The 144,179-nt window shown below is 41.4% G+C and overlaps 2 protein-coding genes and 1 long non-coding RNA gene across 3 annotated transcripts; all 3 read left to right on the top strand.

Moving 5' to 3' along the window:
• The first annotated feature begins 2,331 nt into the window (after positions 1-2,331).
• hepacama (hepatic and glial cell adhesion molecule a) lies at positions 2,332-19,293 on the top strand. Its single transcript, XM_034169305.1, is given in 8 exon segments — positions 2,332-2,629; positions 2,632-2,688; positions 4,181-4,462; positions 12,659-12,749; positions 17,171-17,238; positions 17,348-17,418; positions 18,457-18,917; positions 19,004-19,293. Coding segments are annotated over 7 exon segments (1,185 nt in total). The 5' UTR covers positions 2,332-2,379; the 3' UTR covers positions 18,823-18,917; positions 19,004-19,293.
• A 13,479-nt stretch (positions 19,294-32,772) lies between these two features.
• pde9al (phosphodiesterase 9A like) lies at positions 32,773-108,385 on the top strand. The gene is made up of 20 exons (XM_034169304.1): positions 32,773-32,878; positions 33,231-33,368; positions 44,322-44,392; positions 47,720-47,797; positions 49,268-49,311; positions 56,446-56,500; positions 58,513-58,583; positions 60,684-60,771; positions 61,182-61,263; positions 61,377-61,451; positions 61,609-61,695; positions 88,573-88,677; positions 88,868-88,950; positions 92,350-92,506; positions 94,595-94,708; positions 94,924-95,028; positions 95,123-95,251; positions 98,643-98,738; positions 98,914-99,006; positions 107,920-108,385. Exons 2-19 carry the CDS (start codon positions 33,300-33,302, stop codon positions 98,962-98,964), a joined length of 1,560 nt encoding a protein of 519 aa, XP_034025195.1. The 5' UTR covers positions 32,773-32,878; positions 33,231-33,299; the 3' UTR covers positions 98,965-99,006; positions 107,920-108,385.
• On the top strand, positions 69,291-81,405 carry LOC117509567. The gene is made up of 4 exons (XR_004560438.1): positions 69,291-69,364; positions 72,683-72,760; positions 74,215-74,258; positions 81,390-81,405. It is a non-coding gene; the product is annotated as an uncharacterized LOC117509567 (long non-coding RNA).
• Positions 108,386-144,179: the final 35,794 nt, after the last annotated feature.

Here is a 144,179-nt window from a genome sequence, read left to right as displayed (position 1 = left end):
GGTCCACCTCTGTTACACAGACGTAATCCTGTAAAAATCTTAGAAACATGGTGTCTAACCAGATCCTTACTCTGGATGGCATTACCCTGACCTCTAGTAATACTGTGAGAAATCTTGGAGTCATTTTTGATCAGGATATGTCATTCAAAGCGCATATTAAACAATATGTAGGACTGCTTTTTTGCATTTACGCAATATCTCTAAAATTAGAAAGGTCTTGTCTCAGAGTGATGCTGAAAAACTAATTCATGCATTTATTTCCTCTAGGCTGGACTATTGTAATTCATTATTATCAGGTTGTCCTAAAAGTTCCCTAAAAAGCCTTCAGTTAATTCAAAATGCTGCAGCTAGAGTGCTGACGGGGACTAGAAGGAGAGAGCATATCTCACCCATATTGGCCTCTCTTCATTGGCTTCCTGTTAATTCTAGAATAGAATTTAAAATTCTTCTTCTTACTTATAAGGTTTGAATAATCAGGTCCCATCTTATCTTAGGGACCTCGTAGTACCATATCACCCCAATAGAGCGCTTCGCTCTCAGACTGCAGGCTTACTTGTAGTTCCTAGGGTTTGTAAGAGTAGAATGGGAGGCAGAGCCTTCAGCTTTCAGGCTCCTCTCCTGTGGAACCAGCTCCCAATTCAGATCAGGGAGACAGACACCCTCTCTACTTTTAAGATTAGGCTTAAAACTTTCCTTTTTGCTAAAGCTTATAGTTAGGGCTGGATCAGGTGACCCTGAACCATCCCTTAGTTATGCTGCTATAGACGTAGACTGCTGGGGGGTTCCCATGATGCACTGTTTCTTTCTCTTTTTGCTCTGTATGCACCACTCTGCATTTAATCATTAGTGATCGATCTCTGCTTCCCCCTCCACAGCATGTCTTTTTCCTGGTTCTCTCCCTCAGCCCCAACCAGTCCCAGCAGAAGACTGCCCTCCCTGAGCCTGGTTCTGCTGGAGGTTTCTTCCTGTTAAAAGGGAGTTTTTCCTTCCCACTGTAGCCAAGTGCTTGCTCACAGGGGGTCGTTTTGACCGTTGGGGTTTTACATCATTATTGTATGGCCTTGCCTTACAATATAAAGCGCCTTGGGGCAACTGTTTGTTGTGATTTGGCGCTATATAAAAAAAAAATTGATTGATTGATTGACTGTATAAAAACTGCTTGTATCCATTGTCCGGGGTTCTGTAAAAGCGTATCTTGTCTGTAAGAGAAGTTCTTGCAGGGCCCAGGCCTGATTATTTTTGTTGTGACTTTAATTAAATTTAAAAGTGTGGAATAGTTCGAGTTTGTGCTTTGTAAGCGGCGGTATTACAGAAAGAACTGGGGGAAGAATTAACAAAGTCCAGTCTTAAGAGGTACTTATTTTCCCTTTCGTGTGGCAAGTATACTGGCATAGTATAGTTCTGCGCGTTTTACTCTTTATTTCATTTTAATCAGAAACGGAGCAGGCTGCGGCCTCAACTTTACCTAAATTCTGGGTCTTTTAGTGAAGCTTAGGGTTAGTGGCTGGCGATCACCTTAGCATTTCCTGTTTTTTTGTTGTTTAATGCTGGCAAATTATACTGTATTTCTTGTCTTTCTGATGCCTGATTCTGTTTTTTCTCTCTGTTTAAGGTGCCGCTCCATCCATTGATGGGAGTTGTATTTGTGCTGGAGACCATCCTGTCCTGTGCACCAACAGCATTTCTTGTATATTCCTTTTGTGAATTGTTTCTGTGAATTGTTCTGTAATTTATGTTTGTAGCATGGCCCAAGCAGAGGGTCACCCCTTTGAGTCTGGTCTGCTTGAGGTTTCTTCTTCAGAGAGAGCTTTTCCTTACCACTGCTGCTCTGGTGGTTAGTAAGGTTCGACCTTACTTGTGTGAAGCGCCTTGAGGCAATTCTGTTGTGATTTGGCGCTATATAAATGAAAATAAAGTGAAATTGAAATTAAGGGACCATCATCTAGTGAGGAAAGCCACCAAGACACCCAGACAACTCTGAAGAACTGACTTCTGTAGCTGTGATTGAAGAAATTGTGCATATCGTGCAAGTTTTGCATTTTGCATCATCACTCCTAGCTTCATAGTGATGTGGAGCAGGGAATCTAGCTAGAATCTCCAGTATGCCTTCTGGCAAATTGTAGCTGAACTTTCAAGTTTTCTTAAAAAAAAATCCTTCTCTATACCACTTCACGTGAAGCTGTATAACTGGTAATGCAAGATTCAAAACTTGCACTATGCACAACTTCTCCGGTCGCATCCACTAGTAATTCAAGCGGGGTTACAGCCCCTTCAAGCCCTTCTTAGAGTCACCTATGTTTAAAATGCAGTTTTTACGGCCCATATTGTGTCATTTTTGCAGGTGAGGCATTAGGGGTGAATGTGACCAGCCAGACCCAGATGGTGAGAGGCACAGTGGGGAAAGAGGCCTTATTTTCTGTCAGCTACGCCAGCAGCAGCTCAGACAAGCCAGTCATTAAGTGGCAGCTGAAGAGGGGTAAAGAGAAACCCGTCACTGTCGTGCAGTCCATCGGAATCGACATTATAGGAAACCTGAGGCCAGAGTACCGCAACCGTGTCCTGGTGTTTGAAAATGGCTCGCTGCTGCTTCACAACCTGAGGCTGTCTGATGAAGGCGCATATGAAGTGGAATCTCCATCACGGACGACACCTTCACTGGCGAGCACGACATTGAGCTCACTGTGGATGGTATGCAGAATGACTCTCCTTAATAAAAAAGCCACTTACTCTTGTTTTTTGAAAATGCTCAAAGACCGAAAAGGATTTATGACATCAAGCAAAGACTCCAACTGGTGGCCTGCAAAATCATTGTAGCCCACGAGCCATAAATCCACCATCTGTAACATGCCAATGTTGTGCACAATTAGAGAGAGTTGGTTTGTCAACTTACACCTCCTTAATCATGTGTGTATATTGTTGGCATCTGTCCGTCTGCGAGAGATGATGGTGTAGCCTCAGGAGTTGGAGGTGCTGGTATATCTGCTTCCTCAATGCCTGGGAGACCTGGGGCGACATGCCAATGGCACCAGGCTAAACAACATTTTGCCACAGGTTTCCCAGTCACCGGCGCTGATGTTTGCCACCTTCATGTCCTTTTTACAGACATCTCAGGATCACAGACGTGGCTGTCCCCTCGATCATGCACCTTTCGCTTGCTCACCATATAGTAGATCTTTCGGGATCCGGCCTGTGTCCATTTGATTGACATGGTCGAACCAATGAAGGCGCCTCTTTTTTAGCATGGAGAGTATGCTGTACATGTTGGCACGTTTCAGTACTTCAGTGTTTTTACTTTAGGAATATTATGTATTCCTGCTTGCTCTATCAGACACGCCCATTGAACTTGTCTACACCCTGTGCTATACACCCACACAATCTGTCATGAGGTAATTACTAACTGAAAACTTATTGTCAAGAATGTGGCACCTCAGTGTCAGTGGGGTGTAGCACTTCCAACCGTCCCTCATTGGGCGGGACACTCCCTGTATTTACCCCGTGTTCCATGTCCTGCACGAGTGTGTGCAGGATGCCCATTAATCCCACATTTGTGTTGGTCCGGGCATGCAGCCAGACCCCCCTAGATACACTATGTGCCCACGTGTGGGTGTTCCATATAGATAAATTCAAAAGTTGGCAGGTAATGGGGTGTTTTTAGCAAATTTGAATGTCTGTTTTTGAGCTACCACTAGCATGCTTTAGCTTGCTGAAAAAACTAAATGATGAATAAAGATGTGAAGCCTTAGAAACAGCCCTTCTCCAGAGAAAATGTCCTTTTTTGGCATTCCACTGTTAGTCCTCTGTTGGCCGAAAGGCGCATTGGTCATCCCCAGATTCATGGGCGGGACTCCAGTCCAATGCAGGTTCCTTCCCAAGCAACATTCAGCAATCTTGATCGCTGGATGGACTGGGACAATGCAGATGAAGTTCCTTGTCCAAAGACACAGACAGGTAGGACAACTAGGAATCAAACCCAAGGCTACATATTGGTAGCCAGACTCCTTATCCCACTGAGCTACCTGCTCTACATATACTTCACTGTGTTTGCACAAAATTTAAGAATTTGCTTGTCTCTGTGATAATGTTATATGTGACAAACGTTACTCAGAATATATTGATCTTCTGAAGTTTAATGCAGTAGAACCAGTGTTTCCTTCTTGCTTTTGTGTCCTGTGATTTACAGTTCCCGTGTCCAAACCTTACATCCAGATGGTGGCCTCGTCTGTCCTGGAGTACAGTGAGAACTTCAACCTGCACTGTTCTCATGATAACGGCACAAAGCCTGTCTACGCTTGGCTGAAGGGAGATAAAATTCTAGCCAACGACTCACGTCTCCTACTGTCACATGACCAAAAGGTGTTGACCATCTTACGGGTGCTGATGGCAGATGATGACATTTACATGTGCACGGTGGAAAACCCCATCAGCAGCATGAAGAGCACACCTGTCAGGCTCACTGTCTACAGTAGGTGGCGTGTTGGTGTAGCCAAAGTTACAGTAAAAGCAGACACCTCAGACATATTGTTCGATTTTATGAAGAAGCTAAAAATGAAACAGATTTGAGGTTTTGACAAAAATCAAATAAGAGGACAGCTAAGGACAGTAATGTGGTATTGTGATAGAATTATGAAGGTTGACATAAATGTACAAATTAAAGGGTTTTTGCAATTTCAAATTCAAAGTACTGTATGTCCTAACTCAATTAGAAACGGAGGTGCTTGTTGTGAGTGTTGGTGAACGGACAGATGATGAAAGGAAAGGAATCCTATTTGAACTCTAGACTTAACTCTGCTCCCCATTCTGGTGTAAAACCAGTTCTAATTGGTAATCCAGTAATTATGGGCCTTAAAAAATGCAAATTTCTGTCTGTTTTGAAGGCTGAATTATGGTATTCACTATGCTCTCCTTCTGGACAGAAAGTCGTTGTAATTGGTAATCCAGATATTTACCATCAAACTGCCAGATTAGCAATGGATTCCTGAGTTGCCAGACAGATCCGTTCAGCTAATTTATGGCCCTTAAATGAGCAATTTATTTATTTATTTACATTTTTGAAGGCTGATGTCTGAAATTCGCTCCCCTCCAATGGTGAAATCAGTTCTAACTGGTAAAACAATAATTAAGAATCAAATAACTGGATTGTCAGTGGTTTGAAAGCTGCACTGATCCAGTCTAGAATTATGGGTCTAAAAAATTGCACGTTTGTAATTTTTGAAGACTGAGTTATGAAATTCACTCCACTCCAGTTGCGATTTAAAAACCAGCAATTTAGGATCCGGAGCTGGAAGGAGCCAGAGCTTGTGCAGGAGGTGGAGCTTTACCAGTTAGATCCAGTGGGCCTCGGCACTGGAACCACGCTCCTTGATAGAGGTTGGACCTTATTCTTCTCTGGAGTTGCCCAGTGTGTGAGGCGCTGGGCAGGTGTGGGAATACTCACGAGCCCCCAGCTGAGCGCCGCTGCGTTGGAGTTTACCCCAGTCGATGAGAGAGTCACCTTCTTGCACCTTTGGGTTGTGGGTGGAAAACTGACTGTTGTGTGTTCATATGCATTGAACAGCACTTTGGAGTATTCAGCCTTCTTGGAGTCCCTGGCTGGAGTCTTGCATGGGGCTCCAGTGGGGGACTCCATTGTTCTGCTGGGGAACTTCATTGCATATGTGGGCAATGACAGAGACATCTGGAGAGGTGTGGTTGGGAGGAACGACCTTCCTTATCTAAACCCGAGCGATTGTTTGTTATTGGACTTCTGTGCTAGTCATGGGGTGTCCATAACAAACACCATGTTTAAACACAAGGATGCTCATAAGTGTACATGGTACCAGAGCACCCTTGGCCAAAGGTTGATGATTGATTTTGTGATTGTATCATCTGATCTGATGCTGCATGTTCTGGACACATGGGTGAAGAGAGGGGCAGAGTTGTCAACTGATCACCATCTGGTGGTGAGTTGGATCAGAGGGTGGGGGAAGACTTTGGACAGACCTGATAAGCCCAAATGGATAGTGTGGGTGATCTAGGAACATCTGGAGGAGCCCACATCTGGAGCAGTCTGAGAGAGCTTCAACTCACACCTCTGGCGGAGTTTTTCTGGCATCCCTGTGCAGGTTGGGGGTATTGAACCAGAATAGGCAAACTGCAGCAGGGAGCTGTTGACTGTCTCACGAGGTGGTAACCTTTGAACGCCGTGGCGGACACTGGTGGTCAGGGAAGATGTCCGACTGAAAAAGGAGTCTTTCCAGGATACGTTATTTCAGGTGACTCCTGAGGCAGTTGCAAGGTACCAACAGGCCTGAAGGATGGCAGCATCTGTTGTGGGGAGGAAAACAGCGGGTGTGGGAGAAGTTCACAGCAACCATGGAGAAGGACTTTCAGTCAGCACCAAGGTGCTTCTGCAGGACCATGAGGCACCTCAGGAGAGGAAAATGGGGAACCATCCAAGCTGTATACAGTAAGGATGGGACTCTGTTGACCTCTATTGAAGAGGTAATGGGTTGATGGAGGGAGCAATTTGAGGAACTCCTGAATCAGACTGGAGCTCCCTCTGTTGTAGGAGCAGAGCTGGAAGCTGATGGGGGATCATCATCAATTTCCTTGGTGAAAGTCACTGTCAAACAACAGTCAGTTGTTTGAAAGCAGTCAAACAACTCCACAGTGGCAAAGCCCCGGGGTTGATGAGATCCATCCAGAAATGGTCTCTTCAACATTGCTGGAGGTCTGGAACAGTGCCAAACAAGTGGCAAACTGGGGTGGTGGTCCCAATATTTAAATAGGGGGACCAGAGAATGTGTGCCAATTACAGGGGCATCACTACTCATCCTCCCTGCGAAAGTCTACTCCAGGGTGCTGGAAAGGAGGACTCAGCCAATAGCCGAACCTCAGATTGAAAGGAACAACGTGGGTTCCGTTCTGGACGTAGAACAACTGACCAGCTCTTCACTCTTATAAGAATTCTGGGCTTGGGACTATGCCCATCCAGTCTACATGTGTTTTGTGGACTTGAAGAAGGCATATAATCGGGTACCCTGGAAGATGCTGCAAGAGGTACGGAGTATGGTGTGAGGGGGTCTCTTCTCAGGGTCATCCAGTCTCTGTACTGAGCAGTAAGTTGGACTCGTTTCTGGTGGCGGTTGGCCTCCGCCAGTGCTGCGCCTTGACACCAGTCCTGTTTGTGATGTTCATGGACATGAACATGTACATGTACATGGACATGATATTGAGGTGTAGTTGGAGTTTGGTAGGCTGAGGGTCTCATCACTGCTTTTTGCAGATGATGTGGTCCTGTTGGCTTCATCACCCTGTCACCTCCAACACTCACTGGGTCGGTTCAAGCGGATGGGATGAGGATCAGCACCTCTAAATCTGAGGCCATGGCTCTCAGCAGGAAACCGATGGATTGCCTACTCCGCGTAGGGAATGTGGTCTTGCCCCAAGTGGAGGAGTTCAAGTACCTCAGGGTCTTGTTCACGAGTGAGGGGACAATGGCACATGAGATCGGCCAGAGAACCAATGCAGCAGGGATGGTGTTGCATTCATTCTACCGTACTTGTTGGGGAAAGTGTAATGCACGGATCCACCGTGACGAATTCCGGCCTATGTGTGACCAGGGGTGTCGAGGCACTGGCAACGGCTGGAGGAGTCCTTTTTCGGCTTGGTGCACAGCCTTGCCCCTGGCGCAGGTGGTACAGGCCCGGACATACTCCCGGACATCGGTCTCCATCGATGCCCACCAGAATCGCTGCCGGACCACTGCCACGGTTCTTCACACCCCTGGATGGCAGGAGAGCTTGGAACCGTGACAGAAGTCCAAGACTGCAGCTCTTGCTTCTGGTGGGATGTACAATCGGTTAGCTGGTCCACCGCCGGGGTCTGGGTGATGCGTCAGGGCCTCCCTGACGATGTTCTCCATGCCCCACGTGAAGGTGGCGACAATAGCGGACTCCGGTAAGATGGTGTCTGGTGGATCCGACAGCTCTGTTTTGACCTCCTCTTCATGCACCCGGGACAGCACGCCAGACCTCTGGTTTTTAGTCCCGGGGCGGTAGGTGATCTGGAAGTCAAATTGTCTGAAAAACAGTGACCAATGGGCTTGCCTGGGGTTCAGACGCCTAGTGGTCCGGATGTACTCCAGGTTCCGATGGTCAGTGAAGACCGTGAATGGAACCGCAGCTCCCTCCAACAGATGTCTCCACTCCTCCAGGGCCTCTTTCAACTCTTTCACTGCCAGGAGCTCCCGACTGCCGACGTCATAGTTCCGCTCTGCTGGGGTCAACCTGCGGGAGAAATAGGCACAAGGGTGGAGAACCTTGTCGGACTCCCTGCTCTGGGACAGCATGGCTCCTATCCCTGAGTCAGAGGCATCCACTTCAACAACAAACTGGCGGTTAGGATTGGGCTGCACCAGAACTGGCGCAGTCGAAAACCAGGGTTTCAACTCCCTAAACGCGGCTTCGCACCGATCCGACCAGGTGAAGGGGACTTTTGGGGAGGTCAGGGCTGTAAGGGGACCAACAACTTGACTATAGACCTTAATGAACCTCCTATAGAAATTTGTGAAGCCGAGGAACTGTTGCAGCTTCCTACGGCTTACCGGTTGGGGCCAATCTCTCACTACCGCTACTATGGCCAGATCGGATGCGACGGAGTTGGAGGAGATGATGATCCCCAGGAAGGACAAAGAAGTACGGTGGAACTCGCACTTCTCGCCCTTCACAAACAGCCGGTTCTCCAACAACCGCTGCAGGACCTGACGTACATGCTTAACATGGGTCTCAGGATCCGGGGAGAAGATGAGGATATCGTCAAGGTATACGAAGACGAACCGATGCAGGAAGTCCCGCAAGATGTCATTTACCAACGCTTGGAATGTCGTGGGGGCGTTAGTGAGGCCGAACGGCATGACCAGGGACTCAAAGTGACCCAACGGGGTGTTAAATGCTGTCTTCCATTCGTCTCCCTTCTGGATCCGAACCAGGTGATAAGCATTCCTAAGATCCAGTTTAGTGAATATTTTGGCTCCATGCAGGGGCGTGAACACTGAATCCAATAGAGGCAACGGGTATCGGTTGTGAACCGTAATCTTGTTCAGCCCTCTATTATCAATGCATGGACGGAGTCCGCCTTCTCCATTGATTTGCGCTCAGGGCGTGAGAGATTGTACAGCCTACTGGACGGATACTCAGAGCCCGGGATCAAATCAATGGCACAATCATACGGTCGGTGCGGGGGAAGCATGAGTGCCAGATCTTTGCTGAAAACGTCAGCAAGATCGTGGTACTCAGCCGGCACCGCTGTAAGATTGGGGGGAACTCGGACCTCCTCTTTAGCAGTTGCACCGGGTGGGACAGAGGATCTTAAACACTCCCGGTGGCAGGTTTCGCTCCATTGAGCCACAACCCCAGTCGGCCAGTCGATCCGGGGATTGTGCTTACTCATCCATGGATAACCCAAAATAATTCTGGAGGTAGAAGGTGTTACAAAAAACACAATCTCCTCCCTGTGGTTTCCAGACACAACCAGTGTTAAGGGCTGTGTCTGGTGTGTCAGACACCTGTCTGAACTCCCTCACAATCCCAGTGTATGTCGTTAGGAGCCGCAAATTCTGTTCCCAAAGCGCTGTAGCCCAGACGCGTGTCTCACCTCGAAGCAAATTTACGACATAAGCCACCCGGCTGGAGTCTGACGCGTACATCACAGGACGTTATGCAAAGACGAGCGAGCACTGCATCAAGAAGTCCGCACACGTCTCAACACAACCTCCGTACGGTTCCGGGGGGCTAATGTATGCTTCGGGGGGGGGTTCGTTGAACGACCACTGGAGGGTCTCTGTTCAGCAACAGGTCTGCAGGAGGAGGAGCTGCAGCCGCGCCCTGTCCGTGCGCTTCCACCTGAGCGGTGAGAGCCTCCATCCTACGATTGAGCAGTATGTTCTGCTCGGTCACCAAATCCAGCCAAGCAGTGAGGGTGGTCAATATTTGCTGCAACTCACCCATCATGTCTCCTGCTGGAGCCTGTGCACCTTGCATCTCCATTGATTGTTCAACGGGTGGTATGTGCCCCTCGGGATCCATGACGCTGGCCGAGTTATCCTGTTGGGGAAAGTGTAATGCACGGACCCACACCAGGGGGTGTAAATGAACGGCCAATAGAGATGCCAATAAATACAATTTAATACTGCAAATGTGCACAGCAGGTCAAAATACTGCTTTTCGTCTGTCAATTAAGTTCCACAAAAAGGTGATGCGTGGGCAGGCCCGAGGGTAGGAGACGCCTATCCAGAGAAGAGCTGGGACCCACAAGGTTTCACCGCCAATGGAGACCTGCAATACCCCGAAGCCGCCAAGTCCTGAGTCCCCAGGTGGCCACCGCTTCCAGCTGTCAGATCTGGTACTGCTGGCAGGAAGAACAGACAGGTTAGAGGTGGGTGTGTGTACACCCAGCAAACAGTCAGCAAAAATACAGTTCCTTCCTGAGGGAAAAACCTCCACCTCCAAACACAGGAACACAGAAAACGTGCAGTGCCTTATGTATCACTTAACAAGTCTGGAGTGAGGAGTGGGAACGCCAACTCCTTCCAACTTCCACAAACTCGGCTACAAGCTGCAAGTTTACCTGACGGGTAAGCTGATAACTCGGCAGAGTTGTGGTGTCTCTTCCAGGCTTTTATGGGATGTGATGGGTGATGAGATGATTTGTGACAGCTGTCAGCTCCGGGCTCCTGGTGGACTCCTGCGGCGACTGTGCCCTCTGGTGCTGGAAGCCCGACAACAGGCAGGGCGCCCTCTGGTGTTGGGCCAGCAGTACCTCCTCTTCGGGCGGCCCACACAACAGTACTGTTGTGATGAAAAGGGAGCTGAGCCAAAAGGCGAAGTTCTTGATCTACTGGTCAGTCTTCATTCCTACGCTCACCTATGGTCATGAGGGTTGGGTCATGACCGAAAGAACTAGATTGTGGGTACAAGTGGCTGAAATGCGTTTCCTCAGGAGGGTGACTGGTGTCTAGGTGGAGAGATTATATCTCCACAAGGGAAGTCTAGGGTCCCCTACTAGAGCTCTTGCCTCCGCGACCCGATCCCGGAAAAGTGGTTGAAGATGAGTGAGTGAGTAATTTAGGATCGAATTAGTGAATTGCCAGTGGTTTGACGGCTGCACCATAGACAATTACTCACTCACTCATCATAGATCAATTAATTCCAGATTATTTGCCCCAAATGAATTTTTAAAGGTTGTAGACAACGTCTAGTCAAAAGTCAAATCTTAATTTCCATTTCAGGACCTCAGTCTGCTACATGCTTTTGATTCTGGGTCAATAAATGTAATCTTGTTTTCAGGTATGATGGTGCACATGTTGTCTTCAAAGGTGAGCTTGATTTTGGCCTTTGAATAAAGAATGTCATTCTCAAACACTACAGAAGGCATATTACAGGAGTTTTTGGTTGTTGGTGCACTCTCGATCATTGAATATCAACATTATGGTAAACGAATAGGAGGTTTTGTAACCTGTGAAGCGCAACAGTTAAATATATTTATGTATGACACGTGGAGGAGCAGCGGCTCGACTCCGAGCGAGCCGCTGCTCCTCCACGTCGAAAGGAGTCAGTTGAGGTGGCTTGGGCATCTTTTCCGGATGCCCCCTGGACGCCTCGCTGGAGAGGTGTTCCGGGCATGTCCCATTGGGAGGAGGCCCCGGGGAAGACCCAGGACACGCTGGAAGGATTACATCTCTCGGCTGGCTTGGGAACGCCTTGGGGTTCCCCCGGAGGAGCTGGGGGAGGTGTGTGTGGATCGGGAGATCTGGGCGGCATTGCTAGAGCTGCTGCCCCCACGACCCGACTCCGGATAAAGCGGAAGAAAATGGATGGATGGATGGATGGATGACACTGATGATTTTTTTGAAGGGGGGCAATTCCAAACAAACAACATATGTACAATACACCCCTTTGGTGACCTTTTGGCTTCCACAGTCTTACTCGACCTAGGGTCTTTTGGGTTTTGTTGTTGTTTTGTTGTTGTTTTGTTTCATTATGAGGCGCTGGTCAAGCATGGGTTTCTTTCTCACAATGATGTTTACAATGAGTGCAAATCAGGGCTGAAGTGCAGCAGAGAATTTGTCAGGAGGGGCCGTTACTGCCGTTACCATCAGAGACAGAGGACAAAGGCAACTCTTCCAATGAATGGACAGTTATTTATGAGGAGGACACAGGAACAGACAGCAGGTGGGGAGAAAGCTTTGCCTCAGTGGACTTGAGTAATGCTGAGTTCATTATTGCTGCACGGAACTTCTCGTTTCTCTCTGCACGCAGAGCAGCACTGCACAACATCTCACCGTGACTGCATGAATGTGCATCCTCGCTGCACAGTGTTCACGCCTGCACAGTCAGAAGAACTGTGAAACAACATGTCGTTAATTTTGCATGCTGAGCATGTTGTTTCATTATTGAAAAAGTGAAAAAAAATTATGCAAACTAAATCTGTTTTCCTCCTGCCAAAAAAAAAACAAAAGTTATTTTTCTAGTATGTGCACTACGTATATTTGTGAAGCAAGTCAAGCCGTCTGCATAATATGAAGCAATATTCTGTGCACCTGAAAAATAGTTTTATATCGCTCCCTGTTGTTGACTCTTTCGTTCTTTCTTTATTTCTCGTCTATATCCTTCTGGCTTAGGACGGAGCTCGCTGTACATCATCCTGTCCACTGGAGGCATTTTCCTCCTCATCACCCTGGTTACTGTGTGCGCCTGTTGGAAACCATCCAAGTACGAACTTTCTTCTTCTTCTCTTTCCTTCCTTAAATTGGCTCCATGGTGCCTTTTAAGATTGTGGCTAGAATCTTAACCAGGTCACTCCTCTGCTAAACCACACAAAAATACAGTGACAATCAGACCCTGACGGATATGGATTTTGGGTGGCTGATACCAGTACAAGGGAATAAAAAATTACAATTCTGATATATCTGTTAATACACACACACACACAAATGGCAATGATTCCTAACATTTTATTATCACGTCCTTATGACAAAGAAGTGCAACTGAGGGTGATGTTTTACATTTTAATCCTTAACTTTATTATAAAAAATCACTACAAATATTACCAACAACCAACCAATATACAGTGAGGAAAATAAGTATTTCAACACCCTGCGGTTTTGCAAGTTCTCCCACTTAGAAATCATGGAGGGGTCTACAATTTTCATCTTAGGTGCATGTCCACTGTGAGAGACATAATAAAAAAAAATCTGGAAATCACAATGTATGGTTTTTAAATAATTAATTTGCATTTTATTGCATGAAATAAGTATTTGAACACCTACCAACCAGCAAGAATTCTGGCTCACACAGACCTGTTAATTTTTCTTTAAGAAGCCCTCTTATTCTGCACTCTTTACCTGTATTAATTGCACCTGTTTGAACTTGTTACCTGTATAAAAGACACCTGTTCACACACTCAATCAACCACACTCCAACCTGTCCACCATAGCCAAGACCAAAGAGCTGTCAAAGGACACCAGGTACAAAACTGTAGACCTGCACAAGGCTGGGATGTACTACAGGACAACAGGCAAGCAGCTTGGTAGAAGACAACAACTGTTATGATGATTTATTAAAAAGTGGAAGAAACACAAGATGACTGTCAATCCCCCTCGGTCTGGGATTGCATGCAAGATCTCACTTTGTGAGAAAGCTCAGAACTACACAGGAGGACCTGGTCAATGGCCTGAAGAGAGCTGGGACAACAGTCACAAAGATTACATTAGTAACACATGATGCTGTCATGGTTTAAAATCCTGCAGGGCAGCAAGGTCCCCCTGCTCAAGCCAGCACATGTCCAGGCCCATTTGAAGTTCACCAGTGACCATCTGGATGATCCAGAGGAGGCATGGGAGAAGGTCATGTGGTCAGATAAGCCAGAATAGAGCTTTCTGGAATCAACTGCACTTACCATGTTTACAGGATGAGAACAACCAAGAAAACCATCCCATCTGTGAAGCATGGGGGTCAAACATCATACTCTGGGGGTGCTCTTCTGCAAAGGGGACAGGACGACTGCACCGTATTGAAGGGAGGATGGATGGGGTCATGTATTGCGAGATTTTGGCAGACACCCTCCTTCCCTCAGTAAGAGCATTGAAGATGGGTCATGGCTGGGTCTTCCAGCATGACAATGACCCCAAACACACAGCCAGGGCAACTAAGGAGGGGCTCCGTAAGAAGCATTTCAAGGTCCTGGAGTGGCCTGGCCAGTCTCCAGACCTAAACTCAATGGAAAATCTTTGGAGGGAGCTGAAACTCCAAACCTGAAAGATCTAGAGAAGATCTGTATGGAGGAGTGGACTAAAATCCCTGCTGCAGTGTGTGCAAACCTGGTGAAAAACTACAGGAAACATTTGATCTCTGTAACTGCAAACAAAGGCTACTGGACCAAATATTAACATTGATTTTCATAGGTGTTCAAATACTTATTTGCAGCAGTAACATGCAAATAAATTATTAAAAAAATCATACATTGTGATTTCCGGATTTTTTTTTTTTTTTTTTTTTTTAGATTATGTCTCTCACAGTGGACATGCAGTGGAAATTTCAGACCCCTCCATGATTTCTAAGTGGGAGAACTTGTAAAATCGCAGGGTGTTCAAATACTTATTTTCCTCACTGTATGTCACGCACACTACTAACACACAACCTTCACTTGGATTGGCAGTCACCACATCACATTACTCAACTTTTGCAAAAATAGACTTCTCACCTGTTTTGGCCCCACCCAGGTGGTGGCACTGCGGCCAGTTTGTCTCTTGTGGTTCTAAAATGTCCACTCTGGTTGAAAATAAATGGCAGCTGGTCGCTTTGGCACAGTTTCTTATAGCCATTTTGACCAATTGATGATGAAAGTCCCAGCCATGCTTGACAGCATTGTAATTAATGCTGTCAGATTGCCGTCTGCTGGACAAACTACATAATGGCACCATTTTCAACAGCAAGTGTTTTCTGCATTCAGTTAAAAGAATTTTCATACCTGCAAAAATAATGTTGTCCACACTAAAATTCAGAAGCAACAAATAAAATTATTTTATAGGAACTGTAATGTGTGTATAATTAAAATGAGTTTTGGTATGACTCATTGCTGGAGGAATGTTAAAACCTTCTGTGGGGCGATTGACAAGTTTTGAGCCTGATCCAGAAGAAGTAGGGCGTGATTCTCCATCTTTTGCATTCTGAGAAATCAACATTTCTCAACATTGCATCCAGTGAATCAAAATTTCACACATTCTCGAGAAATGTTGGTTTCTCAGAATGCAAAAGAAGAAGAACTACGGGCTACTTTTTCTGGGTCATGCTCAAAACCTCTCAGTCAGCCCTCGTATATGGCACATTAAGATATTAAGTTAACATTAAGATAGACAGGTTTGCGGTACACATATGCATCATGTGTGTATGTGTACATTACAAAAGTGATTTGAAAACAATAAAACTAAATAAATGAAAACACTAATGGAAAAAATGTAATTTCACTTTATTGTTTCACTGCTTCACCTCAGGGACCTTTGGTGGCTGCTGTCTGCTCGCACACTTTGACACTTTGACTGCAGATCCCTTAATTTGCCAGAAAATGTCCAATATCTGAACAGTAATGCGTCCAGTTCCAGTCTTTTGACAATCTGATTGGTTTAATTAATGTTCCACCCAAAACATACACCTGATTAAGTAACAAAATACAACCCCTTTGCGCCCTGTGCCTTACTTTAGGCCCAGATTTATGTACTGTGTACATTGTAAAGTGAAGTTGGACACACCCCCAAACACACTTGCACAATGTGCTTTTGATCATGTACTATAGATCATCAAGATAGGGTCATAGTTCTGTAACATGTGTGAAAAATGCCACATCTCTGCCATTGCTGGATTATCTTTCAAAAAGCTCCATGGGTGAAAGGGAGCAATTTTTTTTAACCCATGGTCAGTTTTTTTTTTCTATTTACCTCAAACATTTGTGGATGAAAAGCCCAATGTTGTGAAAGTGACGTGACACGGACCCACAACAGGGGGCGTTAATGAACGGACAATGGATAAGCCAAAAGTAACAATTTAATGTTGTGAATCGCACAACAACGTACAGACAATAACAATATGGTGGACTGTCAATCATACACCAGGTGACGTGTGGGCAGGCTCGACGATAGAAGACGCCTGGAGAGAGAAGAGCTGGATCCCCACACAGCTTCCACCACCAACGGAGCTGAAGAACACCGGAGCCGCCAAGCCCTGCGCCCCAGGTGGCCGCTGTCTTCAGCAGTCAGACCTGGTACTGCTGGCAGAAAACAGAGACAGTCCAGATGAGTGTGCGTTCGCACACTCAGTAATCCCACAGTCTGTCTTAAGTAAAGGAGGGAGAACCTCCACCTCCAATCACACACACTCGTGCAGCTCCTGGTCAACCACTTATCTGAGTTGGGGTGTGAGGCGAAGCCGTCACTGTCACACCAAACGCCAATCCTCCAGATAAGGAAACACTCCAGGAAAACGGCTGCAATAGAAGTTCAGGTTAAACACACACACACACAGTGTCAGTCAGCAGAGAAATTACCTGAATGGTAGTTGATTTCTCGGCGGGGAGGTGGAGTTGCAGTCCGGCCTTTATGGTGGTGGTGATGAGAAGTGAATGAGTGACAGCTGGTATGGATGATGAGTGACAGCTGTCACTCCTGGTTGCTCCAACGCCCTCTCGTGCTTGAAGCCCGCACTTCAAGCAGGGCGCCATCTTGTGGTGGTGGGCCAGCAGTACCTCCTCTTCAGCGGCCCACACAACACCCAAGCCTTTACTTTGGTGGAGTTTCAGGTCAAACCCATGTAAACAAAGGAGTCTAATATGGGCATTTAAAAAAAAAGCAAATGCTGTTCAAAAATTTTAAAAAGTCAGATGTTGGTGATTAATCTGAATTGAGCATAAAGACCTGCAGTTTACATGCAGCCTGATAGACCTGAAAATGTGTGTTTAAGGTCCTTCTCTGTATCTATATCTGTTGCATATATTAGTTTTCTGGAAAGGTGCATGATCCCTTTGAGGTTTTGTGTGTGTGTGTGTGTGTGTGTGTGTGTGTGTGTGTGTGTGTGTGTGTGTGTGTGTGTGTGTGTGTGTGTGTGTGTGTGTGTGTGTGTGTGTTTGGATGTGTGTGCTGTAGGAAGAAGCGTCAGCCTGTCCCCCAAAGACCTCCAATGTATGTGGAGCAAAGTGAAAATGGCCATGATGGTGAGCAGCAATGTTTCCTTCATCAGTTTACCATGAAGGTCTGATAAAATATTCAGAAGTCATTGTGTATCTTGCAGACTAATTATTAAATCAACATTTTTGTTTGCAGTTGATGTTGTACCCAAACCCACCACACTTAGTCGAAGGAGTCCGATGCCTCTTTATGTTCTCAATGAAGATGTAAGTGGCTCTTTTCACATTTTGCATTTAGTGCAGGAACAATACTGCACTATAATAATAATAATTAAAAATGAGCATAGCTGGGGGTTTTTTGTTACCCTCATTAAAATACAGTATGAGCCATTACTGTACCTTATGTACAAGCTTGAATCTTAACTTGTCTAACATAGACATGAGCTGAATGTTGTTATTTTTCTGTAATTTTTTTCCTTTCTGTACCTGCAAAAAAAAATCTATACAAGGTCATGGGTTTGATTCCCACCTGTGGCCTTTCTGTTTGGCGTTTGCATGTTCTCCCCGTGTTTGCGTGGTTTTCCTTTCACATTTAAAGACATGCAGGTTAGGTGAATTGGAAACTTTATAATTGTTCAGGTCTCCCTTGCAAAAGAGATCTCAATCTCAACGGGACTAACCTGGTTAAACAAAAAATAAAAAAAATATATGTCTGTTTTCACATCAATTCTTGCATCCATATGCCAAAGTTCTCATCATTTTGCAACTTTCTGGGGACTAAAACCACGCATCTGACAACATTGCAATCACTTTCGCATGATATGGCGCCTATCACCCAAAACACTGGAAAGCCATTGTTGCCACTCTCTGTGTACTGGCACTCGATTTCATCGTATACCTGTTGAAAACTTATTGGACATGTATGGGATTGTTGCATATGAATAAACTTGTCATATGAATGATGGAAATTAGGAGTAGGTGTGGTTGATGTTACATGTAGCTTGAAGTGAGCATGTTTGTCAGTTTCTTTCATTTCTAAAACCTCAGTCTGGTGGCACCAATGGTGCAGGTGCTTTTATTTTTGGAAATTTCAACTTTTGAAATGGAAAGTCACTATTTATTTATTTATTTATTGGTTTGGGGATTGGGAGCTGGTTTTGCACTGGGATGGATGATGTTGACTCTTTTCATGGTGTAACACTTGGAAAAGTACTTTTCATTTATGGTCAAAAGAGATATGATATAAATATAAAGAAACGTGACTTGAATGACCATTTTAACAGGTTTCGTATTTTGTTGTTGTAGGAGACTCTTGAACGTTTAGAAGAATGTTCCAGCAGTGCTGTCAGCCAATCAGAAATGAGTATCCCTGCGACCTATGCCCCAATCCACCCCCTTTCCTCCAGCAGAACTGAGAGGCCCGTCTGGTCTGCCCCCCGTCGCTACCCCCGCAGCCCCTCTCCTCTCGCACAGCCCATCCCACAGGCCTCGGTGGCTCCTCCTCTTCACCCTGTCCGTTCCCCTGCTCACTCCCCTGGCTCATCTCCACACAGTTTCTCCCCAATACGAAAGGCCCGTCCGCCTGTGGGAATCCCAGCCAGCCACCTTCCTGTTGAAACAGCAGAAGGTCCAGAGACCAGCGAGCCGACCCACGGTGCATCTCAGCATTGACAATTACTCACTGTTCTCATCTCAGCACTCCTCAGATTCTTCTACTGTGTCCATATTCTGTCATGCTAAGATGATGCACAGTGTGTGTGTGTGTGTGTGTGTGTGTGTGTGTGTGTGTGTGTGTGTGTGTGTGTGTGTGTGTGTGTGTGTGTGTGTGTGTGTGTGTGTGTGTGTGTGTGTGAGAGAGGTGAACTTCATCATGTAGCATATCACACATATGTAATGCTGAGAAAGTGAAAAGCAAACATTTTCTAGCTTCATTATGCATTTTGAATCCTGGCAATTTTAGAATTTTACTGGAAACTTTTGATAAGCATTTGTACATACTGCATATAATTTAATAGTTTTAAGTTGTGATGATTATTGTGTCTTTATTGTTTTCCTCTGTCTCTCTCTCTGTTTTTAACCTGAGTGTATTCCGCATTGTCATAATTTCAGAAAATTAAAAAAACAAAAAACTAAAAACCTGTTGTCAATTTTTGTGTCATTCTGTGCCGAATTTATTGTATTGTTAAATAACTGGTTGATCTCATTTAGAATCTTATTCTGGTGTCCTTCATCACACATCATATCCTAAAAGTATAGTGTTTTGTTGTGGATATCAGTATGACAGTAATTCCATATATTACCACTAGATGTCACCCACACATTTCCTTTAACAGCTTATTGCACACTTGATCCAACCTTTTTTTTCTTGTGTGTGTGAAAGCTTTTAATGTAATATTTTCATAATATTTTATTCATCTGTAATGTAAAGTGTTGTTCAAAAATAACATTTTGAATGTGGTGTACAAAGATGCATGTGTGTATTACTCTTTGGATGGAGCAGCTCTCATTTCTAGAAATCTGGCCAATTTTCTTAAATCCTCCAAACCGTGACTATCCAGGGTTGGGACCAGGAAGCAGAGTTGTAGTCTTACACACCTCTCTGCAGCTTCTCTCCCCCTGCCATCCCCTCATTACTCCATCCCCGTAGAGACGGTGCCTGCTCCCAGACCACCAATAACCAGCAAAAATCTATTTAAGCATAAAAATTCAAAAAGAAAAAATAATATAGCACCTTCAACTGCACCACAGACTAAAACAGTTAAATGTGGTCTATTAAACATTAGGTCTCTCTCTTCTAAGTCCCTGTTGGTAAATTATATAATAATTGATCAACATATTGATTTATTCTGCCTTACAGAAACCTGGTTACAGCAGGATGAATATGTTAGTTTAAATGAGTCAACACCCCCCAGTCACACTAACTGTCAGAACGCTCGTAGCACGGGCCGAGGCGGAGGATTAGCAGCAATCTTCCATTCCAGCTTATTAATTAATCAAAAACCCAGACAGAGCTTTAATTCATTTGAAAGCTTGACTCTTAGTCTTGTCCATCCAAATTGGAAGTCCCAAAAACCAGTTTTATTTGTTATTATCTATCGTCCACCTGGTCGTTACTGTGAGTTTCTCTGTGAATTTTCAGACCTTTTGTCTGACTTAGTGCTTAGCTCAGATAAGATAATTATAGTGGGCGATTTTAACATCCACACAGATGCTGAGAATGACAGCCTCAACACTGCATTTAATCTATTATTAGACTCTATTGGCTTTGCTCAAAAAGTAAATGAGTCCACCCACCACTTTAATCATATCTTAGATCTTGTTCTGACTTATGGTATGGAAATAGAAGACTTAACAGTATTCCCTGAAAACTCCCTTCTGTCTGATCATTTCTTAATAACATTTACATTTACTCTGATGGAATACCCAGCAGTGGGGAATAAGTTTCATTACACTAGAAGTCTTTCAGAAAGCGCTGTAACTAGGTTTAAGGATATGATTCCTTCTTTATGTTCTCTAATGCCATATACCAACACAGTGCAGAGTAGCTACCTAAACTCTGTAAGTGAGATAGAGCATCTCGTCAATAGTTTTACATCCTCATTGAAGACAACTTTGGATGCTGTAGCTCCTCTAAAAAAGAGAGCTTTAAATCAGAAGTGCCTGACTCCGTGGTATAACTCACAAACTCGTAGCTTAAAGCAGATAACCCGTAAGTTGGAGAGGAAATGGCGTCTCACTAATTTAGAAGATCTTCACTTAGCCTGGAAAAAGAGTCTGTTGCTCTATAAAAAAGCCCTCCGTAAAGCTAGGACATCTTTCTACTCATCACTAATTGAAGAAAATAAGAACAACCCCAGGTTTCTTTTCAGCACTGTAGCCAGGCTGACAAAGAGTCAGAGCTCTATTGAGCTGAGTATTCCATTAACTTTAACTAGTAATGACTTCATGACTTTCTTTGCTAACAAAACTTTAACTATTAGAGAAAAAATTACTCATAACCATCCCAAAGACGTATCGTTATCTTTGGCTGCTTTCAGTGATGCTGGTATTTGGTTAGAATCTTTCTCTCCGATTGTTCTGTCTGAGTTATTTTCATTAGTTACTTCATCCAAACCATCAACATGTTTATTAGACCCCATTCCTACTAGGCGGCTCAAGGAAGCCCTACCATTATTTAATGCTTCGATCTTAAATATGCTCAATCTATCTTTGTTAGTTGGCTATGTACCACAGGTTTTTAAGGTGGCAGTAATTAAACCATTACTTAAAAAGCCATCACTTGACCCAGCTATCTTAGCTAATTATAGGCCAATCTCCAACCTTCCTTTTCTCTCAAAAATTCTTGAAAGGGTAGTTGTAAAACAGCTAACTGATCATCTGCAGAGGAATGGTCTATTTGAAGAGTTTCAGTCAGGTTTTAGAATTCATCATAGTACAGAAACAGCATTAGTGAAGGTTACAAATGATCTTCTTATGGCCTCGGACAGTGGACTCATCTCTGTGCTTGTTCTGTTAGACCTCAGTGCTGCTTTTGATACTGTTGACCATAAAATTTTATTACAGAGATTAGAGCATGCCATAGGTATTAAAGGCACTGCGCTGCGGTGGTTTGAATCATATTTGTCTAATAGATTACAATTTGTTCATGTAAATGGGGAATCTTCTTCACAGACTAAAGTTAATTATGGAGTTCCACAAGGTTCTGTGCTAGGACCAATTTTATTCACTTTATACATGCTTCCCTTAGGCAGTATTATTAGACGGTATTGTTTAAATTTTCATTGTTACGCAGATGATACCCAGCTTTATCTATCCATGAAGCCAGAGGACACACACCAATTAGCTAAACTGCAGGATTGTCTTACAGACATAAAGACATGGATGACCTCTAATTTCCTGCTTTTAAACTCAGATAAAACTGAAGTTATTGTACTTGGCCCCACAAATCTTAGAAACATGGTGTCTAACCAGATCCTTACTCTGGATGGCATTACCCTGACCTCTAGTAATACTGTGAGAAATCTTGGAGTCATTTTTGATCAGGATATGTCATTCAAAGCGCATATTAAACAAATATGTAGGACTGCTTTTTTGCATTTACGCAATATCTCTAAAATCAGAAAGGTCTTGTCTCAGAGTGATGCTGAAAAACTAATTCATGCATTTATTTCCTCTAGGCTGGACTATTGTAATTCATTATTATCAGGTTGTCCTAAAAGTTCCCTAAAAAGCCTTCAGTTAATTCAAAATGCTGCAGCTAGAGTACTGACGGGGACTAGAAGGAGAGAGCATATCTCACCCATATTGGCCTCTCTTCATTGGCTTCCTGTTAATTCTAGAATAGAATTTAAAATTCTTCTTCTTACTTATAAGGTTTTGAATAATCAGGTCCCATCTTATCTTAGGGACCTCGTAGTACCATATCACCCCAATAGAGCGCTTCGCTCTCAGACTGCAGGCTTACTTGTAGTTCCTAGGGTTTGTAAGAGTAGAATGGGAGGCAGAGCCTTCAGCTTTCAGGCTCCTCTCCTGTGGAACCAGCTCCCAATTCAGATCAGGGAGACAGACACCCTCTCTACTTTTAAGATTAGGCTTAAAACTTTCCTTTTTGCTAAAGCTTATAGTTAGGGCTGGATCAGGTGACCCTGAACCATCCCTTAGTTATGCTGCTATAGACGTAGACTGCTGGGGGGTTCCCATGATGCACTGTTTCTTTCTCTTTTTGCTCTGTATGCACCACTCTGCATTTAATCATTAGTGATCGATCTCTGCTCCCCTCCACAGCATGTCTTTTTCCTGGTTCTCTCCCTCAGCCCCAACCAGTCCCAGCAGAAGACTGCCCCTCCCTGAGCCTGGTTCTGCTGGAGGTTTCTTCCTGTTAAAAGGGAGTTTTTCCTTCCCACTGTAGCCAAGTGCTTGCTCACAGGGGGTCATTTTGACCGTTGGGGTTTTACATAATTATTGTATGGCCTTGCCTTACAATATAAAGCGCCTTGGGGCAACTGTTTGTTGTGATTTGGCGCTATATAAATAAAATTGATTGATTGATTGATTGATTTTCTTTCCTGAGATAAAGCCCACAAGCGCTCTGGTTAGCTAAGGGCAATGCGCTACTTAGCCTTCAACTTCAAATCAAGCTCTTTGTCAAAATAAGTAAAACAAGCGAAGTAAATAATAGCAATTAGCAAACCTCTTCACTGCTTCAGCTTTTCTTTAGAAACATACTTGTGTCAAGGGTAAAACGTTAAAAATAGCTGATTACAGCTCTCTGCCCGCTCTCTGGTGCTGCTGGTCAATGCTAACATTCAATTTATAAATCAGTATAATCACTAAGAGCAGGTAGCCTCCCTCAGTCTCAAATTTAAGGTCCTGGACAGCTTTTTTTTTTAAAGAAAAATTCCATAAAATGTCACATTAAGAAGTGGATTTACTAAAGATGATACAAAAACTGAGCTATTTAGACTCTGTTCTAAATGTTGACATGCAAAGTAATGCTAACAACTTGGTACTGCTGGTATTTGAAGAGACCAAAACAATTTCCAAAATGGATACAGGTATTTATTAGATGACATTGTGGGGTAATCCAATTTCACTCTGGCTTTACTGCTTTTAAGTCATGAAGTCACCCGACAAAGGTGTTTGGTGATGCCGATGTCTTTGCAGGCAAACGAAGGTCCAAGTCTTTAGGGTCCTGGTGCTGCCCATCTTGCTGTACGGTTGTGAGACGTGGATGCTAACCAGTGACCTTGGGCGACGGTTGGATGTCATCGGTGCTGTGTCTTCGAAGGATCCTTGAGTACCGCTGGAATGAATCTGAATCAAACAAGCAGTTACTTAGAGAGACTAAGATGAGGAGTATCACTTGCATTTTGAGGAAGCGTCAGCTACAACAATTTGGCCATGTGGCCTCAAATAGTTTCATAAATAATAATTACTTAATTCTTTGAAGTTTTGCTTACTTAATACACAATTAGTTCAAGTCAATCAAAAATTCTAAGTTTAATTTACTCAAAAAGCAAGACCATGTTACACAAACATGAAATATTTAAGTAAATAGAATGCTGTCTTAAAACTTTGAGTTTATACTACTTAATCTTTTTAATTAATTTGAGCATTCGGGTTGACAGTGGTAGATTTGCACTGCCAATACCAGCAGAACTGGTCATTTTCAAGGGTTCATTTACATTTATAATGTTCACATTTACCTCCACAGGGACCCTCTCCATCAAATCAAATCAAATCAATTTTATTTATATAGCGCCAAATCACAACAAACAGTTGCCCCAAGGCGCTTTATATTGCAAGGCAAAGCCATACAATAATTATGGAAAAACCCCAACGGTCAAAACAACCCCCTGTGAGCAAGCACTTGGCGACAGTGGGAAGGAAAAACTCCCTTTTAACAGGAAGAAACCTCCAGCAGAACCAGGCTCAGGGAGGGGCAGTCTTCTGCTGGGATTGGTTGGGGCTGAGGGAGAGAACCAGGAAAAAGACATGCTGTGGAGGGGAGCAGAGATCAATCACTAATGATTAAATGCAGAGTGGTGCATACAGAGCAAAAAGAGAAAGAAACACTCAGTGCATCATGGGAACCCCCCAGCAGTCTAAGTCTATAGCAGCATAACTAAGGGATGGTTCAGGGTCACCTGATCCAGCCCTAACTATAAGCTTTAGCAAAAAGGAAAGTTTTAAGCCTAATCTTAAAGTAGAGAGGGTGTCTGTCTCCCTGATCCGAATTGGGAGCTGGTTCCAGAGGAGAGGAGCCTGAAAGCTGAAGACTCTGCCTCCCATTCTACTCTTAAAAACCCTAGGAACTACAAGTAAGCCTGCAGTCTGAGAGCGAAGCGCTCTATTGGGGTGATATGGTACTATGAGGTCCCTAAGATAAGATGGGACCTGATTATTCAAAACCTTATAAGTAAGAAGAAGAATTTTAAATTCTATTCTAGAATTAACAGGAAGCCAATGAAGAGAGGCCAATATGGGTGAAATATGCTCTCTCCTTCTAGTCCCTGTCAGTACTCTAGCTGCAACATTTTGAATTAACTGAAGGCTTTTCAGGGAACTTTTAGGACAACCTGATAATAATGAATTACAATAGTCCAGCCTAGAGGAAATAAATGCATCCATGCTCTCCATGCTACCAGACATTTAATGATATTTTTTTCCTCTTCATTGATGACAAAAAGTGGTTTACTGTGTGTGATATTACGTTGCTGTTTAGCCTTTGATGGTTTTTGCATTCTGAATCACTGAAATTGTTTTTGTCCCAAGTGAAAAAATTAACTCAAAAACATCTAAAAACAAAGCCCTGATTGATAAAGGATGGAGATCCCTTTTAATCTTTTTGTTGCGCTTCTATCGTTTAGATCTTCCATATCCTGTGTAGAAATGCAACAAAGGGCTCGGGTTGAGCTATTCAGCTATGAAAAAGCACACACACACACACACACACACACACACACACACATTAGTCAGGTCTATCATCAGAATAATGTGACCCTTTCAAATGCTCATCTGGTCATCTTTTCTCATTGAAATCAGCATGATTTTATTTTATGTGTTGTTTTTATCCTGAAAACGATCTTCCCTCACTCCGGATGCAATATGTCCTGTGTTAAGCAATGAGATCCGTCGGTTTTGATCTGGCCTTTGCAGTCTTTGTTCTATTTCAAACCACATTTATTCTCTGGCATAGACACTCATGAATGCACAGACATGCAAGCACACAAGTGTGCATAATCAGTCCGAACAGCAGAAACTAATACACCGCGTTTTAGAAATTGTCTGATCTATTTTGGGCTCAGGTTTTTGTATTAGCGAAAGAGTCTGTCCAGTCTTGTTCTGCTTCTCATTGTGTGTGGTGTTGGAGCTCAAAAGCCCAACCGTAATTAGTCTCCTGGGAACAGGATCACATTTACAATATGTGTGTGCGTATATATATATATATAAACACACACACATACACACACAGACCTGTGGAGTTGCTGTCTGATGTGTGGAATAGAGGTGATGCATATTGCCAATTAATTACCTCCTGCCTATGTAAACCTTATTAACACCTGTATTCGCACCAGCTGGTTGATGGCTTGATCCAACACACACGCCACCCATAAATACCTGCTTTTATCCTTATAATACCCAATTCAACCCACTTTGCATAATTCCACTTGTGCTCACACTGGATAAAGCACAATGTAATCAATATACAGTGAGGCAAATAAGTATTTAATCCACTGGCGATTTTGCAAGTTCCCCTGCCAAGAAGGAATGGAGAGGTCTGTATGTTTTATCATAGGTACACTTCAACTGTGACAGATAAAATCTAAAAAAAAAAAAATCCGAAAATCATATTGTATGATTTTTAAACAATTAATTTGCATTTTATTGCATGAAATAAGTATTTGACCCCCCTACCAACCAGCAAGAATTCTGGCTCTCACAGACCTATTAATTTCTCTTTAAGAAGCCCTCTTATTCTGCACTCTTTACCTGTATTAACTACACCTGTTTGAACTTGTTACCTGTATAAAAGACACCTGTTCACACACTCAAACAATCACACTCCAACCTGTCCACCATAGCCAAGACCAAAGAGCTGTCTAAGGACACCAGGGACAACACTGTAGACCTGCAGAAGGCTGGGATGGACTACAGGACAACAGGCAAGCAGCTTGGTGAGAAGACAACAGCTGTTGGTGTAATTATAAGAAAATGGAAGAAACACAAGATGACTGTCAGTCTTCCCCCATCTGGGGCTCCATGCAAGGTCTCACCTTGTGGGGTAAGGATGAGTCTGAGAAAGCCCAGAACTGCACCGGATTCCTGGTCAATGACCTGAAGAGAGCTGGGACCACAGTCACAAAGATTATATTAGTAACACACTACGACATCATGGTTTAACCCCTTCTAAGCCTGTATATCCCATTGATGGGAAATTTCACTTTTTATTTGTGAGATACTGACAAGCCAAAATGAGGTGGGTGGTAGGGGGTTAAAATCCTGTAGGGCACACAAGGTCCCCCTACTCAAGCCAGCACATGTCCAGGGCCGTTTGAAGTTCACCAGTGACCATCTGGATGATCCAGAGGAGGCATGGGAGAAGGTCATGTGGTCAGATGAGACCAAAATAGAGCTTTTTGGTATCAACTCCACTCGCCGTGTTTGGAGGATGAGAACAACCCCAAGAAAACTGTCCCAACTGTGAAGCATTGGGGTGGAAACATCATTTTTGGGGGTGCTTTTCTACAAAGGGGACAGGACGACTGCACCGTATTGAAAGGAGGATGGATGGGGTCATGTATCATGAGATTTTGACAAAGAACCTCCTTCCCTCAGTAAGAGCATTGAAGATGGGTCATGGCTGGGTCTTCCAGCATGACAATGACCCCAAACACATAGCCAGGGCAACTAAGGAGGGGCTCCGTAAGAAGCTTTTCAAGGTCCTGGAGTGGCCTTGCCAGTCTCCAGACCTAAATTCAATAGAAAATCTTTGGAGGGAGCTGAAACTCCAAACCTCAGAGAAGATCTGTATGGAGGAGTGGACCAAAATCCCTGCTGCAGTGTGCAGGAAATGTCTGACCTTTGTAACTGCAAACAAAGGTTTACGTACCAAATATTAAGATATGCTTTTCTATTGTATCAAATACTTATTTCATGCAATAAAATGCAAATTAATTATTTAAAAATTTTACAATGTGATTTTCAGATTTTTTTTTTTTTTTAGATTCTGTCTCACAGAAGTATCTACGATCTACGAAGTGTATCTACAATAAAATTACAGACCTCTCCATTCTTTGTCGGTAGGAAAATCGACAGTGGATTAAATACTTAGTTGCCTCACAGTATATTCAAGTGGTTTTGCAGGGTTGTGTGTATCTGGACCAGAACAGGGCTTAGGTAACTTTGTATATGATCACCGAGGTAAACAAGCTACAGTGTGCCACAAAACCATTTGTTCATTTTATGTGGGCTAAAAACTCCTCTCATTTCAGTGCATTCCTTCAACTTTAGACATGCACCACAGCCATGACATCACTTAATCCCTTAATTTCAATCAACAATCAATCAATCAACATTTATTTATAAAGCGCTTTACAGCACCGACTGGTGTCCAAAGTGCTTAACATTAAAAACACAAATTTACAAAAATAAAACACATATAAAATAAAATTTTAAAACAACACATAAAAGAACATAAAAATAACAGAACGTCACCTCCCCACTAAGTGTTAAAAGCCAGTTTAAATAAATAAGTCTTTAACTTAGATTTAAAAAGTGCTAGGTCAGGAATAGTACGTAACTCAAGAGGTAGCCCATTCCACAGTCTGGGGCCAGCTACCGCGAATTTGATTATAAAATGTAATTTAATTGCTATTCCCAGGTGGGAAATTTAATTTGGAGGTTGTAGAGTTTCTCCAGTAGTCCACATCCACTCATTCACATGCTCTCTTCTTTATCTCTCTACAAACCACAGCATCCCTTACTTGCACCCATAGCTCATCCTGCTTGAGTCAAGACACTTTGATGGGAGGCATATCTTGACCTGAGCAGGAGTTGGACTACCGATAGGTCGACCTGTGTTCAATTCCTGCTCATACTACCTGTCTGTAACCTTTAAAAAAAACTGTGCCTGCATTATCTCAAGTTTTTGAGCTGTAGCTGCAGGGATGCTTGGGTAATTAACCTGTGATGGACTTGCATCCAGTCTAGGGGGAGTTGTAGACAATCGTCCACTTCGCGCTATATAAAATTTACGACTCATGCACCTCGTGCACCTTGGCCACCCAAAACAATTTTTTTAATGTCTTTTCATTTGATTATTACACATATTACACAAAAATGTCTCATCCCATTTTTCTAAAACGTAGTGGAGGGGTAGGGTATAAATGAAGAACGTATCAAACTTTGGTCTGCATGGGTCCAGCAATTTGATTTTTTGTTTGTCAATTGAAATATGTCCAATTCTGTATTGTTCTCAGTTTCTCACGAATAGTGCAAGGGTGAAAAAAATACACATATATCCAAAGGGTTGGACTGTGTGTTAAAATTAATCTGATTAAAGGTCCTTTTGCAACTTGGCAGAGGTGTGCATCCTAACAAATGCCCCTCTAGATATAAATTCTTTCCAAAAATAAAATCCCCCCCAGTTCTCTTCAAGTGCTCTACTCAACTCATCTGACCACACCACCATCTGTTAGACCGGCTCTCAGAAAGAGAGTGAATAAGTGGGCACACACATACAGATAACAAACTCAGCTGCAAGCCCAACATGTAACACACATTCATGGAATATCCAACAGAGTGGTTGGCTATTAAAGATGCTCATCATTGCTGATTATTTTTCGACATCCTCAGCGATGCTTGTGCCTAATTCCAGCTGAAATGCAATAATGGGTTGTATATGGAAATATGAACAGTATTTCTGACCACCAGATCCAGATTGTTCAGGTCGTTCTGAAGTTCGCAATTAGTCAGGGTTTTAACTCTTTGCCACTTGGGCAAGGGATTTGCACACACACACACACACACACACACACACACACACACACACACACACACACACACACACACACACACACACACACACACACACACACACATATATATACTCAACAAAAATATAAACGCAACACTTTTGGTTTTGCTCCCATTTTGTATGAGATGAACTCAAAGATCTAAAACTTTTTCCACATACACAATATCACCATTTCCCTCAAATATTGTTCACAAACCAGTCGAAATCTGTGATAGTGAGCACTTCTCCTTTGCTGAGATAATCCATCCCACCTCACAGGTGTGCCATACCAAGATACTGATTAGACACCATGATTAGTGCACAGGTGTGCCTTAGACTGTCCACAATAAAAGGCCACTCTGAAAGGTGCAGTTTTGTTTTATTGGGGGGGGATACCAGTCAGTATCTGGTGTGACCACCATTTGCCTCATGCAGTGCAACACATCTCCTTCGCATCATCTGTGAAGAGAACACCTCTCCAACGTGCCAAACGCCAGCGAATGTGAGCATTTGCCCACTCAAGTCGGTTACGACGACGAACTGGAGTCAGGTCAAGACCCCGATGAGGACGACGAGCATGCAGATGAGCTTCCCTGAGACGTTTCTGACAGTTTGTGCAGAAATTCTTTGGTTATGTAAACCGATTGTTTCAGCAGCTGTCCGAGTGGCTGGTCTCAGACGATCTTGGAGGTGAACATGCTGGATGTGGAGGTCCTGGGCTGGTGTGGTTACACATGGTCTGCGGTTGTGAGGCTGGTTGGATGTACTGCCAAATTCTCTGAAACAACTTTGGAGACGGCTTATGGTAGAGACATGAACATTCAATACACGAGCAACAGCTCTGGTTGACATTCCTGCTGTCAACATGCCAATTGCACGCTCCCTCAAATCCCCTGACATCTGTGGCATTGTGCTGTGTGATACAACTGCACCTTTCAGAGTGGCCTTTTATTGTGGGCAGTCTAAGGCACACCTGTGCACTAATCATGGTGTCTAATCAGTATCTTGGTATGGCACACCTGTGAGGTGGGATGGATTATCTCAGCAAAGGAGAAGTGCTCACTATCACAGATTTCGACTGGTTTGTGAACAATATTTGAGGGAAATGGTGATATTGTGTATGTGGAAAAAGTTTTAGATCTTTGAGTTCATCTCATACAAAATGGGAGCAAAACCAAAAGTGTTGCATTTATATTTTTGTTGAGTGTATATATATATATATATATATATATATATATATATATATATATATATATATATATATATATATATATATATATATATATATATATATGTCCCCATGAATACTAGAGCCTGACCAACATGGATTTTTTTGGGGGGGCTGATGCAATACCGATATTAGGAAGTAAAAAATTTCCGATACTAATATATCTGCCCATATATACATAAATAATGTAAATTATTACAAACATTTGTTATCAAACCCTTATGACAAAGAAATATATTTGAGGCTTGATGTTTTACAGTTCAAGCATGAACTTTATTACAAAAAACTTGGGTTATTGGGTTATAGTATTTAAAAAAAACTATAAATATAACCAACATACATCACGCTGCCTTCACTCAGACTGGCAGTTGCAGTATTACATTGCTCAGCATTTGCATAAAATAGATTTCTTGTCTATTTTGGCCCTCCTACCTGGTGGCATAGCAACCACTTGTCTCTTGTCCCTGTAAAACACCCACTGTGATTGAAAATGAATGACAGCTGGTCACTTTGCCTCTGTCTCTTGAGGCTAATGTGATGGGCCTAGCCATTGTAAACAATGTGTGAGCACCCTCTGCTGGAAAATCTATGTAATGACACCATTTCCAACAGCTGAAGCGTTTTTATGCATTGTTTATTGATAAAAAAGTTTTCATGTCAGGAAAAAAAATGCAGATACCAATATGTTAAGGCTCTAATGAAGACAGTAAAGTCTAGGGCCATCTGATATTTGAACCTATAGTTACACTGACCTTCACCGAAATGATTGACCTCTCTGGTTGACTTTGCCTGGGCAATTGTGGAATCCACCAAACTGTGTACCACATTCAGTCCAAACTGGGATAAAAATCAAATTCCTTGAGCTTGATCTTTGCCAACATGAATTATTTTGGGCAATTTTGAGGTTAACCTTATACTGACATATTAAGTTTGGTAGAAATCAGCAAAATGACCAGGAGGAGGAAGAGACCAACAAACAGACAGGCAGCCATGACCTTGGGCCCAGCGATTGACCTTTGGCAAATCTGAACCTGCTTGGGCAATTAAAGAACAGATCTCCATGTGTGTGCCAAGTTTGGAGCAAATCATTGTGGGAAAAAACAACTTCACTTTTGACCTTTGACCCCAATTACCTTCACCCCAATGATTAGCCTTTAATAAATATGATGTCACCTAAGTGTTTCCAGAATCCACCTCCTACGTGCACCATGTTTGGTGCAAATCAACATGAAAAACTTGGCCACTAATTCAAAGGCCTTAAAATTTGCCAAAACAAGCCCTTTAAGGGAAATTACGGGGTTGACCTTCATCCACATATTGGGCCTGAGAGAAAGAGAGAACAAAAATGCATATGAACCAAAATTTTGACCTTTAGATTCTATTCATATATGATCCTTGACTTTTGTCAAAGTAACCCTTTAAGGGCATTTCTGCAATCAAGCTTCATGCATGTCGCAAGTTTGGTGGAAAGTGACCCAAGAAAATCATAGGCGTAGTCAAACAAATCAGCAAACAAACAAATGTTTCTCAAATTATAGTGTGAAATTTAAGTCTGTCAGACTGCAGAAGTCTCTCAGTTTTGTATGTGACTAAAATTAGGACCCTCACAGTTGGACACGATAAAATAATTTCATTTTCCTGTAATAGGTTTGTGTACGGAAAGCCTTTTAGATCAATACTTAGTGGTCTTTACAACAGAACAAAGTTATGACAAAATCAGATTGAGACGTTCAGGATTTGATAAACCTCACGTCTCTCCAGACAAACGTGTCTGTGACGACTGCTTGTTAAAACCACTTAAGACATTTGGCTGCTTTTCTCTTCACCACAGTAACCGTCCCCTGGCAACAAGTACGAGTGCTGGTTCTCCTTACCCCTCTCACTCCCTCATTTTCTCTCTCTCTCTCTCTGTCTGTCGTTGCATCTTCAGCATCTGGGACTTTATCTTCAGCGGTCACTGAGAAGGCTGCATCGCTGACACTGTGAGTTTGATTCCCGTGTACTTTGCAAGAATTATTTTGCTGTTTTACTTGCAACCTAAACACTGTCTTTTGCTGTTTCTTATTAATACCAACAAAAAAACGTGTATGCACGCTCATATTGTAGCCAATATTATTAATGTTTTCCTCCCTCTGAATTTTTTGTTTTAATTCTTTCATTTATTTATCCCCCGAGAAAGACATTCAGTTAATTTATGTCTTGAACTTTTCAGTTTTAGGTGAATATACTCCCTTGTTGCAGATACTCTATCTCATTTTTAAAATGTCTTTTATTTGCAACATACATTCGTGATGGCACTGAAAATCTGCGTTTGACACTCGTTTGTTTGCACAGTGGATCGTGGGAAGAAGGCGCCGGCTGAGTTGCTACTCACAGTGTGTAAGACAGGAGACGGAGGTCATCATGGGCTCCAGCTCCTCTTCCTACACTCCCAAAAGCATTTACTTGGATGTGGATGGGAAAGTGCAAAAGGTGAGTGCGTTTACAGGGGGACATTTAGAATTACAGCTAAAGCTATATGGAGGATCATTCATAATCTTTCAAACATAAAACATCGCCCCCGAATCTGAGTTTTCAGCCCTTTGACATTATATTTCCAGCCCATTATCACTTTTTTACCTCCATTGGAGGTTATGTTTGTCTGTTTGTTTTTGAACAGCCTGGAGCCCACAATGTTTTTCATAAATATCATCATGAAATTTTACTGAAGATTCATATCCTAATGGGCAAGTCATTCAGTTTTCTAAGGTCATAGGTCAAAGAGCAAAGTCAGGAAAAATCTTTGAAAATCGTAAAAATCCCTATCTTTAACATGGAACAGATTTTCAACAATTCAAAACTCTGTCAAAAAAGATCAAATGTCTTTCATATTTGAGAGCATTATGTAGGATGGTATCCTTTATCGATTGACAAAGTTTGATCTGGATCTGATCCAGATTACAGATTTTGTGGCCATTTAAATTTAACATTGAAAACCCCATTTCATGTATATTTTACATTATATCTTTATCAAACGTGCCCCAATCATGCTCATATTTGAAAGTGAGGTGTGGACTGGCACTCAGTATCACCTGACAAAGTTTGATTGAGATCTGATCCAGATTGTGGATTTTGTAGACACTGAATTTAATATTGAAAAGCCCATCTGATGTACATTTTGCATTATATCTCAATCAAAAGTGCCTCAATCACTCTCATTTGTGATAGTGAGGTGCAAACTGGCACTCATGTCTTTGGACATGGATGGAAGCCGGAGCACCTGGAGGGAACCCACATGAACACGGGGAGAACATGCAAACTATAAATATAACAAAGAACATGCAAACTCCGCACTGAAAGGACCAGGTGGGAATCGATCCCAGGACCTTCTTGCTGTCAGGCAACCATGCTAACCACTAACCCCCCCCCCCCCCCCCCCCCCCATAATCAGAGCAGACAAAATAAATGAAGTATAGCTAAGAAGTTAAAGTGAACTTAGTTAAATTCATGCAGTTTGTTGCCATCCAATTTTTTTTTACTGTTATTTATTTGTTTGTTTATTTGTTCATTTATTCATTCATTCATTCATTCTGGGTTTTTATTTTGTTTTTGAAAGTATTGTTTTATTGACCCTTCAATTTTATGTTAAAACCATATGAATGTTAACTCCACTTCATACCATATAGCACTGTGATTAAAATATTAACCAAGTCCAAGTGATCAATTTATTAACAGACTCTCGAAAATACAGTGAGTGAACAGACAGACAGATAAATCATCTTGGAACTCGCCAATTTAAAAGGACACTTTATGATGTCAAACTCTATCAAAAGTGATGAGCTTTAATGCACCAGCTCATTTGAAAAAGGCACCACTGGTTTGCATAAGTAATAAAACATTGATGTGTCTGCCACCTGCTGGATAAGTTGGTGGCTGCTGGATTGATGATGGATTAGGAGCAGGTGTGGCTGTCAGTAAGAAAGACAGAGAAGACCACACAGGAATACACAAAATCAAAGAAGCAAATGTTATTTTCTGATTGTTTCACAATTATGATCTAAAACTCAAATCACACAGTCATACCTGCACACAAAGGATTTTATGAGAATGTAGTCACAAAAGAACATGGCAAGGAAAATGGTCACATATGCTCATTGGTGAATCAAATCCATGAGAAGGACTTTTTTCCACACAGAAATGTAACAAATCCCAGAAATAAATGGTTACTTTCTGACTGTTTAACAGTGGGTACATTCTAAACTTTAAAACAGCATAACGAAATTTTCAGTGACATCTGGTGTTGAGGTTTCAAACTGCAGTCAAAATTTCTTAGCATGCACTCATGTGCTCACAGTGAAGCTGAAAGGGAACACGACACACTACAGAATCGAGCACTGACCGGCATCATAAATATAAATAAGGTAACTGTTATGCAAATTAAAAACTTTACTCAGACTATGAAATGTGAGGGTTTGCAAGCTAGCCCATTTTGTTATCATGTTTAGGTTTCACAGAGGCTCCGACATATCTAAAACTGGACATGGTTAGTGAAGTAGACGCCACTAATTCTAATCTAATAAACAATCCAACTAAGTGGGATGGAGCAGTAATGTTCCAGCCCATGTCAGATTCACAAATCTCGCTGGCTCCACTGCACAGGTACACGGGAGCACACGTAAACGTGAAGCCTACATAACCACATGAATCTGACTCGCATCAACTCCAGAGTAGTGGATGGAACACAATCTGAAACCAAGTCCACACAACCCTTTAGAAAGGATTTGATCAAGCAGGCACTTCTTCATTCTCTCTCCATCTCTCTCGACATGTTTCTGATTTAAAGTTGCAAGTAGGATGAAATGAGCTCGTCAGTTTCTTTCATTTTCAAAGCCTCGGTCTGTTGGCTGTTGGCCAACAAGACCACTGGTGCATGTATCATATTTTCCGGAGTACAAGTGCGCTATTTTTGGTTGTTTGTTACTAGTTTGCGATGCCCTGCGACATACTCCGGTGTGACTTGTATACAGAAATATCACGCGTTTGTTTTTAACAAAAAATATCTATAATGACTATTTATATAGGACTTTCACAAGAATCAAAGTAAACAAAATAAACATAAGAAAAGAATAAATGTCAATAATAAAAGTACACTTCCACAATGTATAAAAATCCCACATTAAAGAGCTGATAAAGCAGAAAAAAGGTGTGATTTATACGTCAGTGTGACTTATACTCCGGCGCAACATATATATGAGTTTTACCTCTTCAAGGGACATTTTTTTTAACAGGTGCAACTTGGTTAACTATGGTTAAAAAAAACCTTAAAATTAAAACAATATCACAATGGCAATCTTGTACACACATTAACTCCATAAAACTACATTTATATGTAGTGCAAATAAATAAATGAATAAATAAAGACACACTGTGTCAACATTTGAAAATTAAAATTATTTCCTATGATGTCAGTGCTGTCTTCAATTCATTAAAAACCTGTATGTAATCACATCTAAATTAAGGCTGTCATTTATTCAAGGACATTCATAAGATGCCACAATTATCACAGGTGCCTCCTCCACTGAAGTTTCATTTATTTTAGGAATTTTAACCTGCTAATCAGAATGTGATAAGGCAATAATTGTGATAAACATCTTTAAATAACCCGAATAGCTGCAATTAAACAACCTAATTAACAGTTAAGCTGCAATTTTCCTTTGTGGATCTGAGGACTGTGATGTAGTTCAACATGTGGCACTGACATAATTTCTGCAAACCGCTCTGAAGGATGGAACATTTCACGTATCATCAAAGGACAAGAAGTAATGATGACATCAAACATTAATTACACAGACGATGTGAAATGAAAGCGAACATCAAATGATTGTTTTCAGTCTTTTCATTAACGCTTCAACCAATTTGAGATGATTTGAAAATCTGTGGCAGGTACAACCCCAATGGAAATAAAAACAGAATACAATGATTTGCAAATCCTCTTCAACCTATATTCAATTGAATACACCACAAAGAAAAGATTTATAATGTTCAAACTGATAAACTTTATTGTTTTTGTGCAAATATTTGCTCATTTTGAAATGGATGCCTGTAACACGTTTCAAAAAAGCTGGGACAGTGGTATGTTTACCACTGTGTTACATCCCCTTTCCTTCTAATTACACTCAATAAGCATTTGGGAACTGAGGACACTAATTGTTGAAGCTTTGTAGGCAGAATTCTTTCCCATTCTTGCTTGATGTATAACTTCAGTTGTTCAACAGTCCGGGGTCTCCGTTGTCATATTTTGTGCTTCATAATGCGTGACACATTTTCAATGGGCGACAGGTCTGGACTGCAGGCAGGCCAGTCTAGTACCCGCACTCTTTTACTACGAAGCCACACTGTTGTAACACGTGCAGAATGTGTCTTGGCATTGTGTTGCTGAAATAAGCAGGGACGTCCCTGAAAAAGACGTTGATTGGATGGCAGCATGTGTTGCTCCAAAACCTGGATGTACCTTTCAGCATTGATGGTGCCATCACAGATGTATAAGTTGCCCATGCCATGGGCACTAACACACCCTCATACCATCACAGATGCTGGCTTTTGAACTTTGCACTGGTAACAGTCTGGATGGTCTTTTTCCTCTTTTGTCCGGAGGACACGACATCCATGATTTCCAAAAACAATTTGAAATGTGGACTCATCAGACCACAGCACACTTTTCCACTTCTGTCCATTTCAAATGAGCTCAGGCCCAGAGAAGGCGGCACCGTTTCTGGGTGTTGTTGTTGTATGGCTTTCGCTTTGCATGGTAGAGTTTTAACTTGAACTTGTAGATGTAGCGATGAACTGTGTTAACTGACAATGGTTTTCTGAAGTGTTCCTGAGCCCATGCGATAAGATCCTTTACAAAATGATGTTGGTTTTTAATGCAGTGCCACCTGAGGGATCGAAGGTCACGGGCATTCAATGTTGGTTTTCAGACTTGCCGCTTACGTGTAGAAAGTTCTCCAGATTCTCTGAATCTTCTGATTATATTATGGACTGTAGATGATGGAATCCCTAAATTCCTTGCAATTGAATGTTGAGAAACATTGTTCTTAAACTGTTGGACTATTTTTTCATGCAGTTGTAGTTGTTCACAAAGTGGCGATCCTCGCCACATCTTTGCTTGTGAATGGTTGATCCTTTTGGGGATGCTCCTTTTATACCCAATCATGACACTTGCGTGTTTCCAATTAGGTGTTCTTTGAGCATTCATCAACTTTCCCAGTCTTTTGTTGCCCCGTCCCTAACTTTTTTGAAATGTGTTGCAGGCATCCATTTCAAAATGAACAAATATTTGCACAAAAACAAAAAAGTCTATCAGTTTGAACAGTACTCTTGTCTTTGTGGTGTATTCAGTTGAATCTAGGTTGAAGAGGATTTGCAAATCATTGTATTCTGTTTTTATTTACATTTTACACAATGTCCCAACTTCATTGGAATTGGAGTTGTACATTTAGGGTTCAGTGAAGCAGATAAATGAAACACTTGCTGAACTGGTGAGTGCTTCAAGTAGCGAGCTGGCAGTGACACATGTCTGCTGAAGAGTGCCTAGCCCTTGGCCTCAGGATGAATATTTGTCTGATGCACCTGCTGACTTCAAGACAGAGCACCATAAATGTGGGTACACTACTATTAATAATAATAACCCAGCATAAATGACATATATAAGCATGTGTGTGTGTATCTATCTATCTGTATGTATATATATATATATATATATATATATATATATATATATATATATATATGTCCGTATGTATGTATGTATAAAGCCATAGATCAACTTTATTCATCCCAAAAGAAAATATTTTGCCAGAGTACACAAACAGTGGGGGGTTTACAATAATTTTTTTTGTTTTGTTTTGCTAGATTGGAGTCATTGATTTGTTACAGGAAACATAATATACAATTAATTGGAGCAATTTTTTAATTATTTGTTTTTCCCATTTAAACAGCCACATTTTGTCAGTCAGATTGACTTAACTAGATTAAGTTAATATCACATTTTGTTTCGTACAGTACACGTAGGAAGTACCAGGAAATATTTTTCCCACATTTTCAAATAAGAGTAAAATTGTCAACATTTCTAAAACTAGTGGAGTTTTGTATGAACAAAAAGTTCTCAAAGAAATCTTATCATTCAAGTTACCTTTCTTTATTGAATGCCAGTAAATACATACACATATACTGTAAATAATCTGTATGATGAATTAGATTTAATAAGAGTCTCACTTCCTTACATGCATTTATTAAGTCACTTTTAGTTTTTTAATTCTGCATCATTTTTATTTAGTTGTAAATGTAGACAATGGTTCAAAATTGGGTTCTTGAACCAGAATGGATGTGGTTCTGCCTTGACAAAAATGGTGTGGCGCATTGTGTTTGTGTGTGTGTGTATTCTGCACAGTTCACGAGCTGATCCATAGCAGAAGGGCACTGTGTGTTTCCATTGTCAGAATGAGGGTCTAGACAAAGCAACCTTATGATTACAACAAGAGTTAGGATTAGGGTTAAAAAAATTTTTAATTCATCAAACCTTTGGAAATTTGTAGAGTACTTCCATTTCTGGACCACACAGCCTTCCCAGAGTCTTCTGCAGTAGCAGAATTCCAATATGGTCCAGGTCCAATATTTCAGATTTGCAAACTGCGTGGAATGTGTATATTTGTTGATTGACCCCGTTTGAGTTGATATTTTGTCAGAAATGGTCATATTTATGAATCTATTTACTTACTTTGAAGAATCACGCTCACAATCAGTCAAGACTTGCAAAGGGTCTGTGGCCCTGTAGCACCGCCCCCTAGCGCCACCCGCACAGAACTGGATAACGTTTCTGAATTCAACTACTCTTTGAATCCCACGCTCCAGCTGTCATTTAGTTCCTCATTATCCTCTCAATGCTCTCTGTGGACCTGAGTCTTTTCAGACATGAACCAAACCCTTACATTACAGTACGTTCCCCGGTGACTCCGTAAAGCTCAAATGCATGAAATCCGATAACCTTCCTGCTGCCCTTTTCAAACACTGAGGCCTTATATCAAGGCCAGCTGTTTGTGTGCAGGTGGACGTTTGACAGTCACAGGCTGTGCTGTACGAGGAACACAAAAGCTTCACCAAGCCAAGCAGGAAAAAAGCAGACTGAAAACTGTGCAGTTTGTCATTGAAATCAGTTGACAGACGGAGAAAGCGAAAGTCTACATTTGAAAACAAAGAATGGAGTCATCTGTTGTTAACTGTAAGGAGGCGAGGCAAACAATTAAACATTCAAAAATCAGTCATTTTTCAAGCATAAACACGGCTTACGAAGAGCTTGCTAACACTAGCTTAAAGAAACGCTACTTAGACGTGACTGCCCTCATTTTCATATGTAAAACCAAGTCCAACCTCCAGCTGTCAAACATAACACACATCTGGAAGAAGAAAAAATTGCAGTTCCTTGACTAGCCACTTGAGGCTGGCTCCAAAAGCTAACAGATTACCATAGACACCTATGTTAAAATGTCCTCTGTCGAGCAGAAATAAACATCTTTACAGCCTGGTACAAAAAAAAAACACTTTTGGTCTCCGTGACAATTGTACGTTGATGAGGGGAGGGGGGGTGTCTTTATGATTCATTAGTTTATGACATTTTAAGCCACAAAGTTGTGCATAATTCAGGGTGTCGTCACTTTGAGTGACAGCTTGTGTGAGTCAAGCTCAAAGCTCTGATGGCACAGAGGCTGCTGTCCTGTCTGTCCTGACTGTGCATAAATGTCTATGCTTTAGTATTTCCGTTGACTGAATTTTTTATGTTAAGTTTGTATGCCAATGGCGTTAGCATTGTAGCAGCTATTGGTATGTTAAATGGTAAATGGCCTGCATTTCCATCTGCATCAGACGCTCAAAGCGCTTTACAATAATGCCTCACATTCACCCCGATGCCAGGGGTGTTTATTATTATTATTTCCTCAGAGTCATTCCCTGAAAATTTAGGGACCCACTTTGTGTTACACTAAAATGGACAAAAACTACAACTGAAAACTAAATTACAACTACAGAAAAATTCTGCAATAAATTCTACATACCAGTTTAGTATAATATGTAAAATGTCTTGTGCCATTTACTCAAATAAGAGACTGAACAAACTTTTAAAAGTTTATCTACTTAATAACTTGTGAACCATCTGTCACCATTTGTTGATCTCTGCCCCCCTTTCCACTCTTTCTGGGTCGTCTCCTCCCTCTCTTTGAGATTCCTTGAGACACATCTGGCACTGATCCCACTGTGTTGTCCCCCTTCCTGGGCCGACCTCGGCCTCTTTTCTGTGACTTCAGGTTTCCATCAGATGAATAAGCACCTGAATCCTCCTCACTGCTCATTGATCTCTGCAGCATCGGTTTCTTATTGGGACAGCCCTTTGGTCTTCCCCTTTTCTGAGGTATTGCAGAGCCGCTGTCATTTTCAACACTTTCTGCCTTGTGTTTCATGGAGGATCCTTTCGGACAGCCCCTTGGGTTTTTGGGCAAACTGGAATCATTTAGTACATTTTCTCCCAAATCATCTTGACTGGCAGCAGCCTTCTCAAGTGTACTTTTTTCAAGGAACCCTTGGGTCTCCCGCTTTTCTTAGGAGAATGGTCTTCATTACTAGAATCTTTCTTGGATCCCAACCCTTTCGGCCTCCCTTGGACTATGTGTTGCTGTGCAGTTTGCTGAGACGCATGGTTTTTTGGGCGTCCTTTCAACGTTGAAGATGTTACGTCCAGTTAATCCACAGTTACTGAGGAAATAAGCAGGTCATAAATTTTAATGCCCACACCAAAGACACCTATGATGAAACCACTGCCCAATCCACAAAAATATGATTTAATAAGTGCACAAACCAAGGTTAGCCTGTTAGCTTAGCTTGTTCAGTTTGTGAGATGGGGGGGGGGGGGGGGGGGAGTTGTGTGTTGGGCTTCATTCGCCCTGCCCAGGGTACTCAAGGTGTCACCCACTCTCCACGTCTTTACCCATAGTGCAGCAGATAACTGAAACAATCATGCAAATGGTGATACAAGCACCAAAGATGGCACAAATACTCATGAAAAATACATGAGACATTACTCATTACCAACTGGCCACTTGAATTTTCAATAGGCGGCCAGGTAGGGGGTCAATTGAAGAATTACACAGGGGTCAAAATTAAAAATGCTCAAATCATTTTTGAAAGCTACACCACATTATTTGTCTGATTGTAAAGATTCCAAAAAGGTATAGTTTGGACCATCTATGACTGAATGATCAGGAGTTATGAGCTAAAAACAGCAAAAATGGTGACAAAGGTCAGTTTCAGTTTGTACAGGGGTCAAAAGTTAAAGTTGCTCCAATTTTGGTAAAAAGTGATGCAAATTATTGGTTGAGCTGATAGGATTAATAAATGGAATAGTTTTGATTGTGTTGAATGTTTGGTCTCCAAAGTAAAGGTCAAACAGGGTCAACGTCCATTGGATTCTATGACGTGACATATGTTACCCCGTAACATGATAACTAAGCATGATACATGGTCCAAACTATTCCTTTTTAAACCCTGTTAACTCAATTAATAATTTTCATCATGTTTTACCAAAATTGGAGCAACTTTAACTTTTGACCCCTGTATAAACTGACACTGACCTTTGTCACCATTTTTGATGTTTTTACCCCATAACTCCTGATCATTCAGTCATAGATAGTCCAAACTATACCTTTTTGGAATCTTTATGATCAGACAAATAATGTGGTGTAGATTTCAATATGATTTGATCATTTTTAATTTTGACCCCTGTGTAATTCTTCAATTGACCCCTACATGGACGCCTATTGAAAATTCAAGTGGCCAATCGGTTTGTTCAAAAGAGTAATGTCTAAGGAGTATTTGTGCCAACTTTGGTGCTTGTATCATTATTTGCACGATTTTGCTCTAAATATGCTCTTAGCTGCTGCACTACCATTTCAAGGCTGGCCATGGGGTTGTCTCTGTGTAACCTGCATTGTGTCTGTCCTGCTACATGCAAAAACACAGAATCTCTAGTATCTCTCGCCAGAACAGTTTTAGGACTGCAAAGTGTCTGCTGGCCACCATTCAATGTGAATGAGCTTCATTCCAACTTTATGTTATGTTGGCCAACATAAATCACAACTAGCTAGCAGTTAGCAGCCCAACTGAGCAACATAGCTGCATGCTAAGGATAGCTTAATGAATGACTACTTACTAGCCATCTCCATCTTCACATGTGAAAACTAGATCACAGCACTCTGAGAGCACAAGCGTCCACCAACACTAGTTTCTAATTCCCCAAACTTTTTACCTTGGAAAAAAATTTCAAGGTCAAAGTCCTGTTAGAAGTGGCTTTTCATAAGCTAAATTAGATGTTATCAAATATCAGAAGTCTGTATTTAGTTCATGCACTTGAATCAAAGTTTTTTGTGGTGTTCTCAGGTTTGTTTGTTTGTTTGTTTTTTTCAACTTTTTTCAGTTTGTGAATTCTTTGTCAGATAATTTTCACAGAACATTGGTTATCTTTGCTATGCACAATTTGTCATTGCTTTTTGGCACTTGGTTTCTGACTGATTACTTGCGGACAGACAAACAGGCATAACCTCCATTCGCATTTGGTGGTGAAGATAAATCCATAACAGAAAAAAAGGACAGTGACTGAGGCACTTTTGATTGAGATATAACACAAAATGTACACCAAATGGGCTTTTCAATATTAAATTCAAATGTCCACAAAATACACAATCTGGATCACATCCAGATCAAACTTTGTCAGGTGATAGTGAGTGGCAGTCTGCACCTCACTTTCAAGTATGAGAGCGATTGAGGCACATTTGATTAAAATATAATGGAAAAATATACATTAAATAGGGTTTCAATGTTACATTTCAGTGGCTACAAAATTTGTAATCCAGATGAGAGCCAGATCAAACTTTGTCAATTGATCAAGCATACCATCCTACATAATAAAATGGAATCAGTTCTTGTGTATTAGGATATGAATCGTAAGTAAAAATCTCATGACGATATATGAAAAATTATGGGCTCCAGACTGTTCACAAACAGGTGAAAAAAAATAACCTCCTCCAACTTCGGTGGCAGAGGTAATAATGAATGGGTGGAAGAAGATGAACAGTCCACTTCATTCAGTGATGGAAAGCTGAATACTAACCCTGTTATTTTTTTTACAGTATTCCATGTTTGATTACATGGCTCACTGTCCTGCTGGAGCTTTTTAATGACAGCTAGGCAACTGCTACAAACTATAATCTGGCATCTCAGCTGACTCTGTTCTCAACAAAAAAAGCCGCAACATTTCACTATATTTTTGTCATTATTAAATAAAAAAACAAAAACACAAAAATGTATCAGAATTGATGAACTAATGAGCTGTGGCGCCCGCAGGTGGTGTTTAGCCGGCACTGCAGTCCCTCTGACATCAAGGAGCTGCTTTATTCCTCCACCAACATTCCCAGGTTTGTCACCCACCTTCTAGATCATAGTCTAATCAGTCTTATTGTTTTTTGTCCTCTTAGTCAATGAAAACTGACATTTAAACAAACCACTGTTTTATAAAAATGATTTAAAAAAAAAAAACAACAAAACTTAAAAACCAGTAAGTCACTGCACATCGAAATTCTATGGCCCAGTAATGAGTGAACCATGTTTTCCACATCAAAGCAGATCCAGTAATGACATTATCTCCATTTATTCCTCTCACTTATGCATGAAAACATCATTAGCCACCGTGTGTGTTTCTGCCATGCTTTGGTCTGCACACCAAACATGAGATGATCTCAAATTCTTTCTTAAAATTATGTTAAAAATGTTTATAATTCTGTATTGTGGAAGTTATTGTCCATTGCTGTCCATGATACAAGAAGTTATTAAGTCACAGAGGTGGGAGTAAGTCACTGACATTGAGGTGAATGTGAGGCATTATTGTAAAGTGCTTTGAGCATCTGATGCAGATGGAAAAGCACTACAACCCCTTGCAAAAATTATGGAATCACCGGCCTCGGAGGATGTTCATTCAGTTGTTTAATTTTGTAGAAAAAAAGCAGATCACAGACATGACACAAAACTAAAGTCATTTCAAATGGCAACTTTCTGGCTTTAAGAAACACTATAAGAAATCAGGAAAAGAAATTGTGGCAGGTCAGTAACGGTTACTTTTTTAGACCAAGCAGAGGGAAAAAATATGGACTCACTCAATTCTGAGGAATAAATTATGGAATCACCCTGTACATTTTCATCCCCAAAACTAACACCTGCATCAAATCAGATCTGCTCGTTAGTCTGCATCTAAAAAGGAGTGATCACACCTTGGAGAGCTGTTGCACCAAGTGGACTGACATGAATCATGGCTCCAACACGAGAGATGTCAATTGAAACAAAGGAGAGGATTATCAAACTCTTAAAAGAGGGTAAATCATCACGCAATGTTGCAAAAGATGTTGGTTGTTCACAGTCAGCTGTGTCTAAACTCTGGACCAAATACAAACAACATGGGAAGGTTGTTAAAGGCAAACATACTGGTAGACCAAGGAAGACATCAAAGCGTCAAGACAGGAAACTTAAAGCAATATGTCTCAAAAATCGAAAATGTACAACAAAACAAATGAGGAACGAATGGGAGGAAACTGGAGTCAACGTCTGTGACCGAACTGTAAGAAACCGCCTAAAGGAAATGGGACTTACATACAGAAAAGCTAAACGAAAGGCATCATTAACACCTAAACAGAAAAAAACAAGGTTACAATGGGCTAAGGAAAAGCAATCGTGGACTGTGGATGACTGGATGAAAGTCATATTCAATGATGAATCTCGAATCTGCATTGGGCAAGGTGATGATGCTGGAACTTTTGTTTGGTGCCATTCCAATGAGATTTATAAAGATGACTGCCTGAAGAGAACATGTAAATTTCCACAGTCATTGATGATATGGGGCTGCATGTCATGTAAAGGCAATGGGGAGATGGCTGTCATTACATCATCAATAAATGCACAAGTTTATGTTGATATTTTGGACGCTTTTCTTATCCCATCAATTGTAAGGCTGTTTGGGGATGATGAAATCATTTTTCAAGATGATAATGCATCTTGCCATAAAGCAAAAACTGTGAAAACATTCCTTGCAAAAAGACACATAGGGTCAATGTCATGGCCTGCAAATAGTCCGGATCTTAATCCAATTGAAAATCTTTGGTGGAAGTTGAAGAAAATGGTCCATGACAAGGCTCCAACCTGCAAAGCTGATCTGGCAACAGCAATCAGAGAAAGTTGGAGCCAGATTGATGAAGAGTACTGTTTGTCACTCATTAAGTCCATGCCTCAGAGACTGCAAGCTGTTATAAAAGCCAGAGGTGATGCAACAAAATACTAGTGATGTGTTGGAGCGTTCTTTTGTTTTTCATGATTCCATAATTTTTTCCTCAGAATTGAATGATTCCATATTTTTTTTCCTTCTGCTTGGTCTAAAAAAGTAACCGTTACTGACTGCCACAATTTTTTTTTTCCTGATTTCTTATAGTGTTTCTTAAAGCCAGAAAGTTGCCATTTGAAATGACTTTAGTTTTGTGTCATGTCTGTGATCTGCTTTTTTTCTACAAAATTAAACAACTGAATGAACATCCTCCGAGGCCGGTGATTCCATAATTTTTGCCAGGGGTTGTATATTAAATGCAGTCCTGTCAAGTCACTCTCAAGTCATGAATCTGCAAGTCCCAAGTCAAGTCGCAAGTCAGCTTGCAAACAATTGATGGTCATTATGACTTGAGATTTGACTTGGGACTTGCTGATTCATGACTTGAGAGTGACTTAATGGTGACTTACTCCCACCTCTGTTAAGTCATGAGAGGAAAAAGCCTTCAACACTGGCAACGGGAGCAAATTTGGCCAAGTGAGTGAAGTGGTCTGGTGTCGCCGAAGTTACGATGCAATCAAAGAGGGGAGTCTGGAAGGGAAACCTTAAAATTCTGTGTTAAATGGTGCATTCTAAAGTGTTTTTACATTCAGTGTAATCTTTGGTTAAAGTAAATATTATCAAATGCATCAGATGACATGATAATATTCTACTAACAGTAACACTGCAAAAACTTAAAATGTTGCCAGGTTTGTCTAATTTCTCATTAATATGTAATTATGCTTAATATAAAGCACAATCACTTAAACAAAAATTCAGCAAGACTTGTTCATAGATAATACATCTTACATATCTTAGGGTGAAATAATCTTGAAAAATATCTGAGATGAAACAAGCTTTTTGACTCACTATTAGATTTTTAAGATGCTATTTGTAAGATGCAGCACTTACAGTGTTTGTAAAATTAAGATGAAAATTAATTTTGTTCAAAGACATTTTCAGCAAGTTTTCACTTGTTCCACTGGCAGATTTTTTTTTAATTATTGCTTTTTATGTTTTTGTTGTTGTTGTTGTTGTTGTTTGTTTTAGTGAAATTACTTGTTCAGATTTCTTGAACTAAGAGTACGAGATTATCTGAAAAAAAAAAAGTATTTTTTTCTGGGATTAGGATGTTACATTTTTTACAAAAACAGCAGATTAAAAATTTCACGTCATATTTATCTTTTAAGCAGCTTTGCCATCTTTTTTGTGAGCAAAGAGACTGAAGAGGTTTTTTAGAATTACAAGCAGGTGTGCACAACGGAAAATGATCATTTCTTAAATTCAACACAAAATCTAGTTTGAAGCTATCTTAAATTAATACTGACACAAATCTAAGTAGAAATGTGAGAGTGTCTCCTTAACAATTTACATTTTTCCTCTCCTCCACCTGATACAGGAACACTGCCATTATGATGGTGGACCCAGAAGGAGCCTTAGTCTCCATCGATCCCACCATGCCCACAAACTCTCCAAAGTAACATCACCACGCTGCATTTATACATTATCACAATACATTCAGATATTTTTTTGTTGTTGTTGTTATCAACATCTGCACTGGCACATTTTGTCTCATTTAAACATCATTATTTTGAAATTGGTGCTTTTTCAAAGAAGAGCCTGTGTTTTTAAATCTGGAAGGACAAAGTAGTTTCATCATTCAGAGGACTGAGCTGACCCCAGTGTAGAGAACAGACAAGCTGGAGAATTCTAAGTTGTATTATCAAATAAAAGGGACGGTCTGGGGTCATGCACAGAAGATCAAACAGAAGAGCTGAGGTATACGTGAGGGCATTCACAAGGGAATTCCAGGAGACAACAGAGATCAGAGATAGTATATCAAATACAGTCAAACGCTAGGAAAAATGGCAAGCTCAAGGGAGAAGCTAAACACCGGAAATACAAAGGCAGTAACAATGAAACACGAGCAGATAATAAAAATGGACACAGTTTAAATGGACATATGGTAGTAACCCTGACAGATAGAGAAGAGGGTTGAAAACAGAAGGGTGAATTTGGTGGGATTAAAAACAGGTGTGCAAGAACTGGATGTAAAGCACACAAAAACAGACAAGGGAAGGTGATGTCAACATAAGGCAAGTGTTAATACTGAGGGGGGAAAAAATCAAAGAAGAACAAAACACTAAGAAATTATATACATTGTAGTACTGTAACCACCCATAAACATGGAGGAATAATAAACCCAAGAGAAACTATAAATGCAGAGGAATAATGAACACAAAGAAAACTGACGACAACAAACCAGAAAGGCAAACAACAAAAAGAGAAACAAAGTTGTTTTTTAAACCTGACATGAAGAAATTGTCAAACCAAAAATATGATGTGAAAATGGAATAAATATACCAAAAAACCCAGATGCAAATATATGCCCAGAGTTGTTAAAAAATACAAGAAAAAAAAAAACATAATTACCAAAGTGTACACACACACCAGCAATAACAGAATAAACAAACCAACAAAAAAGACAACATGAGGAAGAACAGAATTATTAAACAAAACAGAGGCATGGGAAATGAACAAAATTATTAGTAATGCTAAGCGTCAATGGGATTATTCAACCAAAATGTGTAGCAGAAAGACCAGAACAATGTAACCTAGAAAGTAACATGAAGGAATAAAAACTATGTTAGATCAAGAGGACACCAAAAAAACAAAAAAAAAAAACAGATAAATATTAAAAATTGGAGACAAAGGAAATAATCAGAAACAACATATTAACAAACCCCCAGGGGCAATATAAAAACAAAACTAAATGTATGCAATAATAATAATAATAATAATAACTACAAAAATGACAAAACCCTACATAGGAACAAAACACAAGGAACATAAGTTGCGGCTACGATGACGGGTCCGTCACTGTGGCCTCAGTGTTCAAGCAAAGTTTGGAATCAGGAATAATGTTTGTCTCGCTGTCTTCTTACAGCTTCTTGTATAAAGTCGTCCCTTTGTCCAGCAACCAGCTTGGAGGTAAAGTTGAATTACTTCCTTGAATTGTTTAACTGTCTAGTACATGGTCCACTGATATGAACCAACATCAATAATAATACTGTAAAAATGTTAGTTATATATTATTATTTTTTTGCTAATGGGAGAAAAATGTTAAAAGCTGAAAACTGCTCGCTGCAATTCTTTTTTGTGATTTTACCTCTGAACACCATCAGAATGAAGATGTGTTCATGGGTAGAATTTCAGCTTTAATTCAAGGGGTGCAACAAAAATATTACAAACTATTTCAGAATTAGAGACAGTCTCTCCATAAGGGCCAGTTCACACAGAACACGAAAGACGCAGAAACCAGAAGAAAATCCGCGAACCAAAAATTAAATGGGGAACTGTGAAGCATTCCACCTGCTGTCGGAAGGGACACACTGTCAATTTAATTCAGTTTAATTTCAATTTATTAATTTATATAGTGCCAACTCATGACAAAGTCGCCCCAAGACTCTTCACACAATTCATAACAACACAAAGTAATTTAAAATCAAAATTAAAATCAAGAAAAGCACAATAAAAAGATAAAGCACAGTAGAATTAAAAAGAAATTACAAAGTAAACATAAAAACAAATTAGATTAATGATAAGACAGTCTAAAAAAGTGGGTCTTCAGTCTTGATTTAAAAGTCTCCACCGTGTCAGACTGCTTAATAACTGCAGGTAGATCATTCCAAAGAGTCGGACCACGGTAGGAGAAGGCTCTATACCCCACAGACTTCTTGTTCACCCTCGGAACACACAGAAGCCCTGCACCTTGCGAACGCAAGGACCGCACAGGTACGTAGGGCTTAACCAAGACCACCAGGTAGGAAGGTGCCAGTCTGTGAACAATTTTATAAACTAACAATAAGACTTTAAAATCCGATCTGGCAGAAACTGGTAGCCAATGAAGGGATGCTAGAATGGGTGTAATGTGGTCAAACCTTCTACTTTGTGACAAAAGTCTGGCAGCAGCATTCTGTACCAATTGAAGTCCCTGAATGCTAGACTGTGGCAGGCCAGAAAATAAAGCATTACAATAATCTAGTCTGGAAGAAATAAACGCATGTATCAAGGTCTCAGCATCAGTCATAGACAGGCATGCACAATACCGTCACTGAGGTATCATGCACGCCTGTCTGTAGTTTTATTTAATCTCCTGCTGGCCGGTCCTCATGCAATCGTATCGGTACCTAATTATCAACATGTGCTGAGGGCGTGAGCGCCCGTCCACACATGCATTGCATGTTCACCAGCTGAGCTGTAGTATACAGCGGTCAGCTGTTTCAGCAGTGCACTGCACTGGACAGCGATTGGACTCTGGGACCCTCAGCCACAGCTGACAATGTTGGATTCATGGTGTGTATGGGGGGGGCCTTCGGCACAGTCGTGCCCATGTGTGTTTCTAGGTGACGCCACACTCGTGTTGCACTTAGACAAATTTGACACACAGCTCGAATGTGGTCGCCTGCTGTCTACTATCATACCAGGAGCGTGAATAGCCCCGCCTTTTCTAAGTGTCCAGCGAGAAGTGTTGGATGTTCGTGTGCGACACTTGGAATTTGGCTGAGACCTGCTGAGAGGGGGATTGAATGAGCATGCGCAGAGCACTTGGTGTCTTCTGGCCGCTGGTGTGTGCAAATGGTTGTAGTGACAGCTGTACGAGGCATTTGAGGGGGCGTCGATTTTTCAGGAGTGGCATTTGATTCCTCCTTCGTGTGCCATTCTGCCTCAATCGTGTTATGTGTGAAGGAGCCCTAAGTAATTGGATGAAGTAAATAAGGATTATTTTTGAATACAAATCATCATTTCTACGGCCAGCCTTCTTTCACCAAGTCAAGTGATTGATACACAAACATTTCAAAATCGGTGAGTATGTCTTAGACTTGATTTCGTATCAGTGGTAATACTCTGGATTTGGTTTTTGCACGTGGCCTTGCTGTCACAAATATCGACATCCTGCCTCTTGCATCAGCGGTCTCTGACCACTCGCTTATTAGGTTTACAATTACGCTGCCGCGTTTAGTGGAGCAACAACCTTGCCTATCATTGCGGTGACAAATTAAACCTTCAACTTTGACTGAACTCGAAGCAAGACTACCTGAAATCCTAACTTCAAGCTTGATGAAATTTCAGTCAGTAGACAGTCTTGCAGATAGCCTGAATTTAGTGCTAAAAACCACATTTGATAAGATTGCGCCTCCTCTATTAAAACCACGCCTTCCCAAAGCACAGACACCCTGGTTCAATAGTTATTTGCGTGACCTTAGGAAGAAGGCTAGAGGGTTGGAACGGAAATGGCGTAGTTCCAAACTAGAGGTGTTTCACCTTGCGTGGCGTGAAGCTATTTTAGATTATAAGCATGCTTTATTGGCTACGAAGCAGGCATATTATTCTGAATTGATCAACAAAAACAAGCATAACTCAAAGTTCTTGTTTGATACGGTGGCATTTCTTATTCATGGACAGCCACCTGTTGGTCGTTCTCCTTTTTCAGCGCAGGACTTTCTGGACTATTTCGAAAAGAAAATAGAAGATATTAGGTTGAGCACATCTCAGCATACTTTGGTTGAATCATTGTATCTAGCTACTGAGCTGGGGACTACTACTGAGGTGCTACCTATATTCACGGAATTTAACAGTATCTCACAAGGTGTGCTGACGAAACTCGTGATGTCTACTGGAAGCACAACTTGTTTATTTGATCCTATACCAACAAAATTGTTTAAGGATCTTTGGCCCATTCTTGGGCCGACTGTGCTGGAAATTGTTAACCTTTCTTTAAACTCTGGATCTGTTCCAAATTGTTTTAAATCTGCAGTGGTTAAACCACTACTCAAGAAATCTAATCTTGATCCTGGTGAATTGAAAAATTATAGGCCGATATCAAATCTATCAGTCTGCTCTAAAATTCTGGAAAAGGTGGTTTCACGGCAGCTTGTGGACTATCTTACTGAGAATGACCTTTTTGAGCCACTGCAGTCTGCTCTTAGAAGACATCACTCCACAGAAACAGCACTTATTAAAGTAGTTAATGATCTTCTGTGAGCAATGGACTCGGATACTACTACAGCATTGGTGTTGTTGGATCTCAGTGCTGCGTTTGACACAGTTGATCATCATATTCTACTTGATAGGCTAGAAAACTGTTTCGGGATTACTGGAACTGCTCTTGTGTGGCTGACGTCTTATCTGTCTGGTCGTTCCCATTGTGTTTTGTGCAATGACACTACCTCTGACTTTAAGGGCATGAAGTTTGGAGTTCTGCAGGGATCCGTTCTGGGTCCCTTGCTTTTTTCCCTGTATATGGCACCCCTTGGGAACATTCTGCGGCGTTTCTGGGTTGCTTTTCATTGTTATGCTGATGATACTCAGTTGTATATGCCGATAGCTGCTGGAAATCCTGTCCACATAAAATCTTTACAGGACTGTCTTGCAGCAGTGAGAAGTTGGATGTCTAGCAACTTTCTACTTTTGAACTCTGATAAGACTGAAATGATGGTTCTTGGCCCAGCAAGACATCGGCACCAATTTGATCAGCTGGCGCTTAGTCTAGGTTCATGTGTTATACATCATACTGACAAAGTGAGGAACCTTGGGGTAATCTTTGATCCTACGTTGTCCTTTGACCTCCACATTAGGGATATTACGAGGACTGCTTTCTTTCATCTGAGAAATATAGCAAAGATTCACCCCATCCTGTCTATGGCTGATGCTGAGACTCTGATTCATGCATTTGTCTCTTCTAGATTGGATTATTGTAATGCTTTATTTTCTGGTCTGCCGCAGTCTAGCATTCAAGGACTTCAGTTGGTGCAGAATGCTGCTGCCAGAATTTTGACACAAAGTAGAAGGTTTGACCACATTACTGTTGTGTGGGCTGCCAGAAGAGGAGGTACTGGTGGCCCACCACCAGAGGGCGCCCTGCCTGAAGTGCGGGCTTCAGGCACAAGGGGGCGCTGCCGCCTTACAGGAACAGCCGAGGTGACAGCTGTCACTCATCAACTATGACATCTGCACTTCTCCCCGGATAAAAGCAGGATAACACCTCCACCACGTTGCCGAGATATCGTACTTCTTTGAGAGGTAACTTTCTCTGCCTGCGTACTATATTGATTGATTCCAAGAGCTATTGTGTTGCAGCTGTCTACCCAGAGGACCGGCGTGGGTTGCGACTGTTTCGTCCTACTTCCCACCAGATAAGTGGTACTCAGACGCTGCACGAGTGTGTGTTAGAGGTGGAGGTGGAATTCCCACCGTTATTGTTACGGGGTGTATACACACCCACACTTGACTGTCTTTGTTCTCCGCCAGCAGTACCAGATCCGACACGTTGAGACGGTGGCCACCTGGGGACTTCGGGACTTGGCGGCTCCCGTATCCTTCGGGTTCGGTGGCGGTGGAAATCGTGTGGTTCCGGTTCATCTCCAGATGGACGTCTCCTATCGTCGAGCCTGCCCACACGACACCTTCATTCATTGACTTGTATTTATTCTATAATCTGCTGTGTGTGGTTGTGACATTCACAACAGTAAAGTGTTCACATTTAACTTCCTCTATTGTCCGTTCATTTACGCCCCCTGTTGTGGGTCCGTGTCACTACACTTTCCCAACAATTACTCCCATTCTGGCATCCCTTCATTGGCTACCGGTTTCTGCCAGATTGGATTTTAAAGTTTTATTGTTGGTTTATAAAATTGTTCATGGACTGGCGCCTTCCTACTTGGCGGACTTGGTTAAGCCCTACGTACCTGCGAGGCCTTTGCGTTTGCAGGGCGCAGGGCTTCTGTGTGTTCCGAGGATGAACAAAACGTCTGTGGGGTATAGAGCCTTCTCCTACCGTGGTCCGGCTCTTTGGAATGATCTACCTGCTGTTATTCGGCAGTCTGACACGGTGGAGATTTTTAAATCAAGACTGAAGACCCACTTTTTTAGACTGTCTTATCATTAATTTTTTAATCTGTTTGTGTTTGCTTTGTAATTTCTTTTTATTCTACTGTGTTTTATCTTTTAACTGTGCTTTTCTTGCTTTTAATTTTGAATTTAGATTAATTTGTGTTGTGAATTATGTGAAGCGCCTTGGTGCGACTTTGTCGTGATTTGGCGCTATATAAATTAATAAATTAAATTAAATTTCCAACAATCATTAAGAAAAATACAAACAGTATGGTGCTGTGTGGAAAATCTGTCTGGATTAGGAAGTTCTCAGAAAATTGAGTGACAGTGGAAAAACAAGACAGATGAGGGAAACCACCAAGACACTCACGACAATGCAGAAGGAGTCATAGGCTTCTGTGGCTGTGACTGTAAAAACCTTGCACAGTGCAACTTTTATTGAGGGAGAACAGTCAAGTGGAACAGAGAAGGATCAAATCTTGGTTTGAGTTTCCCTTGTGCCTTCTGACAAATTGTTGCACTCCAAGCTCGTGTTGGTTGTTTAATTTCAGCTTCATTGTGGTGGTGTACAGAGAAAAAATTACAAAAACTGTGTTGCTGTCCAGATACATCTGGACCTGACTGGACACTCCTTGAACTTTTGCTGTTGTGACATCATGATGTAAAGAGTGCAACTTTAAATAAAGAACGCCTCATCTGATTGACACCATTTCTTGGTGATGTATGGGATACGTCTAGAGGAAGTATCCTTTTGAAAATTTGGGCCAATACACCTCATACCAAAAGAATTCAATTCAATTTATTATATTTGTATAGCACCAAATCACAACAGTGCTGCCTCAAGGCGCTATACACGAGTAAGGTCTACCCTTACCGACCCCCCAAGCAAGCACACAGGCGACAGTGACAAGGAAAAACTCCCTCTGATGATAATGAAGAAGAAACCTCAAGCAGACCAGACACAGAGGGGTGACCCACTGCTTAGGCCATTCTAACAGTTATGAGGTTTTTACAAATTGAACAAGCATTTCTTTAGAAACAGAAAAAATAGAGCAACAAAAACTGCGTCCTTATTGAAACTAAAGCAGAGATTGTCTTGGGTCTCTAATACGTAGGTGTCCATTTCCAGCACTTGTTGACTATAGAGCATGACCTCCGGTCAGTGGTGCAACAAGCGTGTCATCCAATCAGTCCAACGCCCTGAGGTGTAGGTCCAGGAGCCATCATTGGTGTTGTCAGTGCCTCGGACAAAGAGAAAAAGAGCAGAATCAGTCAACAAAGGACGACAAGAAGGGAGGGAGAAGCCAAGAAGGGAGGCCAAAATCATTGTAATGTGGTTACATTTTTTGCTTGCTTCTTGTCAAAATTCTGGCAGGAGCATTTTAAACCAATTGGCAACCCCTAATGATCCACTGCAGTAGACCAGAGAGCAAACATCCAACCCCTTATCTGCATTGTGACATCTGGGTAATGGATCAAGTCAGGGTTGCCTGTTGGGGTGAAATATACTGGGGACCTTGTGTGCCCTGTGGCTACTACGGTAACCGTTAAGGCCCAGTAGGAACCCTGAACAAGAGATGGCTAGTGGAGCTCTGGTAAAACAAGATGTCCTCAACGGTGGATTGGACAGAGGAGGCGATGGCTTGTAACCCTCCAGCTGCGAAGGTGGAGAAGGCTGCAGCAGGCCCTCAGACCTCGATCATTTGGAATTTCCCAGCCATCAGACCAGGCTAAGAATCTGTTGATGGCTGTGTGTTTGTCAGCGTGCAACGACAGTCCCACGTTAAACAAACCCACGCACAGGCATCTCTGGATCAACTCTGTATGTAGAATTCCATCATCCCACCTAGACATTGACCAAGAAACAATGTTCCTCACCACTGAGGCATTGCCACGACGAGTATAAAACCATACACCAACTTAAACACCAGTGGGGGCACATGACATTTTTTTAGTGGATGTCAGGATTCAGACATGTAGAGTCAGGATGCTGTTGTTTTAAATTGACTTTCTAGGCAATGTTTGAAAACACTGTATGGCTGTTTCTTCACAAATAATCAAATCACATATATATATAAGGCAATTTCATGATGTCATGAAGGCAAAACCTTCAAAGAGGACTGCACACACCAATTTTCAGCTTTTTAATTGTTTTTCATAACCTGTTGCCCATTTTGTCTCGTTCTAAACTTCACTGTGTGATTGATGAATCTGATGGCTTTATGCCTGCAGAGAAGGAGGACGTGTTTCAGAATGTGTTATCGCAGGTGGCTGATCAGTTCACCAGGTAATCATATCTTATATGTTTGCGCTGTTTGGTGGTTGTTAACCTTCACCTTTCAGAGCGATACATGTTTCATCTAAAAAGCTTCCATGTTTATACTCCAGCACGTAGAAGTGGGAACAAACAGCCAGAAAGTGATGTGTTGTTTGTGTAACTGATGTGTTGTTTGTGTAACTAGTTCCCAAGTTCAGCATTTTTCTTATTCTTGTAATTTATTTGTCATGTCATTTGTCTTACATTAATCCAGGAATGAAATAAGGAAGCCCTTACAGCTTGTCCCTTTGCTATTGAAATAACACACTAACCGAGGTGTATTTCTTAGTTAAAGAGTGCAACACTCAGACATGCCATGACCCTGATCAGAAGTTTACATACCCCTGTTCTTAATACTGTGTGTTGCCCTCTTTAACATCAATGACAGCTTGGAGTCTTTTGTGGTTGTTGTGGATGAGGCTCTCTGGTGGTAAAGCTGCCACTGAATATGTCTTGGACTTTATTTACATCAATTACAAGAAATACAACAGTGTGGCACTCTAAATAAAAAATAAAAAATTGTATTATCATGCATATTCTCTGAAAAATGACCAAAAAAACAAACTTTTTGCCAGGGTATGTAAACTTTAGAGCATAACTGTATATAGCCGTGTTTAAAGCTGTTACATCTAACATGCAGCATTTATGGTGTGAGGTTGCAAATTGAAGTGATATTGCTCCATAATGGAACACCCCTTATGGAAAATGGAAAAACACGTCTTTATTTTGCTGCTGCATTGCTTCACCTCAGGGAGCTTTGGTAGCCACTGTCTGGTGCTGTGCTGTGACATGTTGGCGCTAATCTGATAATTTTATCCATTGATAAACCACAGGGCTGGGAACCTGGAATACTTTAGTTTAAAGGGAATTATTCTGATTGAGTGAATTATTTGTGGTAGGCACACAGCACAGCTTTGCAAATAGAGCTTGGACAGTACCCAAAAGCATTTGCGTCGCTTTGCACCATTTGTTCTGCACCTACTGCATATCTCACCCATATTGGCCTCTCTTCATTGGCTTCCTGTTAATTCTAGAATAGAATTTAAAATTCTTCTTCTTACTTATAAGGTTTTGAATAATCAGGTCCCATCTTATCTTAGGGACCTCATAGTACCATATCACCCCAATAGAGCGCTTCGCTCTCAGACTGCAGGCTTACTTGTAGTTCCTAGGGTTTGTAGAGTAGAATGGGAGGCAGAGCCTTCAGCTTTCAGACTCCTCTCCTGTGGAACCAGCTCCCAATTCGGATCAGGGAGACAGACACCCCTCTCTACTTTTAAGGTTAGGCTTAAAACTTTCCTTTTTGCTAAAGCTTATAGTTAGGGCTGGATCAGGTGACCCTGAACCATCCCTTAGTTATGCTGCTATAGACTTAGACTGCTGGGGGGTTCCCATGATGCACTGAGTGTTTCTTTCTCTTTTTGCTCTGTATGCACCACTCTGCATTTAATCATTAGTGATTGATCTCTGCTCCCCTCCACAGCATGTCTTTTCCTGGTTCTCCTCCCTCAGCCCAACCAGTCCCAGCAGAAGACTGCCCCTCCCTGAGCCTGGTTCTGCTGGAGGATTCTTCCTGTTAAAAGGGAGTTTTTTCCTTCCCACTGTCGCCAAGTGCTTGCTCACGGGGGTCATTTTGACTGTTGGGGTTTTTACGTAATTATTGTAATGGCCTTGCCTTACAAGATAAAGCGCCTTGGGCAACTGTTTGTTGTGATTTGGCGCTATATAAATAAAATTGATTGAATTGATTGATTGATACTGTCAAGATGGGCCATCAGTGTCTCACTCCATCCTGTACTGGTCGCCACTGCTCACTGATGCATGCGTTTGGCTTTGTGCCATGTTGGATGTCTTCTTGTTTACATCTGGGAACCTCGAAAGTAGGTCCAGCAGCCTTCCCACAAGCCCATATTGCAGCAATGACCTGCCACAGACAGTCGAGCTGAACACGTGTGTCTCACTCATCTGTTTTCCTCTCACAGAGCCTTTCGGATTCATGAGCTAAAGACTGAGGTCACCAACAGACTGGCCATGCTGGAGAAGAGAGTGGAGCGTAAGTGGACACATAAAAAACCATGCAACCTTGCTTTTTCTGTGCTACAGACCCAAACTCACATGATCTTCATTCCAATTTTGTTATAAAAAAATAGAGAAAGAAAAAAATTTAAATATGGTATTTTTCTAAATTTTAAAATGTATTATCTTGGGGGACAGAAAACAAAAAAGATGCTTATAATAGTCTTTATACACCTTTTAGCTATATTCAAAACATATTTTGTTTTAAATTAAAAAAATACATTATAGACACTGAAGTACTACATTCAAAAAAAAATAATTATATTTATTCAATACAGATAATTTGTTCAGCATCAAATTAATGTATAAATTGCCCCAAGGCACTTCACAAGCATAAAGCCTTGGTCAGACTGAATAATAATGAATAATGAGCCACATATGGATTTGTCAGAAATTTCAGTGATTATTTGAATAATGAGCCACATATATGATGTTCTTCTGAAGGAATTGCAAGAAACTGCCTAGCTGACCTAATTAAACCTTACGTACCGGCCCGGGCTTTACGTTCTCAGGTGCAGGACTACTTTGTGTCCCTAGGGTGAATAGACGTCTGTGTTCACAGAGCTTTCTCTTATCGTGCCCCTGTTCTGTGGAATGATCTCCCTACATAAATAAAACAGATTCTGCAGAGACTTTCAAGTCCAGACTTAAGAACGCATTTATTTGCCCTTTCGTATGGCTAGCATACTGGCATAGTATAGTTCTACACTTTTTCCTCTTTATTTCATTTTTATTAGTAAATATAGAGGGCTGGGGCCTCAACTTTATCTAATGTCGGGTATTTTAGTGAAGCTTAGGGCTCGTGTTTTTTCTTGTTGCTTAATGCTGACAAATTATACTGTATTTGTCTTTCTGATGCCTGATTCTGTTTTTCTCTCTGTTTGAGGTGCAGCTGCATCCAGAGATGGGTGTGGTGTCTGTTTCTAAACCCCTCTTGTCCTGTATATTCATTTTGTAAATTATTTGTAATTTGTGTCAGTAGCATGGCTCAGCAGAGGGTCACCTCTTTGAGTCTGGTCTGCTTGAGGTTTCTTCCTCAGAGGGAATTTTTCCTTACCACTGTGGCCTGTGTGCTTGCTCTGGGGGTTGGTAAGGTTAGACCTTAATTGTGTGAAGTGCACTGAGGCAACTTTGTTGTGATTTGTCGGTACATAAATGAAAATAAGTTGAAATTGAAAAAAATTGAAACAGATGTTAAAAAAAGGCTACAAGGGGCTTTCTCAGAGTGGAACCGTCTCTGTTGCAGGTAACCTGTCCTGTCCTCGTAGCCACCACATACTCGGATAATGGGTCTCTAACAGCCTCGTCCTCACTACTAACATCCTACATGTTAGTGGTGACATGTAACAATGTCTCTAACATCCTCATTTGTCCTCATAGTAACAAATCACTCCGCTTTGTTTGTGCTCAATTTGAACTTCACAAAATTAGTGCCACACTCAGAGATAAGCCTCATTAGCTGAATAATCTGCCTCTAAGAGCCACTATTCTCCCATATTTCTTGAATAACTCCATTCGTACCAAAAACGACACGCTACGTGGCTCATTATTCAGTGTGACCAAGGCTTTAGGTCTACCTTATCCACCCTCTGTGCAAGCACATTGGCAAATTCGGGAAAGGAAAACTTCTTCAGGCATTTTCTGATGACAGGTAGAACCTGAAGCTTCTCAGACTCAGTGGTGTGACCATCTGCTTTGGCTGTACTCCCAATAACAAAATAAATAAGTATAACAAGGAAATGTCAAACATGCAAATATATATTCAGTTCTCTTAAAAAAAAATTAAAAATGATTGTGTTTGTTGTTTTAAATGTTAAGGAGCTGCTCCTGTCCACTCCCACACTACTTTTAGAGGGGGGGGGGGGTATAGCTCACTGAAGTCTAAAACAAGCCGTCTTAGTCTTGAGGTTTACTTATAGGAGGAAAGATTCTAGATGCACAAATAGGATGCATGAAACTTCAACCATAAAATGCAGATGAATGATTTTTCATGTTGCTAAAGTGAAGCCAAACTGTGACATTTGATACGTAGCTGTGTGTCTGCACTCCACTGGAGGCTTTTGTTGTATTGTTTCAGTGGAAGGCTTGAAGGTGGTGGAGATTGAGAAGTGTAAAAATGACCTGAAGAAACTCAGAGATGAGATGACGTCAAGAGCTGGTGGGAGGTAAACGAAGATCAAATCAAGCACCACTTCAACACACCACAAGGAAACCAAAAACGCATTCATTCACTTCCTATACCCACTTACTCCAGTCAAGAGGGACGGGGTGGGGGGTGGGGTGGCTGGAGCCTATCCCAGCAGTCATAGGGCGTGACCTGGGGTACACCCTAAACAGACAAACTCACACCAACCTTCAATTTAGAGTGACCAGTTCACCGTACCTGCATGTCTTTGGAAGTGGGAAGAAGCCGGAGCACCCAGAGGGAACCCACGCAGACACAGGAAGAACATGCAAATTCCTCACAGCAGGTGGGAAGCGATCCCATGACCTTCTTGTTGTGAACCCCACCGTGCCACCCAAAACCAAATTCAAGTGTCAAAATTCATTCTGCCTTTGTCTTATCTGACATCAGAGTAAGCTGCCAGTGCAAATACAGCTTCTCAGATGATGGATGGATGGTCACACCAAGACGAGACGTCCCCAATTACCCAAAGGTACATCTGCTGGGATTCATGCTTTCATCGATGTTAGAAAAGTATCAATTCTGCAGTCTGACTGGTTTTAAAGTTCTCATGGTTTTGTTTGTTTGTTTTTTATGTGTGTACAGTACACACTCTCTCAGGAGACGGTGGATGCACTGAAAAAGCCAACATTCGATGTCTGGCACTGGGAACACAATGAGGTTTGTCGACATCATTGTTTTCACTCCAGATTATTTTCTGACATATAACTGCTGTTCGCTCGCTCCATGTCCAAGAAATTCCACTTTGAACATTTAATAATTCTAATTAATGTATTTTTGAATCTTCAATTTATTTTCTCATTCTCTGTGGCTGTAGATGTTGAGCTGTCTGGAGTATATGTACCATGACTTGGGACTGGTGAAGGAATTCAATATGAATCCAATCACCCTCAAACGTTGGCTGGTAAAACGATGAATGATCACATTGATTAGTTATAAACATTTGAACATTAATTAGTTATTAATGCAGAGTACTTGAACTAGATTTACAGGACAGAGGTGTCTTTTGGAGCATATAGTTCAAGCCCAAATGAAGAAATAATCACAAGATTCACCCTACGGTCAGATTAGCTACAAATGAAGGCACCAAGTATTTGCCGTTTGTCGCTTGATGGCGTTTCCAGGTGTGCCAAACACATGGTGACGTCACGTGATTACAGGAATATGATCAATTATATAGGGCAGGGCAACACAGCACAGTCACAGTGAGCTTTTCTTCCGTCAAAGTTAGATTGATTTGCTTCAGTAAAACGTATCAAGGTGACACTACTGTATCGCCAGTTAGCTTGCTAATGTCTGCTTAGTAGTATGATGTCTTGTAAATAACATCAGAGGTACTATCTGCTTTTAAAAACAGGGCTTTTAAATTTAAAAGTGTTTATTTCTCACTAACCTTTACAAAATGTAAGAGAAAAAAAAAGCCAAACGTATTAGATTTATACAGAAAAACCTCTATTTTTTGAGCAACCAACCAACTTGCATCATGCTGCCATTATGCTGCCTTCACTCAAATTTGCAGTCGCCGTGTCACACTGCTGAGAATTTGCATGAAACATTTTACCTAGCTGGTAAAATTCTCACTCTTATGTCCCGTTTACACATAGATGGTAAACTCTCCCGGAAGCGTCCCGGCAGAGATTTTGCCCCCTCCGGGCCGTTTTAGGGATCAAACGCCGTAGTTAATGCCGGCGCACGGGGGCGTGGTTTGGTTCCGGCTTCACTGGGAATCGTCGAAAAAATTATTCAACATGTCAAATAATTCCGGGAGCGCTCCCGGAGAAGTAGCCTGACGATGGAGACAACGCGAACAACTGCGTTTGATACTTTTTAATCGCCGTGTCATCCCGCCCCTTTCTGTAGTGCCGCAGTTTACACCGCCGTAATTGGCGGCCGGCGTTGTACCCCTAACCAACGGCGTGTAAAACGGCGATAGAGCCCACATCGGCGTCCTCAAAGGCGTTTTAACTGGCGACAGAGGCAGACAAAACGGCGGCACTAGCGGACAGTAAACTGTTCTAAATGCCACCTCCCAGTTGACGGTGTTCCAAACGGCTGATAGGCGGCGGTCAGTATAAAAACGCTAGCGCGCTGCATGCAGGTCTCTCACTCGCGGCCAGCTCCAGATATTTTTGCAGAAAAGCTCCAGTATGCCTCCTAAAATAAAATTGGTAGCAGCAAGGACTTACCAAGAGGTCTGGTTCAGAAGCAGAGGGTAGCCCTGTGGTGGAAACGAGCAACATGTTGAGGAGGGGAAAAGGAGAGAAAAGAAAAGGCTGAGAGATGAGCTCCCTGTCACTCCCTCCCCCTGCACTGACAGCTGCTTCAGCCTATTATACTCTGGGGGCTGCCTATATCAAAAGTTCCTGGAGTAACGCAGGATTTGCCTGGATAAATCCAGCGGTACACAGGGCATTATCGGCGGCAGCAGAACACCGCCGTTCTCACGCGCGTCTTAACCTGTGATTGTAAAGGATAGAACTGAGTATTAACCCCCATTGCCTGACGTGTGCCGGATGCTACGGCGTCAAACTCTGTTTTTATTTACATTTTACACAATGTCCCAACTTCATTGGAATTGGAGTTGTACATTTAGGGTTCAGTGAAGCAGATAAATGAAACACTTGCTGAACTGGTGAGTGCTTCAAGTAGCGAGCTGGCAGTGACACATGTCTGCTGAAGAGTGCCTAGCCCTTGGCCTCAGGATGAATATTTGTCTGATGCACCTGCTGACTTCAAGACGGAGCACCATAAATGTGGGTACACTACTATTAATAATAATAACCCAGCATAAATGACATATATAAGCATGTGTGTGTATCTATCTATCTGTATTATATATATATATATATATATATATATATATATATATATATATATGTCCGTATGTATGTATGTATAAAGCCATAGATCAACTTTATTCATCCCAAAAGAAAATATTTTGCCAGAGTACACAAACAGTGGGGGGTTTACAATAATTTTTTTTGTTTTGTTTTGCTAGATTGGAGTCATTGATTTGTTACAGGAAACATAATATACAATTAATTGGAGCAATTTTTTAATTATTTGTTTTTCCCATTTAAACAGCCACATTTTGTCAGTCAGATTGACTTAACTAGATTAAGTTAATATCACATTTTGTTTCGTACAGTACACGTAGGAAGTACCAGGAAATATTTTTCCCACATTTTCAAATAAGAGTAAAATTGTCAACATTTCTAAAACTAGTGGAGTTTTGTATGAACAAAAAGTTCTCAAAGAAATCTTATCATTCAAGTTACCTTTCTTTATTGAATGCCAGTAAATACATACACATATACTGTAAATAATCTGTATGATGAATTAGATTTAATAAGAGTCTCACTTCCTTACATGCATTTATTAAGTCACTTTTAGTTTTTTAATTCTGCATCATTTTTATTTAGTTGTAAATGTAGACAATGGTTCAAAATTGGGTTCTTGAACCAGAATGGATGTGGTTCTGCCTTGACAAAATGGTGTGGCGCATTGTGTTTGTGTGTGTGTCTGCACAGTTCACGAGCTGATCCATAGCAGAAGGGCACTGTGTGTTTCCATTGTCAGAATGAGGGTCTAGACAAAGCAACCTTATGATTACAACAAGAGTTAGGATTAGGGTTAAAAAAATTTTTAATTCATCAAACCTTTGGAAATTTGTAGAGTACTTCCATTTCTGGACCACACAGCCTTCCCAGAGTCTTCTGCAGTAGCAGAATTCCAATATGGTCCAGGTCCAATATTTCAGATTTGCAAACTGCGTGGAATGTGTATTTGTTGATTGACCCCGTTTGAGTTGATATTTTGTCAGAAATGGTCATATTTATGAATCTATTTACTTACTTTGAAGAATCACGCTCACAATCAGTCAAGACTTGCAAAGGGTCTGTGGCCCTGTAGCACCGCCCCCTAGCGCCACCCGCACAGAACTGGATAACGTTCTGAATTCAACTACTCTTTGAATCCCACGCTCCAGCTGTCATTTAGTTCCTCATTATCCTCTCAATGCTCTCTGTGGACCTGAGTCTTTTCAGACATGAACCAAACCCTTACATTACAGTACGTTCCCCGGTGACTCCGTAAAGCTCAAATGCATGAAATCCGATAACCTTCCTGCTGCCCTTTTCAAACACTGAGGCCTTATATCAAGGCCAGCTGTTTGTGTGCAGGTGGACGTTTGACAGTCACAGGCTGTGCTGTACGAGGAACACAAAAGCTTCACCAAGCCAAGCAGGAAAAAAGCAGACTGAAAACTGTGCAGTTTGTCATTGAAATCAGTTGACAGACGGAGAAAGCGAAAGTCTACATTTGAAAACAAAGAATGGAGTCATCTGTTGTTAACTGTAAGGAGGCGAGGCAAACAATTAAACATTCAAAATCAGTCATTTTTCAAGCATAAACACGGCTTACGAAGAGCTTGCTAACACTAGCTTAAAGAAACGCTACTTAGACGTGACTGCCCTCATTTTCATATGTAAAACCAAGTCCAACCTCCAGCTGTCAAACATAACACACATCTGGAAGAAGAAAAAATTGCAGTTCCTTGACTAGCCACTTGAGGCTGGCTCCAAAAGCTAACAGATTACCATAGACACCTATGTTAAAATGTCCTCTGTCGAGCAAAAAACATCTTTACAGCCTGGTACAAAAAAAAAACACTTTTGGTCTCCGTGACAATTGTACGTTGATGAGGGGAGGGGGGGTGTCTTTATGATTCATTAGTTTATGACATTTTAAGCCACAAAGTTGTGCATAATTCAGGGTGTCGTCACTTTGAGTGACAGCTTGTGTGAGTCAAGCTCAAAGCTCTGATGGCACAGAGGCTGCTGTCCTGTCTGTCCTGACTGTGCATAAATGTCTATGCTTTAGTATTTCCGTTGACTGAATTTTTTATGTTAAGTTTGTATGCCAATGGCGTTAGCATTGTAGCAGCTATTGGTATGTTAAATGGTAAATGGCCTGCATTTCCATCTGCATCAGACGCTCAAAGCGCTTTACAATAATGCCTCACATTCACCCCGATGCCAGGGGTGTTTATTATATTATTTCCTCAGAGTCATTCCCTGAAAATTTAGGGACCCACTTTGTGTTACACTAAAATGGACAAAAACTACAACTGAAAACTAAATTACAACTACAGAAAAATTCTGCAATAAATTCTACATACCAGTTTAGTATAATATGTAAAATGTCTTGTGCCATTTACTCAATAAGAGACTGAACAAACTTTTAAAAGTTTATCTACTTAATAACTTGTGAACCATCTGTCACCATTTGTTGATCTCTGCCCCCCTTTCCACTCTTTCTGGGTCGTCTCCTCCCTCTCTTTGAGATTCCTTGAGACACATCTGGCACTGATCCCACTGTGTTGTCCCCCTTCCTGGGCCGACCTCGGCCTCTTTTCTGTGACTTCAGGTTTCCATCAGATAAGCACCTGAATCCTCCTCACTGCTCATTGATCTCTGCAGCATCGGTTTCTTATTGGGACAGCCCTTTGGTCTTCCCCTTTTCTGAGGTATTGCAGAGCCGCTGTCATTTTCAACACTTTCTGCCTTGTGTTTCATGGAGGATCCTTTCGGACAGCCCCTTGGGTTTTTGGGCAAACTGGAATCATTTAGTACATTTTCTCCCAAATCATCTTGACTGGCAGCAGCCTTCTCAAGTGTACTTTTTTCAAGGAACCCTTGGGTCTCCCGCTTTTCTTAGGAGAATGGTCTTCATTACTAGAATCTTTCTTGGATCCCAACCCTTTCGGCCTCCCTTGGACTATGTGTTGCTGTGCAGTTTGCTGAGACGCATGGTTTTTTGGGCGTCCTTTCAACGTTGAAGATGTTACGTCCAGTTAATCCACAGTTACTGAGGAAATAAGCAGGTCATAAATTTTAATGCCCACACCAAAGACACCTATGATGAAACCACTGCCCAATCCAAAAATATGATTTAATAAGTGCACAAACCAAGGTTAGCCTGTTAGCTTAGCTTGTTCAGTTTGTGAGATGGGGGGGGGGGGGGGGGGAGTTGTGTGTTGGGCTTCATTCGCCCTGCCCAGGGTACTCAAGGTGTCACCCACTCTCCACGTCTTTACCCATAGTGCAGCAGATAACTGAAACAATCATGCAAATGGTGATACAAGCACCAAAGATGGCACAAATACTCATGAAAAATACATGAGACATTACTCATTACCAACTGGCCACTTGAATTTTCAATAGGCGGCCAGGTAGGGGGTCAATTGAAGAATTACACAGGGGTCAAAATTAAAAATGCTCAAATCATTTTTGAAAGCTACACCACATTATTTGTCTGATTGTAAAGATTCCAAAAAGGTATAGTTTGGACCATCTATGACTGAATGATCAGGAGTTATGAGCTAAAAACAGCAAAAATGGTGACAAAGGTCAGTTTCAGTTTGTACAGGGGTCAAAAGTTAAAGTTGCTCCAATTTTGGTAAAAAGTGATGCAAATTATTGGTTGAGCTGATAGGATTAATAAATGGAATAGTTTTGATTGTGTTGAATGTTTGGTCTCCAAAGTAAAGGTCAAACAGGGTCAACGTCCATTGGATTCTATGACGTGACATATGTTACCCCGTAACATGATAACTAAGCATGATACATGGTCCAAACTATTCCTTTTTAAACCCTGTTAACTCAATTAATAATTTTCATCATGTTTTACCAAAATTGGAGCAACTTTAACTTTTGACCCCTGTATAAACTGACACTGACCTTTGTCACCATTTTTGATGTTTTTACCCCATAACTCCTGATCATTCAGTCATAGATAGTCCAAACTATACCTTTTTGGAATCTTTATGATCAGACAAATAATGTGGTGTAGATTTCAATATGATTTGATCATTTTTAATTTTGACCCCTGTGTAATTCTTCAATTGACCCCTACATGGACGCCTATTGAAAATTCAAGTGGCCAATCGGTTTGTTCAAAAGAGTAATGTCTAAGGAGTATTTGTGCCAACTTTGGTGCTTGTATCATTATTTGCACGATTTTGCTCTAAATATGCTCTTAGCTGCTGCACTACCATTTCAAGGCTGGCCATGGGGTTGTCTCTGTGTAACCTGCATTGTGTCTGTCCTGCTACATGCAAAAACACAGAATCTCTAGTATCTCTCGCCAGAACAGTTTTAGGACTGCAAAGTGTCTGCTGGCCACCATTCAATGTGAATGAGCTTCATTCCAACTTTATGTTATGTTGGCCAACATAAATCACAACTAGCTAGCAGTTAGCAGCCCAACTGAGCAACATAGCTGCATGCTAAGGATAGCTTAATGAATGACTACTTACTAGCCATCTCCATCTTCACATGTGAAAACTAGATCACAGCACTCTGAGAGCACAAGCGTCCACCAACACTAGTTTCTAATTCCCCAAACTTTTTACCTTGGAAAAAAATTTCAAGGTCAAAGTCCTGTTAGAAGTGGCTTTTCATAAGCTAAATTAGATGTTATCAAATATCAGAAGTCTGTATTTAGTTCATGCACTTGAATCAAAGTTTTTGTGGTGTTCTCAGGTTTGTTTGTTTGTTTGTTTTTTTCAACTTTTTTCAGTTTGTGAATTCTTTGTCAGATAATTTTCACAGAACATTGGTTATCTTTGCTATGCACAATTTGTCATTGCTTTTTGGCACTTGGTTTCTGACTGATTACTTGCGGACAGACAAACAGGCATAACCTCCATTCGCATTTGGTGGTGAAGATAAATCCATAACAGAAAAAAAGGACAGTGACTGAGGCACTTTTGATTGAGATATAACACAAAATGTACACCAAATGGGCTTTTCAATATTAAATTCAAATGTCCACAAAATACACAATCTGGATCACATCCAGATCAAACTTTGTCAGGTGATAGTGAGTGGCAGTCTGCACCTCACTTTCAAGTATGAGAGCGATTGAGGCACATTTGATTAAAATATAATGGAAAAATATACATTAAATAGGGTTTCAATGTTACATTTCAGTGGCTACAAAATTTGTAATCCAGATGAGAGCCAGATCAAACTTTGTCAATTGATCAAGCATACCATCCTACATAATAAAATGGAATCAGTTCTTGTGTATTAGGATATGAATCGTAAGTAAAATCTCATGACGATATATGAAAAATTATGGGCTCCAGACTGTTCACAAACAGGTGAAAAAAATAACCTCCTCCAACTTCGGTGGCAGAGGTAATAATAAATGGGTGGAAGAAGATGAACAGTCCACTTCATTCAGTGATGGAAAGCTGAATACTAACCCTGTTATTTTTTTTACAGTATTCCATGTTTGATTACATGGCTCACTGTCCTGCTGGAGCTTTTTAATGACAGCTAGGCAACTGCTACAAACTATAATCTGGCATCTCAGCTGACTCTGTTCTCAACAAAAAAGCCGCAACATTTCACTATATTTTTGTCATTATTAAATAAAAAACAAAAAACAAAAATGTATCAGAATTGATGAACTAATGAGCTGTGGCGCCCGCAGGTGGTGTTTAGCCGGCACTGCAGTCCCTCTGACATCAAGGAGCTGCTTTATTCCTCCACCAACATTCCCAGGTTTGTCACCCACCTTCTAGATCATAGTCTAATCAGTCTTATTGTTTTTTGTCCTCTTAGTCAATGAAAACTGACATTTAAACAAACCACTGTTTTATAAAATGATTTAAAAAAAAAACAACAAAACTTAAAAACCAGTAAGTCACTGCACATCGAAATTCTATGGCCCAGTAATGAGTGAACCATGTTTTCCACATCAAAGCAGATCCAGTAATGACATTATCTCCATTTATTCCTCTCACTTATGCATGAAAACATCATTAGCCACCGTGTGTGTTTCTGCCATGCTTTGGTCTGCAACCAAACATGAGATGATCTCAAATTCTTTCTTAAAATTATGTTAAAAATGTTTATAATTCTGTATTGTGGAAGTTATTGTCCATTGCTGTCCATGATACAAGAAGTTATTAAGTCACAGAGGTGGGAGTAAGTCACTGACATTGAGGTGAATGTGAGGCATTATTGTAAAGTGCTTTGAGCATCTGATGCAGATGGAAAAGCACTACAACCCCTTGCAAAAATTATGGAATCACCGGCCTCGGAGGATGTTCATTCAGTTGTTTAATTTTGTAGAAAAAAAGCAGATCACAGACATGACACAAAACTAAAGTCATTTCAAATGGCAACTTTCTGGCTTTAAGAAACACTATAAGAAATCAGGAAAAGAAATTGTGGCAGGTCAGTAACGGTTACTTTTTTAGACCAAGCAGAGGGAAAAAATATGGACTCACTCAATTCTGAGGAATAAATTATGGAATCACCCTGTACATTTTCATCCCCAAAACTAACACCTGCATCAAATCAGATCTGCTCGTTAGTCTGCATCTAAAAAGGAGTGATCACACCTTGGAGAGCTGTTGCACCAAGTGGACTGACATGAATCATGGCTCCAACACGAGAGATGTCAATTGAAACAAAGGAGAGGATTATCAAACTCTTAAAAGAGGGTAAATCATCACGCAATGTTGCAAAAGATGTTGGTTGTTCACAGTCAGCTGTGTCTAAACTCTGGACCAAATACAAACAACATGGGAAGGTTGTTAAAGGCAAACATACTGGTAGACCAAGGAAGACATCAAAGCGTCAAGACAGGAAACTTAAAGCAATATGTCTCAAAAATCGAAAATGTACAACAAAACAAATGAGGAACGAATGGGAGGAAACTGGAGTCAACGTCTGTGACCGAACTGTAAGAAACCGCCTAAAGGAAATGGGACTTACATACAGAAAAGCTAAACGAAAGGCATCATTAACACCTAAACAGAAAAAAACAAGGTTACAATGGGCTAAGGAAAAGCAATCGTGGACTGTGGATGACTGGATGAAAGTCATATTCAATGATCAATCTCGAATCTGCATTGGGCAAGGTGATGATGCTGGAACTTTTGTTTGGTGCCTTTCCAATGAGATTTATAAAGATGACTGCCTGAAGAGAACATGTAAATTTCCACAGTCATTGATGATATGGGGCTGCATGTCATGTAAAGGCAATGGGGAGATGGCTGTCATTACATCATCAATAAATGCACAAGTTTATGTTGATATTTTGGACGCTTTTCTTATCCCATCAATTGTAAGGCTGTTTGGGGATGATGAAATCATTTTTCAAGATGATAATGCATCTTGCCATAAAGCAAAAACTGTGAAAACATTCCTTGCAAAAAGACACATAGGGTCAATGTCATGGCCTGCAAATAGTCCGGATCTTAATCCAATTGAAAATCTTTGGTGGAAGTTGAAGAAAATGGTCCATGACAAGGCTCCAACCTGCAAAGCTGATCTGGCAACAGCAATCAGAGAAAGTTGGAGCCAGATTGATGAAGAGTACTGTTTGTCACTCATTAAGTCCATGCCTCAGAGACTGCAAGCTGTTATAAAAGCCAGAGGTGATGCAACAAAATACTAGTGATGTGTTGGAGCGTTCTTTTGTTTTTCATGATTCCATAATTTTTTCCTCAGAATTGAATGATTCCATATTTTTTTTCCTTCTGCTTGGTCTAAAAAAGTAACCGTTACTGACTGCCACAATTTTTTTTTCCTGATTTCTTATAGTGTTTCTTAAAGCCAGAAAGTTGCCATTTGAAATGACTTTAGTTTTGTGTCATGTCTGTGATCTGCTTTTTTTCTACAAAATTAAACAACTGAATGAACATCCTCCGAGGCCGGTGATTCCATAATTTTTGCCAGGGGTTGTATATTAAATGCAGTCCTGTCAAGTCACTCTCAAGTCATGAATCTGCAAGTCCCAAGTCAAGTCGCAAGTCAGCTTGCAAACAATTGATGGTCATTATGACTTGAGATTTGACTTGGGACTTGCTGATTCATGACTTGAGAGTGACTTAATGGTGACTTACTCCCACCTCTGTTAAGTCATGAGAGGAAAAAGCCTTCAACACTGGCAACGGGAGCAAATTTGGCCAAGTGAGTGAAGTGGTCTGGTGTCGCCGAAGTTACGATGCAATCAAAGAGGGGAGTCTGGAAGGGAAACCTTAAAATTCTGTGTTAAATGGTGCATTCTAAAGTGTTTTTACATTCAGTGTAATCTTTGGTTAAAGTAAATATTATCAAATGCATCAGATGACATGATAATATTCTACTAACAGTAACACTGCAAAAACTTAAAATGTTGCCAGGTTTGTCTAATTTCTCATTAATATGTAATTATGCTTAATATAAAGCACAATCACTTAAACAAAAATTCAGCAAGACTTGTTCATAGATAATACATCTTACATATCTTAGGGTGAAATAATCTTGAAAATATCTGAGATGAAACAAGCTTTTTGACTCACTATTAGATTTTTAAGATGCTATTTGTAAGATGCAGCACTTACAGTGTTTGTAAAATTAAGATGAAAATTAATTTTGTTCAAAGACATTTTCAGCAAGTTTTCACTTGTTCCACTGGCAGATTTTTTTTAATTATTGCTTTTTATGTTTTTGTTGTTGTTGTTGTTGTTTTGTTTTAGTGAAATTACTTGTTCAGATTTCTTGAACTAAGAGTACGAGATTATCTGAAAAAAAAAGTATTTTTTTCTGGGATTAGGATGTTACATTTTTTACAAAAACAGCAGATTAAAAATTTCACAAGTCATATTTATCTTTTAAGCAGCTTTGCCATCTTTTTTGTGAGCAAAGAGACTGAAGAAGTTTTTTAGAATTACAAGCAGGTGTGCACAACGGAAAATGATCATTTCTTAAATTCAACACAAAATCTAGTTTGAAGCTATCTTAAATTAATACTGACACAAATCTAAGTAGAAATGTGAGAGTGTCTCCTTAACAATTTACATTTTTCCTCTCCTCCACCTGATACAGGAACACTGCCATTATGATGGTGGACCCAGAAGGAGCCTTAGTCTCCATCGATCCCACCATGCCCACAAACTCTCCAAAGTAACATCACCACGCTGCATTTATACATTATCACAATACATTCAGATATTTTTTTGTTGTTGGTTATCAACATCTGCACTGGCACATTTTGTCTCATTTAAACATCATTATTTTGAAATTGGTGCTTTTTCAAAGAAGAGCCTGTGTTTTTAAATCTGGAAGGACAAAGTAGTTTCATCATTCAGAGGACTGAGCTGACCCCAGTGTAGAGAACAGACAAGCTGGAGAATTCTAAGTTGTATTATCAAATAAAAGGGACGGTCTGGGGTCATGCACAGAAGATCAAACGAAGAGCTGAGGTATACGTGAGGGCATTCACAAGGGAATTCCAGGAGACAACAGAGATCAGAGATAGTATATCAAATACAGTCAAACGCTAGGAAAAATGGCAAGCTCAAGGGAGAAGCTAAACACCGGAAATACAAAGGCAGTAACAATGAAACACGAGCAGATAATAAAAAATGGACACAGTTTAAATGGACATATGGTAGTAACCCTGACAGATAGAGAAGAGGGTTGAAAACAGAAGGGTGAATTTGGTGGGATTAAAAACAGGTGTGCAAGAACTGGATGTAAAGCACAAAAACAGAAAGGAAGGTGATGTCAACATAAGGCAAGTGTTAATACTGAGGGGGGAAAAAATCAAAGAAGAACAAAACACTAAAAATTATATACATTGTAGTACTGTAACCACCCATAAACATGGAGGAATAATAAACCCAAGAGAAACTATAAATGCAGAGGAATAATGAACACAAAGAAAACTGACGACAACAAACCAGAAAGGCAAACAACAAAAAGAGAAACAAAGTTGTTTTTTAAACCTGACATGAAGAAATTGTCAAACCAAAATATGATGTGAAAATGGAATAAATATACCAAAAAACCCAGATGCAAATATATGCCCAGAGTTGTTAAAAAATACAAGAAAAAAAAAATAATTACCAAAGTGTACACACACACCAGCAATAACAGAATAAACAAACCAACAAAAAAGACAACATGAGGAAGAACAGAATTATTAAACAAAACAGAGGCATGGGAAATGAACAAAATTATTGTAATGCTAAGCGTCAATGGGATTATTCAACCAAAATGTGTAGCAGAAAGACCAGAACAATGTAACCTAGAAAGTAACATGAAGGAATAAAAACTATGTTAGATCAAGAGGACACCAAAAAACAAAAAAAAAAACAGATAAATATTAAAATTGGAGACAAAGGAAATAATCAGAAACAACATATTAACAAACCCCCAGGGGCAATATAAAAACAAAACTAAATGTATGCATAATAATAATAATAATAATAACTACAAAAATGACAAAACCCTACATAGGAACAAAACACAAGGAACATAAGTTGCGGCTACGATGACGGGTCCGTCACTGTGGCCTCAGTGTTCAAGCAAAGTTTGGAATCAGGAATAATGTTTGTCTCGCTGTCTTCTTACAGCTTCTTGTATAAAGTCGTCCCTTTGTCCAGCAACCAGCTTGGAGGTAAAGTTGAATTACTTCCTTGAATTGTTTAACTGTCTAGTACATGGTCCACTGATATGAACCAACATCAATAATAATACTGTAAAAATGTTAGTTATATATTATTATTTTTTGCTAATGGGAGAAAAATGTTAAAAGCTGAAAACTGCTCGCTGCAATTCTTTTTTGTGATTTTACCTCTGAACACCATCAGAATGAAGATGTGTTCATGGGTAGAATTTCAGCTTTAATTCAAGGGGTGCAACAAAAATATTACAAACTATTTCAGAATTAGAGACAGTCTCTCCATAAGGGCCAGTTCACACAGAACACGAAAGACGCAGAAACCAGAAGAAAATCCGCGAACCAAAAATTAAATGGGGAACTGTGAAGCATTCCACCTGCTGTCGGAAGGGACACACTGTCAATTTAATTCAGTTTAATTTCAATTTATTAATTTATATAGTGCCAACTCATGACAAAGTCGCCCCAAGACTCTTCACACAATTCATAACAACACAAAGTAATTTAAAATCAAAATTAAAATCAAGAAAAGCACAATAAAAGATAAAGCACAGTAGAATTAAAAAGAAATTACAAAGTAAACATAAAAACAAATTAGATTAATGATAAGACAGTCTAAAAAAGTGGGTCTTCAGTCTTGATTTAAAAGTCTCCACCGTGTCAGACTGCTTAATAACTGCAGGTAGATCATTCCAAAGAGTCGGACCACGGTAGGAGAAGGCTCTATACCCCACAGACTTCTTGTTCACCCTCGGAACACACAGAAGCCCTGCACCTTGCGAACGCAAGGACCGCACAGGTACGTAGGGCTTAACCAAGTCCACCAGGTAGGAAGGTGCCAGTCTGTGAACAATTTTATAAACTAACAATAAGACTTTAAAATCCGATCTGGCAGAAACTGGTAGCCAATGAAGGGATGCTAGAATGGGTGTAATGTGGTCAAACCTTCTACTTTGTGACAAAAGTCTGGCAGCAGCATTCTGTACCAATTGAAGTCCCTGAATGCTAGACTGTGGCAGGCCAGAAAATAAAGCATTACAATAATCTAGTCTGGAAGAAATAAACGCATGTATCAAGGTCTCAGCATCAGTCATAGACAGGCATGCACAATACCGTCACTGAGGTATCATGCACGCCTGTCTGTAGTTTTATTTAATCTCCTGCTGGCCGGTCCTCATGCAATCGTATCGGTACCTAATTATCAACATGTGCTGAGGGCGTGAGCGCCCGTCCACACATGCATTGCATGTTCACCAGCTGAGCTGTAGTATACAGCGGTCAGCTGTTTCAGCAGTGCACTGCACTGGACAGCGATTGGACTCTGGGACCCTCAGCCACAGCTGACAATGTTGGATTCATGGTGTGTATGGGGGGGCCTTCGGCACAGTCGTGCCCATGTGTGTTTCTAGGTGACGCCACACTCGTGTTGCACTTAGACAAATTTGACACACAGCTCGAATGTGGTCGCCTGCTGTCTACTATCATACCAGGAGCGTGAATAGCCCCGCCCTTTTCTAAGTGTCCAGCGAGAAGTGTTGGATGTTCGTGTGCGACACTTGGAATTTGCTGAGACCTGCTGAGAGGGGGATGAATGAGCATGCGCAGAGCACTTGGTGTCTTCTGGCCGCTGGTGTGTGCAAATGGTTGTAGTGACAGCTGTACGAGGCCATTTGAGGGGGGCGTCGATTTTTCAGGAGTGGCATTTGATTCCTCCTTCGTGTGCCATTCTGCCTCAATCGTGTTATGTGTGAAGGAGCCCTAAGTAATTGGATGAAGTAAATAAGGATTATTTTTTAATACAAATCATCATTTCTACGGCCAGCCTTCTTTCACCAAGTCAAGTGATTGATACACAAACATTTCAAATCGGTGAGTATGTCTTAGACTTGATTTCGTATCAGTGGTAATACTCTGGATTGGTTTTTGCACGTGGCCTTGCTGTCACAAATATCGACATCCTGCCTCTTGCATCAGCGGTCTCTGACCACTCGCTTATTAGGTTTACAATTACGCTGCCGCGTTTAGTGGAGCAACAACCTTGCCTATCATTGCGGTGACAAATTAAACCTTCAACTTTGACTGAACTCGAAGCAAGACTACCTGAAATCCTAACTTCAAGCTTGATGAAATTTCAGTCAGTAGACAGTCTTGCAGATAGCCTGAATTTAGTGCTAAAAACCACATTTGATAAGATTGCGCCTCCTCTATTAAACCACGCCTTCCCAAAGCACAGACACCCTGGTTCAATAGTTATTTGCGTGACCTTAGGAAGAAGGCTAGAGGGTTGGAACGGAAATGGCGTAGTTCCAAACTAGAGGTGTTTCACCTTGCGTGGCCGTTGAAGCTATTTTAGATATAAGCATGCTTTATTGGCTACGAAGCAGGCATATTATTCTGAATTGATCAACAAAACAAGCATAACTCAAAGTTCTTGTTTGATACGGTGGCATTTCTTATTCATGGACAGCCACCTGTTGGTCGTTCTCCTTTTCAGCGCAGGACTTTCTGGACTATTTCGAAAAGAAAATAGAAGATATTAGGTTGAGCACATCTCAGCATACTTTGGTTGAATCATTGTATCTAGCTACTGAGCTGGGGACTACTACTGAGGTGCTACCTATATTCACGGAATTTAACAGTATCTCACAAGGTGTGCTGACGAAACTCGTGATGTCTACTGGAAGCACAACTTGTTTATTTGATCCTATACCAACAAAATTGTTTAAGGATCTTTGGCCCATTCTTGGGCCGACTGTGCTGGAAATTGTTAACCTTTCTTTAAACTCTGGATCTGTTCCAAATTGTTTTAAATCTGCAGTGGTTAAACCACTACTCAAGAAATCTAATCTTGATCCTGGTGAATTGAAAAATTATAGGGCCGATATCAAATCTATCAGTCTGCTCTAAAATTCTGGAAAAAGGTGGTTTCACGGCAGCTTGTGGACTATCTTACTGAGAATGACCTTTTTGAGCCACTGCAGTCTGCTCTTAGAAGACATCACTCCACAGAAACAGCACTTATTAAAGTAGTTAATGATCTTCTGTGAGCAATGGACTCGGATACTACTACAGCATTGGTGTTGTTGGATCTCAGTGCTGCGTTTGACACAGTTGATCATCATATTCTACTTGATAGGCTAGAAAACTGTTTCGGGATTACTGGAACTGCTCTTGTGTGGCTGACGTCTTATCTGTCTGGTCGTTCCCATTGTGTTTTGTGCAATGACACTACCTCTGACTTTAAGGGCATGAAGTTTGGAGTTCTGCAGGGATCCGTTCTGGGTCCCTTGCTTTTTTCCCTGTATATGGCACCCCTTGGGAACATTCTGCGGCGTTTCTGGGTTGCTTTTCATTGTTATGCTGATGATACTCAGTTGTATATGCCGATAGCTGCTGGAAATCCTGTCCACATAAAATCTTTACAGGACTGTCTTGCAGCAGTGAGAAGTTGGATGTCTAGCAACTTTCTACTTTTGAACTCTGATAAGACTGAAATGATGGTTCTTGGCCCAGCAAGACATCGGCACCAATTTGATCAGCTGGCGCTTAGTCTAGGTTCATGTGTTATACATCATACTGACAAAGTGAGGAACCTTGGGGTAATCTTTGATCCTACGTTGTCCTTTGACCTCCACATTAGGGATATTACGAGGACTGCTTTCTTTCATCTGAGAAATATAGCAAAGATTCACCCCATCCTGTCTATGGCTGATGCTGAGACTCTGATTCATGCATTTGTCTCTTCTAGATTGGATTATTGTAATGCTTTATTTTCTGGTCTGCCGCAGTCTAGCATTCAAGGACTTCAGTTGGTGCAGAATGCTGCTGCCAGAATTTTGACACAAAGTAGAAGGTTTGACCACATTACTGTTGTGTGGGCTGCCAGAAGAGGAGGTACTGCTGGCCCACCACTAGAGGGCGCCCTGCCTGAAGTGCGGGCTTCAGGTACAAGGGGGCGCTGCCGCCTTACAGGAACAGCCGAGGTGACAGCTGTCACTCATCAACTATGACATCTGCACTTCTCCCCGGATAAAAGCAGGATAACACCTCCACCACGTTGCCGAGATATCGTACTTCTTTGAGAGGTAACTTTCTCTGCCTGCGTACTATATTGATTGATTCCAAGAGCTATTGTGTTGCAGCTGTCTACCCAGAGGACCGGCGTGGGTTTGCGACTGTTTCGTCCTACTTCCCACCAGATAAGTGGTACTCAGACGCTGCACGAGTGTGTGTTAGAGGTGGAGGTGGAATTCCCACCGTTATTGTTACGGGGTGTATACACACCCACACTTGACTGTCTTTGTTCTCCGCCAGCAGTACCAGATCCGACACGTTGAGACGGTGGCCACCTGGGGACTTCGGGACTTGGCGGCTCCCGTATCCTTCGGGTTCGGTGGCGGTGGAAATCGTGTGGTTCCGGTTCATCTCCAGATGGACGTCTCCTATCGTCGGATCCTGCCCACACGACACCTTCATTCATTGACTTGTATTTATTCTATAATCTGCTGTGTGTGGTTGTGACATTCACAACAGTAAAGTGTTCACATTAACTTCCTCTATTGTCCGTTCATTTACGCCCCCTGTTGTGGGTCCGTGTCACTACACTTTCCCACAATTACTCCCATTCTGGCATCCCTTCATTGGCTACCGGTTTCTGCCAGATTGGATTTTAAAGTTTTATTGTTGGTTTATAAAATTGTTCATGGACTGGCGCCTTCCTACTTGGCGGACTTGGTTAAGCCCTACGTACCTGCGAGGGCCTTTGCGTTTGCAGGGCGCAGGGCTTCTGTGTGTTCCCGAGGATGAACAAAACGTCTGTGGGGTATAGAGCCTTCTCCTACCGTGGTCCGGCTCTTGGAATGATCTACCTGCTGTTATTCGGCAGTCTGACACGGTGGAGATTTTTAAATCAAGACTGAAGACCCACTTTTTTAGACTGTCTTATCATTAATTTTTTAATCTGTTTGTGTTTGCTTTGTAATTTCTTTTTATTCTACTGTGTTTTTATCTTTTACTGTGCTTTTCTTGCTTTTAATTTTGAATTTAGATTAATTTGTGTTGTGAATTATGTGAAGCGCCTTGGTGCGACTTTGTCGTGATTTGGCGCTATATAAATTAATAAATTAAATTAATTTCCGACAATCATTAAGAAAAATACAAACAGTATGGTGCTGTTGTGAAAAATCTGTCTGGATTAGGAAGTTCTCAGAAAATTGAGTGACAGTGGAAAAAACAGACAGATGAGGGAGAACCACCAAGACACTCACGACAATGCGAAGGAGTCATAGGCTTCTGTGGCTGTGACTGTAAAAAAACCTTGCACAGTGCAACTTTTATTGAGGGAGAACATCAGTGGAACAAGAAGGATCAAATCTTGGTTGAGTTTCCCTGGTGCCTTCTGACAAATTGTTGCACATCCAAGCTCGTGTTGGGTTGTTTAATTTCAGCTTCATTGTGGTGGTGTACAGAGAAAAAAATTACAAAACTGTGTTGCTGTCCAGATACATCTGGACCTGACTGGACACTCCTTGAACTTTTGCTGTTGTGACATCATGATGTAAAGAGTGCAACTTAAAATAAAGAACGCCTCATCTGATTGACACCATTTCTTGTGATGTAGGGGATACGTCTAGAGGAAGTATCCTTTTGAAAATTTGGGCCAATACACCGCATACCAAAAGAATTCAATTCATTATTATATTTTGTATAGCACCAAATCACAACAGTGCTGCCTCAAAGGCGCTATACACGAGTAAGGTCTACCCTTACCGACCCCCCAAGCAAAGCACACAGTGCACAGTGACAAGGAAAAACTCCTCTGATGATAATGAAGAAGAAACCTCAAGCAGACCAGACACAGAGGGTGCCCACGCTTAGGCCATTCTAACAGTTTGAGGTTTTTACAAATTGAAACAAAGCATTTCTTTAGAAACAGAAAAAAATAGAGCAACAAAAACTGCGTCCTTATTGAAACTAAAGCAGAGATTGTCTTGGGTCTCTAAACGTAGGTGTCCATTTCCAGCCTTGTTGACTATAGAGGCATGACCTCCGGGCAGTGGTGCAACAAGCGTGTCATCCAATCAGTCCAACGCCCTGAGGTGTAGGTCCAGGAGCCATCATTGGTGTTGTCAGTGCCTCGACAAAGAGAAAAAGAGCAGAATCAGTCAACAAAGGACGACAAGAGGGAGGGAGAAGCCAAGAAGGGAGGCCAAAATCATTGTAATGTGGTTTACATTTTTTGCTTGCTTCTTGTCAAAATTCTGGCAGGGAGCATTTAAACCAATTGGCCAACCCCTAATGATCCACTTGCAAGTAGACCAGAGAGCAAAACATCCAACCCTTATCTGCATTGTGACATCTGGGTAATGGATCAAGTCAGGGTTGCCTGTTGGGGTGAAATATACTGGGGAACCTTGTGTGCCCTGTGGCTACTACGGTAACCGTTAATGCCCAGTAGGAACCCTGAACAAGAGATGGCTAGTGGAGCTCTGTAAAACAAGATGTCCTCACGGTGGATTGGACAGAGGAGGCGATGGCTTGTAACCCTCCAGCTGCGAAGGTGGATGAAGGCTGCAGCAGGCCCTCAGACCTCGATCATTTGGAATTTCCCAGCCATCAGACCAGGCTAAGAATCTGTTGATGGCTGTGTGTTTGTCAGCGTGCAACGACAGTCCCACGTTAAACAAACCCACGCACAGGCATCTCTGGATCAAACTCTGTATGTAGAATTCCATCATCCCACCTAGACATTGACCAAGAAACAATGTTCCTCACCACTGAGGCATTGCCACGACGAGTATAAAACCATACACCAACTTAAACACCAGTGGGGGCACATGACATTTTTTTAGTGGATGTCAGGATTCAGACATGTAGAGTCAGGATGCTGTTGTTTTAATTGACTTTCTAGGCAATGTTTGAAAACACTGTATGGCTGTTTCTTCACAAATAATCAAATCAACATATATATATAAGGCAATTTCATGATGTCATGAGGCAAAACCTTCAAAGAGGACTGCACACACCAATTTTCAGCTTTTTAATTGTTTTTCATAACCTGTTTGCCCATTTTGTCTCGTTCTAAACTTCACTGTGTGATTGATGAATCTGATGGCTTTATGCCTGCAGAGAAGGAGGACGTGTTCAGAATGTGTTATCGCAGGGTGCTGATCAGTTCACCAGGTAATCATATCTATATGTTTGCGCTGTTTGGTGGTTGTTACCTTCACCTTTCAGAGCGGATACATGTTTCATCTAAAAAGCTTCCATGTTTATACTCCAGCACGTAGAAAGTGGGGAACAAACAGCCAGAAGTGATGTGTTGTTTGTGTAACTGATGTGTTGTTTGTGTAACTAGTTCCCAAGTTCAGCATTTTTCTTATTCTTGTAATTTATTTGTCATGTCATTTGTCTTACATTAATCCAGGAATGAAATAAGGAAGCCCTTACAGCTTGTCCCTTTGCTATTGAAATAAACACACTAACCGAGGTGTATTTCTTTAGTTAAAGAGTGCAACACTCAGACATGCCATGACCCTGATCAGAAGTTTACATACCCCTGTTCTTAATACTGTGTGTTGCCCTCTTTAACATCAATGACAGCTTGGAGTCTTTTGTGGTTGTTGTGGATGAGGCTCTCTGGTGGTAAAGCTGCCACTGAATATGTCTTGGACTTTATTTACATCAATTACAAAGAAATACAAACAGTGTGGCACTCTAAATAAAAAATAAAAAAATTTGTATTATCATGCATATTCTCTGAAAAATGACCAAAAAACAAACTTTTTGCCAGGGTATGTAAACTTTAGAGCATAACTGTATATAGCCGTGTTTAAAGCTGTTACATCTAACATGCAGCATTTATGGTGTGAGGTTGCAAATTGAAGTGATATTGCTCCATAATGGAACACCCCTTATGGAAAATGGAAAAACACGTCTTTATTTTGCTGCTGCATTGCTTCACCTCAGGGAGCTTTGGTAGCCACTGTCTGGTGCTGTGCTGTGACATGTTGGCGCTAATCTGATAATTTTATCCATTGATAACCACAGGGCTGGGAACCTGGAATACTTTAGTTTAAAGGGAATTATTCTGATTGAGGTGAATTATTTGTGGTAGGCACACGCACAGCTTTGCAGAATAGAGCTTGGACAGTAACCCAAAAGCATTTGCGTCGCTTTGCACCATTTGTTCTGCACCTACTGCATATCTCACCCCTATTGGCCTCTCTTCATTGGCTTCCTGTTAATTCTAGAATAGAATTTAAAATTCTTCTTCTTACTTATAAGGTTTTGAATAATCAGTCCCATCTTATCTTAGGGACCTCATAGTACATATCACCCCAATAGAGCGCTTCGCTCTCAGACTGCACGGCTTACTTGTAGTTCCTAGGGTTTGTAAGAGTAGAATGGGGAGGCAGAGCCTTCAGCTTTCAGACTCCTCTCCTGTGGAAACCAGCTCCAATTCGGATCAGGGAGACAGACACCCTCTCTACTTTTAAGGTTAGGGCTTAAAACTTTCCTTTTTGCTAAAGCTTATAGTTAGGGCTGGATCAGGTGACCCTGAACCATCCCTTAGTTATGCTGCTATAGACTTAGACTGCTGGGGGGTTCCCATGATGCACTGAGTGTTTCTTTCTCTTTTTGCTCTGTATGCACCACTCTGCATTTAATCATTAGTGATTGATCTCTGCTCCCCTCCACAGCATGTCTTTTTCCTGGTTCTCTCCCTCAGCCCCAACCAGTCCCAGCAGAAGACTGCCCCTCCCTGAGCCTGGTTCTGCTGGAGGATTCTTCCTGTTAAAAGGGAGTTTTTCCTTCCCACTGTCGCCAAGTGCTTGCTCACAGGGGGTCATTTTGACTGTTGGGGTTTTTACGTAATTATTGTATGGCCTTGCCTTACAATATAAAGCGCCTTGGGGCAACTGTTTGTTGTGATTTGGCGCTATATAAATAAAATTGATTGAATTGATTGATTGATACTGTCAAGATGGGCCATCAGTGTCTCACTCCATCCTGTACTGGTCGCCACTGCTCACTGATGCATGCGTTTGGCTTTGTGCCATGTTGGATGTCTTCTTGTTTACATCTGGGAAACCTCGAAAGTAGTCCAGCAGCCTTCCCACAAGCCCATATTGCAGCAATGACCTGCCACAGACAGTCAGAGCTGAACACTGTGTGTCTCACTCATCTGTTTTCCTCTCACAGAGCCTTTCGGATTCATGAGCTAAAGACTGAGGTCACCAACAGACTGGCCATGCTGGAGAAGAGAGTGGAGCGTAAGTGGACACATCAAAAACCATGCAACCTGCTTTTTCTGTGCTACAGACCCAAACTCCATGATCTTCATTCCAATTTTGTTATAAAAAATAGAGAAAGAAAAAAATTTAAATATGGTATTTTTCTAAATTTTAAAATGTATTATCTTGGGGACAGAAAACAAAAAGATGCTTATAATAGTCTTTATACACCTTTTAGCTATATTCAAAACATATTTTGTTTTAAATTAAAAAAATACATTATAGACACTGAAGTACTACATTCAAAAAAAAATAATTATATTTATTCAATACAGATAATTTGTTCAGCATCAAATTAATGTATAAATTGCCCCAAGGCACTTCACAAGCATAAAGCCTTGGTCAGACTGAATAATAATGAATAATGAGCCACATATGGATTGTCAGAAATTTCAGTGATTATTTGAATAATGAGCCACATATATGATGTTCTTCTGAGGAATTGCAAGAAACTGCCTAGCTGACCTAATTAAACCTACGTACCGGCCCGGGCTTTACGTTCTCAGGGTGCAGGACTACTTTGTGTCCCTAGGGTGAATAAGACGTCTGTGTGTCACAGAGCTTTCTCTTATCGTGCCCCTGTTCTGTGGAATGATCTCCCTACATAAATAAAACAGATTCTGCAGAGACTTTCAAGTCCAGACTTAAGACGCATTTATTTGCCCTTTCGTATGGCTAGCATACTGGCATAGTATAGTTCTACACTTTTTCCTCTTTTAATTTCATTTTATTAGTAAATATAGAGGGCTGGGGCTCAACTTTATCTAATGTCTGGGTATTTTAGTGAAGCTTAGGGCTCTGTTTTTCTTGTTGCTTAATGCTGACAAATATACTGTATTTGTCTTTCTGATGCCTGATTCTGTTTTTCTCTCTGTTTGAGGTGCAGCTGCATCCAGAGATGGGTGTGGTGTCTGTTTCTAAACCCCTCTTGTCCTGTATATTCATTTTGTAAATTATTTTGTAATTTGTGTCAGTAGCATGGCTCAAGCAGAGGGTCACCTCTTTGAGTCTGGTCTGCTTGAGGTTTCTTCCTCAGAGGGAATTTTTCCTTACCACTGTGGCCTGTGTGCTTGCTCTGGGGGTTGGTAAGGTTAGACCTTAATTGTGTGAAGTGCACTGAGGCAACTTTGTTGTGATTTGTCGGTACATAAATGAAAATAAGTTGAAATTGAAAAAAATTGAAACAGATGTTAAAAAAAGGCTACAAGGGCTTTCTCAGAGTGGAACCTGCTCTGTTGCAGGTAACCTGTCCTGTCCTCGTAGCCACCACATACTCGGATAATGGGTCTCTAACAGCCTCGTCCTCACTACTAACATCCTAACATGTTAGTGGTGACATGTAACATGTCTCTAACATCCTCATTTGTCCTCATAGTACACAAATCACTCCGCTTTGTTTGTGCTCAATTTTGAACTTCACAAAATTAGTGCCACACTCAGAGATAAGCCTCATTAGCTGAATAATCTGCCTCTAAGAGCCACTATTCTCCCATATTTCTTGAATAACTCCATTCGTACCAAAAACGACACGCTACGTGGCTCATTATTCAGTGTGACCAAGGCTTTAGGTCTAACCTTATCCACCCTCTGTGCAAGCACATTGGCAAATTCGGGAAAGGAAAACTTCTTCAGGCATTTTCTGATGACAGGTAGAAACCTGAAGCTTCTCAGACTCAGTGGGGTGACCATCTGCTTTGGCTGTACTCCCAATAACAAAATAAAATAAGTATAACAAGGAAATGTCAAACATGCAAATATATATTCAGTTCTCTTAAAAAAAAAATTAAAAATGATTGTGTTTGTTGTTTTAAATGTTAAGGAGCTGCTCCTGTCCACTCCCACACTACTTTTAGAGGGGGGGGGGTATAGCTCACTGAAGTCTAAAACAAGCCGTCTTAGTCTTGAGGTTTACTTATAGGAGGAAAGATTCTAGATGCACAAATAGGATGCATGAAACTTCAACCATAAAATGCAGATGAATGATTTTTCATGTTGCTAAAGTGAAGCCAAACTGTGACATTTGATACGTAGCTGTGTGTCTGCACTCCACTGGAGGCTTTTGTTGTATTGTTTCAGTGGAAGGCTGAAGGTGGTGGAGATTGAGAAGTGTAAAAATGACCTGAAGAAACTCAGAGATGAGATGACGTCAAGAGCTGGTGGGAGGTAAACGAAGATCAAATCAAGCACCACTTCAACACACCACAAGGAAACCAAAAACGCATTCATTCACTTCCTATACCCACTTACTCCAGTCAAGAGGGACGGGGTGGGGGGTGGGGGTGGCTGGAGCCTATCCCAGCAGTCATAGGGCGTGACCTGGGGTACACCCTAAACAGACAAACTCACACCAACCTTCAATTTAGAGTGACCAGTTCACCGTACCTGCATGTCTTTGGAAGTGGGAAGAAGCCGGAGCACCCAGAGGGAACCCACGCAGACACAGGAAGAACATGCAAATTCCTCACAGCAGGTGGGAAGCGATCCCATGACCTTCTTGTTGTGAACCACCACCGTGCCACCCAAAACCAAATTCAAGTGTCAAAATTCATTCTGCCTTTGTCTTATCTGACATCAGAGTAAGCTGCCAGTGCAAATACAGCTTCTCAGATGATGGATGGATGGTCACACCAAGACGAACGTCCCCAATTACCCAAAGGTACATCTGCTGGGATTCATGCTTTCATCGATGTTAGAAAAGTATCAATTCTGCAGTCTGACTGGTTTTAAAGTTCTCATGGTTTTGTTTGTTTGTTTTTTATGTGTGTACAGTACACACTCTCTCAGGAGACGGTGGATGCACTGAAAAAGCCAACATTCGATGTCTGGCACTGGGAACACAATGAGGTTTGTCGACATCATTGTTTTCACTCCAGATTATTTTCTGACATATAACTGCTGTTCGCTCGCTCCATGTCCAAGAAATTCCACTTTGAACATTTAATAATTCTAATTAATGTATTTTTGAATCTTCAATTTATTTTCTCATTCTCTGTGGCTGTAGATGTTGAGCTGTCTGGAGTATATGTACCATGACTTGGGACTGGTGAAGGAATTCAATATGAATCCAATCACCCTCAAACGTTGGCTGGTAAAACGATGAATGATCACATTGATTAGTTATAAACATTTGAACATTAATTAGTTATTAATGCAGAGTACTTGAACTAGATTTACAGGACAGAGGTGTCTTTTGGAGCATATAGTTCAAGCCCAAATGAAGAAATAATCACAAGATTCACCCTACGGTCAGATTAGCTACAAATGAAGGCACCAAGTATTTGCCGTTTGTCGCTTGATGGCGTTTCCAGGTGTGCCAAACACATGGTGACGTCACGTGATTACAGGAATATGATCAATTATATAGGGCAGGGCAACACAGCACAGTCACAGTGAGCTTTTCTTCCGTCAAAGTTAGATTGATTTGCTTCAGTAAAACGTATCAAGGTGACACTACTGTATCGCCAGTTAGCTTGCTAATGTCTGCTTAGTAGTATGATGTCTTGTAAATAACATCAGAGGTACTATCTGCTTTAAAAACAGGGCTTTTAAATTTAAAAGTGTTTATTTCTCACTAACCTTTACAAAATGTAAGAGAAAAAAAAAAGCCAAACGTATTAGATTTATACAGAAAAACCTCTATTTTTGAGCAACCAACCAACTTGCATCATGCTGCCATTATGCTGCCTTCACTCAAATTTGCAGTCGCCGTGTCACACTGCTGAGAATTTGCATGAAACATTTTACCTAGCTGGTAAAATTCTCACTCTTATGTCCCGTTACACATAGATGGTAAACTCTCCCGGAAGCGTCCCGGCAGAGATTTTGCCCCCTCCGGGCCGTTTTAGGGATCAAACGCCGTAGTTAATGCCGGCGCACGGGGGCGTGGTTTGGTTCCGGCTTCACTGGGAATCGTCGAAAAAATTATTCAACATGTCAAATAATTCCGGGAGCGCTCCCGGAGAAGTAGCCTGACGATGGAGACAACGCGAACAACTGCGTTTGATACTTTTTAATCGCCGTGTCATCCCGCCCCTTTCTGTAGTGCCGCAGTTTACACCGCCGTAATTGGCGGCCGGCGTTGTACCCCTAACCAACGGCGTGTAAAACGGCGATAGAGCCCACATCGGCGTCCTCAAAGGCGTTTTAACTGGCGACAGAGGCAGACAAAACGGCGGCACTAGCGGACAGTAAACTGTTCTAAATGCCACCTCCCAGTTGACGGTGTTCCAAACGGCTGATAGGCGGCGGTCAGTATAAAAACGCTAGCGCGCTGCATGCAGGTCTCTCACTCGCGGCCAGCTCCAGATATTTTTGCAGAAAAGCTCCAGTATGCCTCCTAAAATAAAATTGGTAGCAGCAAGGACTTACCAAGAGGTCTGGTTCAGAAGCAGAGGGTAGCCCTGTGGTGGAAACGAGCAACATGTTGAGGAGGGGAAAAGGAGAGAAAAGAAAAGGCTGAGAGATGAGCTCCCTGTCACTCCCTCCCCCTGCACTGACAGCTGCTTCAGCCTATTATACTCTGGGGGCGGTGCCTATAAGCAAAAGTTCCTGGAGTAACGCAGGATTTGCCTGGATAAATCCAGCGGTACACAGGGCATTATCGGCGGCAGCAGAACACCGCCGTTCTCACGCGCGTCTTAACCTGTGATTGTAAAGGATAGAACTGAGTATTAACCCCCATTGCCTGACGTGTGCCGGATGCTACGGCGTCAAAACTCCGCTTTATTCGGCGGATTTAGCTGTGTTTTATCCGCATATTTGCGGCTAGTACGGCACTCAAAACGCCAGCGAAATGCTCCGCCCCTTTCCACCGCGAAAACAGCCGGAACTACCGCAAACTTCGGTCTACGTACTACCCGCCGACAAAACCGTCTGTTTAACCTGGGCTTTACTGAAAATGAATGGCAGCTGGTCACTTTGCCTCTGTCTCTTGTAGCTAATGTGACCATGGGGTTAAACTTGGACCTACTTTCGGCTTTACAATTTGTAAAGCCAAAAAATTATTCTTCTTTTAGCTGGCGATTCAAGAAAACTACCGTAACAACCCTTTCCATAACTTCCGCCACTGCTTCTGCGTTAGTCAGATGATGTATGGTATGATTCACCTTTGCAACCTACAGGTAAGGTGCACATCTGTGTGTGCATTAATGCATCTGAAACATATATCAGTATAACATTTATTGACTGATTTATTTATTTATTTATTTATTGCTTAAAATTAATTTTTTCTGGACACATTGGTCTTTTAGGAAATACCTACCAGTGAACTTTAGGTTGTTTTCAACACTCTTCATACATGTTGTTGTCCAGGAGAAGCTGACTCTCACAGATATGGGCATTCTAATGACAGCAGCTGTTTGTCACGACCTGGACCACCCTGGTTACAACAACACGTAAGAGTCTCACACTTTTTGCTCTGCTAGGTAATAGTATCCCTGGGCATGAACATAATAAAGGCAATCTGACATTCTACCCCAAAGAGCATGGCCTTCAGCCAAATAATTGACCTATAGCTGACCTTGCAAAGCTATTCTGGAATCAGCTCAGTCAGGTGTGTTCCAGTGCTCAGTCAGCTGCCGATTAGGTGAACACACCTGGCTGAGCTGATCTACCCTGATTAGTTCAGGAGCAAATGGAAAATGTGTAGTACGTTTGATCCAGTGGACCAGCACTGGGAAACACTGGGCTGGCAAACAGACAAGCAAAAATGACCTTGACCACAGTGATTGACCTTTGGAAAATTTGACTTTGTTGGGGAATTCTAGAACCAACCACCATATGTGTGCCACATTTGGTGCACAATTCAGTGGAAAAACCTAAATTTTGTTCTTTAACTCAATAACTTCATCTCCAGTGATTGACATTTGGCAAATTTCATCTTGCCTGGGCAATTCCAGAACACTTAAGCCCCCATCACACATAGCAAGAATGTGGAGGAACAATTCCGACACAGCAAATATCTGGACTGCCTCGTGCACACCTGCAGGATGCAGCCCAAATACTAGGGGAGCTATGACCACTACCTTTGCACCCCCCACCCAGGACTAAACCAAACCAATTTTTTTAGGTTCCTTAGATGACCCCAAAACACAATCAGGATGTTCCCAAAAATAAAAACTGGCCTCAAGCCAGGCATCCAAGATGTTGTCCAAGATGGCCACCAAAATTGGATTTTTTTTTTTCACTAAAACACCTTTAAACAACATATAAACAACTTCCTATTATGTATTTTAATGATAAGGGTCTATTGGCAGCCATTTTGGACGCCATTTTGAATCTTAAACCCATGAATGAATTTAGTTTAGGCACAAATGAGTTTGCTGTGACCTGCAATGGTCTTCCCATTGAAACTCTGTGATATTTAAGTTGTTTATATGTTGTTTAAAAGTGTTTTACTGAAAATCCCCATTTTGGTGGCCATCTTGGATAAGTGGCTTGAGGCCAGTTTTTATTTTTGGGAACATCCTGATTGTGTTTTCGGGTCATCTAAGGAACCTAAAGAAGTTGGTTTGGTTTAGTCCTGGGCAGGGGGTGCAAAGGTAGTGGTCGTAGCTCCCCTAGTAAAACACATTTCAGACAACAGTTAGATGACACAGACTGCTGTCAGAAGGCACTGACATTGGAGCTGTCACTCACTCACCCGCGTAATCAAATCTCCACTCATCCTCACATCACCAGCGGCAAACTGACCTCATCAGTATGTTTCTCACATGATGGAGTGCGCGCGTGTACGTGCATAGAACAGGTGATCCGAGTGATGAGTGTGTGCCTACTCAGCTGTGCGCGTGTGTTCACAGCGGCTGAATGAGCCGTGTGTGCCTGCGTGTGTAGAACAGCTTATCAAACCAGTGTGCGAGTGTGTGGCCACACGTGTGGCACACGCGAGCACAGGAGCTGTCCATCCACAGAGCGCACAAACAGGTTGACAACTGTCAGTGATCACCTGTTGTTGTACAGTCCAGTGAAAAATCCCTTTAGGTGTTTGATCAGTATATACTTGCATTGCTACATTTTATTCATCCAGCTCGACTCCGTGACTGCTGTTGAACTGTGCTGGCAGTGCAACTACTTCCCACATGTGCGCAGCTTTCAGATGAAGTCAGTGGACTTTCTCTTTTCTCTTTTTTAAACTTGTTTTTGTTGTCATTTTACTTGATATGCATCTTAACACAACTGCAGTTGGATTATCGTTGTGGGATGGCGCTTCACATGGGATTTATTCATACCAGAGGTGGATTATATGTTTGTTATCCGATCGACGTTGCCAGCACACAGCGCAGCCAGGGTGAAAGGGACTTGACCAGCTGTCTGGGCTGCACTGTGGAACGCGAGGTACCGGAGGTGAGTTACATGTTTATTTATGTCATCATGTGCTGGGCATTTCCACATCATACCTGCTACAAAATTAGGAGGTTTACGTGTAATAATACGTGGCGTTACAGTGGTGACCTCCCATTCAGCTGTGTTGCGGAGTGCTGCACCGAGCCTCTGATGCATGCACAGTGCCACATACATGTTATTACATAACAACATTTCCTTCACCCTCCCTGGCCGGGGGTCCAGTGGAGGTGGACAAATGTGGCACAACATGTCGGCAGGCTTTGCTGTGACCATTCAATCTCAGAGCTCAATCAACCATGATCAGATTGTTTCAGATGCTGTTTTGATGCCATCAGAATATGTAAAATGGGGTCAGATAGTCGTCAGATTATACATGGACCGCTGTCGGATAGGTGTCCCATCTTGATGGCACCTGGAGAGTTTTGAACATATGCATCACACTCGGGGCCGCCGGCCGATTTTGACCAGCTGTGTGGACTCTCGCAGATAGCTGTCACAACGTTTTGGAACTGAAATCTGACACGTTTCGGATGTGCACCAATTCATAAGTCCAATGCCACTCTGTGTGATTCCGGCTATGTGTGACGGGGGTATTACATATGTGTGCTAAGTTTGGGGAAAATCAGAGAGAAAAACTCTTTTGAAGCTTTGACCTTGATGAATTTAGCACATTACGTCTCACCTGGGCAATTCCAGGACTTACCTCTTGTTCTGTGCCACGTTTGGTGAAAATTGGAGTGAAGAACTTTGAATTTGACCTTTGACCCTCATGACCTTGACCCCAATATGGGCCTTTGTTAAATTTGATCTCACATGGGCAATCCAGAACCCACCTACATGTGTTTGGTAGACACTGAAGTGAAAAACGTATGATTTTGACTTTTGACCCTAATGACCTTCATCTGGCACAAAACAAATCCATTCAGGCCAATTCTGTGGTTGACTCTCATTCAATATCATGTTTGATGGAAATCAATGAAAGGACCTGGGAGGAGTAAGGGAACAAACAGACAGATTCAACTAAATTTGACCACAACGACCTTGACTGAAGGAAATATAAACCTTAAGGGCAATTCTAGGGTCAACTTCCATGCACACAGGAAGTTTGACGGGACCTGGACTTAGCACCACAGAGGAGTAGTGGAACACACAAACCGACAGACAAACATTTCTCTTATTATCTACTAATATAAGCAGCAGGTTGGTCACCTTTGGCACTGTCCCACATCAGCCTCAGCTCAAGGTTCTTGAAATGGAGCAATACATCCACCTAGTGGACATTCACCATCAATGCATGTTCTACCTAATAGCTCTTGTCATATGATATTGTAGAAAAGGGTTTTTTAAGGGTGCAACTTCTCTAGATATATGAGATCCACTTACAGTTTCAGGGAGGCATTAATCACTACAGAAACCCTTTGAAGTTACATTATGCATCATCCATCTACCAGGTACCAAATTAACGCTCGCACTGAGCTGGCGGTGCGCTACAACGACATCTCTCCACTGGAGAACCATCACTGTGCTGTGGCCTTCCAAATCCTTTCTCTCCCTGAGTGCAACATCTTTGCAAACGTGGATCCTGAAGCATTCAAACAGATCAGACAGGTGAGATCGACATGCGGTGATCATAAAAGCATTTTCAGCAATTCAGTTCTGCACCAGAAGCCTGGTAATTTCTGTCGATTGTGACCTTTTTGTCACACTGAATGGAAAAAATGAATGTCTATGGTTGATATTAACTGTATTATATTGCTATACAGTATGTCATATATATCTTTAAAAACACATACACTGTACCTATCAACAGGTGAGCAGCATACGTAGGATATTAGAGCTGTGTGTGCACGTTCATTAATCCATCCATGTATCTGAGAACCTCCTTCACCCTTGATGTGATGTGAATGCTGCCCTGACTCAATTTACTGGAAAACGTAAAACTTTAATTGTTTTGTTTTGTTTTTTCAGCTCTTTGGCGATGATCTTATGAACCATTTGATAAAATTCCTTCAAATTTGATTTAATGTTATTGCCAATTTGTGCCCTGAAAGTGTCCACACTGTCAATTTATCATCATAAAACATTAAAGGTGCAGCCCAGTTGAATTTCTCACAAATATATATGTATTTTTTAATCCAGTTATTATTACAAAATATTTTATATCTGCAGTATATCACAAAATTGCAGCTAAATCTATGAGTGGTAAAGCATTTGTTTTGAGTGAATTCCTTCGCTTCTTGACATCTTGCAGGTGACATGAAAGAAGCGAATGTGTGCAAGGTTCAAAATTCATGCTGCATTCAATAAAAACTGGGAACTCACAATTTCTGACTTAAAATGAGGATAAATACATCTTAACAGATGTAACAGATGTTAGTATTCACAACAGATGTTAGTCTTACCTGTCCAGCATGTATCCAACAAAACCTTTTGGTGAAATACCGTATGGCTGAAATTTATCCCAAGTTCTTCACAGTGGGATCTCTGGTGCACACACTGTATGATGGACACACTCTGAGTGGCGTCAATCATACGTCTTCTATAGAGACCCACAGGAGCCATTTTGAAGCTCAAAAAGTGCAGCTCTGGGTGTCACCATGTTAACAAACCTATAAATGGATAAAGACATGGAGTGTGGACAAAACCCTGCATGACCTGGACGGGACAAATGAAGCCAGAATACCACTCTGTTTTACAGTTATTGCACAGACTAAACTGGCAGGCTAACCTTGGTTCCAGTGTTTATTTCATCATATTTTTGAGGACTGAGCTGTTGTATTCACCATGCCTGGCTTTGGTGTGGGGATTAAAAATTATGACCCACATATTTCCTCAGTAATCACTGATTAACTGGATTTAATGTTGTCAAGTTATAGATAGCTGCTAAAAGTGCCAACATTGTTAGCACACAAAATTCATTAACACAAAAATTCACTTGACTGAAATGCTGGAGCACAGACATGATCTGTTAGAACAACTAGCTGCACAACATATTATTAAAGTTATTTGTAATAAATGCTTAAAGTGGTCATATATGGAAATTAGCTATAGAAACCAAAAGGGTTTTTGTATCAGGCTGTCAACTTTGTTTTTCTGCTCTAAAGTTGAATCTTTTAACATGGGCTTCTTTTAGGTATGCTTCATTTTGGACACTCCAAGGTTACCGCGTGCTCTGGTGGCCAGTATCTGTTGGCAGAGTCTGTGTCTGTCGTTCTGTTTCTATTTAACCTTTATTTGGGGGGAGGGGGGTCTCCCTATTTAATATGCGTTTTGCCAATGTTCTGTTAGGCCAGTGTTAGCGTTAGCGAGCTAACTTTAATTAAATTGGAACATAAGGCAAAAGACACAAACTAGCTAATGTTAGCATTCAGCCATAGGCATTTGACACAGTCTAATTGAGAACCTTTGAAGGTAAGAAAGTGTATTAAACAAGCTACACATGTACTTACATTAATCCACTGCAGTAGCTAGCCTTTGACTTGTGTCACACACTCAACTGTGGACTTAAATGAACCGTTTATATATATATATAAAATGCTATAAAACCCCAAACTCTGACACAAATTCCAAAGTCTCGTTTCAGCTGGACATTGGGCAAAGAACATCATAGTTTTGCTTTCTGTTTTCATACAACTTGTTGAAACAAGTTGAAATTAAAAATTTTCATGCGGGTTGTTTGTGTTGAAATGTCTCCAGGCCACGATTACGTTGATCTTAGCCACCGACATGGCAAGACACGGGGAGATACTCGACTCCTTCAAACACAAAGTGGACAACTTTGACTTCACCAATGAAGAGCACGTGATGTGTGTATGTATGCATCATCCCGGCACAAGACTTCAGCACGAGCGGGCTTTTATCTGCTGAGTGTGGTGGAATCAGTAAAAGGTACAAGTGTGTTAATGCCGAATGTGTGTGTGTGTGTGTGTGTGTGTGTGTGTGTGTGTGTGTGTGTGTGTGTGTGTGTGTGTGTGTGTGTGTGTGTGTGTGTGTGTGTGTGTGTGTGTGTGTGTGTTCGCTTTCAGCTGAAGATGGTTTTGATTAAGTGCTGTGATATTTCCAACGAGGTGAGGCCGACTGAGGTGGCTGAGCCGTGGGTGGACTGCCTGTTGGAGGAGTACTTCATGCAGGTGACCTCTACCAAAGCATTCCTATTTACTCCTATAGTCATATGGAAGCAGCTGATAACTTCCATAAGTGAATTTTACTGTTTGTGGTTGGCAGAGTGACAGAGAGAAGTCTGAGGGTCTGCCTGTGGCCCCCTTCATGGACAGAGACAAAGTCACCAAACCTACTGCTCAGATTGGCTTCATCAAGTTTGTTCTCATCCCAATGTTTGAGACTGTCATGAAGGTAGGACAGAGTGTCTACCAAAGTGTACCAACTACGTCTTTAAAAATTCTAAAACTAAAACTCATTGAGGTAGCGGAACTCAAACTATTTGAGGAAACCATCTGCCTTAAATAATTTGAGTTTACCAACTTAATAAAATAATTTTCACAAATTTAATTGTTAAAGTTTTAGTAACTTAACAATGTATAGTTAATTAAATTTATGTAAATCTAGTTTATGTTTTTCAATAAAAAAAGTGACAAATTTGTACCTAAAAAATTTGCATTACATTTTGGATTAGATTTTTTGATGGATTCTTTGGTTTACTTGTTGACTCTGTGGTGTGTTGTTATGACTCCGCCCATTTGCTCTCCTCGGGACGTAAACTCACGATCTCCGGCATGGAAGTCGGACTCTCTAACCAGAAGGCTAAAAGCCAGCTGTTGGAGTGAGGTTTACTAACAACAGCGACACCTACTGGTCTCCGTTACATAAACTCAATTAAAATGAGTGAATGGAATGCACTGGAAATACATCACCAACACTTAAATGCCCCAAAACTTTAAATGCACTTTAAGAAACTGAGTTGTTATGACAACAATTCATTTTTGAGTTAGTTTAATTAATGGAAATGAGTGACTATAACTTTTTTCAAAGTTTGAGTTACATTGTTAATTATCGTATTAAAATGGAGTGTTCGCTTTAACAGTGTGGGGTTTCACAACATTCAATAAGTTTTGGGTTCATGTCACTGCAATCAATACAAACTGCAAAATTGCAAAATTTTTCAACATTAATCCTACAAAATGTTGATATTTATATCCAACACAAATGCAAATTTCAAGCTACAGTGTGTAGGAATTGGTGTCATCTGTTGGTGAGGTTGTAGGTGTGTTGTGTTAGTCAAGATAATGTTTCCCTTTATATTTTCTTTGGCGAAGGGGATTCCTCTTTGGCTGACCTGGTAGAGTCTTGTTCTCAAGTACAAGCAATCTGGTATTTGAACCCCACCATGGGCCTATCACAAAGATGTCATCTGGTCAGAAACTGGCATTGTTGGCAGGATGTGACAGTTGTCCGGGTAATCACAGAATGTGCTTAAATGCACCTGTAACCTTGTGATGAGGTCAAAAATGGTGGAGAAATATGTATCAAGGTGAAGTCCAGATTGAAAAGATGTTGCTGGTTTGGCTGGCGGGGAATTCCCCCTTGGGTGACCTGGTAGAACCTTGGTCTCAAGTACAACCAATCTGGTGTTCAAACCTGACCGGGGCCTTGCCCCAAAGATATGTCATCTGGTCACATAATGACATTTTCACCAACTGAGTGAGATTGAGATTTACATTGAATAGCTGTTTAACCCTCAGCAGTGATAGTGTTCTAATTCAGTACTGGATCGAATATCGTGTTGGGGGGGTGGTTTGTCCCAAAAACGTTTAAAAACTGTCAATCAAGTCAAGTCACATCTGGGAGCATGTGGTGGTGCTGCACTTTGCTACATCCATGACACCACAGACAGAACTGTCTTGGTCCTGGATGGACCATCCAGGCAGACAACCAGTCCATCCCCACATCTCTGAAATAAAAATCCATTTTCTGCAGCCAGGTGAAACATGTGCACCCCCTTCTCCGGCAACTGGGGTCCTCAACACTCCTGTACCTGCGACCTGGACCATGCACATAATAACGCACCAAATGGCCAAAATGTCAAAGCTGATGCTTGCTCACAATGCAGGTGATACTCCTCAATTTAGAGCCCAAATACCAGAATTCCCCTTTAATGTGCTCATAACCTGAAGCCTGAAGACTCTGGGGTGGAAACATATTAACTTGAAATATTAAAGGATTATTAATCGAGTGAGAGGTCTGTATGGGGAAATGTCAGACTCAGGTGTTAGTACAGACTGAGCAAGTGAGGATAATAATTAATTTATTATATGGCTGTTATATGTATATATCAACATGGAAACTTACAGTAACGCCCGAATATGTTATATTATAATCTGCATTACTCTGCACTTTTCAAAGTTTCTTGTGCAATATCTGCACCCATGTGCACTGTAAAAAAAAGACTGTTGTTTTTACAGGAAAACGCTGGCAGCTGTGGTTACCAGGGAATTCCTGTAAAAACTGTATCTCATGAAAAAAAAAACTAATTAGAAAACTGTTAAATCTACAAAAAAAAAAGACTTTTTTTTGTAGATTTAACAGTTTTTTAATGTGAGTCAGCCGTGGTTCATTCACTGTAAATCCATGTATTTTTTTACAGGAAGTCCCTGGTAACCACAGCTGCCAGCGTTTTCCTGTAAAAACAACAGTCTTTTTTTTTTACAGTGTGCAATATTTTCCTGTGCAATATCATTCCACAGTTGTACATAATTCTTACATTTTATACTTTGTCCACATTTTAATTTTAGTTGTACATATATTGTGCATATATTTAAATAATTTATTTTTAAATTTTATTTTAAATAAATTATTTTGTTCATTTTCATTATCTTTTTATTTGATTAATAACACTATGTAACACAATTTTTGTTCCTGGCTTCTAAGTGTTATATTTCAACTGCTTATGTCTAAAGTCTATGGAAAAATGACTACATTCAGCACAAACTTTGATTTTATTTATTTTATTTTTTTTACGTTCTAGAAAGTTCTAAAAGTTTCTTGAAATTTCTAGATAATTCTGGAAACTTCTAGAAAATTCTGGACAGTTCTAGCAGTTAAAGAATATTCTAGAAGACTACTCAGTAGTAGTGAAGGCGAATCGAGAATATTCTTGAAAACAGACAAATTTCAAAATATCATTGTCCTGATCACAGAAGCAAAGTTTCTGTGGAATAACAGCTATTTTCTATTTATTTAAGGCATAACAGGTTAGGAAAACACACTGTGTACCCAGGAACAAAACAAAAATAAAAATTTGTTACATAGTGTAATTACTCGCACCTCGGAAAAGCACCTTTTGGAGTTGCACTCAAATCTCATTGCAATGTAAATTACAGTGACAATAAAGATGATTCTGATTCTGATTCTGGTCCACATAATAAATTTGCTTATTTGTCCTTTCTCATGTGAACTGGTACTGTTGATTAGTAAACTTGACTCAGCAAATACCCCAAATTATGCTCACAGTTTATCTACGACAACTGAGTCTTTGCTGATCTCACAAAGTTCTTTTTTGGCAACAGAAACCAATTTGTATGATAACACGAAGTTTAAAAGAAAAGTCTGAAAATATCACAAAAAGAAATTTCAAAAACTGCAAACTATGCTCTTTAACGAGAAATTTAGAAAATCTGATCCCTAAGACTAATCCTGTCAACACGCTACCTCTATCTATTGACGATGTCTCATAATAATGTGTGATTGGTATTTTAATTAACAAATGCCACACTGTTGTGTCAATCAGCTTTTCCCTCAGATTGAGGAGATCATGGTCCAACCGCTGAGAGACTCTCGCGACCACTACGAGGAGCTGAAACAGATCGATGACGCCATGACGGAGGTAGAAACTTTTCTTTCTGCATGTATTTCCCTGCCATAGTCTGTGGATAACTTTAGAACTGTGAAGCCAGAATATGGGCGGGGTGTTACTCACATGCACGTTCATGAACACACATGCATACGCGCGCACATGAAAACCACACGCTAATATGAAGCTGTGTCTTTTGTTCAATGAGGCACAGAAGAAAAAAACTGAAAATATGTCATTAGGAGGGAAGAAGAAGTAAGCTCGCCAGTGCGTGCGTGCAGTGGTGTCTGTGTAAGTAAAAGTAAGTGACTTCTTGGTTGTGCTTCAGTGTTTAGTGTTTAGTGCATCTTTGTGACTCGTCCACGGCATCTCTCCTTTGACAAAAACAGCACGTTGTGGGAATGTGCAGCACTTTCATCACTCTGGATTCGCAGTTTTATCAGCCACAACGGAGATCACATGAGTTTATTAGCGGAAAATAAGAAGCGGCCGGCTCATTAGAGTGTTCACATAAAAGTGGTTCAATTTCACCATAAAACTGATTTATTAATGTGTGGATTTTTGTGAAACTGGTTTTTAAAAAATAAAAAAACAAGAGCAATCCGAGATTTCTAACATCCGCCAATCTGGATCTGGATCACCTCCAAAATTCAGTGGAGTCTTCCATGACCTAATATCTATCTGTGGTGGAAATTTCGTCAAAATCTATGCAGTAGTTTTGATGTAATCCTGTTAACAGACAGAAAAATAATTAAATCAGTAAACATCAATGAGTTTGTTACATTGCCAAGGATGTAATAAAAATTGCATTGGACAGGAACAAGTATGTCACATTTTGAAGTGGAATGTGTGTAAAGCAGTAGAGCCAAAAAAAAAAACCCCATATATTACTCATTTAAAACAGTAAAATATCAACCTGTTACATATTTTCTGCTTATCAATCAATCAACTTTTTTCTTATATAGCGCCAAATCACAACAAACAGTTGCCCCAAGGCGCTCCATATTGTAAGGCAAGGCCATACAATAATTATGAAAAACCCCAACGGTCAAAACGACCCCCTATGAGCAAGCACTTGGCCACAGTGGGAAGGAAAAACTCCCTTTTAACAGGAAGAAACCTCCAGCAGAACCAGGCTCAGGGAGGGGCAGTCTTCTGCTGAGACTGGTTGGGGCTGAGGGAAAAAACCAGGAAAAAGACATGCCGTGAAGGGGGGCAGAGATCGATCACTAATGATTAAATGCAGAGTGATGCATACGGAGCAAAAAGAGAAAGAAACAGTGCATCATGGGAACCCCCCCCACAATCTACGTCTAAAGCAGCATAACCAAGGGATGGTCCAGGGTCACCCGATCCAGCCCTAACTATAAGCCTTAGCGAAAAGGAAAGTTTTAAGCCTAATCTTAAAAGTAGAGAGGGTATCTGTCTCCCTGATCTGAATTGGGAGCTGGTTCCACAGGAGAGGAGCCTGAAAGCTGAAGGCTCTGCCTCCCATTCTACTCTTACAAACCCTAGGAACTACAAGAAAGCCCGCAGTCTGAGAGCGAAGCGCTCTAATGGGGTAATATGGTACTACGAGGTCCCTAAGATAAGATGGGACCTGATTATTCAAAACCTTATAAGTAAGAAGAAGAATTTTAAATTCTATTCTAGAATTAACAGGAAGCCAATGAAGAGAGGCCAATACGGGTGAGATATGTTCTCTCCTGCTAGTCCCCGTCAGTACTCTAGCTGCAGCATTCTGAACCAACTGAAGGCTTTTTAGGGAACTTTTAGGACAACCTGATAATAATGAATTACAATAGTCCAGCCTAGAGGAAATAAATGCATGAATTAGTTTTTCAGCATCACTCTGAGACAAGACCTTTCTGATTTTAGAGATATTGCGTAAATGCAAAAAGGCAGTCCTACATATTTGTTTAATATGCGCTTTGAATGACATATCCTGATCAAAAATGACTCCAAGATTTCTCACAGTATTACTAGAGATCAGGGAAATGCCATCCAGAGTAACGATCTGGTTAGACACCATGCTTCTAAGATTTGTGGGGCCAAGTACAATAACTTCAGTTTTATCTGAGTTTAAAAGCAGGAAATTAGAGGTCATCCATGTCTTTATGTCTGTAAGACAATCCTGCAGTTTAGCTAATTGGTGCGTATCCTCTGGCTTCATGGATAGATAAAGCTGGGTATCATCTGCGTAACAATGAAAATTTAAGCAATACCGTCTAATAATACTGCCCAAGGGAAGCATGTATAAAGTGAATAAAATTGGTCCTAGCACAGAACCTTGTGGAACTCCATAATTAACTTTAGTCTGTGAAGAAGATTCCCCATTTACATGAACAAACTGTAATCTATTAGACAAATATGATTCAAACCACCGCAGCGCAGTGCCTTTAATACCTATGACATGCTCTAATCTCTGTAATAAAATTTTATGGTCAACAGTATCAAAAGCAGCACTGAGGTCCAACAGAACAAGCACAGAGATAAGTCCACTGTCCGAAGCCATAAGAAGATCATTTGTAACCTTCACTAATGCTGTTTCTGTACTATGATAAATTCTAAAACCTGACTGAAACTCTTCAAATAGACCATTCCTCTGCAGGTGATCAGTTAGCTGTTTTACAACTACCCTCTCAAGAATCTTTGAGAGAAAAGGAAGGTTGGAGATTGGCCTATAATTAGCTAAGATAGCTGGGTCAAGTGATGGCTTTTAAGGAATGGTTTAATTACAGCCACCTTAAAAGCCTGTGGTACATAACCAACTAACAAAGATAGATTGATCATATTTAAGATCGAAGCATTAAATAATGGTAGGGCTTCCTTGAGCAGTCTGGCAGGAATGGGGTCTAATAAACATGTTGATGGTTTGGATGAAGTAACTAATGAAAATAACTCAGACAGAACAATCGGAGAGAAAGAGTCTAACCAAATACCGGCATCACTGAAAGCAGCCAAAGATAACGATACATCTTTGGGATGGTTATGAGTAATTTTTTCTCTAATAGTCAAAATTTTGTTAGCAAAGAAAGTCATGAAGTCATTACTAGTTAAAGTTAATGGAATACTCAGCTCAATAGAGCTCTGACTCTTTGTCAGCCTGGCTACAGTGCTGAAAAGAAACCTGGGGTTATTCTTATTTTCTTCAATTAGTGATGAGTAGAAAGATGTCCTAGCTTTACGGAGGGCTTTTTTATAGAGCAACAAACTCTTTTTCCAGGCTAAGTGAAGATCTTCTAAATTAGTGAGACGCCATTTCCTCTCCAACTTACGGGTTATCTGCTTTAAGCTACGAGTTTGTGAGTTATACCACGGAGTCAGGCACTTCTGATTTAAAGCTCTCTTTTTTAGAGGAGCTACAGCATCCAAAGTTGTCTTCAAAGAGGATGTAAAACTATTGACGAGATACTCTAACTCCCTTACAGAGTTTAGGTAGCTACTCTGCTCTGTGTTGGTATATGACATTAGAGAACATAAAGAAGGAATCATATCCTTAAACCTAGTTACAGCACTTTCTGAAAGACTTCTAGTGTAATGAAACTTATTCCCCACTGCAGGGTAGTCCATCAGGGTAAATGTAAATGTTATTAAAAAAATATGTTTGTTTTGTTTGCAGATGACGTGATCTGTAGTGAGATGAGAGAGCAGGTTAAAATGAGCCTGGTGAGGTGGTGATATGCTCTGGAGAGAAGGGGAATGAAAGTCAGCAAGACTGTGTACATGTGTGTGAATGAGAGGGAGCCCAGTGGAAAAGTGTGGTTAAAGGCGTAGAGGTGGTGAACGTAAATGAGATTAAAAACTTAGGCTCAACTATCCAAAGTAATGGAGAGTGTGGTAGAAAGGTGATGAAGAGAGTGCAGGCAGGATGGAGTGGGTGGAGAAAGGTGACAGGAGTGATTTGTGACTGAAGAATATCAGCAAGAGTGAAGGGGAAAGTTTACAAGACAGTAGTGAGACCAGCTATGTTGTTCGGCTTAGAGACGGCGGCACTAACAAAAAGACAAGTGGCAGAGTTGAAGATGTAATTTTCTTTGGGAGTGATGAGAATGGACAGAATTAGGAATTAATATGTCAGAGAGACAGCTCAGGTAAGAGGTGTTTGGAGCCAAAGTCAGAGAGGCGAGACTGCGATGGTTTGGACATGTGCAGAGGAGGGACAGAGGGTATATACAGAGAAGGATGCTGAGGATGGAGCCAACAGTTAGGAGGAGACGAGGGAGGCCAAAGAGGAGGTTCATGGATGTCCTGATGGAGGACATGCGGGTGGTTGCAAGAGGAAGAGGAAGCTGTAGAAGACAGAGTGATATGGAAATGCATTTTCTGTGGTGACCCCTAATGGGGGCAACCATAATAATAATAATTAGAGGTTTATTTCTATATCATTTAATTGTTTTAAATTCAGCTTGGTCGTGTTTATAAGCCGTGTATGTGCATCATGACCCCTTATGTAAAACATATCTGAATACTGCACTGTGTAAATAGCAGAAACGCACTGCGCTTTACTTTCAGTTGAGTATTTGCTGGTCTGTTGTATAATTTGCCAGCACTGCACCTGACCATACCGTATTTTTAGAACAAAGAGTGCACATATGAGCACAAGTACATTTTTTTCAGTTGGAATGTTGGACTAAAACTGCTTTGCACCAGATCTAAGATAGGGCCAAAAAATGTTGAGTCACGATGTTTTACTTGTCAACTGAATTTCACATTATTTGGTGAAAAATTTGAAAAATGAAACGAGCCAGTGCCACTGAATTTTGCGCACTAATCCATGATTCCCGTTGATACTGTTACTCCTGTTTGGATCTATGCTCCAGTAAGATATCGAAACATTCAATCTGTTGCTCGTGACTGAGCTGCTGATGACAAAGTGGTGAAACTGCTGCTGATTTATCTAAAATAATCATTTTTGTGATTAAATTAACTTTGCAGTTGCAACAGATGGATTAAAATCAGATCCTTTGCTTTATTTCACTTTTGTTTTTTTTAACAATAGTGTAGGTTTTGTCAGTTTTCTGAACACTTTGGTGGAATAATGACCAGAGTGTTCAGGTGTGGTTTGTCCTGATTTAGACAGCGCATAGCTTCTGGCCTCACAGCTGCTTTCTGGTGTTGAACCCGCCTTACTTTCAGCCATCGATTTCTTTTTACTCACTAGATGGAGGACGGGGGCGATCCGCTCATTCGCTGGCTGTTGCCAGAGCGCCGCCATCTTGGTTAGCGTCTAACAACCAGACATAAATAGAAATCAATGGGCATGATCAATGTTTTCTAGAGAGTTTCACCATAAATCTGCATTTTCCATGCTATTACTGTGCTGTGACATTTATTCAAACTCAGTCCCATATTTGTACAGCCACTATTTGTCAAAACAAATACAGAAGAGAATCAGACTATTTCTATAATAGACTTGAATGAATCTGTTAGTCCTAGTCCAGATGTTGTGAAGCAAGATAGAAAATAATACCATCAGTTAGTCAAACACACGATGTCTGCCATGACATGAGATACTCGTCTGATCTTTAATTAATTTCATTATGAGGTTAAGTTAAAGATGGGAAAGAATCAGGGGTGAAAGTAAGAGCTTTGCATGCTCGCATCAGAAATCTGTTGAAGTTGAAGTTGAAAGAAATCTGAAAACACTACACTAGAATATGAAGTATATCATAAAGAAATTAATGTCATTTGTGTATATTCTTATATTAGTAGAATTTACAATGTCAAAGCGACTGTCATGTGACCCACCAAATTGAGGGAAAAAGCATTTCCATTCTATGAATTTGCTCTTACAGAATATCTCAGGATGGAAAACCTGATGTGAAGAAAAAACCACAGGCTAATTAAAAAGGGATAAAACTAAGGTCTGTTAGAAAAGTATCCAACCTTTTTATTTTTTTCAAAAACCATATGGATTTGAATCACGTGTGATTGCATCAGACAAGCTTGAACCTTCGTGCGCATGCGTGAGTTTTTTCACGCCTGTCGGTTGCGTCATTTGCCTGTGAGCAGGCTTTGTGTGAGCACTGGTCCACCCTCTCGTTGTTTTTTTATTGCGAATAAATCTCTGAATGATTTGGAGCTTTTCTGCATCAATTTTTTTCCAGAAACTGTGAGAGACCTCCAGGTGGACACCGTTCGGAAAATTAATATGGCTTTCAGGGACGATTTTATGGGGATTATACAGATTAAGGAGTGTTACTGCCGCTTTAAGGACGGCCCACAACTGCTGAGAGCGCGGCGCGCTCCCAGCGCCGATCGACATGCTCAGACCCCGCTGAAACAACCAGATCATTTCCAACGTGAAGGCTTTGTTGATCCGGGACCTCGTCTGACTTTCACAAAAAGGCAGAAGTCGTGGACATCAGCACTTTTTCGGCAGATTCCACTGTTACAGGAGATTTTTTCATGGAAAGAAAAGCGGAGGGACACGCCACGGAGCCGTTCATTACACGGCACAAAACCACCTCCGTGTTGGTCCCACAGGACGGCTTTCAGGTGGATTTCAGATGGATTCCGGTTGCTTTTCAGTCGTGTGATTATCCGATTGTGATTGTGCATGAGCTGGACATGCCCCAACATGTCCCGGAAGGCTTCATCACGGCGTTGCTTTGCGTCATGCGGCTCCACCGCGACGCACGGAATTCCGCTACTCTTTCCATGACAAAAACTCCTGTAATAGTGGAATGTGCCATTAATTTCTAAACTGGACGCTGTCTTGATCCGGTATGTCATCTGAATAGCACAGGAATTGTGAAAAGATGTGGACATCAGCACTTTTTCAGCACATTAAGACAGACGTGCGGAGGAGTTCCGCGTGGCGTGGTGGAGCCACATGGAGCAAAGCAAAGCAAAGCCTGCTCACAGGCGAATGACGCAACCGACAGGCGTGAAAAAACTCACACCTGTCGGATACTTTTCTAACAGACCTCGTATACCCCGTCACACATAGGCAGAATCACGCAGAATGGCGTCAGAATGACAAATCAGCGCACATCCGAAAAGTGTCAGATTTCCGTTCCAAAATGTTCTGACAGCCATCTGCGGAAGTCCACACAGTTAGTCAAAATCAGCCAAGGGCCCTGAGTGTGATGCACATGTTCAAAATCCTCCGGGTGCAGTCGACATGGGACACCTATCCGACGGCGGTCCATGTGCAATCTGAGGACCATCTGTCCGCAATTTACATATTCCGATGGCGGAAAAACGGGATCCGAAATGATTTGAGTGTATACGAGGGAACCTCAAGATGGATCTGGCACAGCAAAGCCTGCCGATATGATCTATACATGTCCCACGTGTAATAATGTCCACCCCCCACCGGAGTGCAAAGGAGCTGTTTATATGTATGTGACACGCTTCATCATGATGAGAATTATGAATTATTATCATGTACAGTGAAGGTGAACAGCAGCTATCAAACCAAAAGCACCACGCACACAGTGGTGCATACCGCATATCTGAACAGGCTGTTATATCCACAATTGACCTTACAGTACAGATATTTGTCCATTAGGTTCCATGGGCGATGTAAATAAAGCGACTATTGTCTCCATCATAACTGTATATAACACATCAGCTGGGCATCTCCGTGGTGCGCAGTAACGTGTCAGTGCACGCTTCAGGCTCGGAGCTGAACAGATCTCATCGCTGTAATATATGATCAACTTCTAACTCTGTAGGAGATATGACATGGAACTGTTGTGCCAGGCCCTGACAGCATTAATAAACATGAATCTCACCTCCAGCAGAGGTCCAGGAGTGTTTCACAGCATGGATGTGGACGTGGAGCCGGACAGCCTGTGGTTAAAATCCACAGGCTAAAAATAAAATAAAAAATAAATAAATCCCATGTGATAATCCAACCATCGTGGTGTCCAGAGTTGTGTTGTGCTGCTGAAGTGAGCAAAAAAGAAAAAAGAAATTAAAGTTCCATGGAAAGGCTCCATCGGAAGCATGGGATAGCATGGCCCACTGCCAGCAAACTTTCAGCGAAGCTGTCCAGTGCCACGTGCATGCACGTGCACCCCAACGGCAGGCTTACTGGCTCATGCAGTGTTATGCATACACGCACACATACACACACAGACACATGGCTGAGTGATAATTGCAGCTCCACACATGTGCCACTCACTTGTATGCACATGCCTGTGAGGAACACAGCGCTGCCTCCCACTCTAGGCTCGTATTTGCCTCCAGATGTTTGGACATTGGGCAGTCTTCAATGCCTTTTATGGCAACCCAGTCTCATGACAAGTCGTGATTCAGCAGCACAAAATATACATTCATCTATTGGTTCATGATATTGTGATGAAAAGCACCTCATTTTTGTCACGGCAGCACGAATTCTTTCTAATTCATTCCGTGATGGCTGCACGAAATTAAAAGTGAAGCGGGAGGGTTGGGTGGTTATGGTTAGGGTGGGGGGAAAGAGTAGGATTAGGTTATGGTTAAGGTTAGGGTTGGGGGTAGGAGTAGGGTTAGTAATAGTGAGTAAAAAAAAAACCCTGTCACGAGAATTTGACTCATTTCGTCACGGGAGCACGTAAAAAAAATGTGACACTGGGCTGTTCATGGCCATCTGGCAGCAGTCTGTGTCATCTACCTGTTGTCTACATGCACTTTGGATGCCATCGTGTAGGTGTGAACGAGGTAATCTGGATGCGTTCTGACACTGCTGACCACACCTCTTTTCTTCTCGACTGCATCGGATTATGGCAATATTTGCTATGTCGGGCTGGTTCCTGCACATTCTTACTATGTGTGACGGGGGATTTATGAATGTGAGACTTCTAATTGAATAGGGTGATATTACTCACAACAAAGCATTCAGGCAGTAAAACTAAAGTCACTACTTTACAGAATACAGATCAACACAAATATAACTCATTTTCTAACTTTTATTCAGCAATTTTAGTCATTTCCCCACATCACTAATATTACATATAATACACACTTATGAAAGCCCACTCCACAAAGCTTGTTGCTGCACCAGAACGTTGCACAAAATGGCATTTTTAGATCATTTTATCCTAAGGATAAGTCAGTGAATCATCTATTTCTATTTAATCTAATACCTAAAGACACATAATGCTAAGCAAGATGGCGGCTGCCTGGTAACAGCTCACAGACTGCATCCACCATCTAGTGGATTAAATAAAAATCGATGCTTTCAGCTTTTGGCCAAACTGAGACACTTGTGTTGTTGCAGGGGTCTCCTCTGGTGATCAAGTTCAGGAAAGACTTAACAAAGCACCAATGAGGTGAAGTCATCCTGCACCACGCTGTGGAGGTGGAGCAGAACGGACCGCTCGGCGACAGAATCAACCAAAGTTCATCTTCGGCTTTGGCTTAGACTTTTGACTGGGTGTAAAAGAGAGTGACCTCGTGACCACTCTGTGTATTATTGGCATTTATCTCTCCCTAGTATTTTTGTTTAAATGAATTTTCCCAGAGCACAAATATGACTGTGGGGAAAAAAAACACGCTTCTCCAAAAACAGAAATTTGGAGATTTTAGTTATTTTAATATGGATGATTGTGTATTTTGAGAATATGAAATGTAATTTCCAACAGTAATGTTTTCCAGTAGAAAAATAAAAGTGGGAGAACGTTTGCACCTCACATTAGCATTGAACACTTTGGCTGATGTCGTGCACTCGTGTTTTGAGGAAATAATGCTGCTTCATGTCATTTTTTAATTAATCCATCACAATTCACGGTACTGCATATAAATCATATCACAGCTAAACAGTGTGTATACATAGGGGAAACTGGGGCACGGTGAACCAAGGGGCACAGTGAATCTGTAGCTATATCTGCAAAACTACATATATATTTGCAACAGTTATGCCATATTTTTATGCATAAAGACATCCCCCTTATAAATTACTGTTTTGTTTTTGGATACATTAAGGATAAAACTAAGTGGCAAGTGAATTCAGTTTTTTCCTATCAAAAGGAAATTTTGTGGATGTTATTGTCTTTGTATTTATTTCTCACAACAGAGGAAAGGTGGTCAAAAAAAATTATTAGTTAGAAGACTACCCCATCCAACTAATGAGCATGTGTTATGTCTTCTCCAGACTATCTGCTATTTGATAACATGACTCGTGTGTGACATGTACCCGGGGGACAGTGAATCAGTCTCGAAAGTGATTTTCTAAGCCCCAGTATCAAGTGGATGACAAATATTACTTGTTGAAGCTTATACATTCATTTTTCCATGAATTATTTCTATAATTTGTGTATATAAACAACTGCTTTCACGTTTGAACAGATATTATGAGAGTTGTATTTATAATACAGTAGTTTCTAAAGGACTTATATCACTATATAAGACACTCACACATTACATAGCTGGTTTGCTGGATTATAGTTTTGTATATGCATCAGCATATATTTAATAATTTTGAAGAAATCTTTCTAATCATGTGTTTTTTCATTATATTCTAAGTTGATTCACTGTGCCCCGGACACTAATTCACGGGGCACAGTGAATCAAAAAATTTAAAATCGATTTTAAACACCTGTAAATTACACTTGTGGAGACATAAATAACACAGCCTTATAAACAATAGCTTGCTGTATTAAATCCACATTAGAATGACCTAAACCTATGCATAATGTGTTTATGCTGCCACAAAACAATGTTTCTGATCCACTGTTGCCTGGCTTCCCCTATATACAGGGTGTCCCAAAAATAAAGCCATAGAAAATCTACACACTTTTGGATACTGATATCTGTCATATGTCATCTTGACATATATCTGTCATATGTCATCTTGAAGCATGTCTCAGGGAATTTTATCTCTGGTGTTCATTTCTAATTTCAGCTCAGTTTCTAAGAGTTTTGGCATTTACAAGATGTGCTCAATATGTGCACCACAGCGGTTCAGACATTCATTCAACCTGACTTCAAAGCTTTCAATATCAGTTTGGAACTTCTTTACAATCGTATATATTGCTTTTCTGTCTGGAGCTTTTCTAACTGCAGAATGACATTGATGTTGTCGTTGGGTTTGAACAATCGATTTGGTTTCAAAGTACAGTAGAATTCCACCAGTTTCCCTTTTTGCTCAACTGTAAGTGACATCCTCATTGGATCAGTCTGAAACTATATCAGAAGAAATTCTTCACATATATCTTGATGTCTGAAAAAAGAAAAGAAAACAACAACAACTACAACAACAAAAAAACAGAATTCAGATTAGCCATTGCAGAATTAAAGTCAAATGATTATGTGGAACTTTTTTGGGACACCCTGTACTCCTATGGCACTGTGCAAAAATCTAAGCTGTGCGAAAAATTCTAAATAAATGAATAATAACAAGTGCTAAGCATGAAAGAATAAATATATGACATTGTGCAGAACATCATGTTCAATATTTAATAATTATTGTTGTGTTTATTGTTTTTGTAGACTCATACACTGGACTGTAAACTATTTATTAATATGAATTAATATTACCTTCTTTAATATACCACTTTTTAACAGAAGACAAAATTCCTTAATATATATATACACATACAGTGGGGAAAATAAGTATTTGACCCCCTGTCAGTTTTTCAGGTTTTCCCACCTACAAAGAATTGAGAGGTCTGTAATTTTTATTGTAGGTACACTTCAACTGTGAGAGACAGAATCTAAAATAAAATCCAGAAAATCACATTGTATGATTTTTAAAAAATAATTAATTCGCATTTTATTGCATAAAATAAGTATTTGACCCCTACCAACCAGCAAGAATTCTGGCTCTCATAGACCTGTTAACCTCTTAAATTTCTTATTCTGCACTCTTTACCTGTATTAATTGCACGTGTTTGAACTTGTTACCTGTATAAAAGACACCTGTTCACACACTCAGTCAATCACAGTCCAACCTGTCCACCATCCAAGACCAAAGAGCTGTCTAAGGACACCAGGGACAAAACTGTAGACCTGCACAAGGCTGGGATGGACTACAGCACAACAGGCAAGCAGCTTGGTGAGAAGACAACAACTGTTGGTGTAATTATAAGAAAATGGAAGAAACACAAGATGACTCTCAATTTCCCACAGTGTGGGATTCCATGCAAGATCTCACTTTGTGGGGTAAGGATGATTCTGAGAAAGCTCAGAACTACACAGGAGGACCTGGTCACAAGGAGGACAATCACAAAGATTACATTAGTAACACATGATGCTGTCATGGTTTAAAATCCTGCAGGGCAGCAAGGTCCCCCTGCTCAAGCCAGCACATGTCCAGGCCCATTTGAAGTTCACCAGTGACCATCTGGATGATCCAGAGGAGGCATGGGAGAAGGTCATGTGGTCAGATGAGACCAGAATAGAGCTTTTTGGAATCAACTCCACTTACCATGTTTAGAGGATGAGAACAACCCCAAGAAAACCATCCCAACCGTGAAGCATTGGGGTGGAAACATCATACTCTGGGGGTGCTCTTCTGCAAAGGGGACAGGACGACTGCACCATACTGAAGGGAGGATGGATGGGGTCATGTATTGCGAGATTTTGGCAAACAACCTCCTTCCCTCAGTAAGAGCATTGAAGATGGGTCATGGCTGGGTCTTCCAGCATGACAATGACCCCAAACACACAGCCAGGGCAACTAAGGAGGGGCTCCGTAAGAAGCATTTCAAGGTCCTGGAGTGGCCTCACCAGTCTCCAGACCTGAACTCAATAGAAAATCTTTGGAGGGAGCTGAAACTCCAAACCTGAAAGATTTGGAGAAGATCTGTATGGAGGATTGGACCAAAATCCCTGTTGCAGTGTGTGAAAACTTGGTCATGAACTACAGGAAATGTTTGACCTCTGTAATGGCAGACAAATGTTTCTGTACCAATTGTTAAGCTCTGTTTTTCTAGGGGGTCAAATACTTATTTTATGCAATAAAATGCAAATTATTTAAAAATCATACAATGTGATTTACTGGATTTTTTTTTTTTTTTTTTAGATTCTGTCTTTCACAGTTGAAGTGTACCTACGATAAAAATTACAGACCTCTCCATTCTTTGTAGGTGGGAAAACCTGCAAAACTGACAGGGGGTCAAATACTTTTTTCCCCACTGTGTGTGTGTGTGTGTGTGTGTGTGTGTGTATATATATATATATATATATATATTTCTGATACACTAATGAACCCTCAACCCACCCCAACTTGTTTTTTCTATCACAAAAACAACGGGTTCTTCAGACTTTTTTTTTTTTTTTGCAGTGCTGTATTCCCTGAGTTCTCACCAGTTATTGCAGCTGTACAGCGTCTAAGAAAATGTATATTTTAGAACAGTGTGTTTATCTTCAGATGTCACATCTAGTGATCCCCATGTGTGAGTCTGAGTCAGTAAATAATGGTAAAATCCTGTAAAAAAAAAAATAGTATTAATCAACACTGTTGTGACAACTTTATGTCACAATAGTTCAGTATAAATGTTCCAGCTTCAGTTCCTCTTAAATAAATCCCCTTGTAGCGTGCACGGCCACTCTTTCACCTTCCTCTCAGACCTCTTTATCAAACTTTAGCTTTAGCTTCTTCTAGAGCCTTAAAAGCACCCAAGAATCTTCAGAAGCAACGTCTGGTAAGGGTGCAGTATGTCAATGACACGTTTCCAGCCAGTAGTACAGTTTTGTTATGAGTCAACGTTTGGCCAGTTAGTCAGACACCACGTGGGCCAGTCAATACAAACCAGCCCTGTGGGCGTGTCTCATGCAGCAAACATTAGGACAGATTTTGACTTGTGTAACAAAAGTCAGGCCCGTTCAAGCCCGGTGGGTCACATGTACATTCATGCATCTTTGTTACCTCTGAGAATTGAGCAAAATTCTTTTTTCCAACCGCTGTGTACTATTGTTGCGGTCCTGCAATGAAGACATGAGCGGATCTATGGGGTGGTCTTGAGTGACACAAGCCATTCCCGGAATCTGATTGACCACCTCATTATTGGAACCCTGCAGTCATATTATCTACAAATGAGGGCATCAAGCAGTTGGCGTTTATTGCTTGATGGATGTTTCCGGGGCGTTGGCTAACTAGTGGCTATGTTAGTTAATGCGCCCAGTGTTCAAAATTTAAATTCAAATGTATTAATTTATACAGTACCAATTCACAATGAGATCACCTCAAGGCACTTCACACAACATAATAAAAGCAGAGAAAACTGAATTAAAAACTTAAAAACACAATAAAAAGACAAAACCATAAAAGAAGACAAGAATAAAAACACATCCTAACACAATAAAACTAATGATAAAACAAGGAAAACAAATAAGTCTTTAAACGTGATTTATATCTCCACAGTATCCGACTGTCGTATGTGTGCCGGGAGATCGTTCCACAGAGCTTGGGCACGGTAGGAGAAAGCTCTGTGACCGGCAGACTTTTTATTCACCCTGGGAACACATAAAAGTCCTGCACCCTGCCAATGCAGGACCTAAGCTGGTACATAGTGCCTTACCAGGTCAGACAGATATGGAGGTGCAAGTCCATGAACAATTTTATAAACTATTAAAAGTACCTTAAAATCCGATCTTGCAGTGACTGGAAGCCAGTGCAGGGATGCCAAAATGGATGTAATGTGGTCAAACGTTCTGCTTTGTGTCAAAAGTCTGGCAGCAGCATTTTGAACCAATTGAAGACCCCTAATGCTGGACTGCAGTAAACCAGAAAATAAAGCATTACAATAGTCCAATCTAGAAGAGACAAATGCATGGATCAGGGTCTCAGCATCAGCCATAGACAGGATGGGACGAATCTTCGCTATATTTCGCAAATGGAAGAAAGCACTCCTTGTAATATCTCTAATGTGGAGGTCAAAAGACAACGTAGGATCAAAAATTACCCCAAGATTTCTCACTTTATCCGTATGATGTATAACACATGAACCTAAGCTAAGTGCAAGCTAATCAAATTCATGCAGATACCTCGCTGGACCAAGAACCACAATTTCAGTCTTATCAGAATTTAGAAGTAGGAAGTTACAAGACATCCAAATTCTCACTGATGCAAGGCAATCTTACAAAGATTTTATGTGAATGAGATTACCAGCAGTTATCAGCATGTACAATTGGGTGTCATCAGCCTAGCAATGAAAGGCAATCCCAAAACGCTGCAGTATATTCCCAAGAGATGCTACATAAAAGGAAAAAAAGCAGGAGGTCTAAAACAGATCCCTGCGGAACCCCAAACTTCATGTCCCTAAGATCAGAGGAAGTGCCATTGCACAACACACAGTAAGAACAACTGGTCAGGTATGACGCTAACCATGTAAGGGCAGTTCCAGTAATCCCAAAATGATTCTCCAGCCTATCGAGTAAAATATGATGATCCATGGTATCAAATGCAGCACTAAGATCCAACAGCACCAAGACTGTAGTGGTATCCCAGTCCATTGCTCGCATAAGGTCATTTACAACTTTAGTAAGTGTTGTCTCTGTGTAGTGATATTGTCTAAAAGCAGACTGCAATGGCTCAAAGAGATTATTCTCAGTAAGATAGTCCACGAGCTGTCGCAAAACCACTTTTTCCAGGATTTTAGAATAAAATGATGAATTTGATATCGGCCTATAATTTTTCAATACACTGGGGTTGAGATTGGATTTTTTAAGTAATGGTTTAATCACTGCAGACTTGAAACATTTAGGAACAGATCTGGAAGTTAGTGAGAGATTTATCATTTCCAGCACAGTCAGCCCAAAAATGGGCCATAGATCCTTAAACAGTTTTGTTGGTATAGGATCAGATATGCAGGTTGTGCTTTTTGTAGATGCCACGAGCTTCATCAGTGCACCTAGCGAGATACCATCAAAATCTGTAAATCCTCAGGGATAGCATCCACCTCCATAGCAGGATGCTGTGGCTGGACCAAAGCCTGCTGAGATATGCTCAACCTATTATCCTCAATTGTCTTCTCGAAATAGTCCAAGAAGTCCAGTGCTGAAAAGGGAGAGTGAATAACAGGTGGCCGTCCATGAATGAGAAATGCTACCATTTCAAACAAAAACTTTGAGTTAAGCTTGTTTTTATTGATCAAATCAGAATAATAGGCACGCTTTGTAGCCAGTAGTGCATGTTTATAATCTAAGATAGCATCAAGCCATGCAAGGTTGAACACTTCTAATATGGAACTATGCCATTTCCGTTCCAAACCTCTGGCCTTCTGCCTAAGGTCATGCAAGCAACCATTGAACCAAGGCAACTGTGCCTTGGGAAGGCATGGCCTTAAAAGAGGAGATGCAACCTTATCCAGTGTAGCCTTGAGCGCTGAATTCAAGCCATCCACAAGACTATCCACTGATTGAACATTCTCCAAACCTGAAGCCAAAATTTCAGGCAGTCTAGCTTTGAGTTCAGTCATAGTTGAGGGTTTAATGAGTCACCGCAGTAGTAGACAAGGCTTTCGCTCCACTAAACGCGGCAATGTAAATGTAAACCTAATAAATGAGTGGTCAGAGACCACTGAGGAAAGAGGCAAAATGTCGATGTTTGGTTCTCGCAAGGCCACGTGCGAAAACCAAATCCAGGGTATTCCCACTAATGTGTGTCAAATCCTGACTGCATTTCTGGAATCCTAACGCATCCACAAGTTCCATAAATGATTTGCAAAGGGGATCAGAGGGCTTATTTATATGAATGTTAAAGCCACCAATAATCAAAATGTTGTCCGTACTAGCTGACAGGCTAGAAATTAATGCACCAAATTGGGCTGGGAGGCTGGGAGGCCTATAAACAGTGACAAAATAACATGACTGATTTCCATACTTCTGACCCTGACAATATGTTGCATCATGGACAGAGAGGAGAATCAGATTCTCAAATGAATTATATTTATGACCCCCAACAGCCAATAAGGTAAACCTAGATTTTAAATAAAAGAAACACCCCCGCCTTGCTTCGCACCACGAGACACATGACTAAATGTGTACGGCGGTGGGCAGGCCTCATTCAAAGGAAGAACAGCTGTGGGCTTGAGCCAGGTCTCACATAACCCAATCATGTCCAAGTGATGATCCATAATGAGATCATTAATCAACAGGGATTTCGAGGACAGTGATCTGATGTTAATGAGACCCAAACTGAAGACTTCCATGGGGTTGACAGGCTGACATCTTTGAACAGGCCTGAGTAGCTTAAAATCTACTCCATGTTTTCCATCTCGTGCCCGGAGAGTGTCAGAAACTGCTCTCGTCACATCAGGACTACAAGTCCCAGAAGCTGCAGCGCCGATGCACTCAGCTGACCAAATAACCGGCGCAGATGACCCAGTCTGACGGAATACAAACTTTCTCCGGGAGCTTCTGTGGCGCAGCGAGGTCGGTGGAGCAAACCAAGCTTTCTGATAGCAAGAATGTCCCGAGGGACATTAATGCTGTTCAGGCTCAGTTGCAGAGTAGCTTAACATGGTGCTAGCCGAGGGAGTGAAGAGTGGCGTCATGCAGTGCAAAAACGGCGCTAAACAATCAAAAATGGTTAAAAATGCACACTGAAGCACCAAGAACCATGCCAAGTACATACCCCCCCCCCACACACACACACACACACAAAAGTGTTGAATGATAGATTATAAAGGATGGGGAAACCCAGTGCTGTCACTCTGAGTCTTTCCTCCATGCTTGACTGTTAAACTGTTGTTTGGTGTGACTGCCTCTACTGGTGGTTGGCTCTCACTGCGGTATTGTATCACTTCCTGTTCCGTAGCACAGCAGTGTTTTGCTGTATCTGTTAGCTGTTTAATCTGCGCAGTTAGATTGATCGTGCCTTAACTAAAGCACTCCATCTACTGAATCACCTCTAAATTATTTACACATTATTCACTTTGTGTGTTTTTAGGAATCCGCTAGCTTAGCGCAGCTACTAGCACTTAGCCGGTTTAGCATGGCGGCTTCTCCTGTCTCTCCCGCACTTTTCTGCTCTAGGTGTGAAATGTTTAGTTATTCCTCGGCCTCCTTTAGCAGTAATGGTACTTGTAATAAGTGTAGCTTATTCGTAGCTTTGGAGGCCAGGCTGGGCGAACTGGAAACTCGACTCTGCACCTTGGAAAATCATCATCATGGTTATTGGCAACTCTGTTTTGAGAAATGTGAAGTTAGCAACACCAGCAACCATAGTCAATTGTCTTCCGGGGGCCAGAGCAGGCGACATCGAAGGAAATTTGAAACTGCTGGCTAAGGCTAAGCATAAATTTGGTAAGATTGTAATTCACGTCGGCAGTAATGACACCCGGTTACGCCAATCGGAGGTCACTAAAATTAACATTGAATCGGTGTATAACTTTGCAAAAACAGTGTCGAACTCTGTAGTTTTCTCTGGGCCCCTCCCCAATTGGACCGGGAGTGACATGTTTAGCCGCATGTTTTCCTTGAATTGCTGGCTGTCTGAGTGGTGTCCAAAAAATGAGGTGGGCTTCATAGATAATTGGCAAAGCTTCTGGGGAAAACCTGGTCTTGTTAGTAGAGACGGCATCCATCCCACTTTGGATGGAGCAGCTCTCATTTCTAGAAATCTGGCCAATTTTATTAAATCCTCCAAACCGTGACTACCCAGGGTTGGGACCAGGAAGCAGAGTTGTAGTCTTACACACCTCTCTGCAGTTTCTCACCCCCTGCCATCCCCTCATTACCCCATCCCCGTAGAGACGGTGCCTGCTCCCAGACCACCAATAACCAGCAAAAATCTATTTAAGCATAAAAATTAAAAAAAGAAAAAATAATATATCACCTTCAACTGCACCACAGACTAAAACAGTTAAATGTGGTCTATTAAACATTAGGTCTCTCTCTTCTAAGTCCCTGTTAGTAAATGATATAATAATTGATCAACATATTGATTTATTCTGCCTTACAGAAACCTGGTTACAGCAGGATGAATATGTTAGTTTAAATGAGTCAACACCCCCGAGTCACACTAACTGCCAGAACGCTCGTAGCAGGGCCAAGGCGGAGGATTAGCAGCAATCTTACATTCCAGCTTATTAATTAATCAAAAACCCAGACAGAGCTTTAATTCATTTGAAAGCTTGACTCTTAGTCTTGTCCATCCAAATTGGAAGTCCCAAAAACCAGTTTTATTTGTTGCTATCTATCGTCCACCTGGTCGTTATTGTGAGTTTCTCTGTGAATTTTCGGACCTTTTGTCTGACTTAGTGCTTAGCTCAGATAAGATAATTATAGTGGGCGATTTTAACATCCACACAGATGCTGAGAATGACAGCCTCAACACTGCATTTAATCTATTGTTAGACTCGGTTGGCTTTGCTCAAAATGTAAATGAGTCCACCCACCACTTTAATCAAGGATATGATTCCTTCTTTATGTTCCCTAATGCCATATACCAACACAGGGCAGAGTAGCTACCTAAACTCTGTGAGTGAGATAGATTATCTCATCAGTAGTTTTACATCCTCATTGAGGACAACTTTGGATGCTGTAGCTCCTCTGAAAAAGAGAGCTTTAAATCAGAAGTGCCTGACTCCGTGGTATAACTCACAAACTCGCAGCTTAAAGCAGATAACCCGTAAGTTGGAGAGGAAATGGCGTCTCACTAATTTAGAAGATGTTCACAGCCTGGAAAAAGAGTCTGTTGCTCTATAAAAAAGCCCTCCGTAAAGCTAGGACATCTTACTACTCATCACTTATTGAAGAAAATAAGAACAACCCCAGGTTTCTTTTCAGCACTGTAGCCAGGCTGACAAAGAGTCAGAGCTCTATTGAGCCAAGTATTCCTTTAACTTTAACTAGTAATGACTTCATGACTTTCTTTGCTAATAAAATTTTAACTATTAGAGAAAAAATTACTCATAACCATCCCAAAGACGTATTGTTATCTTGGGTTGCTTTCAGTGATGCCGGTATTTGGTTAGACTCTTTCTCTTCGATTGTTCTGTCTGAGTTGTTTTCATTAGTTACTTCCTCCAAACCATCAACATGTCTATTAGACCCCATTCCTACCAGGCTGCTCAAGGAAGCCCTACCATTAATTAATGCTTCGATCTTAAATATCATCAATCTATCTTTATTAGTTGGCTATGTACCACAGGCTTTTAAGGTGGCAGTAATTAAACCATTACTTAAAAAGCCATCACTTGACCCAGCTATCTTAGCTAATTATAGGCCAATCTCCAACCTTCCTTTTCTCTCAAAAAGTCTTGAAAGGGTAGTTGTAAAACAGCTAACTGATCATCTGCAGAGGAATGGTCTATTTGAAGAGTTTCAGTCAGGTTTTAGAATTCATCATAGTACAGAAACAGCATTAGTGAAGGTTACAAATGATCTTCTTTTGGCCTCAGACAGTGGACTCATCTCTGTGCTTGTTCTGTTAGACCTCAGTGCTGCTTTTGATACTGTTGACCATAAAATTTTATTACAGAGATTAGAGCATGCCATAGATATTAAAGGCATTGCGCAGCGGTCGTTTGAATCATATTTATCTAATAGATTACAATTTGTTCATGTAAATGGGGAATCTTCTTCACAGACTAAGGTTAATTATGGAGTTCCACAAGGTTCTGTGCTAGGACCAATTTTATTCACTTTATACATGCTTCCCTTAGGCAGTATTATTAGACAGCATTGCTTAAATTTTCATTGTTACGCAGATGATACCCAGCTTTATCTATCCATGAAGCCAGAGGACACACACCAATTAGCTAAACTGCAGGATTGTCTTACAGACATAAAGACATGGATGACCTCTTTCCTGCTTTTAAACTCAGATAAAACTGAAGTTATTGTACTTGGCCCCACAAATCTTAGAAACATGGTGTCTAACCAGATCCTTACTCGGGATGGCATTACCCTGACTTCTAGTAATACTGTGAGGAATCTTGGAGTCATTTTTGATCAGGATATGTCCTTCAATGCGCATATTAAGCAAATATGTAGGACTGCTTTTTTGCATTTGCGCAATATCTCTAAAATTAGAAAGGTCTTGTCTCAGAGTGATGCTGAAAAACTAATTCATGCATTTATTTCCTCTAGGCTGGACTATTGTAATTCATTATTATCAGGTTGTCCGAAAAGTTCCCTGAAAAGCCTTCAGTTAATTCAAAATGCTGCAGCTAGAGTACTGACGGGGACTAGAAGGAGAGAGCATATTTCACCCATATTGGCCTCTCTTCATTGGCTTCCTGTTAATTCTAGAATAGAATTTTAAATTCTTCTTCTTACTTATAAGGTTTTGAATAATCAGGTCCCATCTTATCTTAGGGACCTCATAGTACCATATCACCCCAATAGAGCGCTTCGCTCTCAGACTGCAGGCTTACTTGTAGTTCCTAGGGTTTTTAAGAGTAGAATGGGAGGCAGAGCCTTCAGCTTTCAGGCTCCTCTCCTGTGGAACCAGCTCCCAATTCGGATCAGGGAGACAGACACCCTCTCTACTTTTAAGATTAGGCTTAAAACCTTCCTTTTTGCTAAAGCTTATAGTTAGGGCTGGATCAGGTGACCCTGAACCATCCCTTAGTTATGCTGCTATAGACTTAGACTGCTGGGGGGTTCCCATGATGCACTGAGTGTTTCTTTCTCTGTTTGCTCTGTATGCACCACTCTGCATTTAATCATTAGTGATTGATCTCTGCTCCCCTCCACAGCATGTCTTTTTCCTGGTTCTCTCCCTCAGCCCCAACCAGTCCCAGCAGAAGACTGCCCCTCCCTGAGCGTGGTTCTGCTGGAGGTTTCTTCCTGTTAAAAGGGAGTTTTTCCTTCCCACTGTAGCCAAGTGCTTGCTCACAGGTGGTCGTTTTGACCGTTGGGGTTTTTCCGTAATTATTGTATGGCTTTGCCTTACAATATAAGGCGCCTTGGGGGCAACTGTTTGTTGTGATTTGGCGCTATATAAATAAAATTGATTTGATTTGATTTGATTTAACAGAACCAACATTCACTTGACTTGTTTCAGTCCAACATATTTCACAGTGACGTTCCGGCATTGCTAGTTAGCATCTCTGTAAAATGCCTTGTAAATCACTTCAGAGGTATTAGCTGATTACAAAAACAGCATTTTTAGATTTAGAAGGGTTTTATTTCTCGCTGTTTATAAAACAGATGAGAAAAAATGCCAAAAAGATTTATACAGAAATACAGCTATTTCAGAGCATATTTCACCATATTGGATTATTTTGTTAAGCTGATGTCACGCTGCCTTTTTACTCTGATTTGTAGTCGTCACATCACTCAGCATTTGCATAGTTTTTATTGAACTAGTTTTTATGAACTATATACTATAACATATATTTCATCATCGGCACAACATAAAACAATTAGTGCAGACTGTTGCCTGCAAATTTGAAGTATTCTCAACTATTTATTTTTTTTTACAGTGCACATCTGTTGAAGTATTGCTCTCATAATATGTTAGTAGGGCTGTGTTTACATTGATAGGGAGCCATGAACCTTGACTGGAAAAAATCTACATAGATATTGCCAATTGCAATGGGAATTGGGTTTATTTAGTAAGTTTCTCGCAATTGACCGATCTTTCACTGTTGTTGTTGTCTCAGAAATTCCAATTTCAGTCCTAAATTGATCTAAAGAAAGTAAATTAACACCATACACACATAACACAGCCAGGATTGTGTCAAAGTGACAGAGTCAAACAGCTATGAGATTCATTGGGTAGACACCCCCTCCTTTTTTTAACATGGAATGAGGGCTTTCAGTACTTTTCGACAATCTGAACATTATGGGGAGAATCCTTGCCATGCTGGGGGGCTGCTCTTATGTCTGGATTCCATAGTGTGACACAGATGACAGTCTATAACTTCCCTTGGACAGGAACTACAACTATGGCTACTGCCTGACAGCACGGACAGGTAGAATGACCAGGCATAGAATCCAGGTCGAGAGATTAGAAGACTAGCTCCAATACCACTGACCTCCTGCTTTAACATACTGTATACTTCATAGATTGTTTAAAAAAATGTCCTTCTTCATGCAGTGCAATTTCCCCATATACCTTGGTATCCTATGAATACAGGATTGTTCACTGTCACCATGCATCACATGCACAAATATGAACCCGTTTAATTGTTCATTCTTCTCCTTCACCATCTGTGACTTTAGTGAAAAGAAGTGAAAATGTGCAGCTTTGTACACAGACTTGTCCTGATTGAGAAACATTTTATGACCTACATATTTAGACTTGAAGGCTCCCAAACAGTTAGACTACATTGACATATGACGAGTTATCCAGTTGTGCATCGCTCACAGGTGCCACTTATCTCGGCTCAGCCCTCAGCGCGTTCCCTCCAAGCCAAATCAGATCTGGGTGGTTTTTCCTGCAGGTTCAGAGGATTTACTGTGCAGTTACTGTTTTATTGGCAGCATGTCTCTGATCTTGTAGAGTGATTATTACCTCATTTGTTGGCCACCTGTTTGATACCACCTACATAGATATGATGAAAATGCATAAATAACAGGAATGTGCAATGTGACCTGTCTGCTTTCTGTTTGTTGATCTGGCAAATGGATGCTGGCAGCATTTTCCAGGACAGACTGCCTCCTCAGCGACCGGACTGCACAGCGCTCTTCTAATTGATGCAAGGTTGTAATTGTTCCTTTAATTTTGTTACCTATCTATCACTTCTGTTAGTTTTTAAGTGCAACAGCTCCAAATTTTAGCTCATTATTTTACTCCTGTGTGAATCCTGGGAGTGGTTAGCTTTTCATGAGTGTTTGTTAGCTTTCGCTAGACGTTTAGGTTCCCTTGGTGAATACCAATTGCCACACATTTGCTATACGTGCTGAATTACACTTAACAAACAGAGTTTGCAGTTTTCAAATTGCCTTTTTTTACCAAAATGACATATTTACAAATACAGATTTATTTGTAAAAACCAACACACACATTACAGTGGTGGTTTTTACATATAAATAAACTGACCACCCACTGATGACAGGAAGCTCATTTTCCCATAATGCCTTTTGACATGTGTGTCTGTAACTGCTCAAACCTTCAAATTTAGTGCATTACTTTAAAACTAAAACAAATAGCTGATATTTTCACCCTGTAAAAATGACAGAGGTGATGTTAATTGTGATAACCTGTCCAGAATTAGTTTGTGTAAAATCTTAACCATAAGTCAAAACTGCCTTGCTGTGCATGTATCCTGTGAGATGTCTGCAAGACTGTATGACTGTGAAAATAAATGAGTTTTTTTCTCACCCCTTCCTTTCTCTCTGGTCACCAGGTCAGTTTTGCTGAGAGAAGGCTGATCGTAGACAGAAGCGCTGGCTCGTAGTTGTTTGTGATTGCCTTTGAATTTACTCAGAAGTATCAGTAGCTGCCAGTGTACTGCAGTCAATACTAAAAGTTATCAGTTTAGCTGTAACTTCAGCTAAATGTTTTAGGGATTAATCGGTTTAGCTTTATAAAAGACAACTTTTTAGTTAGTAGATTAACGGTTATCGAAGCTAATTTTTTGGTTAGCTGTCCCCACCACTGGTCATCATCAATTAATAGTCTCTGGTCCCCTTACCTCTCGGGATAATGATGAGGCCTATAGCAGGCTGAAGTCATTGAATAGGTGGCTGGCACAGTTTTGTAGACAGCAAGACTTTAGTTTTATTCATAACTGACCCTCTTTCTGGGGTCATCATGGCTTGCTGATGCCTGACGGCCTTCAGCTTACTGGGGGATTATGCCACAGAGCTCTCTTTTATTGTGTCTCTACAGTCAAATTCTGTAGAGACATTCAAGTCCAGACTCTTGATGCATTTATTTTCCATCTCGTATGGCTAACATTCTGACATTAGATGGATCTATGCTTCCTATCCCTTGAACTCATCTTTATTAGCAGCAGAACAGGCTTCTGCTTCTGTCTTTGGAAGACCTCCTGTGTGGTCCCGGTTCCCAAAACACCACACGCCAAGGAACCAGACCACTACAGACCAGTTGCCCTGACCTCGCACCTCATGAAGACCATGGTTTGGCTCGTCCTGTCTCACCTCTGCACCATGGTGAGCAACACCTGGGACCCACTGCAGTTCACCTACAGGCCCAACATCGGGGTAGATGACGCTGTCATCTACCTACTGCAACGAGTGCTCACCCACCTGGAGACCGGTGGGAGGTCTGTGAGAGTCATGTTCTTTGATTTCTCCAGTGCTTTTAACACTATCAGACCCGCATTGCTGAGGGGGAAACTGGAGGACGCAGGTGTGGATGGACACCTCGTTACCTGGACCATTGAGTACCTCACTGACCGCCCTCAGTACGTGCGGCTGCGCGACTGTCAGTCTGAGGTGGTAAGGTGCAGCACCGGGGCCCCCCAAGGCACCGTCCTCTCGTCTTTCCTCTTCACCCTCTACACCTCAGACTTCACCTACAACACAGACAGCTGCCACCTCCAGAAGTTCTCTGATGACTCTGTCATTGTGGGTCGTGTGTCTGAGGGGAACGAGCTGGAGTACTGGTAGGTCATCACAGACTTCGTGGACTGGTGTGAGTGCAACCACTTGTGTCTCAACATCAGTAAGATGAAGGAGATGGTGATCGACTTCAGGAGGAAACCACCACCTCATCCACCGGTGAACATCCAGGGGGAGGACATAAAGACTGTGGACAGTCTCAAATACCTGGGTGTTCACCTCAATAGCAAACTGGACTGAACTCACAACACAGACGCCCTGTACAAAAAAGGTCAGAGTCGCCTCCACCTCCTGAGGAGACTGAGATCCTTTGGAGTGAGCAGGCCTCTGCTTAAGACCTTCTACAACTCTGTTGTAGCCTCAGCTCTCCTCTGCACTGTCGTCTGTTGGGCCCCAGGCAGCACAAAGCGGGAGAGAAAGAGACTGAACAAGCTGGTCAGGAAGTCCAGCTCTGTCCTGGGCTGTCCTCTGGAGTCTCTGGAGTAGGTGGCAGAGAGGAGGGTGTTAACCAAGCTCAAATCCATCATGAACAACTCCTCTCACCCTCTGCACTGGACTGTAGTGGAGCTGACCAGCTCGTTCAGTGACAGACTGAGGCACCCTCTGTGCAAGAAGGAACAATACCGCAGGTCGTTCCTCCCTGCTGCTGTCAGACTGTATAATAACACTGTGAAATAACCACATGCAATAATATGTCCACAAATCACGCGCAATATTATTAATATGTCCATATATCATGTGCAATAACAACTCGTTTACAAATCCCAGCACTAATGTCACCTTATCACATCTAAACTCCATTTCACATATTGTATGTGTATGTATATATATATATATATATATATATATATATATATATAGGTATGTATGTATGTGTAAATATATATACGAGGTCTGTCAATAAAGTAACGGTCCTTTTTATTTTTTTCAAAAACTATATGGATTTCATTCATATGTTTTTACGTCAGACATGCTTGAACCCTCGTGCGCATGTGTGAGTTTTTCCACGCGTCGGGACGCAGCCGACGCGGTGTGGCGGCACAGGAAAAACACCTCCGTGTTGATAACCATTTGTAAAATCCTGGCGGCTTTTGATGGCTTTCAGTGGAGTGAGTATATGAGAAATTGCTTAACAGGCAGGACATGTTCCAACTTGTCCTTAAGGCTTTCAACAGAGGTGTTTTTCCTGTGGCGGAGCGTCGCGGCGGCTGCGTCCCGACGCGCGGACCCGTCCGCACGTCTTTCATTAAAAAAATCTCCTTTAACAGTGGAATATCCGGATAAAATGCTGAAACCGACTTCTTCTGAAACTTCTCTGTTCTCTCACGACGTCCTGGATCAATAGAGCCTGAAATGTGGAGGTTTTCAGCTTGAACAGGCTGATGACGCCGCCTGAGAGCGCTGCGCGACGTCTCGCACCGTGAAAAGTCCTTAAAGCGACAGTCTCACCTCAAAATCTCTCATCAGACGTTAAAATTTTCACTGAAAACCAGCTTAATTTTTCGAACCGTGTCCACTTTGATGTGTCTCACAGGTTTAGAAAAAATTTTGATCAAACAACACGCCAGTCTCTCAGCAACTTCTCAGACAAAGGAATTCCGACGAGGGGCTGGATGACTCCTCCCACAAGGAGTGCTCACAGGCGAATGACGTCATCGACAGGCGTGGAAAAACTCACGCATGCGCACGAGGGTTCAAGCATGTGTGACGTAAAAACATATGAATGAAATCCATATAGTTTTTGAAAAAAATAAAAAGGACCATTACTTTATTGACAGCCCTCGTATATATACGAGGTCTGTTAGAAAAGTATCCAACCTTTTTATTTTTTTCAAAAACCTGATCGATTTGAATCACGTGTGCTTGCATGAGCCAACCTTGAACCTTCGTGCGCATGCGTAATTTTTTTCACGCCTGTCGGTTGCGTCATTTGCTTGTAAGCAGCCTTTGTGTGAGGATGGGTGAAGTCTCTCGTTGTTTTTTCTTTGCAAGGGAATGGCAGAACAACTGGAGCAGCATGACTGCATCAAATTTTGCCACAAACTGGGCAATAGCCAGGTGGAAACCATTCGGATTATTCAGATGGCTTTCGGTGACGATCCTCTGGACATCACACAGATTAAGGAGCGGTACAACCAGTTTAAAGACGTCTGCACAACGGTGGAGAGCGCGCCGCGCTCCGATCAGTTCGTCCACAATTTCTCGGATAGTCACACGACTGAAAAGCCACCGAAAGCCGTCTGAATCTTCCGAATGGTGGAAGAGCTGGGCATGCCACAACATGTCCTGTGAGGCTTCATCAAGGAGGCGCTTTTGCTGCGCCATCAGCTTCGTGCCCATGAATTTCGCCACCACTCTTTTCATGGCAAAATCTTCTTTCTCAGTGGAATGTGCCGAAAAAGTGCTGATGTCCACCTCTTCCGCAGTTTCTCGGATAATCACACGACGGTCCCACATCTCCACAGCATTCACTTTGGAAATGATCCAGTCGTTTCAGTGTGTTGATGGCTGCCTGGAGCACGGTGCGCTCTCCACCGTTATGCGGATGTCTTTAAACCGGTTGTACCGCTCCTTAATCTGTGTGATGCCCAGAGGATCGTCACCAAAAGCCGTCTGAATAATCCGAATGGTTTCCACCTGGCTGTCACCCAGTTTGTGGCAAAATTTGATGCAGTCGCAATGCTCCAGTCATTCCGTCATTTCCTTGCAAAGATAAAACGACGAGAGACTCCACCCATCCTCACACAAAGGCTGCTTACAAGCAAATGACGCAACCGACAGGCGTGAAAAAAATCACGCATGCGCATGAAGGTTCAAGGTTGGTTCATGCAAGCACACGTGATTCAAATCCATCAGGTTTTTGAAAAAAATAAAAAGGTCGGATACTTTTCTAACAGACCTCGTATATATATATATATATATATATATATATATATATATATATATATATATATATATATATACACATACGCACGTATGTGAGTGTGTGTGTGTATATATATATACATATTCTATTCTATTTCTACCTATTTCTTATGTCTTATACTGTTACAAGTATTATTATTGCTTATCCTTGCACATGCTGTTCGATGAACATTTTCCTCTACTGCACCCACCTTGTGTGTTGTCTTAAGAGCTGACGTAACGTGAATTTTTCCTCTGTGAGATCAATAAAGTTTATCTATCTATCTATTTATCATCTAAATTCTGGGTCTGTAAAGCCTGGTTCACACGGTAAGATAATTAGGCCGATATCGGAACCGAGCTTCCAACTCAGCCACATGGGGTGTGCAGCCAGTACATTCTGAGTGCCGGTCCCAAGCCCAGATAAATGAGGAGGGTTGCGTCAGGAAGGGCATCTGGTGTAAAACAAGCCAACCCAACTGCAGACTAAGAATCGCGGCCCGGGTTAACAACATCCGCCACCGGTGCTGTTGCCCAACAGGGTGCCGGTGGAAATTGGGCTACTGCTGGGCAAAGACAAAGAAGAAGAGGAGGAGAACGTTTCCACAAACAGCGGGAGAAGAAGAAAGCAACTAGAAGGGTGGAAATGAGAGTGGGGACTTTGAATGTTGGTAGTATGACTGGTATAGGGACAGAGCTGGCTGATATGATGGAGAGGAGAAAAGTAGACATATTGTGTGTGCAAGAGACCAAGTGGAAGGGAAGCAAGAGCAGGAGCATCGGCGGTGGGTACAAGTTGTTGTACCATGGTGAGGACAGGAAGAAAAATGGTGTTGGGGTCATTTTAAAGGAAGAGTATGTTAAAAGTGTGTTGGAGGTTAAGTGAGTGTCTGACAGGGTGATGAGTGTGAAGTTGGAAATTGAAGGGGTGACGATGAATGTCATCAGTGCATATGCCCCACAGGTAGGTTGTGAGATGAAGGAGAAAGAAGATTTCTGGAGTGTGTTAGATGAGGTGGTGGAGAGTGTGCCCAAGCATGAAAGAGTGGTGATAGGAGCGGACTTCAATGGGCATGTTGGTGAAGGGAACAGAGGTGATGAAGAAGTAATGGGTAGATATGGTATCAAGGATAGGAATGGGGAAGGACAGATGGTAGTTGATTTTGCAAAAAGGATGGAAATGGGTGTGGTGAATAACTACTTTAAGAAAAGGGAGGAGCACAGGGTAACATATATGAGTGGAGGAAGGTGCACACAGGTGGACTACATTCTTTATAGGAGATGCAAGCTAAAGGAAATCAGAGACTGTAAGGTGGTGGCAGGAGAGAGTGTCAATAGACAGCCTAGGATGGTGGTTTGTAGGATGACTTTAGAGGTAAAGAATAAGAAGAGAGTGAAAGCTCAACAAAGGATCAGATGGTGGAAGCTGAAGGAGGAAGACTGTTGTGGAAAATTTAGCGAGCAGGTGAGAGAAGCACTGGCTGGAAGGGAAGCAATTTTGGACAACTGGAAAAGTACTGCAGATGTGGTGAGGGAGACAGCTAGGACAGTACTGGGTATGACATCTGGACAGTGGAAGGAAGACAAGGAGACTTGGTGGTGGAATGAAGAGGTCCAGGAAAGCATAAGGAGAAAGAGGTTGGCGAACAAGTTTTGGGATAGTTGGAGAGATGAAAAAAGTAGACAGGAGTACAAGGAGATGCGGTGTAAGGCGAAAAGAGAAGTGGCAAAAGCGAAGGAAAAGGCACATTGCGAGCTGTACAAGAAGTTGAATAGTAAGGAAGGAGAAAAGGACTTGTACCGATTAGCCAGACAAAGGGACAGAGCTGAAAAGGATGTGCAACAGGTTAGGGTAGTAAAAGATGCACATGGTAATGTGCTGACAAGTGGGGAGTGTGTGCTGAGAAGGTGGAGGGAATATTTTGAAGAGCTGATGAATAAAGAAAATGAGCGAGAGAAAAGGCTGGATGGTAGTGAGAGTAAATCAGGAAGTACCACAGATTAGTAATTAAGAAGTGAGGGCTGCTATGAAGAGGATGATGAGTGGAAAGGCAGTTGGTCGTAGAAGCTAGGCTTAGAAAACAGGTGAAGATCTGTGAGCAGCAATATGGTTTCATGCCGAGAAAGAGCACTACAGATGTAATGTTTGCTCTGAGAATACTGTTGGAGAAGTACAGAGAAGGCCAGAAAGAGTTACATTGTGTTTGTGGACTTAGAAAAAGCTTATGATAAGGTGCCAAGAGAAGAGCTGTGGTATTGTATGAGGAAGTCTGGAGTGGCAGAGAAGTATGTTAGGGTAGTGCAGGACATGTACAAGAATAGTGTGACAGCGGTGAGATGCGCAGTCAGAATGACAGACTTATTCAAGGTGGAGGATGGAATTACACCAAGGATCAGCTCTGAGTCCTTTCTTGTTTGCAGTGGTGATGGACAGGTTGACAGATGCGATCAGACAGGAGTCCCCATGGACTATGATGTTTGCAGATGACATTATGATCTGTAGTGGGAGTAGAGAGCAAGTTCAGTCTAGTCTAGAGAGGTAGAGATATGCTTTGGAGAGAAAGGGAATGAAAGCCAGTAGAAGCAAGACTGAGTACATGTGTGTGATTGTGAGGGAGCCCAGTGGAATAGTGCAGTTACAAGGAGTAGAAGTGGTGAAAGTAGGTGAGTTTAAATATTTGGGGTCAACTGTTCAAAGTAATGGAGAGTGTGGTAGAGAGGTGAAGAAGAGAGTGCAGGCAGGGTGGAGTGGGTGGAGAAAGGTGGCAGGAGTGATTTGTGACTGAAGAATATCAGCAAGAGTGAAGGGGAAAGTTTACATGACAGTAGTGAGACCAGCTATGTTGTACGGCTTAGAGATGGTGGCACTAACAAAAAGACAGGAGGCAGAGCTGGAGGTGGCAGAGCTGCAGATGTTGAGATTGTCTTTGGGAGTGACAAGAATGGACAAGATTAGGAATGAACATATCAGAGGGACAGCTCAGGTGGGATGGTTTGGAGACAAAGTCAGAGAAGTGAGATTCAATTCAAATCAAATCAAATCAATTTTATTTATATAGCGCCAAATCACAACAAACAGTTGCCCCAAGGCGCCTTATATTGTAAGGCAAGGCCATACAATAATTACGGAAAAACCCCAACGGTCAAAACGACCCCCTTTGAGCAAGCACTTGGCGACAGTGGGAAGGAAAAACTCCCTTTTAACAGGAAGAAACCTCCAGCAGAACCAGGCTCAGGGAGGGGCAGTCTTCTGCTGGGACTGGTTGGGGCTGAGGGAGAGAACCAGGAAAAAGACATGCTGTGGAGGGGAGCAGAGATCAATCACTAATGATTAAATGCAGAGTGGTGCATACAGAGCAAAAAGAGAAAGAAACACTCAGTGCATCATGGGAACCCCCCAGCAGTCTAAGTCTATAGTAGCATAACTAAGGGATGGTTCAGGGTCACCTGATCCAGCCCTAACTATAAGCTTTAGCAAAAAGGAAAGTTTTAAGCCTAATCTTAAAAGTAGAGAGGGTGTCTGTCTCCCTGATCTGAATTGGGAGCTGGTTCCACAGGAGAGGAGCCTGAAAGCTGAAGGCTCTGCCTCCCATTCTACTCTTACAAACCCTAGGAACTACAAGTACGTCTGCAGTGTGAGAGCGAAGCGCTCTATTGGGGTGATATGGTACTATGAGGTCCCTAAGATAAGATGGGACCTGATTATTCAAAACCTTATAAGTAAGAAGAAGAATTTTAAATTCTATTCTAGAATTAACAGGAAGCCAATGAAGAAAGGCCAATATGGGTGAGATATGCTCTCTCCTTCTAGTCCCTGTTAGCACTCTAGCTGCAGCATTTTGAATTAACTGAAGGCTTTTCAGGGAACTTTTAGGACAACCTGATAATAATGAATTACAATAGTCCAGCCTAGAGGAAATAAATGCATGAATTAGTTTTTCAGCATCACTCTGAGACAAGACCTTTCTAATTTTAGAGATATTGCGCAAATGCAAAAAAGCAGTCCTACATATTTGTTTAATATGTGCATTGAATGACATATCCTGATCAAAAATGACTCCAAGATTTCTCACAGTATTATTAGAGGTCAGGGTAATGCCATCCAGAGTAAGGATCTGGTTAGACACCATGTTTCTAAGATTTGTGGGGCCAAGTACAATAACTTCAGTTTTATCTGAGTTTAAAAGCAGGAAATTAGAGGTCATCCATGTCTTTATGTCTGTAAGACAATCCTGGAGTTTAGCTAATTGGTGTGTGTCCTCTGGCTTCATGGATAGATAAAGCTGGGTATCATCTGCGTAACAATGAAAATTTAAGCAATGCCGTCTAATGATACTGCCTAAGGGAAACATGTATAAAGTGAATAAAATTGGTCCTAGCACAGAACCTTGTGGAACTCCATAATTAACCTTAGTCTGTGAGGAAGATTCCCCATTTACATGAACAAATTGTAATCTATTAGATAAATATGATTCAAACCACCACAGCGCAGTGCCTTTAATACCTATGGCATGCTCTAATCTCTGTAATAAAATTTTATGGTCAACAGTATCAAAAGCAGCACTGAGGTCTAACAGAACAAGCACAGAGATGAGTCCACTGTCTGAGGCCATAAGAAGATCATTTGTAACCTTCACTAATGCTGTTTCTGTACTAAGATGAATTCTAAAACCTGACTGAAACTCTTCAAATAGACCATTTCTCTGCAGATGATCAGTTAGCTGTTTTACAACTACCCTTTCAAGAATTTTTGAGAGAAAAGGAAGGTTGGAGATTGGCCTATAATTAGCTAAGATAGCTGGGTCAAGTGATGGCTTTTTAAGTAAAGGTTTAATTACTGCCACCTTAAAAGCCTGTGGTACATAGCCAACTAATAAAGATAGATTGATCATGTTTAAGATCGAAGCATTAATTAATGGTAGGGCTTCCTTGAGCAGCCTGGTAGGAATGGGGTCTAATAGACATGTTGATGGTTTGGAGGAAGTAACCAATGAAAATAACTCAGACAGAACAATCGGAGAGAAAGAGTCTAACCAAATACCGGCATCACTGAAAGCAGCCAAAGATAACGATACGTCTTTGGCATGGTTATGAGTAATTTTTTCTCTAATAGTTAAAATTTTATTAGCAAAGAAAGTCATGAAGTCATTACTAGTTAAAGTTAAAGGAATACTCGGCTCAATAGAGCTCTGACTCTTTGTCAGCCTGGCTACAGTGCTGAAAAGAAACCTGGGGTTGTTCTTATTTTCTTCAATTAGTGATGAGTAGTAAGATGTCCTAGCTTTACTGAGGGCTTTTTTATAGAGCAACAGACTCTTTTTCCAGGCTAAGTGAAGATCTTCTAAATTAGTGAGACGCCATTTCCTCTCCAACTTACGGGTTATCTGCTTTAAGCTGCGAGTTTGTGAGTTATACCACGGAGTCAGGCACTTCTGATTTAAAGCTCTCTTTTTCAGAGGAGCTAGAGCATCCAAAGTTGTCTTCAATGAGGATGTAAAAGATACTCTATCTCACTTACAGAGTTTAGGTAGCTACTCTGCACTGTGTTGGTATATGGCATTAGAGAACATAAAGAAGGAATCATATCCTTAAACCTAGTTACAGCGCTTTCTGAAAGACTTCTAGTGTAATGAAACTTATTCCCCACTGCTGGGTAGTCCATCAGAGTAAATGTAAATGTTATTAAGAAATGATCAGATAGAAGGGAGTTTTCAGGGAATACTGTTAAGTCTTCAATTTCCATACCATAAGTCAGAACAAGATCTAAGATATGATTAAAGTGGTGGGTGGACTCATTTACATTTTGAGCAAAGCCAACTGAGTCTAATAATAGATTAAATGCAGTGTTGAGGCTGTCATTCTCAGCATCTGTGTGGATGTTGAAATCGCCCACTATAATTATCTTATCTGAGCAAAGCACTAAGTCAGACAAAAGGTCCGAAAATTCACAGAGAAACTCACAGTAACGACCAGGTGGACGATAGATAATAACAAATAAAACTGTTTTTTGGGACTTCCAATTTGGATGGACAAGACTAAGAGTCAAGCTTTCAAATTAATTAAAGCTCTGTCTGGGTTTTTGATGAATTAATAAGCTGGAATGAAAGATTGCTGCTAATCCTCCACCTCGGCCCGTGCTACGAGCATTCTGGCAGTTAGTGTGACTCGGGGGTGTTGACTCATTTAAACTAACATATTCATCCTGCTGTAACCAGGTTTCTGTAAGGCAGAATAAATCAATATGTTGATCAATTATTATATCATTTACTAACAGGGACTTAGAAGAGAGAGACCTAATGTTTAATAGACCACATTTAACTGTTTTAGTCTGTGGTGCAGTTGAAGGTGCTATATTATTTTTTCTTTTTGAATTTTTATGCTTAAATAGATTTTTACTGGTTATTGGTGGTCTGGGAGCAGATTGGGAGCAGATTGAGATGGTTTGGACATGTGCAGAGGAGGGACCCAGGGTATATAGGGAGAAGGATGCTGAGGATGGAGCCACCAGGCAGGAGGAGAAGAGGGAGGCCAGAGAGGATGTTTATGGATGTGCTGAAGGAGGATATGTAGGTGGTTGGTGTGACAGAGGAAGATACAGAGGACAGGGTGAGATGGCGATCCGTAACGGGAACAGCCAAAAGACAAAGAAGAAGATCAGACCCGAGCTTCCCCTTCCGACAATCTTAAGGACGCCCAGACAATCGTGATGACACTAAAGATAATCTTATCAGATATTCTTGACATGTGTGGCGTGTTAAGAGCGTTCTGATCTGCTCGGAAGGACGTCAGGGGCGCTGCGATCGCAAATCGGGGATATTCAACATGTTGGATTGTCTTGGCCCGATATCGCAGCGTGTGTATTGTCCTCTGGCCACAAACAAGCATGCATCCTGCTGAATGTGACGTGTAGCCAATGAGAAAGTGAAGTGATGGATGCACGGAGCGGAAAATAAAATCATAACAGCTGTTCTAACTTACCAGAAAGTTCGGTGGTTGTGCTGTCTCAACTCCTTTAAAGACCGTCTTTTCTTTTTCTTTTTGTATAATTTTTTTCCCTCTGTTTTAAATAGTCCACAAACTATCTCCGTCTGTTTACTCTGAAGTCACGTTTAATCTTGAGAGATTTTGCGAGATTTCCTGTCTGATCTGAGAATGTTCGTGTGTAAAAATCTGTTCATACAGCCAAACCTGTTAGATCTATGATTTTTTTTTATCTCCACGTGTGTGGTCTCTCAGGTTTTGGAAACCTACAGATAATTTAAAAATCCTGCCGTGTGAACGAGGCATTCCTGAAACTCAGGGCTAGCTGCCAGCAATCACCTTAATATTCTCTCTGCTTCCCTGTAGTTATTTCTGGCTGACTGATTCTGCTCTTTTTCTCCCACTCTGAGGCACCAATGATATCGCACAAGTGTGATGGCTGCGCACCACAGGACACTGGATTGACCACGAGATGCCCTGGCTGAAGCTGGCACAGCACAATGCAGTCTGGTTCTGGAATGTACTCTTACGTGATGATGTGATGATGGACGTTGGCCCTGCATCCCAGGGCACTGGACAACCCCCTGCCAATGACTGCGTGCTCATCTCAATAATGCACATTGTTTTGATGCTTTTCTGTTTTGTTTTGTTTTGTTTTGTTTTTTTCCTGTTTCTTCAGCTTGGTAAAAACTTTGTAAAAAGAAAAACCTTGTAACTATTCGAATGGCCTAAGCAGTGGGTCACCCCTCTGAGTCTGGTGTGCTTGAGGTTTCTTCCTCCACATCATCAGAGGGAGTTTTCCCTTACCACTGTCACCTGTGTGCTTGCTCAGGGTGGTTGGTAAGGTTAAACATTACTCATGTGAAGCGCCTTGAGACAGATTTGTTGTGATTTGGCGCTATATTAATGAAATAAATTGAATTGAATTGTCTCACTAAAGACATTACTTGTATTGTCATTTTTGATTTGTGAGAAGTCTGACATTTTTCAACCTAAGCTCTATGATTTTAAGTGTATTATCTTTTCACTTGGGGCAAAAACAAAATTAATCTGTGTCATATTGATTTCAAACACAAATACCACATGGGCTAACTGGGTACATAATGTTATTCTACAGGGCAAGCCAAAAACACTCAAACTAGGTGAACGTTCATGTTTACATTATGACATCCAAATAAACTGTTTAAGAAGAATAATTATACAGTTAGCCATTACCTTAACCTCCATTTGGTAGCACTCTGCTCCACAAGTCCACTGCCACTAAGGAGCTCTGCCTTACAAAAAGTGTCAGTCATCAGCAGTTTGTCTGCCTCCTGAACACTGGCTATGGCTGTGCGTGCTTGTTGCTACACTCCACGCAGCTAACAATTTCAGCAAGCGAATGTGGGAAGAAATATGATGCACAGTTAGTGGACAAATACAGGACAACATATACAACAAATCAGTGAAGTAAAACTGGAATGAAATAATGGATAGAACATCTGGCTGGGGATAGTACAAAACATTTTCATCTGTACTGTAAATTAGTGACGCTGAACTCAAAATTCAGTTTCAGAACATGTGAAAACATGTGCAAGGATTGTAGTTCAAAACATTGTTCTGGAGTCCCTATAAAGAAGACATTTGTTTTTCACCCTTTGCTGTCAAAACATAGTAGCACACATGTGATTGACACAGAATCACTCTATTTTTTAATTTTATTTTTGAAGCCATACAGTTTATAAGCACTTTTCTAAAAAGCTTCCTTTCAAATATCAATTCGGTGCTCATACTCTTGTCACATTTCTCTCGCTTATAACAAAGCACCTGCACAGACTGATGATTCACTCACCCTCTCACCTTTTCATTGTGATGTTGTCATTTGTGCAACCAAAAGTAACTGAAACCCTCCAGTCCTTTTCTTTCGACTGAAGGTGGGTGTCACATCTTTTTAAACTGTAACAATACTTCAATAGAGCTGTTTGTTAATGAGAAAGATAATACTTTATCTCCCACAAAAGCACTTTGATGATGGTTAAATAATGGACCCTTTCATTTTTCTTCCACCTGCCAAACATTGTATCAGTCTGTAGCATGCAAAGAAAGGTGTGGCACTTTTCCTCTGACATTTGATCTCCGTTTGGTGCGTAATCCAATTCCACACTGTCAGCACAGTATGAAGGTATAAAACAGGGTTTCTCAACAAGTTGTGCACAGACATCTGGAGCATATTTTCAAAAATGAAATAAAAATAAAAAATAGTATTTACAAAAAACTTCACATTTTCCAAAAGAGTGACAACTATGGATAAAATATTATCAAAGAAATTATAAAGTGTTGTCCAAGTTAGGGCAGCACGGTGGCTTAGTGGTTAGCACTGTTGCCTCACAGCGAGAAGGTCGTGGGTCCAATTCCCATGGCCTTTCTGTGTGGAGTTTGCATGTTCTCCCCGTGTTTGCGTGGGTTTCCTCCGGGTGCTCCGGTTTCTTCCCACATCCAAAGACATGCGGGTTAGGTGGACTGGAGTCTTTAAATTGTCCGTAGGTGTGTGTGTGGGTGTGTCTGTGCTTGTTTGTCTGTTTGTGGCCCTGCGACAGACTGGCGTCCTGTCCTGGGTGTACCCCGCCTCGCGCTCTATGACTGCTGGGATAGTCTCCAGCCCCCCGCGACCCTTAATTGGACTAAGCGGTAGAAGATGAATGAATGAATGAATGTCCAAGTTAGTGGGGGGTAGGGACATTTTATATTTAAGAAAAAGGAGGGGCACAGGGTGATATAAGAGTGGAGGAAGGTGCACACAGATGGACTACATTGTTTGTAGGAGATGCAAGCTAAAGAAATTGGAGAGTGGTGTCAGGAGAGAGTGTAGATAGACAGCATAGGTTGGTGGTTTTAGAGGTTAAGAAGAAGAGAGTGAGACCTCAACAAAGGATCAGATGGTGGAAGCTGAAGGAGGAACAGTGTTGTGGGAACAGCTCAGAGGGGCACTGGATGGAGTAGAAGTGAATTTGGTCAGCTGGAAAAGTACTGGTGGTGAGGGAGACAACTGGGAAGGTTCTGGCTATGACATCTGGACAGCGGAAGGAAGACAAGGAGATCTGGTGGTGATACAAAGATGTCCAGGAAAGCATAAGGAGAAAGAAGTTGGCAATAAAGAATTGGGATAGTTGGAGAGATGAAGAAAGCTCAGGTGGGACGGTTTGGAGACAAAGTCAGAGAGGAGAGACTGAGATGGTCTGGATATGTGCAGAGGAGGGACACAGGGTATATAGGGAGAAGGATGCTGAGGATGGAGCCACCAGGCAGGAGAAGAGGGATGCCAAAGAAGAGGTTTATGGATGTGCTGAGAGAGGACATGCAGGTGGTTGGTGTGACAGAGGAAGATCCAGAGGACAGGATGAGATGGAAATGATTGATCTGCTGTGGCAAGAAAACCTTAATTTATCTCAGCTGTGTCTGATCTGGAAATTACAATTGCTATAAATTGATTGATTGAGCAATCGATCCACACTGATAATACAACAGCAGTTCAGGATCAACAAGAAGTCACTCGACCAGGCTTCAGTCTCTGCTGATTTCATGAGCCAACACATAGAATTTGAGTTTAAAAACATTCTTTGATATTAGACTGGCGCCAAAATCTACAACTGTGACACCTTCTGACATTTGTTGGGACAAAGCTGGCAACCAGTCTTATTTGGGTGTGTTGAATTCAAATCTGCCACATGAAAAACTCTATCTGACCTCTGCTGACCTCTAGAGGTCAGTGAACTTTGTGACCCTCAGCGCCCCATCAGAACCCAGTTTCTCACCTTGACAAGCAATCACATGCACTAAAGTGATGAATAAACTTAACAAATGGCCACCTTTTGTTAATTCAAGGGTGCTGATTTCACATTTTTCATTTGAAGAAGTCTGTCTGACCTCTGGTGACCTCTCAAGGTTCATTGACCTTCACAACTAAAAACAGCAAACTGAAAAGAGTTTATTTCCTTCATAAAGCAATTAAATGCATTAATATGATGGACGAAGTTGAAAATTGGTCTTATTTTTCCATTCTGGAGATGCTAAATTAAAATCTTCCATATGCCAAAGTCTGTCTGGTCTCTGGTGTCCTTTAGAGGTCAATGAACTTTGCATATGTGTAATGCTCCAATAAAGCATGCATTGTGCTCTTAAACTGAGATGTGAATGACCTCTACATTACTGCATCAGCTTAAAAATCTGAATTTCTCAAGTGCTTGTGCTAAATCTAGATGATGAACACTGCATTTAGGATGTTTTTTTTAAGTCGCCATCATACTTTGACATTAGTGTACATACGTATGTAGTCTGCTTTGTTTCGGCAAACACTGCCAGTAGTGTGGCAGCCACATGCAGCCACACACTGCAGCCTGTGTTTCTTGCACTTGCAGTTCGTCCTTTGACACTGTGTGGTGCAAACATGCACAGCATGCCAGCAGTTAGTCTAGTGATCGCACAATCCTTGGTGAGGCACAGCCGGCTGCTGCCTCACCGCACGTCTCTTCTCAGTATATGAACAGCATATGTGAAAATTCAGCGATTTTGAATAAAAAATAGCCTAAAACTGGCAAGGTTAAAAGGAAAATCACTTTTTAGTACAAACCACTGGATAAATATAACTATTTCATTTATTTTTCAGTTTACATTTTTTTCTTTCCATGATGCCACGTGCGGCATAGTCTCCCCTGCCTCCACTGCCCGCACGTCACTCGGTAAGAAAGGCGAGGATGGAAGGGAGGGAGGATGATGGTGAGAACAGCTGTGACTGGCTGGCGAACTCAGCCACCTGTGACCCTGCGAGGAAATGACAGCGGCACTTTGCACCTGATTTTCCGGTCTTCCCATAACCCTCAGCTGCTGGTTACCGCCTGGCTGCTGCAGGTCTCTGCGCGCCCTCCTGACGTAATACCAGCCAAAACACAGTGCAATGGCATCACCTCCAAAATGTTTGGGGTTGGTGCAATCCAATCTTTATTCTTCTTCTATTTTTTTTAAACGTTGAAAGTATAAGCAGTTTTCCTTAACGCAGGGAAAAACACAAAAGTCTCTTTGGTTTGTGCAAAAACAAAGAGAGAGAGAGAGAGACAGAGAGAGAGAGGGAAAGAAGTCAGAGGTAGAAGAGGCGCAGAGATCACCACTTTGTGAAGAATAAAAGTTAAACAGGCGCACTGGAAAATGTGTTTACCCCAAATCACACTGTCAAACAAACAAACCTCTGCTGCTTCTCTGTGTCATTCACAGGAGAGAACGGTGACAGGGGTGCGTTTTTATCCACTTCTCTGACTGTGCCAATCCAGGAGCTTGATTTTTTTGGTGCCCCCGCAGGCAGTTTGGTGCCCTACGCGCAGTATGTGATGAGCGTGTGCAGAACAACGGCACTGCATGTAACATGTAAAGACTGATAACAGTCTGCGGCACACTTCGCCAGCCCATAGTTTCCGGTGGAGGTAGTACAGGTCTTGGTTGATTTGCTTGGAGCCATACAGCTGTTTGCCAGTGTGCCCTCTTCATATGAAATGACAAGGCATCCTGGTTGGAGGTGATGTCTCCAGAGAAACAGCCTGAGCAAATAGAGAGGCCCTGGCACTGTTTGATGAGGTGCATGAACCAGCTTTGAAAACCATTCAAATAAAAGCCTCCACATCAGCACAGGCTGTACTGCTTAGGCCACCTCTTCCAAGTTCTTTCAGGAGATTATGGTGCTCTATGAAGACTTTGAAACAAGATTTCTTTGAGTGTACTGCCAAAAAAGAAGTGGCATCGCATCTTGTGATGGAGGGAACTAAGCAGAGCACACAATGCTAAAATACCCTCAGCCGTATGAGCATTGTCTTCTTTACAATTTGCAGTTTATCGATTGGTATCCTGGTGCAAAGTATATATATATATATATATATATATATATATATATATATATATATATATATATATATATATATATATATATATATATATATCACAAAGGTTCTCTGCAACTATGTGACTTGGAATGAAGTTCTGTTTCTTTGAGGTGCCTGCCTTCATCCATACTTTATCATAACTGATGCTGGCAAAATGGGCAAAACAGAGAATCAAAACATATGTGTCTCTCAAGCCCACAACAATAGCAGAGGCTTGGCTCTTGGTGAAACAGAGCACCATCCTGGTGTCTACCTCTTCATGTCTACCCTCAGGTTCTTCTACATTAGCATCAGATGTTGAAGCCTCCACATGCTCTTCATCAGTGAATCCACCAGCAGCAACAACGGTTTTGTTTGGTGGAGCCTGAAGTATCAGCTGTTGAGAGAGAAAAATCTAAATCTTGGCACTTTTAGTTGCCAGATTTTATTGACAGGTCACAGATCAAACACAACCTGTATGTACTTGAAAGGTTCCCCAGCTTGTATGATAGATGTATCTTGGAGCATGCACGTGGTCTCTCTGCTGCAGAGTCTACACTAGCAGTGGCTGGCCTCCCCATCTAGGTCAACTAAAATTAGGTCAAGTTAGGCCACACTACAGAGTGCTGCATACATTCAAAAACAACAGGTTTAATCAGAATCAGAATCAAATTTATTGACAAGCAAGTTCTCACATGCAAGGAATTTGACCTGGTATCACTGGTGCATAAACAACAATAAAAAGAAAAGGAACAAAATACTTCTGTAAGAGATAAACAAGTCAAATAGACAAGTAGGAAAACTATGTCCACTGTCAAATAAATATAGTGAAATGGGGCTGATAAACCAAAACAGAGCTTTTGAAAAGAAGATAAGTAAAAATACTAACAGGAACTAAACACAAATATAAACTGGAAGGTGAGTTACTTCCAGAGGTCACTAGAAGTCATACAGGTTTTTGCAGTTGAGAGTTTTAAATACTCACCCAAATTCACACCATGAAACTATTTGCCAACATAAATATCATTTTAGCACATATGTAATTGCTTTATGAAGGCAAGAAACTGTGTTCAGGTTGTCGGTTTTGGTCATAAAGGTCAATGACTTCTAGAGGTCACCGGAGGTCAGATAGATTTCTTCAAATGGAAAATGTGAAATCAGCACCCTAGAATTGACAAAAGATGGCCATATTTGTTAAGTTTGTTCATCACTTCAGTGCATTTGATTGCTTATGAAACCGAGAAACTGGGTTCCAATGGGGTCACAAAGTTCAGTGACCTCCAGAGGTTATCAGGGGTCATTCAGCACACCCAAATTGTCAAAATAAGACTGGTTGCCAAATTTGCCCCCCCCCCCCCCCCCCCCCCAAAAAAATGCCTGAGGCTTTTTAAGTCATCACATTGTTCTGTTTTGGCACCAGTCTATATTCAGAACACCCAATTCTTTGAGGCTTTAAAAGAATATAGAACACTTTCTAAACAAGTGCTGCAAAAAAAATCTTTGTCTTTCAGCAGGATTCATCTACTTTCATGGGAAATTGGGTCAAACATAAAACATGGAACACAAACAATATAAGCACTTCTTCACATTCGGACCCTGCACTGACTGTAGCCCGTAAATAAGACATTCAAAATAGTGCAGTCCAAGTTTATTCACATTTTTACCCGATGCCATCAAAATATGGGCATCGGGTATTGTGAAGGCTTTGCCTCCGTCTGCCTGTCCATCTGTCGGTCTATGCTCAGCGTAAGTCCAATCCGATTACTTCCAGACTCTTCAAATTCATAGGGAACCTTCTTGAGACACGGACCTTGGACATGTTCAAAAATGGCTAACCTTGACCTATTTTAAGAGGTTAAAAAGTCACATTCTGTTTCCTATTTTTATGCTATGAATCATGCAAATCCAGTTTTTTTGTTTGTTTGTTTTTTGAGAGGTGGACATGACAGCCAATCAGAGTAGAATGGCACATGACATCACTGGCTGGTCTCTCTCTGGTGCCCCAAAACTGCTTCATTTATGTGTAAATACAAATGTTTCTCACATATTATGTAAAAACTAACAGGAAATAAACACTTTAAAACTAAAAACACTGTTTTTGTAACCCGATAACACCTCTGGAGTGATTTACAAGACATTTCGCATACATTAGCATGGTGACATTACTGGCTGATCAACCTAGCTGCTAACTGCGCTTTGTTTGTGTGTAAATTTAGCCTTTTTCTAATATATTATGTAAAAGGTACTGACAAATAAGCACTTCTAAAACTGAAAATGCTGTTTTTGTAACCTGATAACACCTCTGGAGTGATTTACAAGACATCTCATGGACATTAGCGTGGTGATGTCACTGGCTGGTCTAGCTAGCTGCTAACTGCTCTTTGTTTGTGTGTAAATATATCCTCTTTCTCATATATTATGTAAAAGCTACCGACAATTAAACACTACTAAAACTGAAAATGCTGTTTTTGTAACCTGATACGGTAACACCTCTGGAATGATTTACAAGACATCTTGCCGACATTAGCATGCACACGCATCACACACAGTGAAAGATAAATTCCGCTCTCATCAAAAACTCATGTATGCACACACGCACACCCTCCTGCAGACGCTGTTAAAATGTAATTAAAATATTGTTTATGATTGAGTGATTGATTGATTGAGTTTATCCTGCAACAACAACATAAACATACAGAAGTGAATGTATCAATGATACAGTGATTACACAATAAAGCATAAAAACTTATTTCCATTGTGGTCCCTGTGAAATAATCACGTCGCAAAATAGAGAAGCTTGACTGAACATGTACAGACTGTACATAGGGCAATAGGGATCTTTTCCGGCTTGGGCATCTTTTCCGGATGCCCCCTGGACGCCTCGCTGGAGAGGTGTTCCGGGCACGTCCCATTGGGAGGAGGCCCCGGGGAAGACCCAGGACACGCTGCAGGGATCTCTCGGCTGGCTTGGGAATGCCTTGGGGTTCCCCCGGAGGAGCTGGGGGAGGTGTGTGTGGATCGGAAGGTCTGGGCAGCTTTGCTTGAGCTGCTGCCCCCGCGACCCGACTTTGGATAAAGCGGAAGAAAATGTATATATGTATGTATATATATATATATATATATATATATATATATATATATATATATATATATATATATATATACTTTGCACCGGGATACCAATCGATAAACTGCAAATTGTAAAGAAGACAATGCTCATACGGCTGAGGGTATTTTAGCATTGTGCCATATTTTAATGTTTCAACACCAAATTAACTGGAACTTTTAAAGCATTTGTTTTTATTCAGTTGCTGAAGTATTACTACCCATTTAGTGCCTCTTGTGAGGACTTCCTTTTGATAAGAACTCCAGAACAATGATCAAATAGGGTTGTGAAATACTGCACGGCATACTCCATAAATTGACATCACTAATTTGCAGAGGTTACAAGAAGTTTTGGCACTATCCCCAGCCATATCAACAGTTTATTTTGGGTTTATTTTCCTGTTCTGTTGTATGCTTTGTGTAGAATTTGGCCACATTCGTGAGCATTATGTTACACTCTGCAGTAGCTAACTTGTTAGCTGTGTGGAGTAGAGCAGCTAGCACAGCACATGTCCAGCATTCAGGAGTTTTAACCACAACTGATTAGAATTTCTGATATTTTACCCAGGGCCCATTCACCATCCGTAGCTTGTTAGCTGACACTTATGAAGGCGGGCGTGTCCCCTAACCATCCAGCAGGTGGCAGTACATCCAGGGGATATTACATAGATGAAATAAAATTGCACTTTACATCTACTATCTGGTGCATCAACATTCAGTAGATGCAATAGGGCTGTCCTCACTATGTGCTCTTTTAGTTTTGTGAGTTACATAATGACAGCATTTATTGTTTTTGAGTTACTGACGACACAGGCTGGCTGGGATGGACGAAGTCACTCACTCACTCACTCACTCACTCACCCACTCATCTACATTTTTGCTGTCCAAACCCTATCCTATTACCAGTGTATTACCTACCTATTAGCAGTGAAAACTGATCTTTCACATGAACATGCTTTTCTTCATCTTCATGAAGGGTTTCCAGTCTATCCTGCAGGTGTGAGTGTATTTGAATGAATGTATAAATCAGAGGATTCTTCATTGGTCGTGCATGTGGACTCTCCCTGCTGACTAGACAGATTATTATGCTGGGCTGGAGAATGAGTCACATTCGACTCTACTGTGCTGATTGGATAACAGCGCAGCTCGAACCTGTTTCATGTGAACCAAAGCGCACATGCAGACAAAGCCTGTGTGGGAGAGGCTGTTAAATCATCACAGACATCCTGTTTCCATGACT

Source organism: Thalassophryne amazonica, chromosome 4 (genome assembly GCF_902500255.1).
Source record: "Thalassophryne amazonica chromosome 4, fThaAma1.1, whole genome shotgun sequence".
Taxonomy (NCBI): Eukaryota; Metazoa; Chordata; class Actinopteri; order Batrachoidiformes; family Batrachoididae; genus Thalassophryne; species Thalassophryne amazonica.
This window is presented reverse-complemented; position numbering and strand designations above follow the sequence as displayed.

Coding starts and splice junctions, on each gene's coding strand:
- pde9al (XM_034169304.1), top strand. CDS start 33,300: ATGGGCTCCAGCTCCTCTTCCTACACTCCCAAAAGCATTTACTTGGAT. Junction 61,452..61,608: donor GGCACTGGGAACACAATGAG/GTTTGTCGACAT, acceptor CTGTGGCTGTAG/ATGTTGAGCTGTCTGGAGTA. Junction 88,678..88,867: donor TTCACCTTTGCAACCTACAG/GTAAGGTGCACA, acceptor GTTGTTGTCCAG/GAGAAGCTGACTCTCACAGA.